Source organism: Dermacentor variabilis, chromosome 10 (genome assembly GCF_050947875.1).
Source record: "Dermacentor variabilis isolate Ectoservices chromosome 10, ASM5094787v1, whole genome shotgun sequence".
NCBI lineage: Eukaryota > Metazoa > Arthropoda > Arachnida > Ixodida > Ixodidae > Dermacentor > Dermacentor variabilis.
In genome coordinates this window covers 85,531,159-85,675,337 of record NC_134577.1, presented here as the reverse complement: position 1 = coordinate 85,675,337, position 144,179 = coordinate 85,531,159, and the positions used below count along the sequence as shown (strand labels likewise).

Genomic DNA, 144,179 nt, shown 5'->3' with positions numbered 1-144,179 from the left:
GCTAACACTGGAATAGCTGATGCAAAGAGTCCACGACGAAAATAAAATAAGTTATCAGGATACTAAAGGTAATATGTGCTATAAATACCATTACCACTCGATACTGAACTTTACTTATTACTCGTGGCTTAACCGTTTACCATTAAACGTCTTGTCAGGAGAGTTCACGAGTTCAATTGATTTCAGTGAAATATCGCTCCAGACGTTCCTCTGCAGATGCAAGTCGGAGATAACTTAAATGCAGCTGGGTTGAGAGTGTCGCAGCTTATTCACAACTTTTTTCATCAATTGTCTGGATCTTTATACGGGGGCGAATCCGGAAGTCTGTGTCCCTATTATTTATGAGCCAGAATAGAGCACATACAGTAATTGCAACCACATGTGTCATTCTACGTACTTTACATTGTTTTTCTACATACTCCCAACATCGGTTCAGGCATATACTTGAGAAACATCGTCAGTCAGCGACGCAAGCGGGCTCCCCGAACGCTACTTGTCACGCAAACCTTCAAGAAGTTTAGAGAACTCACTACACCACTATTTCTCACAACGCATCTCAAAGCGAGACACATTTCCCCAAGCGTGGACTGCATTTCGCTGGGGATGTCGATGGGCGTTCATCCTTTGCTGAATAGAAAACTAATCGTCAGTACTCGTGCGCCGTGGCAAAAATGTGAAGCACAACCGCCAACTTCAACAACTGACAGCAGCGCCATGCTGCGGAGCTACCGGCAGATAAGTTCGGCCTGGTCCACAAAAGGTCCACCATTTTTAATGGATATGTTGACTTTGCATTTACAACCCTAATTTGGCTTAAAAGATACTTTAAAGACTTTCTGTTTCGTCCTCGTATCTTGTCTTGCCCTCAGTTATTGGCCACATTTTCTAGTGTTGTAAATACCGGTGTACGCAGAGCATGCTGGGAATTATTGGAAGACGACAGAGCCGAGAAGCCGATAATCATCAGGGAGAGTTTCGCATACGATGTTGCTGCCGCGAGAAGCTACGTCCCTTCTGAACGGGCTATGGGATTGTGTAAAAGTTGTAATGTATTGTTAAGTGCACAAGCTTCGATCTTCAACATCATTCGATCCACTGTCACCCATATTGATCCGATGCGGTTCGACCTAGCACAGGCCCCGAATTTCTGCGCCTGCTACTGGCTGATCAGGCCTGGAGCATCGTCCATTATGATGAAAAACGATTGCTTTTATAGAGTTGAGCTTCGACCTAATGAATTTCGAACCAAGAACTCTTTATTTCGTAGAGCGCACACCAAAAAATGAGAAGCGGCGTTACAGCAAACTATAAACATCGTTGCATTGCCGTTGTACAAGGCTGCCAGTTGGGCTCTTTAGTGCTTCCCTAATGATTGTGGTCATGTACATGCGTGTATTTGTACGCATTGCTAAGCTTATTCATTATTTAACTTCCGAGAGCCACTGTTCACCTCTAGTCACAAACTGGCAACAAGCAGGGGCCACTTTAATACAACAGCGTGCAACAACCCCCTCATTCAGCTACCAACGGCTTCAGTATTTGTATCGACGCGTGCTGCTTCGTGGGAGCTATACGTTTCCTAATTGAACTTTCATATGCTGAACGTTCGAATCTGTGTTTACTCTACAGAACAAGTGAACTGTGTGCAATAAAAGTGTGCGAAGAATGATAAATATTAAGCAGAATGTAAGGTATTTTGTTCGCTATTTTCGAAAGTGTCAGGTAGCCAGACCTGAACAAGCTACATATATAAAGTAAGCGACTACATTAACTTCCTAAAAAAATTGTTTCTGGTTACTGGTACCAAAATTTGCCCTCCAAAAATAAATGAGGAATTGCTAGAAAGTAATCTATAATTTTAAGGTTACTCTCTACTCTCTTTTCACCTCCTTCATTGCCAAAATACGGTTACACAAGTGGATCTATGGTCCTCATCACCACTCCTTTTTGGACTTTATGCAAGAGTCGGAGCTTCACAACTATGTGTAACACTTAATTTTGATGCCGTAAGGCAAACTAAACCAATCAGAAACAAAAAAGAACAATCGAGCTGGCTTGGCGTTCTTATGCGGCGTCTGCAACCATGGACAGTTTGTTTGTCCTTTTAAAAATTCTTTTCTAATTTTTGTACATAATTTTCTGTGGTATTTCTTCTTTTGTGTGTGAGCACATTTGCAGCGACACTGAAAACTAACTCAGGGGCGCGATGGAGCAAGGGGCTGAGTTGTAAAGCACTAACACCTTGCTTACAAAACTGTGGTTACTCAATACCTCGATGCTCAGCAAGAGCTGTCCCTTCGGTGACGTCATATGTCTGCGAAATAAATGCTTTAAAGGTCATTTTAACACTCCTAATTGTTATAGTAGTGTAATAGTAGATTATTAGTAGCGTTAAAAGAAACAAATTGGTTACACCGCCATATTCCCGTCAAGGGCCTAACAGAAATAAAAATAAAGAAAATTAAGAAGGTGGGGTGTTGCAAAAAAAGAAGGACCATTGTTATGAGGTTTCGTCTAACTTTATGCTATTTATCTTGAAAATAAATATAGAATTGGTCAATTTACCAGATGTGATTGTTATAGTAGTGCAATAGTATATGATTGGTAGCGATGGCTGGAAACGCATAAGCTAGCGCAATAAGTAAGCTAAAGAGAAGTAGCAGCCGAGCTTAAATATGCTTATGCATTTGTAAACAATTGTCAAAGTTTCTGTAGGATTTGTTAACAATTCATGTGAGCTCCTTTTCGAGCGTGGTATTACAATTATAGCCCGATGCATCGCACAAAAATATTGATCAAAACGGAACTGATATGGGCGTGCCAGATTTTAGAGAAAGCCGACATCCATTTGTTGAACGAGTGGTGCCAGGTTTCAAAACGTCCCCAAGCGCCTGAAAAGCATAGAAAAATTGTGCGTTCTGCGACAGAAATGCCAATATTCCTCGTGCCTGTTGCGCCCATAAATACATGTTACCACAAGTTTGACATTCTGCACTCACGAATTTGACAAACGCTTTGCTCCTCCATGTCGACTGTAGTCTTCTTTCTCCTCGTTGCAGAGAAATATGCGGCGCTTCTCTTAGTAGTTACGAAAAAGTTGCTTAATTAAGAGGAAGTGGACTAACGTGGCAGTACGTATTGCGTGGCTGCATCACTCTCGAAAGAGATTCGCTGGTACTCAGGAATAGCTCAAGAAACGAGAACAATTTTGGTATACTGTCAGTGTTATTGACTACCCACTATAATATTGTTATGGTGGATTTGGAGTGGACCAAATTGTCGCTCTTGCGCGCATGAACTTGTCCAAATGCACCGTAACAATATTTCACAATTTTAGCACGAAATTCTCTTGGTATTCCAACAGGGCAGTGCGTACACATAGCACCTAGGCAGTAAGGCAACAGTCATGACAGCAGCTGAAATTAGGGCGCTGCCCTTGGTTACCCCCCCCCCCCCTCCCCAAGGCGTGAGCGCAGTGTTGGTAAGTCCACTTCACATCGTGGTGTTAACAGCCACCTGCCGTGGTGGCGTAGTGGCTATCGTTTTGCGCTGTTAGGGCCGAGGGCGCAGGACCAAATCCAGCCATACCGACAGCGCTTCGATGTGGACGAAATTCAGAAACGGCCATGTACCGTACATTAGGTGCGGGGTACAAAACGCGAGGCGCCAAAGTTAACTCCCGAGCCCTCCGCTATGGCGTGCCTCATAATGATATCGTGGTTTTGGCAGGCAAAAGGAAAGAGAAAAATCCAATACAACGCGTTACGAAGTGTATCGTAAGAATTGGGATGAAATAGTTGCATCATCGGCCAAATCGAATGTTGCAATATGCATATATCGGCGGGGCAAAGCATGTTCACGCGAATGTCAACCCGCCGCTAGCGATTCTCGAAGTTTTCGGAAAAATCCATGCTGGACGAGGCTGCTATGTGAATCAAGGGGACCCCGCCTAGTGTTTGGCAAATATAAAGATAACGGAATTGGCACCACCACGTTTGCAACAAATGAACACCCGCATGTCGAAGACATTTTTCTTTCATGAGCCTCTAGAAAAACTAAATTTTAGGTTGCCTCATTCAATGATGGGTAGGTATAAAAGTAAACGAAAACCCCTACACACTTTGTAAGGTAATATACCGGTTATTACTCACCCGCCCATAGCCTACAAAAAAACAAATCGCTTATGTAGGTGACTTGCACCACATTGGCTTATGTCATAGCGTTCCCAAACGCGCGTAAAGCAGTTAAATTTCATTCGACAGTGTTAATGATATCATAAATAGAAATTCGAGAACTGTTTAGTCTCAATTTAGTGAAACCTTGTGACATGAAATACAGTGACATCGTGTGACCCGGTATTCTGATAAAACCGCACCTAATGTTAAGCGTACGCAATATGGTCTGCTTATACGCTTGCCATATCCATCGTGCTTATAGCAATGCATATTTCCCGAAAAATTGACGACACATATTTTGCTGAAACGTCTGAGACGTAGATAAAAGAAAAAAAAAGGCTGCTTAACACTAGTTGTGTCTTTTTTAGCGTATGCGTCTCGGAGTGCTTGGCTGCAGAGGGAGATAGAGAGAAATAAATAAATATCAGGGCAGTAAATATAATAAATTTCTAAATTGGCTGTTTATTTAAATGCTGTGTACAGTACATCAATTTTGTCCCCTTTATGCTTGTTATCATTTCCAGTTTACGGAAATATACTATCGTTTTGTTGTTGCCTTACAGAGATGTAAATTTTAGCCTTTGAGTTTTGTGACCTTTAGCGGTTTTCAATAATATTTGCAAAAAAAATTCACAACCTAACTATAACGTCTGCTTCTACAGTAACTACATTTCAACATTTCCTAAAGCAACAAACCTCATCAAACGCGGTGCATAGACAAGTGTTTAGCTATCGGGGATCCGGAGCTATTGCTTCCTTCAATAAATGTATTTCCTGTCGTACATATTTCTGCACGCAACTATATTTTTCCATGGAGAGTATGACTTTGCATGAGCTGATTTTGGATTTCAACACAGGTTGTAAACGATATCGTTCATAAGCACAACCAATGTATAACAACAAAGTTGTGACCTTTGCGCTGCGTAGAAATAAAAATCCCATGAAATAACACGATCGATAGGATGAAAATAAATTATTTTGATGCATACGCTTTATTTTTTATAACGTTATTTAACCGTGCAACCTAAAACTCACGTTGATCCCACATGTCCATGGTGTACAATTTTAATTTGTAAACAGACACGGGCTTACGTAGCATAAAACGCCTGACATAGAGCCAAGAATACTTTGCACTAATACGCAAGGAGCTTTATAAAGCATGGCACCGTTCTACTTTTACATTTATAATGGTACACGTTCCCTTAGAGAATGCACGAGTGAACACGTTGTTTGCAACCTCGGCAGCGCCTGTTATGGGTGGCTTTCAAGTGGCTTTCATTTTCGCAGTATCGGATTCACAGCGATTAGCCAGTATAACGATAGTGCAAATTTATGCGAGAAATAGACTTTTTGTCACATCACTATGCGGAACTTCCTGATTTCGCTCGGCAGATCACATCTCCTAAATGTTCTGTATTCTGTGTTAATAATCCCCAACCGTGAACTTCAACTAACCATAAATGCAAGAAGTCTTTAATACAACTTTGGTCAGGCGCTTGTATGAAAGACTTCTTGCTGTGGCTTAAACATTGGTTTGAATGAGTTTCTTAAATTGTGTAACAATAGTTCAAGCTCGAAGGTAGTGAGCAATGCCTCCCTGCCGGCACGTTGGCGAGGCAGTTACTTAGGCGTTGTCCTACAAATATATAGAGAGCAACGGGAAATAACGCCATTTTACAGAAGTTCTCCATTTTTTAACACCTACTGTACCGCAGCTTCACCATGTGAATACAATAAGGAAGAAAAGAAGACATGGTACAACAAAATTGTCTGAAATGAGCATATTCATATTCTAAACTTCAGCGCACTTGAACAAAAAGAAAATGATAGCTTAATCTTTGGGCCACACAACTGCTAAGAAAGTGTTCCAAAATTATTTAAATTCCAAGAAAATAAAGGTGGCCTAAATTGGACATGGGGAGTCTGAGATTCCCAGTCTCTTCATGTATGTATTCCGTACTTTACATGACCTAATATGTCCTATAGAGAATGTTGGCTTTGCCATAAACGACAGTCACATCTTTTTTATTCATTGCACACTTTGATTCATAGTTGGCGTTTAAATACTAAGCATCATTGAATACCTTTTACATTTATTAATTGCTTTATATTGTCGCACTCTTCAGCGACCTCACGCCTCCAGACAATCAACTACTCTATAACCGCTTGCTTCTTGTTCAATTCCTCGAAGTGGCGGAGGTTACTATTTGGAGCAATAGCAGGCGAACAAAAATGAAATGGTGTTGGGGGGATGGTGCAGCCGGAAAAATGATTTGAGAGTCGAAGGATTCATGAAATCCTTTTCTTTTTTTTTTTCGTCATGTCGAAACGTGCGCCAACTTGCCGAAGTTTCCCTGCTTGCGCCCCACTTTGAACTTAGTCTGCACATCACGCACACTCTTACCCTCCCCTATGTCCCCAAAATATAAACAGGGTGACTCACTCACGTAGGACATCACGTTGTGGCCTCGTATAACCGACAAATGTGCAGAAGATTCGAGGGTTCTGTAATTATTTGCAGCCATAATATTAACCCACAAAGAATATTCTATCCCAACACATAATTCATAACAATGCTTGATTTCTATATAATGTGAACTTTGTGTCAAACATAGTTCTTTTAGTGACGCTGGGAAAGATTGATGGTTAATGCAGTAAATGGTTTTAAAGCACTTGCTAATCACCTTGAAGGCTGTAGTATCTACAAACTCAGTAAACTACTGTTGCAAAATAGGGACTGTAATGCACTTATATTCTCTATAGTTGATCTCATTGACTCTCGTAGTTTTCTCAGGACAGAGGGTCGTAATTCTGCATTGTTCTTAGAAGGAACCTCCAATAATTCAGAATGCTTGTAGACGTAATAGATTGCAAATGCTATATTTACCTTAAACACTTCGAAATTTGCCGCGCACATTCTCAATCAGATACCTTCTAATTCCACGATATATAGTCAACCTGACTTCATGTAGTAAAGCCAGGGACCTCGTTTAACGCATAAAAATATGGAGAAAGCAAAGGCTCCGTAAACATTCGTAAAGTTCAGAATTATTTCAGAAGATTTAAAATTAATTCTCCTGCACGGTACACAAACGCTATCCTCAATTTTCACCAAATATCGTAGAATCTCAGCAAACGGTACCAGCTCAAACGGAACAACAGCCTTATAGTTGGTTGACTTTTTTTAATTTAAATTACGGGACGGATAAGAAAAGTTCGTTGCACGAAGCTATATTTTGATACAACTCCAGGTAAACGAAACTACATATTCTAACCTAAGCGATGCTGAGCCGCCGATCTAAGCAGCTTAACAATGCGCATCACTGTTTGTGGTTCACCTGCCATTCTTGTTCGGGTTTTTCTGATTGTTTTTCACATTCTTGCCCAAACTGTCACAGGTGCGTTTGGTAGCCCTTTCCTTTTTCTTTTGTGTGTGTGTGGGGGGGGGAGGAGTGTTGTGTTTATTTTGGCTTTGCCACGGTCAAAGCTGGCGCTGTGGTTTCTTTCTGTTGACAATGCCGATGAACTACGAGTTTGCTTAACAACTCCGGTAGCGGCGCCGAAATGCCTGCAGAATGTAATCAAACCACGGCTAAAGTTGAGGACGATTTCCAAAGTGGTTGCTTTGAAACACGGCTGATTTTTGTCGGAAAATATTTCACTTCATTATAAGATTCTGCGCTAATTGTTCTACTCACGGCTTCGTGCACTGAGAAGCTTTCTAAGAAGCTACACATTTGTGCCTGTTGGCACTAAGTCATCCAGCAGAATCTTGTGCATTTTTGAGCTCAATATCTCGCCAACTCGAACTCTTGATAAACGCGACTGATGACTGTGGTTCCTTTAGTTTCCGTTTGACGTGAGCAACGCGACGTCAATCGCTCTCGAGAAAAAAAGGAAACACAGCGAATATAGTCGGTGTAATATATTCGTAAACTTGCTGGAATGATGAATACAGTGACACCATTTGCTTGGACACTCTAAGTGAATTTTCGCCGTTGGCGACGAAGGGAGGTTCCACATAAAGACCAAGTGCGATAAGGTCATGGCTCGCGTTTCATACACAGTGCATGCGAAGAAAGGCTTGCGAGTGTTAGTGGATGAAAAGAGGGGCTTAATGCGCGCCGTCCTCCTGCGTCCTCAACGTTTCAGGATTCATTGCCCAAGGCCCCCTAAAGCGGGGGCCATGGGGGTGATGTGTGGACTAGGGCGCCTCGTAGTTAGTTCTCCATGTGGTTGAGGGCATACGATGGCCGCGCTGTTTCTTGGAGGTAATCTGCGACGGGGGCATTGTACAAACACGAGCCGTGAAGGCGGTTCCTTCACGTGCACTGTCTTCTGGCGTGCGTATTGATGGAGATCGCATAATCTCATGTGTGTCGAAGGTGTTGAAGCGAGAGTGAGCCAGAGGAGCTTGCCTCTTGACAGCGACGTCCTTCATCATGCCAGCGTTCTTCGCATTTGCGTTTGTGGGTGCGACATTGTGCTTGCTCATTTAGTTGGTAAGCAACTATTTACTTCGACTGATGCGGCGAATAAAACTGCGAACTATACTTTGTGTAATTGTTTAATACTTTGCTATGACGATGCGATGCTTTCTTTGCCTTCTGTACGAAATTGCGACTTTTTCTCAAGAAAGTTGGCATTTAAGCACGCACACCTAAATGCACATGCACAAACGCTATAGTATTCCATCACTCTTCAGCAAATTTTATTTCGGCCGCAGTAATCGTGCCGTGAGACGGTATCAAATTCCGCAGCCCACCGTTCGTGAAACCGGCTTAAAACGCTCCTGTGCCACTCATTTACATAATTTACTATAAAGGCTGTAGTTACCTAAGACGCTTTGACTTCCTTTGAGCGTTACCCACAATATATAAACCTTTTGCATCCGCGATGTGGCAGCAGTGCGTTCATGACCCCAGGGAACTTCCGGTGAGCCATTTTCGACAGTCCAGTTATATCTGCCCCCCAAACGCGGCGCCTGAGTTCATCAATCAAATTCATTATTATCGCATGAAACAATAATTCTAGATCAAAATTTACTACAGCCGAGGATTTCAACCTTCCCCGAATATACTAGATCTACCGCTCCCATAACTGTCGGGACATCTCCAGTTCAGAAATAATGCTTACCTGGTGTTCACGTTTCCACTGAATCAACTGGTGACTGATAACACCCGCATCGCTTGAACGTCATCGCCTTTACTCGGCCTAATTTTTATAAGTAGTACATTAGAAGAATTTTCCGTGACCATCGAGAATGGCGTTGCAGATTACAAAGCGCATATCTTAACCTAACGCATTTCAACCATGCGAAAATACAAAAAACCACTACCTACTTATTTAAGGGTTACATACTCGCAAATGATCGTGCAGTGTTAGGCTTCCTTGGATCCCAGTTTCATACATTCAACAAACTTCACAACAAAATTCAGTGGGTCCGGTGGCGGCATGGCGAACGCCCGTTTCAAGCACGTCTGTTTCATCTTGCAGATTGCCGCTATCACCAGTAGCCCCGATGTCCTGCTACCAGATCCTGCAAGCGACACGCCACACAGGCTCCTACCGCGATTGAGCAGATCCCAAACCGACAGTGGTGTTCGATCTGCGCCTGCGCAGTGACGCGCTGTGGTACGGGAGATGGATTTTCCGTTCATAAGCGTGCCTTTGAACGACCATCTGTACCGCACACGTCATGGTACAACGGTGGCTCTGGCAGCATGGATGGCCAACGCTATAAGAGCAGCACCTTGGGATCACTACTTCAGTGGGTCCAGTGGCGGCGTGGTGATAGCCCGTTTCAAGCACGCCCGTTTCATCTTGCAGGTAACATACAATTATAAATATTACACAAGTGATAACTGTTGTTTGATGCTGCTACCGGACCCTGTGAATTGCACTGCCGTATTGATACAATTGGTGCATTGCCTAAGAATGTCATTGTTGTTGCTTTGCAGTGACATTGAGACCAATCCTGGTCCAAACATGAACGAAATGCTGTCGCAATTGCTGGCTGGGCAGACCCGCATCAGTGAAGATATAGCTAGCCTATCTGAAGCAGCTGCATTCTTTGATAGTCGTCTAAAGAATGTTGAGAAAATGGCGGCGTCTATGTCAAACAGTGCACCACGATTAAGCGAACTGGAGCCTACCGTCCGTGCGCTTCAAAAACTAGTAGGCAAGCTAGATCGTCAGAATGATGAGTTCGAAAACAGACTCCGTAAAACAATTTGGTTATTCATGGCTTGCGTGAAAAGCCTCCCGGGTCGGCTGATGATCTGCTTAAATCAGTATTGGAACTCGTATCAGTTTAACTCAGTGTAAAATGCGACGACATAGAGCGTTGCCACAGGCTTGGGGCTGAAAGAAAGGATAAACCTCGGTGAGTAATCATTAAATTACTGGATTTCAGAAGAAAGATTGCTGTCTTGAACAACACCCGGAAAATTAAAGGACGTAAGATATCTATAAACGAGTATTACCCTGCACGGGCACAGGTAGCACGTAGACCGCTCTGGCAGAATTCGAAATATATGCACAAGAATGTTGGTAAATTTACACTTAAACACGACACACTCACGATTGACGGTGTTCGTTACATGTGGGACACTGATAAGAATGTCATTGTTATGGCTTCAGTGCGTACGGCTTCAGCGGTATCAGCCACTGTGCCCACTGCTCCCATGAAATCGGCTTCTGCACAAGCGTCTGGCAAGAATCCAGCCTCGGCTAATACTGCTTCGGCTTGTGTTGACTGACGCTGCGATCAGAATATAATTGTCCTCAATGTAAATGCGAGGAGTATACTAAACAAAGGTGAAGCTCTCAATTGTTTAGTGGAAGGCCACAACCTATCAATTGTCTGTCTTAGTGAGACTTGGTTAAATGAATCTGTTATTAATAGCGAAATTTTACCTCCTGGTTATGAACATCTTCGGAAAGACAGGCATGTTGGTCGTGGTGGTGGTGTGGCAGTTCTCATAAAACAAGTCCTGAATGTTCTTTATTACCTGAACTTCCTGGCACTGAGGCTATTTGGTGCAAAATATACAGCAGAGGTATTGCAATAGTTGTTGGTGTTCTTTATCGCCCTCCAAACTCCGACGATATTTTTCCTGCAATCAATGAGTACCTTATCAGTAACAAGTCGTGTGGTTGTAAGTTATTGTTAGCTGGCGATTTCAATCTCATGTGCGTTAACTGGACTACACTTACCCCAACTGGCCGTGATAGGACGCTTTGCGCTTCCCTGATCGCCCTGGTTATTTCATTTGGGCTAACTCAACTTCTAGATTCTGTAACGCGTGAAGACCCAATATTATACCTTATATTTGTAAACCAACAACTCTTATCGCACGGAGTTAAATGAGAGGTAACCGAAGGCTTATCTGACCCCGAAGCTGTTTGAATTGCCTTGAACTTAGTGGGCCCTTTACTAACACCTGAGTTCACAACCGTTTTGAACTTTTTTGAAGCTGACGATACTTCCGTACTAGACACTTTAGCCTCAACTTTTGATTACTTCCAATCCTGTAGTGAACTTTGCAATGTAGACACGCGGCTCCTTAAATTTTGTGATGATATCCGTGAATACCTGTCAGAGCACGGGCCCCAAAAATGTATTAAATGAAAAGAAAGGCACCCTTGGTATAATAGAGAAATAATTCAGCTCACTCGTCGCATTAGGCGGTTACGTAAGCATATTCATTCCGATTGTAATGAAAATGTTTCTTTATTTAACACGTTGAAGTGTACATTAAAAGCTAAAATGCAAGGGGCTAAGAACTCTTAATTTAATAATACCATGGCTACACTTATGGAAAAAAATCCATCTAGGTTCTGGAGATCGATTAGTCCTGTATCATCTGTACCTTCTTCGTTTATTCTTAGCGATCAATCCTGCGCCCAATCTGAAACGATAGACAATGCCTTCAACTTCTTCAAATCTGTTTTTTCTACCCATAATGGCACCAAGTTACCATTTCCCGCGTGTCGCAATCTGCCCTCTCTTCCTACTCTTGATACATACGTACATAACGTCATATTAAAACTTGATGTAACGAAAAGCCCAGGCCGAGACGGCATTCGAAATATGTTCCTAAAGAGGTACTCGGAATGGTGCGCAAATTATCTGACTATAATATTTTAAAAATCAATAATCTCTGCAACCGTTCCCTGGCTGTGAAAATTGACTAACATTGTGCCCGTATTCAAGTCTGGAAACAAGCAAATAATACCAAATATAGGCCCATATGTTTCATTTCCACCCACTCTAAACTCTTGGAGCACATTATTCCCAAGCACCTTGTGGATTACCTACACGCAAACTATATGCTTTTCCTATCGCAGCACGGTTTTCGTGCTGGTTATTCCACTGTTACACAATCGCTTTAATTTAGGCACGCCGTTGCTTCTTCCCTTAACAGCCGTGGACACCTTGATGCCATATTTATTGACTATTGTAAGGCCTTCGATTTGGTTTGCCGTGCTGAAATTTTAGTTAAACTTCGAACATATTTTGGTGACAGCAAGTAAGGTGACAATTGATTGGATAGCTGAATACTTATGGTGGCACTCTCAATTTGTTAGGTTTCAATTTGTTAAGTCATCAGGGGTGCACATTTCCTCTGGAGTTCCTCAAGGGTCGTTGCTGGGGTCACTTTTGATGATTATTTTCATAAATGACGTAGCAGAAATTATCGGCGATACTCATGTTAAACAGTGCCTCCATGACAGCTGAGGATTCTACTGAATCAAACGCTTTCTCGTAATCAATGAAAGCCATATATAAAGGTTGGTTATATTCCGCACATTTTTCTATCACCTGATTGATAGTGTGAATATGGTCTATTGTTGAGTAACCTTTACGGAATCCTGCCTGGTCCTTTGGTTGACGGAAGTCTAAGGTGTTCCTGATTCTATTTGCAATTACCTTAGTAAATCGTTTGTAGGCAACGGACAGTAAGCTGATCGGTCTATAATTTTTCAAGTCTTTGGCGTCCCCTTTCTTATGGATTAGGATTATGTTAGCGTTCTTCCAAGATTCCGGTACGCTCGAGGTCATGAGGCATTGCGTATACAGGGTGGCCAGTTTCTCTAGAACAATCGGTCCACCATCCTTCAACAAATCTGTTGTTACCTGATCCTCCCCAGCTGCCTTCCCCCTTTGCATATCTCCCAAGGCTTTCTTTACTTCTTCCGGCGTTACCTTTGGGATTTCGAATTCCTCTGGACTAATTTATCTTCTATTATCGTCGAGGGTGCCACTGGTACTGTATAAATCTCTATAGAAATCCTCAGCCACTTGAACTATCTCATCCATATTAGTAATGATATTGCCGGCTTTGTCTCTTAACGCATACATCTGATTCTTGCCAATTCCTAGTTTCTTCTTCACTGTTTTTAGGCTTCCTCCGTTCCTGAGAGCATGTTCAATTCTATCCATATTATACTTCCTTTTGTCAGCTGTCTTACGCTTGTTGATTCACTTCGAAAGTTCTGCCGATTCTATTTTAGCTGTAGGGTTAGATGCTTTCATACATTGGCGTTTCTTGATAAGATCTTTCGTCTCCTGCGATAGTTTGCTGGTATCCTGCCTAAAGGAGTTACCACCGCCTTCCATTGCACACTCCTTAATGATGCCCACAAGATTGTCGTTCATTGCTTCAACACTAAGGTCCTCTTCCGGAGTTAAAGCCGAATACCGATCTCGTTCATCCACTGCGATTTGCCAGAAACCAGAATGCAAATCAATTGAAGAAAATTAACTCGCACCGTGTAAGCACTCCAGCACGTAATGATTACGGGGAAGCGGAAACACATCCTGCTTGGTAATCTCATTGAGGTAGCGGTCATTGAAGCGAAATCTCCAGGTATTGTCCTTCGTTTTAACGTATACATATATATATATATATATATATATATATATATATATATATATATATATATATATATATATATGCGTGTGTGTGTGTGTGTGTCTAAAGTATGTCTGGGTAGCATGGCATTGTCGATAACTTCACATTGTTCTGATCAGCCCTCACAATTAGCCGAATAACCTACCACTTCCCCTATCATAATCTGACTCAGACTGAGATGCACCAGATGGACACCCTCCTCCGTACGGCACTAAAGGCCGCGCTGGGACAACCCCAACATGCGTCTCTGCAGCTCCTACTATGACTGGGGGTGCACAACACCATCGGCGAACTAGCTGAAGGTCATCTTAACAGCCAATTACAACGTCTGCAACGAACAATGCAAGTGTGCCACATTCTATCCCGGCTTGGATACCAAACACCAAGAAAACCACAACAGGAAAACCGCACACTTCTTCCGCTTAGCATTCTCAACAAAATTCACGTGGCCTCGATTCCCCGGAATATGCACCCTGACCGTCGTAAAGGTCGAAGAAAGGCAAGAGCACAAGCCCTGGCTCGACTCTTTGGCGATGACACATCAAACACACCAACCCTATACACCGACGTGGCCCGCTACCCACTGAAACTTGCCCTATGTCTAGTCGCACTATCGAGGCTGCTATCGCCCTAGCCATCGTACAGGCTTCAATCATGCCGGTGCCAGATGGACCTATCACAGTGGTCACTGATTCTCAGACCGCCTGCAGGACTTTGGCACAAGGGAGGGTGACACCCTACACACTGCATCCTTCCATCATTAAACCCCACAGCGTTACACAGGGTGCGTATCGTCTGTTCACCTGCACGCGCCTCTCTTCATGGTAATGAACGCGCTAATACGGTAGCCCGAGAGCTCACTAACCGAGCGCCAGTGGAAGAGCTGTCCAACCCAGACGACGCACCGACAGAACCTCTGAACTACACTTAAACTCTAGAATATTACAGAGATACCAGGAGACACTTCCCTCCAACACATGATTCCCCTGAATCGAGAAGATGCCGTCGCGTGGCGACAGCTTCAAATTAATTCATTTCCCCGCCTTTTATATCTTCCCCTCTTCCACCCCACGCAATATCCCTCATACTGTCCCTATTGTGGAGAAAATCCCACAGCATATCATTGCACCTGGGAGTGCTCAAACCTTCCGGTCTACTCCGCTATTCCTTCACCTTCACCTTCCTCCTGGGAGACTGCACTGACCAGCTCAGACCCGCAAGAGCAGCGACGGCTGATCCGGCGGGCACGCGGGGTGGCGCGAGCCAACGGGGCCCCGAACTAAGGGCTCCACCTTGCGAGGAAGTCGCCCAATCTCAGGACAAATAAATGTTTTTTTCTCTCTCTCTCTTCCTCCTGCTGCGATCTCAACAAGGAAGGAAGGAAATCAACTTTATTCAGGTCCTGCCGGCCACGAGAGCTGCGGGCTCTCATGGAGTGGGCGTCTCCCACGACGGAACCGGGAGGTTGAGTTTCCTGGCGGCGTCGTGGACCTGCTGGACGGCCCAGAGTTGGGGAGCGAGTTCTTCGCTCCGGATTGCCTCTTCAAACTTGCGCTTGTCCTGTTCGTAGTTTACGTGAGCTTGCGAGCACGGCCAGAGTAAATGATAAACGTTAAGGGATGTATTGCAATTGGTGCAATAAGACTTGTCGTAGAGCTCAGGCATGTAATGGTGTAATCTGTTTTGAGTGGGGTATGTGTCTGTTTGTAGCATTCTGAGTGTAACTGCTTGAGCTCGAGTGAGCGTGCGGTGTGGCGTGCTATATTGTCTGCGTTGTAGGTAGTAGTGTTTAGTGACTTCGTTGTATGTAGTGGGCGCGTCCTTATTCTCCGAGTGGTCGGGTGAAGCCGCGCGGTCTGTAAGCGCGCGCGCAGCCTCGTGTGCCGCCTCGTTAAGGTTGGGGACGTCGCCGAGCTTTGGTCCTAAGTGTGCCGGGAACCAGTATATGGAGTGTTTCTTAATCTCTTTCTTTGAAACAATTTTGAGAGCCTGTGCGCAGACCGTGCCCTTCTGGAAAGCTCTGATAGCGGCTATGGAGTCGCTGTAGATATGGGAAAGATTCGGACTCGAATCGATCTCAACAAACGAGTATGCGACCGACGTCATCGCCCTCGCCGACCATGCGCGTCAACTTGCCAGTGCTCGACTGACGGCCTCGCAAACCACCCAGCAGCGTCAGTACAACGCCCGCCACCGTGACGTGCAGTTTTTGCCTGATGCGCTCGTGCTCCTGTGGTCGGCCACTCGTCACGTCGGACTTTCAGAAAAGCTCCTTTCGCGATATACAGGGCCCTACCGTGTGTTGCGCCAGGTGTCACCTGTGTCGTATAAGATTGCTCCTGTGCGTTCAACCTCGTCCTCTACTCTGGCATCTAGTGATGTTGTGCACGTCATTAGGCTCAAGGCCTACTACACTGCTTCCTAGTCCGGCCTTTAGTCGCTCCAGGACGGCGGTTTTGCCACCGGGGGTTGTGCTATGGAACAGTATTGGCGATGACGAAGAGGCGAGTAGTGTGAAGACGACGACGACGATTGGAGGCTAGCACGGGCTCTTGCCTCTTAACGAAGTGCGGCGTACTCTCTTGTAAATATACTTGTATATAGCTTTTCGTCTGCGCCTTCCTATGTAACAATATGAATACTACTGATATTGGAGCCGAATAATACGCACAATCCTACGTGTTATCGCTCATACACATGCATCCACTCTGGCAACCCTTGTAGTTTTATGACAAATACCTCGTTATAGTGCGATTATCGAGAAAATCGGAACAGTCTTTTTGAACAGCCTCGGTAGCAGCGAAAGGTTCTTTATATCTCCTACGCAAAGCCTGTAAAGATCACAAATGCGATGTTGAAAGTCATCTTTAGCAAAAACGCACTTTTTCAGAGCAGAACAAAAATCACCGTAGACGCCGACATTCACATTCAAGAAAAATCGCTTTACGCGAGTGTCACCGGGTAGGTGTGACGTGATACTTGCAGTGACACCAGTTGACGCCAAATAAGGTTCCCTGAAGACCGGCACATTCCCTGTTTGTCCCTGGGACGCACAATCACTAGCCTCATGGCTGCATAACCAGTGAAATAAAATTATACATTTTTGATACATCGTGGGCGAATTCTTTTGTGCCCTTTTCCTGTTTACGTGATCAGGTACGTGACAATATTATTGTGCACAACAAAATAACACGTGGAATATAAATTTTGGTGATCCATGCCTGAGATTGCGGCGTTGAGCTCTGTCGACGGGGTGCATTTGCATCGCTAATTGCATTAATCTGATATATATTACGTGATACCTGGAATCTATCCTGCCTCGTACAAGTGGGGACCTTTCTCAGAAGCGGACACACGAAAGTGTGTTTTCTGTAACGTCAGGCCTTAAAACCCGCAGTGCGAAATCACTGAAAGCACCGTGACTGCAAGAGACAGCTGGCGACAAGTCCTTCACAGCGGATTTCTTCGAAATCAAGTACAGGCCATCCAGAAGGCCCACGATATTGCAATAACGTTAAACCTTACGCTCCCGACATGGCAGCCGCCTGCGTCAACCTTAGGCTTGATCTTCAGGATGTGAATAAATTTCATCATATCATACTATACTGTGAGCGCTGTCGTCCCGTCGTCTGCTTCACATACCGGTGCTGTGACTTCTGCCTTTCGCGGTGCTGTTCACCAGTGCGTCGCTGGTGCGTTTCAACGGCTGCCCGGTGCCTATAAGCTCCCGATGAAAGTCATACGGCTGAAAGCAATCATCCGAGAATACATTTCCTATTCGGTTAGCTTTAATACATGCTGTCACATAAGAAAAACCTTGTTTTACAACCAAGTGCCCTACAGAGACCCTGTGGCAATGCCAATGGCCAAAAACAAGAGAAAAGATTGATAAACTGTCGATGGAGCCAGCCCTTCCCCTTTCCTTAAGGAAGGAGTCGTCGCCGACGCTGCTAGGCCGAAACTGCATTCATGCACTGGGCGTTCGTCTGTCAGAGTATCAGGAAGCCAGCGTGCATGTGATGAAAGACGTCCCCCGCCGTATGACCGACTTCAAGTCCCTCTTCCAGCCAGGGGTGGGCAAATTTGCCGGTACGACGGCTGGCATCTATGTACCTGAGGGAGCCCGGCCACGTTTGCTGAAGCCTCGCCCACTGCCGTTCGGCCTGAAAGACGGGGTCACCCAGGAGCTGCAACGGTTACAATGAGAGGGCATCCTGGCACCTGTCAAGACATCTGAATGGGGCGCTCCAATCGCACCAGTCCTCAAGCGAGACGGTAGTGTCAGGATCTGCGGGGATTTCAAGGTTACCATCAACCCCGTTGCTACCGTCGAGAAGTACCCGCTGCCTCGGATTGAAGATCTCTGGTCAGCATTGTCCGGTGGACAGAAGTTTATCAAGCTCGACCTCAGAGATGCTTACCAGCAGCTGGTGCTCCAGGATGCCTCCCGGAAGTATGTCAAAATATCGACAACATTGGGGCCCTTTCAGTACACGAACTTACTGTTTGGCGTGGCCTCGGCCTCAGCCATATTCCAGAGGGAGATGGACAACCTCTTCAGGGGCATGAAGCACGCGGCGGTGTACTTCGACGACATCTTGGTTACTGGCAGCGACGACGGGGACTACCTGCAGAACTTGCACAACGTCCTGGCACGACTGTAGGACGCCGGCCTCAAGCTCAAGCTGGAAAAGCACATTTTCCTAGCCCCCAGCATCGAGTTCTTAGGACATGTCATTTCCAAGGCAGGCCTAGCCCCGGCTCCCCGCCAAGTTGATGCTGTGCTAAAAGGCACATAAGCCCCAGCACAAGAAGAAGCTGCCGAGCTACGTGGGCCTCATCAACGTCTACAGGAGTTTTCTCCCGAACCTGTTGGAGCATCTGCAGCCGCTCAATCTTCTGCTCCGAGATGGTCAACAATGGGTCTGGAAGAAGGAGCAGGACCGGGCCTTCCAGCGAAGCAACGAGCTAATCACCAAGGCTCCAGTGCTGGTGCACTTCGATCCTGCCCAGCCTGACGTCGTTACTGTAGATGCGTCGCCGTATGGAGTGGGAGCCGGCCTGGCACACAGGGACAAAGATCGCCAAGAACGCCCTGTGTCATTTGCTTCTCGATGGCTTGATGCTGCAGAGCAACGTTACAGCCAGCTGGACAAGGAAGGTGTGGCCCCATGTCCGGTGTCGAACGCTTCCACCAGTATCAGTGGGGCCGGAAGTTCGAGGCAGTCACATACCACAAGCCACTGTTGGGGCTGCTGGGGCCCGACAAGGCAGTTCCTGTGCAGGCATCACCTCGAGTGGTACGCTGGACATTGAGGCTGGCAGCTTACAGTTACCAGCTGGTTTACCATCCGGGAAAAGACCTGGGACCTGCTGATGCCCTGAGCAGCCTGCCCCTGCCAGATGTGCCTGATGCTCTTCCCGAACCTGCTAAGTGTTCCTGCAGGAGCACGCGTACCTGGAGGTGCTCTCCAGATCTGCGGTATCTCAAGCGACCAGCCTCGACCCAGTCCTATCTCAGGTGGTCGAGGTGGTGTCTCGTGTAGAGGAATTGGATCCCCACCCAAGAACCCGACAGTAGGCAGCCCTGCTGTCTACTGTGGTGTTCTAGGGTGGGGATCCCACAATGTCTCCGGTCCAGGGTCCTGCAGTTGCTGTATGCGGGTCATCCTGGCGTAGAAAAGATCAAGATGGTGGCCGGGCCCCACATATGGTGGCCCGGCCTGGACCAGGACATTGCTCTTATGGTGCAGAGCTGCCAAATCTGCGAGGAGCATCAGCGGGCCTCACGTCATGTGGAAATCACCCTCTGGCCGTTCCCACCGACACCCTGGTCCCGCCTCCATGTGGATTTCGGGCGATTCTTCAAGGGCCATTACTTCCTGGTAATTGTGGACGAAAACAGGACTATGGTCCTGCTTTCGCAAGCACAGAGTACCTGGCCTGGCTGACGAAGAACAGAATCCGCCGGATGATGGTTCCACCGTACCACCCTGCTTCAAATGGTGCAGCTCAGGCGGGTGGTGCAAACCATCAAATACAAGCTCAAGAAGAGCCAGACTGGAGATTTCAGGACGCAGAATGCCCGCCTACTGTTTCAGTACCAGACCACGCCCCACGATGTCACTGACACTGCCCCTTGTGAGCTGCTGCTGGGTCGGATGGTCAAAACACCCTTGGACGTCTTGCATCCGGATCTCCGATCTACACTGCTCTTGAAGTAGCTGAAGCATAACCTGGCTGCTGACCAAGGGTGCCGTCCCAGGCCTTTGCCAGAGTCGGCAGCTCCAGTTTTCGCCAGGAACTTCCGTCCAGGTCCACCCTGGTCTGCCGGACAGGTCGTGTCTCCTGCCAGCGTTTAATCGCTGCCCGTCCGCATGCCAGAAGGGTCCATGTGGCACAGACACGCCGACCATGTCAGGCGTCGCCTCGGGACCTGGCCAGCACCCTCGACTGCCACTTCTCAGTTCCAGCCCAGAGGAGGACTAGCGGCAGCACGAGTCGCTTCCTGCGGAGCGCCACACACCTCGGAGGCGGCAACCGTTGCCAGTGGTGCGGCACCCGTTGGACCGGTGTCGAGCCCGGCACCACTCACAAGGCCGACCACTATGGACCTTCTGGATGGAGCGAGGCTGGCTCAGGCAGCACCCGGCGTTGCCACACCCAACCCATCAACACCGGTACCGAGGCGGAGTACTCAACGGCGGAGGCCACCGGACCGTTACTCGCCTGGGTATCAGGCACCGTCGACTTTTCTAGGACGGTGGCAGAGCCTTCTGCTCTGAACACGGACGTTTGTTTCTTTTAATTAACAAACTGGGGTTAAGGGGGCGTAGCAAGCATACGGCACCCCCTCAGGCATAATGTTCGTTCGCCGCCAGGCTCGGTCGACTGCCAAGCTTGGCAGGCAATATTGGTCACCACACAGCAATAAAGTCCAACGACCACGGCTGCTCGGCGGTCAGTCATCGTTCAGCACTACTACTCTGCGGAGCGTCCCTCTAACGGAAGGTGCCTCGAGCCCTCTCTTGTTCATGAACCCCGTGGATCGTGACACATCCGAGAGTACATTTACCATTCGGTTAGCTTTGATACATGCTGTCACATGAGGCAGACCTTGCTTTACAACGAAGTGCACTACAGAGAACTTGTGGCAATGCCGGAGATGAAAGAGAACCTAAGGCCTCCGCACTGTCGATGGAGCCAGATTTTATTATATTCGCACTCGTTCTAGGTTACACAAACTCATGTCGTGGCCTGGAATCTTTTCTTAAGTTTATCTTTATTTTTCAGAAAATGTTGGTAGATGTGCAAACTTTCACCAAATAATACGTACGCAAAATATCCGCAGCGTACATCTTTATATGCGCAGTTTCTTTTCGCGATCGAAAAATGCTAGTGCCCTTTTTTATTTGGAAAGTATTCTTCGCTATCCACTACGTAGCTTGATCGCGCAACAAGGTGCGAAATCGTCATGATCTTATCGCTAAACTATTATAATAAACTTGGGCGTATAAAAACAGTCAACTGCTAAGGGGCCGCAGAGTTGCTACCTCCAATATTTGTGATGCTCAAATTTTGCGAAAAATCCTATGCGAGAGCTAGCATTTACGCGAGCAGGTACGACTGGACAAGGTGCCTATACTCATACAAAGGGGAGGGTTCCGCGACACTTTGAGAAGGTAGGTAGCGTTTCTAAATACCACAAAGCTTGCGTGCCGTCATCTATAGCATTACAATACGCTTAAAGCAATTATGTTTATTATAATCAGACAGGGGGGATTTTCCTACTAGGCGACAGCAACTGCGCCGTAATTCCGTGTCTAACAATAGTTGCTTTTCATTATTGACACTTCATTTAAACATACTTCCCCGATTTCCACAACGCTACACATCACACCACAGCGCACCTATCAGCAGAGCGAGACAAGCATTCGAAATTTCAAATATGTTTAATAAGTTCGCTTGCTGTGGTAACTAGCAAAGAAGAAATCATGGTACTCTTGAGGGCTGTATATATAGGTGCCCGTAAAAACGATTAAGCCTTGCTTAGGCTGGCAAGACTTACAGAATAACTGAACCAGCTGTCGGCATTGCTGAAAAGAAACACGGCAGGGATGACATAGGCTGTGCTGAACATCTTAGCCGGATTTAGTACCCGTGCGTGACGCGTGGGGGTCCCTAACGGAGCTTAAAGTCACCCTTTTTTCGAAGAAGCGTGTGACCTGTCGGGCAGGGAACCGTCAGATTCGGAGTCAGTGGTGGAAACCTTTGCAGCCTGTTCTACCGGAAAAATTGTGAATAGCGAATTAACATCAAATCAGACCATGACGTCATCATGAATAGGAACAACTCATCGTACATTTTCAATTATTCGCCAGAGTTGCTCACGTGGGCGCCGCTTTTTCTGACCGCTGAAATAATCTGGTGTACGAAACCGGAAATATCTTACAGAAGTGAGCGAGCGGAGTCGACAATTTGTCGCACAGTAACACCTGGCTTGTGTATCTTTGGTAGGCCATAAAGTGCTGCAGATGATTCGTTGTAGCAAAGCCGTCAGTAATAAAGTGTTTAGGCTGAGGTGGGACCTAACAGAAAGCGTCAGCTGAAAGTTGCAGTTTTCCTGTGGTATCAAGCGTCAGGCCAGTATAGGTTGTGGCGTCACTAACCAATTTCAGCGTCGTCTTGGTGCAGTTGCCGTAATCAAGCAAAATAGTTGCGCTTCCTTTATCAGCCGGAAGAATGATGATGTCTGGATTGCTTTGAAGCTGGTCGCTATCCTCAGGTTCCTTTAGCGACTGCGTGGACTTTGAAGAAGCGTTTGGAAGCCTAGACAGTACATTAGTAACACGCGTTCCAGTTGAAAAAAACGTTCTAGAAAATCATCGGGCTCCGGTTGTAGTTAGCTGGTTTGAATTTTTGGTTGTTTGCACCAGAAAAACCCAAGTTCAATATACGGTAAGCATGGCGGTGATGCGTCGAGATCGCGGGGAGTCCCTCAAGGTGGACGAAGGGAACGATGAGATTGGCGAGCTAATTGAGTCAATAGACAGACACTGTGGTTTCCATGATAGGCTGAAAAAACGGAGGATGTCCAGCATGAACTTGTGAAACGGATCGAAGAGCGGAAAAATGAGCTCAATATGTAGTGTGGTATACGGAAGACTGTAGAAGAAAGACTCCAAGCAGCTGACGAAAAAGTGAACAGGGCCGTCATCACGAACGAGAATGGAAGTGATTGTGGTACACCGGATGTTCCGACAACGTGCGTGGAATGCGAGGAACATATGCCGTGGGCAACTGGAAGGAGGGTTACCTATTTTGAAGGTACCAGAAAAGGAAAGCGGGAACGCAAGGGCCAATGCCCGATATGAAATCCAAATCACGCGGGAACGGTTCGCAGAGGGAAACAAGAAGAGGCCTCGTCAATAGGAAAGATTGAAATGGTAATTATCACCGGTGGCTCAATTCTGTCTACGTGAGAAGAGGTAGTTGTGGAGTATGTAAAAGGCGAGAAAGGACAGACAGTAGGGGACTTTCTAGGGCGTACAATATGTTATGTGAGAGAGCAAGCTAGAGAAAATGTTACGGGAATGCACAGCGACAAAACCTTGTAGTAGTAGCGCATGGTCTCAATGACGAGCGAAACAGGAAACCTGCGGGGCTAGAACTGCGTTTGGCGAAAGGTGTAGACGACCTGAGCGCGATGTACCCTGTGTTGCCGATTTTAGTGTGCAAAGTGTCGGAATTCCGAGTAGATGACACTGACGTACAAAGAGCAGTTGGGCCACTAATCAGGAGATTTGGAAAGTGAGGTAAGTGAAAGGTTTCTAGGTTGTAGTAGTCAACAGAAAAGTGAAAACGAATGCCGGCTTTAGAAGAGACGGAATGCACTTCGCTCACTGGCTCTGATGAGAAGTGTGCAGGCGACATGTTGGTCGTGCATATGCTTTCTTCTTTTTTTGTGGGGGAAGGGAGGGCACACGGACGCCCAAGACGCCAGAGTAAGTAGTAATAAAGATGTGCCCTAAGGGCCCTTCAGGCTAGCATCAGCTGCAACAACAGAAAAGAGAGAAAAAAAGATGAAAGAAAGGAGCTCCTCTTTCAACAGATCATCATCATCATCATCATCATCATCATCATCAGCCTAGTTACGCCCAGTGCAGGGCAAAGGCCTCTCCCATGCTTCTCCAACTACCCCGGTCATGTACTAATTGTGGCCATGTTGTCCCTGTAAACGTCTTAATGTCATCCGCCCACCTAACTTTCTGCCGCCCCCTGCTACGCATCCCTTCCCTTGGAATCCAGTCCGTAACCCTTAGTGACCATCGGTTATCTTCCCTCCTCATTACATGTCCGGCCCATGCCCATTTCTTTTTCTTGATTTCAACTAAGATGTCGTTTACCCGCGTTTGTTGCCTCACCCAATCTGCTCTTTTCTTATCCCTTAATGTCACAGCCATCATTCTTCTTTCCATAGCTCGTTGCGTCGTCCTCAATTTCAGCAGAACCCTTTTCGTAAGTCTCCAGGTTTCTGCCCCATATGTGAGTACTGGTAACACACAGCTGTTATACACTTTCCTTTTGAGGGATAGTGGCATCCTGCTGTTCATGATTTGAGAATGCCTGCCAAACGCACCCCAGCCCATTCTTATTCTTCTGGTTATTTCAGCCTCATGATCCGGATCCGTGGTCACTACCTGCCCTAAGTAGATGTAGTCCCTTACCCCTTCCAGTGCTTCGCTACCTATCGTAAACTGCTGTTCTCTTCCGAGCCTGTTAAACATTACTTTAGTTTTCTGCAGATTAATTTTCAGACCCACCCTTCTGCTTTGCCTCTCCAGGTCAGTGAGCATGCATTGCAATTGGTCTCCTGAGTTACTAAGCAAGGCAATATCATCAGCGAATCGCAAGTTGCTAAGGTATTCTCCATCAACTTTTATCCCCAATTCTTCCCACTCCAGGCCTCTGAATACCTCCTGTAAACATGCTGTGAATAGCATTGGAGATATCGTATCTCCCTGTCTGACGCCTTTCTTTATAGGGATATTGTTGCTTTCTTTGTGGAGGACTACGGTGGCTGTGGAGCCGCTATAGATATCTTCCAGTATCTTTACATATGGCTCATCTACACCCTGATTCCGTAATGCCTCCATGACTGCTGAGGTTTCGACTGAATCAAACGCTTTCTCGTAATCAATGAAAGCTATATATAACGGTTGGTTATATTCTGCACATTTCTCTATCACTTGATTGATAGTGTGAATATGGTCTATTGTTGAGTAGCCTTTACGGAATCCTGCCTGGTCCTTTGGTTGACAGAAGTCTAAGGTGTTCCTGATTCTATTTGCGATTACGTTAGTAAATACTTTGTAGGCAACGGACAGTAAGCTGATCGGTATATAATTTTTCAAGTCTTTGGCGTCCCCTTTCTTATGGATTAGGATTATGTTAGCGTTCTTCCAAGATTCCGGTACGCTCGAGGTTATGAGGCATTGCGTATACAGGGTGGCCAGTTTCTCTAGAACAATCTGACCACCATCCTTCAACAAATCTGCTGTTACCTGATCCTCCCCAGCTGCCTTCCCCCTTTGCATAGCTCCTAAGGCTTTCTTTACTTCTTCTGGCGTTACCTGTGGGATTTCGAATTCCTCTAGGCTATTCTCTCTTCCACTATCGTCGTGGGTGCCACTGGTACTGTATAAATCTCTATAGAACTCCTCAGCCACTTGAACTATCTCATCCATATTAGTAACGATATTGCCGGCTTTGTCTCTTAACGCACACATCTGATTCTTGCCTATTCCTAGTTTATTCTTCACTGTTTTTAGGCTTCCTCCGTTCCTGAGAGCCTGTTCAATTCTATCCATATTATAGTTCCTGATGTCCGCTGTCTTACGCTTGTTGATTAACTTAGAAAGTTCTGCCAGTTCTATTCTAGCTGTAGGGTTAGAGGCTTTCATACATTGGCGTTTCTTGATCAGATCTTTCGTCTCCTGCGATAGCTTACTGGTTTCCTGTCTAACGGAGTTACCACCGACTTCTATTGCGCACTCCTTAATGGTTCCCATGAGATAGTCGTTCATTGCTTCAACACTAAGGTCCTCTTCCTGAGTTAAAGCCGAATACCTGTTCTGTAGCTTGATCCGGAATTCCTCTAGTTTCCCTCTTACCGCTAACACTTTGATTGGCTTCTTGTGTACATGTTTCTTCCGTTCCCTCCTCAAGTCTAGGCTAATTCGAGTTCTTACCATCCTATGGTCACTGCAGCGTACCTTGCCGAGTACGTCTACATCTTGTATGATGCCAGGGTTCGCGCAGAGTATGAAGTCGATTTCATTTCTAGTCTCACCATTCGGGCTCCTCCACATCCACTTTCAACTAACCCGCTTGCGGAAAAAGGTGTTCATTATCCGCATATTATTCTGTTCTGCAAACTCTACTAATAATTCTCCTCTGCTATTCCTAGAGCCTATGCCATATTCCCCCACTGACTTGTCTCCAGCCTGCTTCTTGCCTACCCTGGCATTGAAGTCGCCCATCAGTATAGTGTATTTTGTTTTGACTTTACCCATCGCCGATTCCACGTCTTCATAAAAGCTTTCGACTTCCTGGTCATCATGACTGCATGTAGGGGCATAGACTTGTACCACCTTCAATTTGTACCTCTTATTAAGTTTCACAACAAGACCTGCCACCCTCTCGTTAATGCTATAGAATTCCTGTATGTTACCAGCTATTTCCTTATTAATCAGGAATCCGACTCCTAGTTCTCGTCTCTCCGCTAAGCCCCGGTAACACAGTACATGCCCGCTTTTTAGCACTGTATATGCTTCTTTTGTCCTCCTAACCTCACTGAGCCCTATTATATCCCATTTACTACCCTCTAATTCCTCCAATAACACTGCTAGACTCGCCTCACTAGATAGCGTTCTAACGTTAAACGTTGCCAGGTTCAGATTCCAATGGCGGCCTGTCCGGCCTGTCCGTTCAACAGATCACTAAGCCATAAAGGCGGCAAAATAAAAGTGGTTAGGAATTGAGGAGCAATTAGAGTCAAAATAGGTGTGTATGTGATTGCGGAAGCGCACGTTAGAGACAGGCAAGAGTAAGCAATGATTGATAATCGTGTTTGGGCACGCTGTAAAAGAACTATGTTTATCAGGCGCAGTCAGCCGAAAGGACTTCTCTAGCCGTGACATGATTATGAACGCGTAAACATTGCCAGGAATTGAATCAGCAGTTAGTGCAATGCCTTAGCGGCAATATTAAGTGTTTCGGGAAGGATAGAGGAGTTATCTTGTTGGTTGACATTAATGCTATCTATACGGCAGTACCGGCAACAACGTGAATTTTATGCTAGGTTTATGTGAATAACGTAACCTCGTTATCATGAATACGTGGCCGAAATGTGATGGCCAGATCACGCGAGTTGGCAGATTTAGACAATTCGCCATTGAAAACTCTCTAATGATGGAGTTTGTGATCCTTAGGGAGAACTGAACATTGATGAGGAAAACTGTAACAGTATAGGGAGTAGACAAAACGCATAATTTTGAAAATGGTATATGTTGTTGGGAAAGAGTGCAAAGAACGAAAAATTTCCAGTGCAAGTGTGGACGCTGACCTAATAAATGTGTTTGCAATAGTCGAAGGAAACTTGCCATATGGCCAAGCAATGGGTAGGAATATATTTAGCTTTGAAGTCTAATAACGAGAGAAATGAGGACAGTGACGCAGCATGCTTGCTGGAAAGGAAAAAGTAAACCGAAAAGTTAGTGGAGCAGGGAGGTAGGGGAAGCGATTGACCAACGACAGAAAGGATTACGAGATGATAGGGAGGCAAGAAACGCACAGTTGCCGCAGGATGAAACAGACAGTAAATGAGAAATATACTGGAAGAAAATAAACTGTGATTTGAACACTATTTCCAGCAATAATAAGGGTGAAAGTGGAAGTTCGTTGTGAAAAATGCGCTAGAAATAGAATGCTGCATCTTGGATATTTTGGAATCACATTAAGATACTAGTGAGAAAGTCGGGTGCAGTAGATTATCTAGACGAGCACGGCAACAAACTGGAAGGGGATGCCGAGGTAATGTAATTTGAAAAAGAACAGCCGAATCATTTCAAGGCCATGGCGAGGTTGTTTGTAAGGAAAGTAAGAGAACGAGCAAGAACTACACGGTAAAGCAGCCGCTGCTGAGAACTTTAAACTGAAGCAAGCTGAAAGAAAATTCTTAAACGCACAGCCACAGGTTTAGACGAGCTTCCCCTTTAGGCTAATTAATAGGCTGGTACCAAAAAATAAGGAAGCTCTGTTGAAAGCGATAGAAAATCAAGCTTATGTTGTAGGCGAATGCCTGACTGTTTGCGACCAAGGAGAATGAAGTTAATCTATGAAGGTAAGGTCGAAACCAAAATAACTCATGTCAGGAAATGTTCCCTCATTTGTTGTTCATGACTGCTATAGATCATTACCTCCGATTTCTTATACTGGAGTTCAAGAAATTTTGCTAAGATCGTGTTCACTTGCCAAGTCCCCAAACTCTACGATTCTGTGCTTCAGTGTGCGGTGATCACTGATTTCTGAATAATTTTATTTATTGCCAGGCCCTTCAGTAACTCAACTTTTTGGCTAAACTTATGTTCTGATAAGATCACTATAACAAAACGCATATATTTTAACACAGTGTCTTCTATATTTTTCTGCCTCATTTATCTTTAATTTTCTCCCGTGCCCTCTCAGCAGGTGAGCTAGAAGCGCTGCGCAATAAACAAGAGGGTCAATCGATGTTTGTGCCACTAAAATATTCTTTTCACATAGTTCAGCTTCCGCCGTAGGCATTTGAAATCAACCGCTCTTTATTTTGTAACGCTCATAGCGAAAAAGGGTAGGGGTGGCGGTACGGCAGAGAATAAACATCCGTACATTGCTGTTCTCAAAGGCTGCAACACGTGTTCCCTCCCAGTGCTTGCTTCAATAAGTATGGCTGCGCAAATAAGTGGAAGTGAACGTATCTTTAAGGTGACTCTTTACTTCACTTCCTAGATGCATTGTTTCCCTCCAATACCAAATGAGCACCAAGTGGGGGCCCTTCTATAACAGCAGCGTTCAACAACCGTGTCGTTCAGCTATGAATGGCTTCAATATTGACACCGACGCGTGTTCATTCGTGGTAGCTATGTGTTCCCGAAATGAATGGTCATACGCTAAGAGTCCTTATCTATGTGTACTCTATACAAGTGGTGAACTTTGCGCATTAAAAGTGCACGAAGAATGATACATATGCATTAGTGTGCATGATGTTCTGCTCACTGTTTTCGAAGGTCTCCGGTAGCCAGACTTCAACGCGTGACCGAAATAATGTAACCGATCACGTTGACTTATTTAACAATCCGTTATTGATTACGATCACCAAAAATTGCTCAAACAGTACTTGAGCAACAGCTATAAAGTACTGGATTACTTTAAGGCTACATTCAACCATTTTTCTCCCCCCTCATTCCACAAATACAGTAAATAAGATTTCGCCAGGTGTTTTTATTGCGGCCTCTGCAACCACTGACATGTTGTTTGCCTTGACTAAGAATCGGTTGGTATTATTCGTACATTACTTTCCTCGCTTTTGTTTTCCAGGAGAACGCCTGCAGCGACACTTCGTCATTTGCCATTAACGAGGCGTAGTTAGAACGTAGGCTAGAGCTTGCTCCGACCAGGAACGCGCGAAAAAAGAAAGCATTTCACCAAACCGACTCATGTGCTTCTGCGTGCGCACCCGTAAAGATTCTTAAGTGTCTCCGCCGTATTCTACGAAAAAGCGCAGCTGCCCCGTCTATCAAAATGACACAATTACATTTGCACCGCGAGGGGGTGCTTGTGGAAAAACTTTATTAATTATTGAGAGGGAAGAGGGGAGTAAGAAAAAGGGTAGGGTGGGAGGGAAGCGGTTGGGTGGGTCCCTATTCCAGGACACCAGTGATCCTGGCTACTCTCTCCGCCTTGCCCAAGAGGCCCCTTTGGGCCCCCAGCCCCGGCCCGGCGAGGAGGATCTCCCACGGCTCCCTATTGCAGGCAAGCATCTCAGGCGAGTTCGCTTCTCGTGGTCTTTTTGTACATTCCCACGTCACATGTGGCAGCGACGGCCACGCACCGCACCATGGACAAACGCTGGCATGTAGTGTGGGATTCATGTGATGTGCTCTTCCCAAGTGGGGATAGGTGTGTGTCTGTATTCTTCTGTATGCGCGGGCTTCTTGTACCCCCAGTTGCCGATGCGGGGGGGCAAGGCTCTCTCTCGTGCGACGTTGGTGTTCGAGGATGTCTCGGGCTGTAAGTGGACTATCTTGCAAAGGGCTGTGGTTCCCCGCTCGGTTTGCGAGTTCTGGAGCTAGGGAGTGTGCCCTCTCATTGCCTGGGATGCCCTCGTGTCCTGGGCACCATATGATTGCATGTTCTTCTTGGAGCGCGTCGCCCAAGATTCTCAGCGCGATTCGTGGCAATCTGCCTTGCACGTACATTCTGCATGCTGCTTGAGAGTCGGAGATAACCAGTGCCGAGTGCCCGGCGCTGGCGTTGTGTTTGATTGCCATCGCGATTGCTGAAGCTTCAGCAGTGGCTGTGCATGTTGTGTTTATTGAGGCCGTTATTTCGGCTCTTTTCCGTTGCGTGTTGCGAACTGCTACAATGACGTGTCTTCTAGCAGTCCGAGCGGCGTCCTTGTATTGCACTTCTTGATTATTCCCAATGCTTTTGATAAGTTGTTTGGCTCGGGGCTGTCTTCGGCCTTTGTGGTATTCGGGATTCATGTTCTTTGGTATCGGTGTGGCTTGTATTTGCTTCCTGATGTGGCATGGTATCTGGTGGATTTGGTCACTGCAATATTGCGGTTTCACCGAATATCTTAGTTCAGAGAGTAGTTGTTGTCCGGCTTGTGTGAGACACAGGCGCTCTGTCTGATTTATCATAACCGCTGCCTTGAGCTCTTCAAAGGTGTTGTAATCTCCTGTGTCGTGTAGTCTTTCATTTCCAGTGTTCACCGGTAATCCTAGCGCCACCTTGTACGCGCACCGTACGATCTGGTCCACCATCTTGATTTCTGTGCGATTTATGTTTTGATAGGGAAGAGCATATGTTATCCGGCTTATGACAAAAGCTTGAACGAGTCGTATCGTTTCGTTTTTGTATAGGCCTCTTCCTTTCTTTGTGATTCTTCCTATTAGTCTTGCTATTTGTTTCGTTGTCGCTTTCAGGGTCGCGATAGTGTCATCCGCTCGCCGGTTGCTTTGATCCAGAGGCCCAAGACACGAACCTTGGTCTTTTCTGGAAGCATTCGGTTCCCTAGTTGGAGGTGTAGGTTTGGCCTGTTACGGTAGTTTCGTCCATGGACTCTGACCCATTCCGACTTTTCTGGTGCACAGGCCATGCCATGTTCTGCCACGAAGTGTTCAACGGTGTTGATAGCTTCTTGTAGGGTGCTTTCTTTGTGGCCTAACGATCCTTTGTGCATCCATAAGGTGATATCATCCGCATAGAGTGCGAATTCGAGATCTTGGATTTGATGCAACCTTCTTGCCAAATTGTTCATGCCAATGTTAAATAATAATGGTGAGAGTATAGCTCCCTGTGGAGTTCCATTGTTGGGGAGATTGAGCTTGGGTGATCGCATATCTTCTAAACCTATCGTGGCAGTCCTACCAGTTAAGAAGGATCTGACGTAGTCAAAAATTCTCTTTCTGCATCCCATTTCTTCTAGTTCCTCCATGATGAGCTTATGGAACATAGTGTCGAATGCGCTCTTTAGATCCAACACCACCACTATGTTTTCTTCACCAGTCGCCACGTTGTTTATTACTTCGTCTCTTAGCCTAAGGAAAACATCCTGTGTTGAAAGATGTTTGCGGAAACCATACACGAACACCAATAGGAGGTTATGACTTTAGATATAATCGGTTAACCTGGCGAGTATCACTTTTCTCAAACAGCTTCCCGAGACATGACGTAAGTGAGATTGGTCTCAAGTTCTGAATAGTTTTCTGTTTTCCCGGTTTAGGGATTAGGACTATGGTGGCTTCCTTCCACTGCTGTGGAATGGTACCAGTTTCCCATATGCCCTTGTTGAAGTAGTCGACTACTCTCCGAGTTGCTCATTGCTGAGGTTGCGCAGCATTGCACTGGTGATGCCGTCCGCTCCGGGTGCTGTGTTTCGTCTGATGTCCTGCGCCGCTGCATACAATTCGGCAACCGTAACGGGCTCATCTAGAGGTTTGTTTGTCAGCGCTTTGTAGCTGAGAGATTCGACACTATCGCCTCCTGTTTTAATGTATTTGTCCCTGAGCGCTTGGATCAGTTTATCGGTGTCACCTTTGTATTCACCTACTAGGGTGCGTATCGTTCTCGCTGTTGCCGTCTTTGTAGAGTCCGGGTCTATCATGCTACGTAAGATAGCCCACGTCTTAGCGGTGGATAGCGTGCCTCTCAGTGAATCGCAAAATCGTAGCCAATTTTCCGCTTGCAGCTCTCTGGCATACTCATTTGCTTGTTCTGTCAGCGTTGCTATTCTTGCCCTAAGTTTTCTGTTCAGTCTTTGAGTTTTCCAGCGCTTGGTTAAGCTGCGCCGGCCCTCCCACAGGTGCAGCAGATGTGGGTCGACTGCAGGTGTTTTCGCGTTAATGTATATGTTTCGTGTTGTGGCTTCGTGCGCGACTTTGAGTTCCTTTGTTTAGTCCTCAGCTGTGTTGGGGGGTGCTGTGGACATTGGATATTTCCTGTACGCCGTCCAGTTTGTGATTCTGGCCTGCTTTGTTGGAATTTTGAGGAAGCGAGCGCCGGAGCAGGAAAGCGCTTGAAAGTGGAGAAGGGATTCGCCGCGTTCGCGGACTTCCCGTTTGTGCACCGACGCCGTGTAGTTCGCGGTGCGTGTTCGCTGCGTCCATTCGCTTGCGCGTAACCCGCGTTCAGGCAGTGAAAAGCCACTAAGTCTATTGCTTCATTGGCCTTTCACCTCATACAGTTCAGTCTAGTGTTCTAATAAATGCACTATCGGCCCTGAAACAATGATCTGTATTTCGGCATTATTTAGTGGCGCGACTTGCAGTGGGGGGGGGGGGGGGGGGGACTGGCGCTACTGTGCTTGACCTGTACTGTGTGCGTTCTGCGTAAGTTTGAATTTTGACATATTCTACTTTATTTACTCTTCCTTCCTTTCCTTCTTCTCTGCCATTTCCACGTTTATGTCCCTTCTTTCTAAGAGTAGACAGCTAGTGTGCCCCTTTCGGTGGCAGTCTCTCTAGCGCTGGCAGTGTAGTCTCTAGCGCGCCATTCGCTCTCCCTTTTTTTCTAGTGTCTGTATATTTTCACAACAACAACAACAACAATATAGAGTGCTAAAGAAATATTCCCACATTCTTCCTTCTTGACAGCTAGAGGTATGAGATGCTGTGCATGAGACGCGGACGCTGTCGTTTAGGATGATTGTGTCTACAGAGATCTATCACCTTCGTTTATCGATGCACCAACGTACTTGTATTCCCTTGCCCGACGCATTTCCCGGCACTGTATTAACATTGTCCGTTGACATTTTTCATTTATTACCATAGAACCTGATTTTCGGACGCAAAATTTTAATCCTAAATTCTCACGTTCTCGCCGACAGATATCAGCCCGACGTTGCATATCATATTGCATGTTAGCAAGCAACACAATGTCGTCCGCATAGAATAAATCTGAAACCTGCTTCTTCACTATTGTTCCTACTTGATTGCATCAGTGGCTAATACCAATAGTCATTCCTTCTAGCGTCCTTTGCATCCTTACCATATACACCATGAACAGCAGCGCTGATGCAGGGCGGGCCTGTCTATATCCCTCGGTGATATCAACCTCCTGTTTGCTCCTCATTTCTTATAATTCAGAGCAAACGACATTTTCTCGCTAAATCTCCCTCAAGATCTCTATACAGTCGTGGTCTACACCTTCTCCTTCCAGAATATAACACTGAATGTGCCAGTCTACATGGTGATAGCCTCCGGTAATGTAGAAAAAAAAGCCACATATAATATTCTTCTTTGTACTCTCGATATTCCAACACACCGATGGAGAACAAATACGTTATCATGCCGACGCCAACCGAGTTTCAATCCATCCTGTAGTTCTCGCAATACAACATTTTGTTTTGCCCATGCTTGCAGTTTTTATTTACTCGCCTGCCTTGCCAACCTGTACACTACCAATGTAGTCGTCGACAGTATACATGAGTGATTATTGTTTCGACCTTAGCTCTATAGATTAACTTCATTCTCCTTTGTTGCAAACAGTCATGTATTCGCCTATAATATAAGCTTGATTTTCTATCGCATTCAACAGGGCTTCTTTTCTTTTTGGTACCAGCCTATTAATTAGCCTGGAGGGGAAGCTTGTCTAAAGCTGTGGCTGTGCGTTTAGGAAATTTCTTTCAGCTTTCTTCCAGTGTAAATTTCTCAGCACCGGCTTCTTTCCCGTCTGGTTCTCGCTCGTTCTCTCACTTTCCTTACAAACAACCTCGCCATGGCCTTGAAACAATTCGGCTGTTATTTTTCAAATTAAATTAACTCGGCCTTCCCCCTTCCATGTTGTTGCCCTGCTCGTCTAGATAATGTACTGATCCCGACTTTCTCACTAGTAATTTAATGTGATTCCAAAATATCCAAGGTGCAGCATTCTATTTCTAGCGCATTTTTTCCACAACGAACTTCCACTTTCACCCTAATTTTTTCTGGAAACAGTGTTCAACTCGCAGTTTTTTTTTCTCCCAGTATATTTCTGATTTACTGTCTGTTTCATCCTGCGGCAACTGTGCGTTTTTTTCCTCCCTATGCTCTCGTGATCCTTTCTGTCGTTGGTTGATCGCTTCCCGTACCTCCCTGTTCCGCTAACTTTTCGTTTTCCTTTTTACTTATCAGCAAGGATGTTGCGTCACTGTCCTCATTTTTCTCGTCGTTAGACTTCAAAGCTAACTCTATTCCTACCCATTGCTTGGCCATATGGCAAGTTTTCCTCGATCATTGCAACCACATTTATCAGTCCAGCGTTCACACTTGCACTGGAAATTCTTTGTTTTTTGCTCTCTTTCCCAACAACATATATCATTCTCAAAATTATGCGTTTTTGTCTACTCCCTACACTGCTACAACCTTCCTCATCAATGATCAGTTCTGCCAACGGATCACAAACTCCGTCATCAGAGAGGAATCGATGGCGAATTGTCTAAATCTGCCTACTCGCGTGATCTGGCCATCACATTGCGGCCACGTATTCATGATAACGAGGTTACGTTATTCACATACACCTAGCACAATATTCACGTTGTTGTGGGCACTGTCGTCTAGATCTATGTGAGCATTAATGTCAACCAACGAGATAACTCCTCTATCCTTCCCGAAACACTTATTACCGCTAAGGCATGGGACTAACTGCTGATTAAATTATTGGCAATGTTTCCGCGTTCATAACCATGTCACGGCTAGGCAAGTCCTTTCGGCTGACTGCGCCTGATAACCAAAGATGATCTTTAAACTTTGAGTTCAGCTTTTACCCATTTGGCTGTAGCATGTATGAACATTTGGACTCCCCTCCTTTTCTTTCCCAATTAGTTCTCTTACAACGTGCCCAAACACGATTATCAATCATTGGTTATTCTTGCATGTCTCTAAGGTGCGCTTGCGCAATCACATACACACCTATTTTGTCTCTAACTCAAACGTCCATGTTCAGAGCAGAAGGCTCTGCCACCGTGCCAGCCAAGTAGACGGTGCCTGCTACCCACGCGAGTAATGGTATGGTGGCCTCCGCCGTGCAGTACTCCGCCTGGGAACCAGTGTTCATGGGTTTGGTGTGGCAACACCGGGTGCTGCCTGAGCCAGCCTCGCTCCATCCAGAGGGTCCGTAGTGGTCGGCCTTGTGAGTGGTGCCGGGCTCGACACCGTTCCAGTGAGTGCCGCACCACTGGCAACGGTTGCCGCCTCCGAGGTGTGTGGCGCTCCGCAGGAAGCAACTCGTGCTGCCGCTAGTCCTCCTGCGGGCTGGAACTCAGAAGTGTCAGTCCAGGGTGCTGGCCAGGTCCCGAGGCGAGGCCTGACATGGTCGGTGTGTCTGTGCCACATGGACCCTTCTGGCATGCGGACGGGCAGCGATGAAACGCTGGCAGGAGACACGACCTGCCCGGCAGACCAGGGTGGACCTGGACGGAAGTTCCTGGCGAAAACTGGAGCTCCCGACTCTGGCAAAGACCCGGGACGGCACCCTTGGTCGGCAGCCAGCTTCTGCTTCAGCTGCTTCAAGAGCACTGCAGATCGGAGGTCCGGATGCAAGACGTCCAAGGGTGTTTTGACCATCCGACCCAGCAGGAGCTCACAAGGGGCAGTGTCAGTGACTTCGTGGGGCGTGGTCTGGTACTGAAACAGTATGCGGGCAACCAAGCTTTCTTTTCACTCAGTCTGCCTGATAACCAAAAATTATTTTGGCTCATGGAATATACTCTTTCACATTTGACTGCCTGATGGTTCCAGCAATCCGGCTCCTCTCCCAGTGTTTCCCATTATGTTTTCTTGCACCTTTCCCAAATATATTTCTCAATCATTGCTGGCTCTTCTAATTCTCTATGTGTCTTTTTGTAATCGTACACACACGTATTTGTTTTATTACGCTAGAAATTGCATGGATACTGCAGGCGTATTTCGCCACTCTCCTAGAAAGACTAGAAATAAAACAGACCTCATACTCTGCGCTAACCCTGGCATGATGTGTACGTGCTCGACAACGTGCGCTGCAGTGACCATAGAATGATAGGAACTCGAATTAGTCTAGACTTGAGGAGGGAACAGAAGAAACTGGTACATAAGAAGCTGATAAATGTATTAGCCTTAAGAGGGAAAATAGAGGAATTCCGGATCAAACTACAGGACAGGTATCCGGCTTTAACTCAGGAAGTGTACCTTAGTGCTGAAGCAATGAAAGACAATCCTATGGGCATCATTAGGGATGGTGCAATAGAAGTCGGTGGTAACTTCTTTAGGCAGGATAACGGTAAGCTATCGTAGGCGACGAAAGATCTGATTAAGAAACGCCAATGTATGAAAGCCTCTAACCCTACAGCTAGAATAGAACGGGCAAAACTTCTAAAGTTAATTACAAGCGTCAGACAGCTGACGTAAGGAAGTAAAATATGGATAGAATTGAACATGCTCTTAGGAACGGAGGAAGCCTAAAAGCAGTGAAGAATACACTAGGAATAGGCAAGAACCAGATGTATGCGTTAAGAGACAAAGCTGGCATTATTATTATTGATATGAATGAGATAGTTCAAGTGGCTGAGGAGTTCTATAGAGATTTATACAGTACCAAGGGCCCCCACGACAATAATGGAAGAGAGAATAGTCTAGAAGAATTTGACATCCCACAAGTAATGCCGGAAGAGGTAAAAAAGTCTTGGGAGCTATGCAAAGAGGGAAGGACGCTGGGGAGGATCAGGTAACAGCTGATTTGTTGAAGGATGGTGGGCAGATTGTTCTAGAAAAACTGGCCACCCTGTATGTGCAATGCCTCATTACCTCGAGCGTACCCGAATGTTGGGAGAACGCCAACATAATCCTAATGCATAACAAAAGGGACACTAAAGACTTGAAAAAATATAGACCGATCAGCTTACCGTCCGTTACCTACTAAGTATTTACTAAGGTAATCGCAAGTAGAATCGGGAACACCTTAGAATTCCGTCAACCACAGGTCCAGGCAGGATTTTGGAAACGTTACTGAACAATAGACCATATTCACAGTATCAGTCAGGTGATAGAGAAATGCGCGGAATATAACCAGCCCGTATATATAGGTTTCATTAATTACGAGAAAGTGTTTCATTCAGTCGGAACATCAGCAGTCTTGGGGGCATTACGGAATGAGAGTGCAGAGGAGTCATATGTAAAAATACGGAAAGATATCTATAACGGCTCCACAGCCACCGTAGTCCTCCATAAAGAAAGCAACAAAATTGCAATAAATCAGGCAGGGAGATACGATCTTTCCAAAGGCGCGTGAGGTTTCACCTGATGGTTCCCGAGTGGGCCTAGCCAGGTGACGGTGAGTTTCCATGCGTCAAATTGTGGGCCAAATAATGTTGTTTAACTCAGTCACAGCGTGTTTACAGCAGGTATTCAGAGACCTGGATTGGGAAGAATTGGGGATGAGAGTTCATGGATAATACCTTAGTAAATTGCGATTCGCTGATTAAATTGCCTTGCTTAGTAACTCAGGGAACCAACTGCAATGCATGCTCACTGACCTGGAGAGGCAAAGTAGAAGGGTGAGTCTAAAATTAATCTGCAGAAACCCAAAGTAATGTCTAGCAGTCTCGGAAGAGAACAGCAGTTTATGATAGGTAGCGAGGCATTGGAGGTGGTAAGGGAATACGTCTACTTAGGGCAGGTAGTGAACGCGGATCCGGATTATGAGGCTGAAATAATCAGAAGAATAAGAATGGGCTCGGGTGCGTTTGGCAGGCATTCTGAGGTCATGAACTGCATGTTGCCATTATCGCTCAAGAGAAAAGTGTATAACAGCTGTGTCTTACCAGTACTCACCTACGGGCAGAAACCTGGAGGCTTACGAAAAGGATTCTACCTAAATCGAGGACGACGCAACGAGCTATGCAAAGAACAATAATGGGTGTAACGTAAAGGGATAAGAAAAGAGCAGATTGGGTCAGGGAACAAACGGAAGGTAATGATATCTTAGTTAAAATCAAGAAAAAGAAATGGACATGGGCAGGACCTAAAATGAGGAAGGAACATAACCGATGGTCATTAAGGGTTACGGATTGGATTCCAAGAGAAGGGAAGCGAAGGAGGGGGCGGTAGAAAATTAGGTGGGTGGATGAGATTAAGAAGTTTGCAGGGACAATATGGTCACAATTAGCACAAGACATGGGTTGTTGGAGAAGTATGGGAGAGGTCTTTGCCCTGCAATGGGCGTAACCAGGCTTATGATGATGATGATGATAATGGTCATCATCAACATCATCATCATGATCAGTCCCTGGCAGCGACCTGGACATCACCTTCGATGGTCCTTCACGGTCCCGATTGACCCAAGTGGGGCGGCCCTCCTTAAGGACGACGTGCTGCTGATGATGATGTCGCCTGGCTCTGGATCTGGACCTGGATTTGCTTCTGGGCTCGAAGCGAACCATGGATGCAGATCGTCACCTTGGGCGACCACGGGAACGGCTCCGGGATAAACTCTTGGGACGGCGGCGACCGTTAGACCTCGATCTGGAGCGACGGTGACCTCCCTCGGGGGCCGGTTGCTAGGGGCCATGCTGGTGGAGCTCGGTGAACTGGCGCTCGGCACCAAGGTAATTCGTGGTAGGGCTTCTCATCCAACCCCTTCCGGCTCTGGCTCGTTCTCTTCGACGACGTCGAACGATGTATGGGATTTTAATGCGTTGTCTGCATTCTTTCTTTGCCGTGAGTCACCTCACAACTTGCATTTAGGCATTCACTGATGTTGGTCGTATGGCTCCACACCCTCTGCATACGGCTTCGCTGGGCGTCGGACATACGTCGGCACGATGGCGAGGCCTTTCGCAAACGTAGCAGATGACGATCTGCTTACGACATAAAGTACATCTCACCAGTGCATTGTCATACCTTACGTAGTTGGGTACACGGTATCCGTCAAAAGCAATTAAGATGGTGCCGGTGTTCTTGATCCTTTTGGCTGCCAGCCCTAGGGGGTTTCTTGCATTAACAATCTTGCGTTACAACACCTCTGATCCGTCACAACGGGAAACGTCTCGTATTACACCCTTGCACGTAGCATGTGGTGCCGTGCAGTATGCCGCTAGCTCATGCAGACGACCCGCCATACAAATATTCTTGTTCCTGGCATATTCGGCTGCATTCTCCTCCTCGCGGGTGCTGACCACGATAATATTCTGTTGATAGTCAGGACATATCGTGTCCGCTTCACGCTTGGAATCCTCCTTGCAAGCAGCGGTGTTGATCGCAACAGCCACCACAGTCTCTTCTTGCGTCCGGCACATGATTCTTTCTGTGCATCGATGGTGAATGCGAACGCAGCGGCCTCACTCTGATCATAATTTTCCTGTTCACCCTGGGAAGCATCGGCATTCTTCCACGACGAATAATGCGGCTCTTGACACCAGCTCCGGTCCTGCCACGATCGTTCTGCCCGGGCACCGTGCAAGGCCTAGCTCCATTGCTGGGCCTGTCTTTCGACGATTTCGTGAAATGGTGTCTTCGGCCGGCTAATTGCCTGCCGGAATCCTCTAGAAAAACGTCAGGGGGAAGTTCCTCCCCTTGCACAGTGTATTCCATAGGAAGAGATCTCACCGTGTGGCCAATAGGCCGGCGGCGCGGTCGAAGTGGAAAATAGCCGTAAAATTTGTAGGTTCCACTCACTGCCAAAGTCAGGTATCCAGGTGTAGCTCAAAACTTCACGTATCCGTCGGCGATGAAATTAGGGACCGACAGGCAAAAAATTCGATCAGTAACTTCCCAAAAAACGGGAGCCGATGCGGACAAAGCTTTGCGTGTTTTCTTCTTCTTCGTCCTTCTCCGAAAAGTTTCGTGTCCTGTGAGAATTAGCCTCTTCGCCTACTCATCTGTATAGGCCCCGTGGCTTGGGCTACGAAGCCGTACACTAAGATTAGTGCTCGCCTTTTTGCCATCTTATCAGAGCATCAGTCTTCCTTTTGAGGTAAATTATCTTTCGCCGTGCTTCCGAACTCTAGTTGCGTCCGGCACAGGATTCTTTGCTGTGCATCGAGGGTGAATGCAAACGCAGCGGCTTGTTCCCTCTTGGCGCCACCGACGGCTGTCGTCTTGCTAAGCTGTGTGAAATGGCCCATGACTGAAGATTGGGCTAGATTGCAAGACGTAATGAATTACAAAGCATAAAGATTTAAATAATTAAAGCCATCAGAAAACGGGAACTTACCAACACATGTGCAATCGGCGAAGCAGCTCAAGAAACAAAAGGGGACTTACGTCTTGCTTCTTTGTCCATAACTTTAGTGCAGAGCTATTCCGCGCCCGTTCCTGGGTTGAGCGTCGGCGTTACCGAGCAAACGAGCACAGGGAAGGATACCAGAGCGAACGGGGAGCACATCAGGGTATGAAAGACGGCGATAGCGGAGAGTGCGCGAGGAGGATAGTGGAACGGATCCATGAGGCGGAAAGCGGTGGAGGACGGTATGGCGAAAGCGTGAGAAGAAAAGCATAGTGACGCGCAAGACGGGCTCGACAGTGACGACCGCCATGTTATCGCTCTAAAATACCGCGCTATCATCTGTTTACCGATGGCATGTGGAGAGCGCGTCCACCGATACCACATATGGAAACAAAGCTCTGCATGAGCAGCGGTCAGTATGCCGTGGCAGCGGTGAATCGCGCCTAAGCGTCACTCACGTGCTACCTCTCTCAATCTCCCGATTAGCGAGGTAGGCCCGCTACATTTCGCTCCATTTGTGATTTCCCGCACGCGACAGATTGTTCCCGCCAGCGAATATACTGTGAAATGAAAACACGCATATATTTCGCATTAGGAAGTACCGTAATCGTCGATGAATTTCTTTTGCCCCATAGAAACGGTACTACTTGGACCGAACCAGTAGGCTGTTCAATCTCTCGCAGGGAAGTTCGTAGCATTCTGCTACGAGAAAATGACTGGGCAATGAGCGCTTACTGCAACTGCAACCCCAAAGGCGGTGTTGCGGCCTGAAACAGCGCTCCAAAGCGTTAGCTGCCACGAGGTGAGAATGGGACAAACTTATAGCTCCCGCTTGTCACGCAAGGAAGAAAATAATTCATTCTACTGGCCGAACGGAAGCTACAGCGCACACAACTGCACCAGCTTCTGCTATGTCGCAGATCAGTGATACGTGCCAGTCGTGTGAAAGAAACGTAATGCAGCTAAACACCATTAAAACTTAGTGTTTCGGACCTCCAGAAACCTCCGTTATACCGGTCACTTCATTGTAAAAGTTCTGCAGTGCACAACTCAAACAAGAACAGGGACAGGGTTATTCCTTTGTTATACAAGTCATGCTGTCCTAGAGACGTTCGTTATAGAGGTGCTAGACTGTAGTTGGCGTAGGCATGAGAGGTACATGCGGACGCTTTGGACATCGCGTTGCTATGCTTGCGGCATCATCCATTCGATCCAACCATCTATGCGAAGGTACGGGACACAAATTCTAGTGTTATCGTAGCCGAATAACAGACGCACAATCCTACGTGTTATCGCTGATGCCAATGGGTCCACTCTGGTAACCTTTGTAGTCTTCTGACAAATACTTCGTTATGATGCGACATTCGAGAAAATCGGAACATTCTTTTTGAAGAGCCTCGGTAGCAGGGAAAGGTTCTTTATATCTCTTACGCAAAGCCAGTAAAGATCACAAATGCGATGTTGAAAGTCATATTTATCAAAAACGCGCTTTTTCAGAGCTGAAAAAAAAATCACCATAGACGCCGACATTCATTTGCTAGAAAAATCGCTTTACGTGAACGTCAGCGTGTAGGTGTCATATGATACTTGCAGTGAGCCAAGTTGTCATCAAAAAAGGTTTACTGAAAAGCGGTAGATTCCAGTTTGTCCCTGGGGCACATGCCCATTGGCTTCATGGCTACATAACCAGTGATATGTATGTTATACCTTTTTGATACGTCGTGGGCGAATTCTTTTGTACCCTTTTCCTGTTTACGTGATTAGGTACGTGACAATGTTATTGTGCACAGCAAAATCACACGTGGAATATAAACACTGGTGCTCCATGTCTTAGCTTACCGCGTTGAGCTCTGTTGGCGGGGTGCATTTGCATGGCAATTTCAATTAATCGGTTATATATTACGTGATACCAGATATCTGGCCCGCCTCGTACTAGTGGGGACCTTTCTCAGAAGAGGACACACGAAAGGGCTTTTCTGGTGCGTCAGGCCTTAAAACCCGCTGTGCGAAATCACTGAAAGCACCGTGAGCGCAAGAGACTGCTGGGCGCGAGTCTTTCACAACGCAGTTCTTTTAGATCAAGTACGGGCCGTCCAGAAGGCCCACGATACGGCGGTAAGGTTATACCTTGCTGTCCCGACGTGAGAGCCGCCTGCGTCAACCCAAGGGTTGATCTTCGGGACGTGAATAAAGTTCACCATACCATAACATACCGTGACCGTAGTCGTCCCTTCATTTCCTTCATATTGTTACGCATGAAGAAAACGAAGACCGGTGAACGTGCTTGCGGTACCGAGTGGGGGAAGGAAGAAGAGAACGACGCCGAGTTGATCCGCAAGACTTCTTGAACCCAGCTGTAGCAAATTTTTCAGAATATCGACACCTCCTATTCCCTTGGCCTAAAAATTCCTTTCACACCAGAAAAACTGAAGTCATCTTTACCCAATTACGTTGTCGAATACCAAAATTAAACTTCTATCGTCACAGGGCAGGTCTGGTGCCCTCCCCTCTGTGCCCAGTCTGTGGAGAAGATGAAACAATAGATCATTTTTTTCATATTCTGCCGCCGTTTCACTTCTTTAAGAAAAAATCTACAATCAAGATTTACACAGCTTGGTTTGAGCTTTTCAATTATAAATATCCTTTCTCTAGGAGCCTCCTCTCTTGGACAGTGCCACAGGGATATTTGCTCAACCGTGGAGGATTTTATAATTGCTACAAAGAGATTGTCTTGAATTCTTAAACATTTTATTTTTGTTCATTTCCTCCAGTTAGCTTTACCATTTTCAGTTTTTTAATAAAGATAGCCTAATTTCATCCAAATCTTGGCCAATCCCCCACAGTGGGTGTGCGCCATCGCATAAGGAATACCATACCATACCATACCATACCAACCAGCTGGCCGCTCTTGTGCATACCTCGGCGAATTAAGGTAAACGGTCCCCTTCATCCATAAGGGTTATAAACGGTCTCCTTCGCGCGTAACAAAATGGTGGAGGTGCGGGGTACCGCTCACAAGAACGAAACCGTCTCTGCCGCAGCTTTGTCGAAACCGCCGACTTGCCGGCCTCCCGCCATCAGCCGTGACCGTCTTCGACATGCCCGAAGAAGGAGCCACTCCGAGGGCAGCGCCTAGCAGTCCACTGCCATACAACCGAGTTCCACCCACCTTCGGAGGCAAAGCGGTGGAAGGTGCCGACGAATGGCACGTAGACTACAAACGAATGAGCAAATCCAACGGGTGGGATGCAACCGCTCAGCTCACCAATGTGGTGTTCTCCCTGACCGATACCGCCCTCGTGTGGTATGGGAACCACAAGGACGCGCTTACGACGTGGGATCATTTTGTTGACGAGTTAAAGGCGTGTTTTCGGGACTCAGTCACCCAAAAGAAGCGTGCGGAGCAGACACTGTCACAACGGGCGCAGCTACCAGGTGAGACATGCACAACATATATCGAAGAAGTGTTAAAGCTGTGCAAGGTGGTCAGTGCTCGCATGTCGGAAGAAGACAAAGTTGGACATTTGCTGAATGGAGTGGCTGAGGATGTGTACAATTTTCTAATTGGAAAATAGAGCCTCAGTTCTGTGTTCGACGTTATTCGGCACTGCAGAACTTTTGAAACGCTAAAGATGCGTCGGATTGCGCCAAAGTTTGTTCGGTTGTCAAACGTTACGCTGGTTGCCAGTGTGGACACGAGTCCTTGCCTCTAGCTTCCTTCGACCATCCGACAGATTGTCCGCGAGGAACTTTCCCGCCGCGAAAAGTTGTTGCATTCAACTGTTGACCACCATGGCATGTACACGTCACGTGAGGCTATGACGGCGCCACATTCGGCCCCTTGGCAACCTATGGTTACCGCAGCGGCCGTAGAGTACAGCGCAGCCAAAGCCGAGGATGACAACACGCCCGCCGACTACGCGCTATGACCAACGCGCTCAGAGCACGCCTTCTCGACGCCCGATGTATCGTCGTGACACACGCCTCGAACCGACCCACTACATGCGGGTAAATGAGAATATCCGCTTCATCGACGAACGACCAAGGTTTCGATTTCTCCCGGTGTGTTATTCCTGCGGTGTCCCTGATCATATATCGCGGTTTCGCAACCAGCGTATGACCACGTGGTATGGCCAGCCGTCAGAGTTTTCTCGGCCCTCCGAACGCCACACGGTGCCCCGTGGCCAGCAAACGTATCATCTGGCGACGAGTATTGGCCGAGCAGCTCCCGGAATCGCTCCCCGGCATCTGACAGAAGTTTGACACCCCCACCGCAACGTCGTGCTCCCCGTTGTCCCTCACCGCTGCGTCGCACCGCGTCCCCTTTGTCACCGGGAAACTAGCTAGCGCGGCCGTTGGAGGTGAGGTCGCTGGAGACGTGCTACTGACAGAAATACCTCCTGTGTTGATGCTGAAAAACAAAATGCGCGTGCTTGTAGATAATGTCCCTGTGATGGCTCTGGTGGACACAGGCGCAACAATTTCGGTCAGGAGTGTCTCTTTTAACCACGTGTTAGGGCGAAAAGTGTTGTTGAAATGGGACGAAGATTCAAAGTTGTGTGGAGTGAGTGGCGAGCCGTTGCGACCTATTGGGGTGTGTAGTGCTGACGTGTTTTTGGGAGGCCATGTTATTACGACAGAGTTTGTAATTATTCCTTGGTCGACCCAGGATGTTATTCTCAGCATGGACTTCTTGCGGGAGGGTGGTGCTACTGTCGACTGCCGCACAGGAAAAGTATTCTTAAGTGGTAGAATTCCATCAGGACTCCTGGAGAACCTTGTAGATCGCGAAACTACACTGGGTGTTTGTGGTGATGCGGTCATATCTGCATCATCTACCGTTTGCGTTCCCGTTATCTGTTGTTGCGCCGATTCCGACAGCTTCGAAGCTGCCGTAGAACCGATGCACTTGAACTGTATGAACAAGAATGTGTTGGTGCCACATTGTGTGGTGTCGATCAAAGGCGGACGCACAGGCTTATGGACCGTAAACTGTTCTAAGGAGCCCGTTATACTATCAGACGGCATGAAATTAGCCTTCGCCAGGGAACACGCGTCCTTATCAGTGGCTGAACTTAGATGGGCCGGAAGAACCTGATGGCCACAGTTCGGAAACGGCCCCTTTGTCGATGGTAAACAAATCGCTCAGCACGAGTGAACGCCGAACGTTAGTGGGTGTGCTTTCGAAGCACGTTTCGGTATTCTACTTTTGGCAGAAGGACAAAATACATGCAATCCCTGCGTCTCGAACGCGCCATACCATCAACACGGGTTCGGCAAATCCGATTAGACAAAAGCCATATCGTGTTTCACCATCAGAGCGCCAGATTATCAACGAACAAGTGCACGAAATGATGAAAAAGGGAGTCGTACAAGAGTCAGCAAGTCCGTGGGCAGCACCAGTGATTCTTGTTAAAAAAAAAGATGGATCTTGGAGATTTTGCGTCGACTATCGCCGTTTGAATGCTGTAACAAAAAAGGACGTGTACCCAATCCCACGTATTGATGACGCAATAGACTGCCTTCATTCCGCCTCTTGCTTTTCCTCAGTAGATTTACGATCTGGCTATTGACAAATTCCGATGCATCCTGACGACAAGGAGAAGACTGCCTTTGTAACCCCTGACGGGCTCTTGGAATTTAATGTGATGCCATTTGGATTGTGCAACGCCCCGGCAACTTTCGAGAAATTTATGGACACTGTATTGCGCGGCTTGAAGTGGAACATCTGCATGTGCTACCTCGACGACGTCGTTATCTTTGGCCGTACCTTCAGTGAACCCAACTCGCGTCTGGATATTGTCCTCAACTGCATCAGAAACGCTGGTCTAGTTTTAAACGCTAAGAAATGCCACTTCGGAGACCGCCAAACCCTTGTGCTTGGGCACAACGTCGACAAGAATGGCATCCGCCCGGATTTTCAGAAAACAGCAGCCGTTGAAGCGTTCATTGCACCGCGCTCTGTCAAGGAGCTCCTTAGTTTTCTGGAGCTTCGTTCCTATTTTCGCCGATTTTTTCCTAAATTCGCCGACGTTGCGTATCCGCTGACATGCCTGCTACGAAAGGACACCCCCTTTGAGTGGACTCCGGAGTGGGACTCTTCTTTTCGTCAGTTGAAGTTTCTGCTGACGTCACGACCGGTTCTTCAGCACTTTAGTCCTTCAGCTCCGACAAAACTCCATACGTATGCCAGTGGTATAGGTATTGGTGCCGTCCTAGTTCAGCGCTACGGTGACCGCGAACACGTGATCGCATATGCAAGCCGCTCATTAAGTAGGCCCGTGCAGAATTACACTGTCACGGAACAAGAATACCTCGCCGTAATATTTGCGGTTCAGCGGTTTCGTTCTTACCTGTATGGACGCCCTTTACAGTGGTCACCGACCACCACTCATCGTGTTGGCTTGTCAATCTTCGTGACCCTTGTGGCCGCCTTGCGCGCTGGGCGCTCCGACTGCAAGAATACAGCTTCACCGTCTCTTATAAGAGCGGTCGACGACACGCTGACGCGGACTGCCTCTCGCGTATGCCACTTAGCATCACGCACTCTGACGCCGACGACTTTGATCACCTCGTGGCTTCTGTTTCCCCGCGTTTTCCAGACTTCGACTGCTTCAAAGCCGAACAGCGAAAAGACGATAAATTAACACTGCTCTTCACGGCTGCGAGCGCCTCGACGGCAGCAAACCACTTCTGTGTACGTGATGGACTCCTGTATAAGAAGAACTTTTCCAGCACTGGCGCACGTTTCCTCCTAGTGGTACCGGAGAGCCTTCGCACAGCGATTCTCAGTGCTATGCACGACGACCCTACGTCTGGCCATCTGGGTTCGGCGAGGACGCTTTACCGGATTCAGGAACGCTTTTATTGGCCTGCTATGCGACAATCTGTTGAGACGTATGTGGCCAGCTGCATACAGTGTCAGCGCCACAAACGGCCATCTACTGCTCCAGCAGGTCTCCTGCAGCCGATCCCGCCTCCAAGCACGCCTTTCCAGCAAGTGGGCATTGACTTTGTAGGCTCATTTCCAAAACCGTTGGATAGTTGTTTACGTCGACTACCTCAAACGCCACTGCGAGACGGCGGCCGTGCCCTCCGCAACTGCCACTGACGTTTCAACATTCCTGCTGCAATATGTGATCCCGCGACATGGTCCGCCTCGCGTGATCATCAGCAACCGTGGACGACAATTCACAGCGGACGTCGTAGAGGAGCTGCTTCGTTTGTGTGATTCCCACTTGCGTCACTCGACACCATACCATCCACAAAGGAATGGGCTTACGGAGCGTACCAACCGAACAATTGTAAACATGCTATCTATGTATGTTTCATCCGACCACAAGAACTGGGATGACGTATTGCCTTTTATCACGTACGCGTTCAACACCGCCAAGCACGAGACTACCGGCTAGAGCCCTTTCTTACTGCTGTACGCACGGCCACCCCGGTACACAATCGACACTGTTTTCCCTTTATGTTGTCATGAAAATCCCACTGTCGCCGAGACTCTCTGCCTTGCCGAAGAAGCTCGTCGTATTGCTCGTTTGCGCACTTTGGCATCGCAGGACCGATCAAGAGCACGCTACGACATTCGCCACCGTCCGGTAACCTATCGCCCTGGTGATTTAGTCTGGCTGTGGACTCCGGTACGGAAACGCGGGTTATGCCAAAAGCTTTTGGCCACCTACGATGGACCGTATGTTATTATTAACAGACTCACGGAAGTCACGTATAACATAGCTCGCCTCACGGCGAGTGGTAGAAGAGCTCCCAAGACACAAGTGGTCCATGTCGCCTGCTTGAAATTGTTCACGTCACGACAAATGGATTGACTCGCCCGGCGGGCTTCGTCTGCGACGAGAGGAATGTTACGCATGAAGAAAACGAAGACCGGTGAACGTGCTTGAGTTCCCGAGTGGGGAAAGAAAGAAAAGAAAGACGCTGAGTTGATCAACCAGCTGGCCGCTCTTGCGCTTACCTTCGCGACTTAAAGTAAACGGTCCCCTTCATCCGTAAGGGTTACAAACGGTCTCCTTCGCGCGTAACAATATATCTGTGCTCTGACTTCTGCCGTTTCCGGCGCTCTTCTCCAGCGCGTTACTGGCGCGTTTCGACCAAGACCTACTGCAACTCCAGACCTGAACAGATATCCCTCTTCTATGCGAGCCGCTTACACCCACTCTTGTTCAACCCTTGCCGTTGGTATCACTTTTCTAACCTGTGCGTCTGCTACTCTACAGTTGACCGGTGTGGCGTTGTAATTGCTACGGCAGCTGTTGTGTTATGAGGAACTGCTTGCCTAGTTTATGATTTTTGCGAACACAGCGACAGTGATGTCACAAGGCTTCGAGCGGTCACTTGGCTCCAAAAGTTGACTGCCAGAACCTGAAAAATAGCGGTGCGTGTAGTCCGCGCGTCTCTAAAATAGCGTTTAATAGCCGCTCCTATTGCCGTTTTCAGGCAGTAGCAATCCGCACAGATCTTGTACACTAAGTCACATTGTTTATAGATTCCGTAAGTTAGTTTCAGTGTACACGTTGTAAAGTTCGCTTCTGCGCTCTTTAGAAACTGGAAACCACCCTAACGTTCGACGAAAGAATTACCACTCATCTTAACTCTTAAATGTTCTCCGCGAATGCATCATGAGTTCAAAAAGAGAATTACGCGTACAGCTTCACTGCGTAGGCATCTTTCGCACCACCGTTATGCAGCCGCCGTACTATGCAGGAAAGCTAACTTTGCAGTTTGAAAAGAGTTCCGTGACACAAGGCCTGCAGTGCAGCACGCTTTGAAGCTCTGAGATCGCTTTTGTAAGCATTCTACTGATCTAGATATCAAACAATATTAATAAAAGCTATGCTCACTTTTACTTGTAACAGACTCCACCAATTTATTGCACATGCAGAGCACAGGACCTACTTCTGAATACTTTTACCTGATCGTGTGCAATTCACTACGGCACACAGCAGTTAGAATATCAGAACAATGCATGCAGTAATTCCTAATGTCATCTACGACATTAGGCTATCAGTGATCAATTCAAAAAAGCTAGATTATCCTACGCATCTTTTCAAACCATTTTTCCAGTCTCATTATAGAAAAGGGAAATTTATGCCGTGTAGCATTGCCGGTGCCACCTATAATCATTCCTTGCAACGCTCCTTCCTGCTCATGTAATTTCCCTGTTCAAACACAAATCATTCGCACATTTTTGTTTTCTTTCTATATTTGTGAATTTATTCATTTACCATCGATACAGGCGCTTTGTGCGTGCCGAAATTGCCTCACCAGCGCTGAACAGATCCAGAAGCAGATGACAGTGAACACGCCATAACTAGCGCCACTCGGCTCGTACGTTCTGCTCATAGCGGCAAAAGGGGTGAACTAGACCAGGCATGCTGAAGCAGGGAGATCTGTGGGGGTCTGGAGTTCAGTAGTTCGTGGTTTCGACGGCCACTCGGTATACCTATAAGCTCCCGCTGAAAGTCATACGGCCGAAAGCGATCGTCTGAGAGTACATTTCCTATTCGCTACGCTTTAATACATGCTGTGACATGAGAGAAACCTTGTTTTTAACCAAGTGCACGACAGAGACACCGTGGCAATGATGATGGAGCCAGCTCCTTCTGATATGCGCACTCATGCTACCTAGCTTACACAAACTCCTTTCACATTTTCCTTTTCGCTAATCTTTAATACATGCTGTCTCATGAGAGAAACGTTGTTTTTAACCAAGTGAACTACAGATACAATGTGGCAAGGACGATGGAGAAACATGCAGCGGGAGAAAGCGAAGTGTAGAAACCTCGTTTTCAGCCAAGTGCACTACAGATACAGCGACAGGGTCTAGGAGAATGGTGATGGCGCAAGCCCTTTGTGATAAGCGCACTCATGCTACCTTACACAAACACCTTTCGTGCCCTGGAATCTTTACATCACTTTCTTTTTATTTCTCAGAAAGGGCTCTACAAGTGCAAACATTCGTCAAGTAGTATTTACGTGAAATATCCGCAGCGTATATATTTATATGGAAATATTGACTTTTCTGCCAGCGAACAATGCTAGTGCTTTTTTCTCATTTGGAAAGTAAGCTTCGCTATCCACTACGTAGCTTGATCGCACAACAAGGTGCGACATCTTCATAATCGCATCGCTAAATTTACTATAGTAAACGTGGCCAAATAAAGAAGTGTCAACCACAAAGGGGCCGCCAAGTTGCTAGCTCCAATTTTCGTCATGCTAAAGTTTGGCGAAAATATTATGCGAGAGCTAGCATTTACATAAGCGCGTACGATTGGACAAGGTGCCTATGCTCAAGCCTAGGGGAGGGTTCCGCGACACTTTGAGAAAGCAGGTGGAGTTTCTAAATACTGCAAAGCTTGCATGCCCTGATCTATAGCATTACAATACGCCTGAAGCAATTATGTTTATTATAATCAGATAGGGGGGATTTTCCTACTAGGCGGCAGCCACTGCGCCTTAATTCCGAGCGTGACAGTAACAACTTTTCATTTGTGATACTTTATTGAAACATACATCCCCGATTTCCACACCGCAGCGTATATAGCAGCTGGGCGAGACAGCCCTTCGAACATTCATATATGGCTAATAAGTTCGCTTATAGTCAAGGGTAAAACGGACGCGGGCCAAATACATTAAAAGAAAAGAAACCAAGACGTTTCGGCTCTCATACGCGGACCTTTTTCACAATGAAAGTAAACGAAAGGAGGGAGATGATTATAAACGTGTGAATAGATGGCGCAAGCAGCGTGCATAAATGGAAGCAAGGCTGCCGGCATTGCGGTTCAGCCAAGTATCCGTAGTATGGATAAGTAATGACTCGAGACGCAAACGCGAGGTTAGAATAATTTCTGCCCCGGTGAATATCATGTCCTTCTGTTAGAGAGTGCTCGGCAAGAGCGTTAGAAGAAACTATTGTTTTTTCACATCATGACAGTGTTCCTTTATGCGCCTTTCAAAATTGCCCATCTCGCCCATATAGATGTAACTACAGTCTGCGCAAGGGATGTAATCGCAATACCTGGGTACCTTTCATTCGGAAGCTTGTCTTTCACATTTACAAGCACGATTTTAGCGTTTCTTTTTCCCCTAAGGACCTAGAAAGAAATTTGGAAATTCATCTTGAACCTTCACGGAACCACTGCCCTACAATTGTGTCTTTAGTACAGCGCCACCTATCCCGCCCGCCTAGCGTTTCCTACGCCACATTTGCTCCTCGCAAACATGCTGCGATACGTTATGGTCCCGATACTAGGGAGGCCTTGGCTCGTATACTTCGTTCTTTTGATGTGCACGTTGCAGATGTTCCTGCGAAAAAACTTAAAAACGTGCTTGTAAAGGTGAAAGACAAGCTTCCGAAAGAAAGGTACCCAGGTGCTGTGTATAACGATGCAGACAGTAGTTACGTTTACATCGGCGAGTTGGGCAATTTTCAAAGGCACAGCAAGGCACACTGTCATGATATGAAAATACAGTTTCTTCTAACGCTCATACCGAGCATTCTGTAACAGAAGGACATAATTATGACTTGAGCAGGGCGCATGTCCTAGACACTGAAAGATCTCTAACCTCACATTTGAATCTCCAGTCATTACTAATCCAAACTACTGATACTTCGCTGAACCGCAATGACGGCAGCCTTTCTTCTGCTTATGCCTACTGCTTGCGCCATCTATTCACATGTACATAATCTTCTCCCTCCTTTCGTTTACTTTCATTGAGAAAAAGGTCCGTGTATTGGAACCGAAACGTCTTGGCTTCTTTTCTTTTAATGTATTTGGTTGGCGTCCCCTTTACCCTTCTCTATGAGGAATCACGAACAGATGAATTTTCGTCGACCCCATGATTTCAATAAGTTCGCTTGCTGTGGTAACTAGCAAAGAAGAAAGCATTCTACTCTAGAGGGCTGTATATATAAGAGCCCCTAAAAACGACTGATCCTTGCTCACGCTCGCGAGACTTAGGGGATGCCTGAACCAGCCGCCGGCATTCGTAAAAAGAAACACGCCAGGGATAGCATAGGTTGTGGTGAACATCGCGGCCGGATTTTGTACCCGTGTGCGACGCGTGGGGATCACTAACAGAGCGTGAAGTCACCCTTTTCTCGAATAAGCGTGAGACCTGTCGGGCAGGGAACCGTCAGATTCGGGGTCAGTGGTAGAAACCTTTACATCCGGTTCTACCGGAAAAAATGTTAATAGCGAATTAACATCAAATCATACCATGACGTCATCATGAATAGGAACAACGCGTCGTACATTTTCAATAATGTCACCAGGGTTGCGCACGTGGACGCCACTTTTTCTAACGACTGCCGAAATAATCTGGTGCACGAAAGCGGACATCTTTCACAGAAGTGAGCGAGCGGAGTCGGCAATGGGTCGCATAGGCATACGTGGCTTGTGTATCTTTGATGGGCCATAAAGTGCAGGAGCTTATTCGTTGTGGCAAAGCCGTCAGTAATAAAGTGTTTGGGCTGAGGCGGGACCTAGCGGAAGGCGTCAGCTCAAAGTTGCAGTTTTCCTGTGGTATCAAGCGTCAGGCCAGCCAGTATAGGCGGTGGCGTCACTAACCAGTTTCAGCGTCGTCTTGGTGCCATTGCCGTAATCGAGCAAAACAGTTGCGTTTCCTTTGTTAGCCGGAATAATGACGATGTCTGGATTGCTTCGAAGCTGGTCGATAGCGTCAGATTTCCCTAGCGACTGCGCTGAGTTTGAAGAACCGTTTCGAAGCCTAGAAAGTACATTAATAACACGCGTGCCAGCTGAAAAAAACGTTCTAGAATAGTAATCGGCTTTCGCTTGTAGGTAGGTGGTTTGAAAGTTTTGCTGTTTGCACCAGAAAAAGCTAAGTTCAATATATGGTAAGCACGGCGTTCATTCGTGAAGATTGCGGGAAGTTCCTCAATAGGCAGACACTGGGATCTCCATGCTAGGCTAAAGAAAAGGGAGCACGTCCAGGATGAGCTTGAGAAGCGGATCGGAGAGCTGAATAGTGAGCTCACTATGTGGTGTGATGCACGGAAGACGGCAGAAGAAAGACTCCATGCAGCCGACGAAAAAGGGAACAGGGCGTTCATCACGAACGAAAATGGAAGTGATGGTGGTACACTGGATGTGCCGACAAAGTGCGTGGAAAGCGAGCATCATGCGCCGTGGGCAGCTGGAAGGAGGGTTACCTATTTTGTAGGTACCACAAAAGGAAAGCGGGAACGCAAGGGTAAATGCCCGATGTCAAATCCGAATCATGCGGAAACGGTCGACAAAGGGAAACAAGAAAAAGCCTCGTCAATAGGAAAGATTGAAACAGTAATTATCACCGGTGGCTCAGTTCTGTCTACATGATAAGAGGTAGTTGTGGAGTGTGTAAAAGGCGAGAAAGAACAGACAGTAGGGCCTTTCTGGGGCGTACAATGGGTTATGTGAGAGAGCAAGCTAGAGAAAATGTTGCGGGAATGCACAGGGACAAAACCTTGTAGTAGTAGCGGACCGCCTGAATGACGTGCGAAGCAGGAAAGCTGCGGGGCTAGAACAGCGTTTGGCGAAAGGTGTAGACAACCTGAGCGCGATGTACCCTCTGTCGCAGATTGTCGTGTGCAAAGTGCCGGAGTTCCGTGTACTTGACACTAACGTACAAAGAGAAGTTGGGGCACCAATCAGGAGATTTGGAAAGTTAGGTAAGTGAAAGGTTTCTAGGTTGTAGAAGTCAACAGGGAAGTGGAAAGGTATGACGGCTTTCGAATAGAAGGAGTGCAATTCACTCACCGTCTTTGCCGAGAAATTGGCAGGCGACTTGCAACAGGTTACTGAGCCATGTACGGCGGCTGAAGAAAAGTGGTTAGGGATTGAGAAGAAGTTAAATAGAGAATAAATAGGTGTGTATGTGATTACAGTAGCGCGCGTTAGAGACCAGCAAGAGCAACCAGTGATTGACAATCGCGTTTGGGCACGTTGTAAAAGAAGAAATTGAGAAAGAAAGGGAGGGGGAGTCCGAAGGTTCATGCATCATGGTGCCAAATGAGAAAGGCTAAGCTCAAAGTGTCAAGATCATCTTTGGTTATCAGGCGCAGTCAGCCGAAAAGACTTGTCTAGCCGTGACGTATTTATAGACGCGTGAAAATTGCCAAGAATAGAATCAGCAGTTAGTGCAATGCCTAAGCGCTGATGTTAAGTGTTTAGGGAATGATAGCGGAGTTATCCTGTTGGTTGACATTGATGCTCACATAGAAAATCTAGACGGCAGTACCCACAACAACGTGAATTTTACGCTAGGTTTATGTGAATAACATAACATCGTTGTCATGAATACGTGGCCGAAATGTGATGGCAAGATCACGCTTGTAGGCAGATTTAGACAATTCGCCATCGATTACTCTCTAATGATGGAGTTTGTGATTCGTTGGGAGAACTGATCATTGATGGGGAAGGTTGTAGCAGTTTAGGGAGTAGACGAAAACGCTTAATCTTGAAAATGGTATATGTTGTTGGGAAAGAGAGCAAAGAACGAAGAATTTCCAGTGCAAGTGTGAACGCTGAACTAACAAATATAATTGCAATAGTCGAGGAAAACTTGCCATATGACCAAGTAATGAGTAGGAATACAGTTAGCTTTGAAGTCTAATGACGACAGAAATGATGACGGAGACGCAACATGCTTGCTGGAAAGGAAAAACGAGACCGAAAAGTTAGCGGAACAGGGAGGTACGGGAAGCGATCGACCAACGACAGAAAGGATCACGAGAGCATAGGGAGGGAAAGGACGCACAGTTGCAGCAGGATGAAACAGATAGTAAATGAGAAATATACTGGGAAACAAAAAAGAAAAGCTATGATTTGAACGCTGCTTCCATCAAAAATACGGGTGAAAGTGGAAGTTCGTTGTGAGAAATGCCCTAGAAATAGAATGCCGCACCTTGCATATTTCGAATCGCATTAACTTACTTGTGAGAGAGTTGGGTGCAGTACATTATCTAGACGAGCACGGCAACAAACTGGAAGGGGATGCCGAGCTAATTTAATTGGAAAAAGAACAGCCGAATTATTTGAAGGCCATTGCGAGGTGGCTTGTGGGGGAAGTAAGAGAACGAGCGAGAACCAGACCGGAAAGCAGCCGGTGCTGAGAAAATTAAACTAGGAGAAAGCTGAAGAGAAAATTCCTGAACGCACAGCTACAGGTTTATAAAAGCTTCCCCTTTAGGCTAATTAATAAGCTGGTACCAAAAAGTAAGGAAGCTCTGTTCAAAGCCACGGAAAATCAAGCTTAATTGTAGGCGAATGGCTGACTGTGTGCGACAAAGGAGAATGAACTGAATCTATAGAGTTAAGGTCTAAAAAAAAATCACTCGTAAATATACCGTTGACCACTACATCGGTAGGGTACAGGTTTGCAACACAGGCGAGTAAATAAAGTCTGCAAGCATCGGCAAAACAAAATGGCGTATTGGGAGAACTAAACGATGGCTTGAAGATCGGTTAGCGTTGGCATGATAACTTATTTGTTCTCCATCGGTATATTGAAGTATCGAGATTATAAAAAATATCGTTACATGTGTCTTTTTTTCTGCATTACCGGAGCGTATCACAATGTAGACCGCCATATTCTGTGTTATAATCTGGAAGGAGAAGGTGTAGGCCACGACTGTATAGAGCTTTTGAGGGAGATTTAGCGAGAAAATGCCGTTTTCTCCTAATTATAAGAGATGGGGTGAGGATCAAACAGGAAGCTGATGTCACCAAGGGACATAGACAGGGGCGCCCTCCATCAGCGCTGCTGTTCATGGTCGCTAGAAGTACGCTAGAAGGAATTTCTTTTGGTATTAGCCACTGATGTAATCAAGAATGAACAATAGTGGAGAAGCAGGTTCCAGATTCATTCTATCCGGACGACATTGTGTTGCTTGCTAACATGCAATATGATATGCAACATCGGGCTGATATCTGTCGGCGAGAAGGTGAGAATTTAGGATTAAAATTTAGCGTCCAAAAATCAGGTTCTATAATCTTAAATGAAAACTATCAACCAACAGTGTTAATACAGCGCCGGGAAATACGTCAGGCAAGGGAATACAAGTACGTTAGTGCATCGATAAAAGAAGGTGATAGATCTCTGGAGACACAATCATCCCAAACGACAGCGTCCGCGTCTTCGACCTGAGGCACAGCGTCTCATCGACAGCAACTCATACCTTTAGCTGTCAAGAATTAAGAATGTGGCAATATTTGCTTAACACTCTATATTACCATTATTATTGTTGTTGTTTTTCTTGTTGTTGTTGTTTTGAAAATATACAGACACTAGAAGAAAGGGGAGAGCGAGGGGCTGGCTAGGGACTGCCCCCGTAAGGGGCACACCAGCTGCCTACTCTGAGAAAAAAGGGACAGAAACGTGGAAATGGCAGAGAAGCAGGAAAGACGAAATAAAGAGGAATATGACAAATTTCAGAGTTACGCCGAAAGCACAGAGCACAGGTCAAGCGCAGTAGCGCCAGTCAGTGCAATTTGCACCAGTAACTTATGCCCAAATAGAGGGAATTGTGTTTCATGGCCGACTGTGAGTCTATAAGGACACTAGAGCGAAATGTGTGAGGTGAAAGGCCAATGAAAGAATAAACTTAGTGATTTTTCACTGCCTGAACGCAGATTACGCGCAAGCGAATGGACGCAGCGAACACGCGCAGCGAACATCACAGCGTCGGTGCAGAAACGGGAAGTCCGCCAACGCGGCGAATTCCTTCACCAGTTTCAAGCGCTTTCCTTCTACGGTGCTCGGTTCCCTCGTAGTGGCAAACGTAATTTTGTTGTTTTGACAGACGGGGCATCTGCGCTTTCTCGTAGAAAAATACGGCGGAGACACTTAAAAATTTTACGGGTGCGAACGCAGAACAACATGAGTCCCTTTGGTGAAATGCTTTTTTTTTCGCGCATTCCTGGTCGCAGAAAGCTCTAGCCTACGTTCCAACTGCGCCTCAGTAATGGCAAACGACAAAGTGTCGCTTCATACATTCTGCTGAAAAACAAAAGCGAGGGAAGACTATGTACGAATAATAGAAACCGATTGTTATTTAGGGCAAACAACATGTCAATGGTTGCAGAGGCCGCAATAAAAACGCCAGGCGAACTCTTATTTATTGTATTTGTGCAATAAGGGGGGAGAAGAAATCGTAGAATGTAGCCTTAAAGTAATCCAGTACCTTTCAGCTTATTACTCAAGTATTCTTCGAGTAGTTTTTGCTAAACGTAATCAATAACGGATCGTTAAACAAGTCAGCGTGATCGGTTACATTATTTAAGTCACGTGTACAAATCTGGCTACCGAACACCTTCGAAAACAGTGAGCAGAAGATCATACATTCTAATGCATATGTACCATTCCTCGTGCACTTTTAATGCGCAAAGATCACTGCTTCTATAGAGTACACATGATAAGGTCTCTTGGCGCATGACCATTCTTTTGGGAATACATAGCTTCCATGCATGAACACGCGTCGGTGTCAATACTGAAGCCGTTCGTAGCTGAACGACGCAGTTGTTGAACGCTGCTGTTATAGAAGGGCCCCCGCTTCTTGCTCATTTGGAATTATAATAATATAATAATATTTGGGGTTTTACGTGCCAAAACCACTTTCTGATTATGAGGCACGCCGTAGTGGAGGACTCAGGAAATTTTGACCACCTGGGGTTCTTTAACGTGCACCTAAATCTAAGCACACGGGTGTTTTCGCATTTCGCCCCCATCGAAATGCGGCCGCCGTGGCCGGGATTCGATCCCGCGACCTCGTGCTCAGCAGCCCAACACCATAGCCACTGAGCAACCACGGCGGGTCATTTGGAATTAGAGGCAAACAATGTATCAAGGAAGTCAAGTAATGAGTCACCTCAACAATACGTTCACTTGCACTCATTTGCGCAGCCGCATTTATTAAAGGAAGCACTGGGAAGGAACACGTGTTGCAGCCTTCGAATGCAGAATGTACGTATGTTTATTGTCTGCAATACGGCCACTTCTAGCTTTTTGGCTATGAGCGTTACAAAATAAAGAGTGGTTGAATTCAAATACCGGCGGCGAAAGCTGAACTATATGAAAAGAATCCTTTAGTGGCACAAGCATCGATTGACCCTCTTGTTTCTTGCGCAGCGCGTCTAGCTCACCTGCCGAGAGGGCACGGGAGAAAATTAAAAATAAATGAAACAAACAAATACAGAAGACACTGCGGTAAAATATACGATTTTGTTACAGTGATCATATCAGAGCATAAGTTTAGCGAGATGTTGAGTTACTGAAGGGCCTGGCAATAAATAAATTAATCAGAAATCAGTGATCACCGCACACTCAAGCACAGAATCGTAGAGTTTTGGGACTCGGCAAGTGAACACGATTTGAGCGACATTTTTGGAATCCCGGTATAAAAAAGCGGAGGTAAGCACGTCACTAATCACGTCACACACAAAAGGGTGCCATGGTGTTTAGCCGGCTAGTACATGGAAAACAGTTGCCTGGCATACACTGAACATCTGAATAGCAGAGCGGATGTGACGTCACTCCCTAATGTCGCTTTTCTTCTCTCGGCGCGCACCTGCTAACTCGCTCGCTCGCTTGCTCGCAACAGGTTTGCGCGTGGTGCTCGTTGTATCTTCTGACGTCAGCAGCGGAGAGGGCGCGAAAAGTGTGCCATGTTGGCCGCCTGCTTGGGGCTACGCCCCTCCAGCTGCCGCGCGTTTCGCTTCCTGCTCGGCGTCCCTTATTTCTCGCCCGTATATAGTGCCATGGTGAGGACGTTCCCTCGGTTAACCTAAAGAGCACCAACATCGAGGTGCGAGTGCCACTAAGAGACATGCAAGTCGAAGGTTAAAGTCACCTACAATATTTTGTTCATTGTAATGGCTGATGCTTCGCTTCATGTCTTCCAGTAGCAGACGCACCATATCAGAGATAGTGCTAAGCCTAACCTTGTCGGATTAGTGCGAGAGACATTTGGCCAAGCTGGGTTCCCGGTGCGTGAAGACTGAAGCTTGTGCATCGAACAATATATGACGACTTATCTATTCGTTTATTTACTTAGCGTATCTCATGGCCATTACGGCATTATAGAGGGGAGTGGTTACAAGCAAAACGGGTAAATTCAGCACAGAGGAGTTACTAATGCAGAAAATAATATGTATGTACATACAAAAACATTTAACAAATGGCACCTAGATCTACAGTGTTAGCTATGGCGTTTCTGAGTACAGGTTGAACAATGTGATGAACAAGGTTGCTAGTTATACAGTGCCAGCTATGATATTCTTGAATAATTGGTGATCTGCGACGGTGGCCATTGAAGCGGGAAGGGGATTCCACTCATTGGAAGTGCATGGTACAAATGAGTGCAAAAATGGGTTGGATCGCCAAATTGGAATGCCGACCTTATGAATGTCATCTAGTCTGGGCGATACATACGGAGGCGGAGAAATAAGTTTATTGCGTGGCCGTGGGTGATGAAATAATTTATGAAAAAGGCAAAAACGGAACATTTTGCGAAGTGATGTCAAGGACGGTAAGTTAAGGCTAGATTTCATGGCACTGATACTCGCGGTTCTATTGTAGTTCGAAATAATGAAACCAGTAGAGTTATTCTGAACCATTTATAGTGAGTGCGTTAGATTTATTTGACGTGAATTCCAGTTTTAAGCAGCATACTCAAGTTTAGGTCGTATTACAGTTTTATAGAGGATTAATTTTAAGGAAGAAGGTGGAAAAGTTGCGCCGTAAGTAACCTAGCATTAGATTAGCGTTACTTATTGAATGGGTGATGTGGGTATTCCAAGTGAGTTCAGAGGTGATGTGAAGGCCACGATACTTGTAAACTGTTACCAAATCTAATGGATCGTTATTAAGGAAGTACACGGGAGGTTCACTGGTAGTTCTAGATACACGCATGAATTTACACTTGTTAATATTTAGATCAATTGGTCATAAATTGCATCATGCAGAAACGGCGTTAAGGTCAGGTTGAAGCCTGGTTATATCCTTATCGCATGTTATTTCGGTGTAAATTGCAGAGTCGTCAAAAAATAGCTGAATTTTAGATGATACACAGGAAGGTAAGTCGTTGATATATATGAGAAATAGGAGGGCTCCAAGCACGGATCCTTGTGGTACACCTGAATAAACAGGACTCAGATTAGAGGTTACTTCGTTAGCTGAAACAAACTGTGAACGGTTAGTGAGGAAAAGCTCCAGCCAGTACAAAATTTTAGGATCAAGGCTTAGCTGTTGCAGTGTGTAGATTAATAAGCTATGGCACATTTTATAGAACGCTTTTGCGAAGTCTAAAGAAATTACGTCTGCAATGATCACATAGCCAGTTCACAGGGAGCGTAACTTCTCGCGACAGCAACATTTCACGGCGAAACCTGCCTCACGATTGTCGAATTCTGGGTGCTGTCGCCTGCCATTAATTCCCAGCATGCTCGGCGTACACCGCATTTACATCATAAGAAAATTTGGCCAGTAATTGAGGAGACGACAAGGTGCCAGGGCGAATCAGATAGTATTTGCCCTTATTTTTTAGCTAAATTATGGATCTAAATGCGATGTCACGATATCAATTCCCAGCGGTGGACGTTTCTTGGAACAGCCAGGCGTTATACGGCGGTGGCACCGCGACATGGCGCTGCAGTCAGTTGTTGAAGATGGCGGTTGTACTTCACATGTCCATGGCGTATTTAAGTTTGATAGCAATGAAGTGTGATTTGTTTTCTGTGGCGAAAGGGACAAACGCCCACCAAAATCCACAAGAAAATGGCGCTCACATATGAGTATAGGCGAAACACTTTAAAACGTGTGAGGCGGTGATGTTGTGATTTCGCAAAGGCTACGAGACTTGCATTACGATGAACGCTCGGGGAGGCTGAGTGCGTCGATGACGTACAACATTTTTCAAAATTTTACTCTACGATGGCACAAATGTCTTAACTGTGACACGGCTGGTGTCAACTATTCTGCTGATGTGGTTGTAGCCTGGGCAAATGGCGACAATATAAATAAACTGAAAACAACGGCCGGTATAACGCAAAACTATTCCAATTTGTTTTTATTCCAAATCGGCCATCTGCCTACCGCGATAGGTAAAAATGAATCGGACTCTGCCCATATGTGTGTGGCGTCCGCCCATGTGGGCTGGACCCGGACCATTCTTACCTATCAGGGATGGCTAATGGGCGAATTGAAATAAAGATATATTTGAATAGTTTTAGCTTACAGGAACCAAAGTCCTGTGATTGCCTACAATAGGAGAATATGCAGCTATTATTAAATGCTTTCATAATGGCATGCATTAAGCACGTCTCATAATACCCGTGTTGTGATGTGAGAGTGCATCATTACTGCAATGGAACAGTAAATCTGGCGAGCTGTATATCTTTGCAAAATAATCTCTACGAACAATTGCGCCCCTTCTGCCGCATTATTTTTTGTGTACCGTTTCAGTTTTGGTTTTGCGGGCATAGTAGTCCGTAGCCGCGAAGATCCACTCATTCACAGCCGTGAATGTTCTCGCCAACATACGACAGCGCTTACATTTAGGTTCGAGGGTGCGAGGGACACCCTTCAGACTGACCTTGCTTAACCGACCTTTGCCAGACACCCACGAATGCTTCTTTGCGCGCTAAAAATAAGTGAATGTGTTCAAAGCGTCTTTTCAGTCGTTCAGTACACGAGCGGAAGTTCTCGAGGCGCATGTTTGTTGTTTTTGCCTTTTTACACGTTATCTTTTGCCGGCTGCCGGGCTCTTCGCAAGCGCAAGTAGTGCGCCGCCATGTAATCGCTGCTGGCGACATCTCGTCCCGCTTTCGACAGGTTTATTGACACGTTGACCATATTTTGCCCACTGCTAAGAATTCCATGCACGCGCACAACTTTTTCCGTCTGTGAAGGAAAAGCTACGGGAGCGACTCTGCTGCACATGTGTTCCCGTGCCAAGTAGTCCGGCAGTGTTCGACAATGCTTTTGGTTGCTGTGAATAGACGCTGAATCGACGCAGCTTCCACGTGCGACGGCTTCGAGTTTACGCAGACGCGGTAAGGAAAAGCCGCCAAATAATTAAACCTTTACACTCATTGTTGTGTTCTGTCTTATTTCACTGCTGTGAATAAGGTGATTATGTTCAGGTCAGCTTACTTTATTACCTTCAAGGTGCCCCGTAGGGGATTACATAATCGGTAGTTTTTTTATCAAACAGCAACAACATAATGAGAAATAATCATTTAAGAAGATGGTCTGTTACAACTTGTATAAACCAAGGTGGATGTCTTCTCCAGCCTAAACTAACGTGGATTCTTATCAGAAGGGCTCTGACTTCGCCGTACTTTGCCTCTGTAGCTTTCCCTTGATGGCCACAGAACGTTTTGCACAAGTATAGTTCCGAAAGAATTTATATGCTGCGGGCCACAAAACAGTCAGAAAGATTACGTCAATGCGGCTTAGCATCTATGTGCAGCCACCGAGCCAGAATGCAGTCACCTTAAATTGCAACCCAACATGCTGAGGCGAAAAATCGCTCCTTGAAATTGTCAAATGGAGTAGAGATTAGCGCATAAGTGACGCGTTTATGATCACCTGGAACGCAAAATCTTGTCGATAAACCGAAGTTTTCACGAGCCCCACAGGAAAATTTTAGCAGAAACACCGCGCTGGACAAATACCATATACTGCGTTTCTTTCTTTGGAACCATTACTTATGGAGCTTATACAAGGGCGAAAAGTATGGAACGACCCTACTTATACGGTACTCTTGAAATCAAGACTACCGTATTTTAAGAGATGAGCAAATAAAAAAAAAGCACGCACACCGGGATGATCTCCCCCGTGGACTTGTTATTACCTCCAATCTTGCGTTTCTTATATGAAAAAGATTTAGAGCTCTCTTGTATTGCGAAAAAAGAAAACCCCATAATTTAATTTTTTTTATCTTTCTAAGTATTGCTGACGGACTAGGGCGTCCTCCACAATGCCACATCGGGAAGAGCTTGGCTGCCTTCCTCTTTTAGACGTGCTCCGCCCCCAAAACCAGGATCATCTTGGATGCCTGGATGCCTACAGGCTCTAAAGCAGCGTAGCACACCTCAAAACAAATGTAAGTTTTATGCGGGCGCGATATTTCCGGGTGTTTTCAAAGTCGTGCTAGCCAGGCTTAATTATAGGACCGAGGGAATCAATACCGTTTTTGCTAGGCGAGATGCATTCACTGTGTTGATGTACGATGAAATTCCACTAATCATGCTGATCCAAAGCTAACATGAGGTTACCGAAATAATAATGCGGGCCGTCACTTCAGCATTTAGGCCTTTCAATATCTTAGCGCGAAAGTTCCCGAGATTTGAATAAGCTCTTTATTTCCCTGAACAAGGCCTAAAATCGCTAGATATAGAGAAATTTGCCTAGTGTTGGCAGCGGTGAGTATCCGACTTCTCCGACCGCTGCCTGCCACGCAGGAAACGTCAGACTTCTCGACGAATCAGATAACTACCACCATCTATTGTAAATAATGATAAGTAGCTAAAGCTCGGTACTGCCGGGCTACAGGTAATGGCACTTTACTAGAATACTTTCCATAGAATTTTAGTGCACTGTACAGGTGTCTACCTTCTATCAATCCAGCAATGACTTGATTTGATGCAATGAACAAACTATCCCAAAAATCTGCATTCCTGTCTACCTTTTAGCCCAGCCCAGGGCGCTTGTGGGCTTCGCGCATAGTGCAAATAAACTCACGGCCAGAAAGGCTTTACTCGGACTGTGGGTAAGTTATGCCCATTCTACTCTGGTGGCATCGCATTTCTGCATAGCTTGCACCTCGTCGACCCCCACGCTCTCAAAGTTGCGTTGCCGTTTCTGACAAATGCAGCATGTGGTTCCTGCTGAAAGCCTTTCAGGCCCTGTGTCTAGACGTCTTTCGTTCGTCTACTTTGATGCGACCGATATAGAGACGCATGAAATGCCTCGAACATGGTGCACCATGTTCGAGGCATATGATCGCTCGAGAATGTCACGCCTGAATAAGATCTACTTTTGCATTTAGTACGCCATTGCAGCTTGAGTAAGTATAGGCATACCGAGAAAGCGTTTAACAAGCAGCTCATGCATCGGTACGTGAATGTGCACGTGAAATGTAGCTTCCGAAGCCTCGTCAAGTCCAGTTTACACGCTTCGTGCACGTGGGCTGGTCCACGTCACACTTGCCTGCTTCAACGCGGTGCGCCCTTGCGCGCTGAGAGATAGTACAGGAAGGATGTGTTCGTGTTTCCTCGACGCAGCGTTGTGAACTGCACAGTCCTCCCATACAAAAATGACTTTAGACTGTCTATAGAAAGTCTATGGACTTTTTATAGATGACTTTTCCTTTCTTGGACTTTTGTTGATACAAAGTCTATAGACTGTCTATAGACGAAAGTCGATAAAGTTTCTATTTCGTTTTGTCTATTCGCAGTGTATAGACGGTCTATAGAAAAAAGTCGGTAAGGTGTTTGTTTCTTTTTTGTCTGCTTCCCCTCTATAGAATACCTACAGACCAAAGTCGACACAGTCTCTATCTATTTTTGTCCATATTTTGACTATAGACTTTCTATAGACGAAAGTCGATAGGGTTTCTAATTCTTTTTGTCTACTCGCAGTCTATAGACGGTCTATAGAAAAAAAGGCGATAAGCTGTTTGTTTCGTTTTTGTCTACTTCACCTTTATGGACTACCTATAGACGAAAGTCGATACAGTTTCTATCCATTTTTGTCCATACTTTGTCTATAGGCTTTCTATAGACGAAAGTCGATAAAGTTTCAGTTTCTTTTTGTCTACTCGCAGTCTATAGACGGTCTATAGAAAGAATGCGATAAAGTGTTTGTTTCTTCTTTGTCCACTTCCCCTCTATATGGACTACCTGTAGACAAAAGCCGATAGAGTTTCTATTTATTCTTGTCCACACTTTGTCTATAGACTCTCTATATTATGGACAATAGTCCCGACAAGGTTTCTATTTCTTTTTCTCTACTCCCGGTGTATTGAATGTCTATAGAAGAAAGTCGATAATATGTAATTCCGAGTTCCCATACCCCCCGCCCTCTGCGAACGCGATGATATGGCACTGGTTCATGCACGACGGCACCGCAATCGCGGCGCGGCGGGCAAACTGTGCAGACTGCTAGTCTGCGTTCGGTGCAGCTGCACCGAACGAGGATCGCGGCGGAGCCGGCAACGTCCGAGTCACCAAGGTCTCCCAGGCACCCGAAGGCCCTAAACCTGGCGGCTTCCCGAACGTGCACTTTGCGAATACCAGGTGGTGAAGATCAGATGGTGAGTATGTGGTAAAGGTGGTGAATAAGTGGCGAAAGCCGGCAGACCAGGTGGTGAATTCACCACCTGGTCTGCCTCTGAGTTGTCATGGTCTTACATGTCTATAGATTAACAATAGACAAACATCGTTAATCTGGGCCCAACCCGTGTACGCTGTAACCAAGCGCAGGTACCGGTGGATGACACGTAGCTGCGTTTGATATAAGCCACTGAAGTTGTGTACTCCTGAGATTGCTGTAGAGCCCATTTGTAGACTTTAGTATGCACAGAGTGTATACCTCCGCATTTGTTGACCACATGATATGATCTACGTAATCGTTCTCCACAATCCGAAGACAGCCTTCACAGTTGTCGCATCACTTTTGCGGCAATAGAATAAAGAAAGCAAAACGCCGATCCAATTGTTATAATAGATGTTATGAACGCCAGCTTCAGCTACAAGTAGATTCCAAACAGGCATCAAGCTAACAGCATAGACACTCGTAATGTTTGTCGCTGACAACGCGGACTTTGTGAATACGCGATGAACCGATGTCGTGCATGTGGTGTACGCGTTGTGTGTCGTCCGATTCTCAGGTTCTTTTCACATTGTCTTCATATCTCAGCTGCGCCATTAACATCAGGCGGTTTTTTGTTGACTGATATCCTGCACTATAAACTCATCAAAGATTCTCATTCACTTAAAGTATGTGCCAAATTCTCTGAGCCCACCCAGTATTTCGCCGGTGGTATGCCTGCGCAGCCACGCATATGAGTACCTCAATGCTGTACTGATTGATTTGACCTATCATCAGAACAGAAAATTAGCACTAACATACGCGCGGGCATCACATTTGGCGGTATGCTGGAAGATATGCTACAAATACGCTGTATTACTCATCGACGCTGGCAATAATGTGTCTGAAGCGTCTGAAGGGCCCTGTGACGGCTTTTACAAACCGCGCATTCATGTTAGCGTTCCAGTATCATACGATTAGCCAACAGCGTTTGTCATACAACCTGCCAGCGCATTTCCTTCGTCCATGAAAAAAGATGAGGAATGGAAAAGAAAAGCCACCCGTTCCCGCGCGCATGGCGCGTAGAGAGGGCGAGAGAGAGAAAGCGAAAAAAAACAAGAAAGAGGAAAAGGCGCTCACACTCCTCCGAGCGCGCACGCCCAACACCTCCTAGACAAGAAGGCCTGAGTGCTCGGCGAGTGACGTCACGGAGAAGAGGCCAGCGGCAGGCTTGGGGATACGGGTTGAATGAAGGGATCGCGGCTTGGTTCACCTAGCAGCCGTATGCTTTTATTGACCACTCCACACTTTTTCTTCAGTCGAAACTGCAGAATGAGCAGCAGGCACCTTACAAAGCATTTATTTAGAGGCACAGATACAAAACAGCTTTGTAAAGCTTGTGCAGATATTGATGCCAGCAGCTTCTTATAGCGTCGCGCTTTATCGTCTTTGTAATGTACGTCTTCTGTGCATTATAATAGTAATTATTTATTATACCGCACACTTCGTACCTATTATTTCAAATAAATTGAATCCATAAAAACTTTTCCTTCCATAGTTTTGTACTTATGGTTTTTATGGCGCGGCAATGATGAATGTAACGCACTCCATTAGATTCACAATTGCGTATGAACAATTTTATTGGGGACACGTGTACTTATTCTAATATAGAATATGCTGAAACGAATAATTTCGCTGTCGACGCACTAATTACCGCAGCGCACTAATTTACAACTCAAATAAGTATAGAAACGGAATATAAAACATTCGTGCAGCTATTTACAAGGAAACAGCTGCCTTATTGCGCGAAGTTTCAGCTTTTCTCTTCCTTGCCTTAGCATTGCTATCCAATATTTTGTCGTTCATCTTGCAGCCGCAGTTCTTCAATAAAATATCCGTGCTACCCCACAAAAGGTGCCTTAACACAAATTCACATTTGTGTCCATCCTCGCAAGCGTCGAACTCTGAGGAATCATCACTGACGGGCAGTTCAAGCGTGAGGTTAGCAACTAAACGACGTTGGTTTGGCACATTAATAATTTCCTCGTTCGCTGATAGTTGCTTAACAACCACGTAGTGAAGTCGTCGAGGTGAGAGACCTCCCGCACGATGTCGGCCTCAATGAAGCGAAGTTCACAAACCTAGAAGGAAATTAAAAGTTGTTCTTAATTGTCTTCTAACATCCCTGATTTAAAGGCACTTTCTGTAATTGAGTAATTAACCTTCCCGTATTTTTCAAAGGTAACTATTTAAAGAATTTCTTGCGGAAACTTGACGATGTGATCTTTCTGCCCCGATTTGTAATTGCTCCGACAATTGGCACGCAGCACTTATTAGGCATATCTTGGCACGGCACTCCACATTCCCGGGCAATGAAGACTCGCGGTACACACAAGCGCAAGCACAGCACAAGTGTTGAAACTGCATGCACTGGTCACATCTAGAAAAAAAAAATTTGCGTTCGGAAGCATGCGGCAGCATGGCCGAGTAAGCCGGGACTTGTTTAACCTTGAAGCTATTCAAGGAGCGGCAGGGCTCCGGGAACTAATCGAATTGTCGCCGCCGTCGTCGCCTCGGTCTTCTCTGGATAGCCGGGGTTAACTATTGTATATCTTCCGCGCTTCGTTTTCAACACGTCTGCGCCGCTAGTAGCTTCGCAGCGCGCGGCACGGAACTTCTATATTGGCCTCTTCTGCGTGACGTTGCTCAAGGGGAGAGGGTCAGCCAGAAGGCCTTAAGTTCTCTAGAGGGTGCTGGCACGCCCTCGCGCGCGGAGCTCCTGCGCATGCTCGGAGCTCTTGCGCATGCGCGGCGGTGCGCCGTCTGTCCGCGTCAATTTGAATTCTCAACGTGTGCGCCAGGCACGTAAACGGTTGTACCGGTGTGCGGTGTCTGCCTGAAGGTTGGTGTCAGTGTATGCGTGTCTTCCTTGTGGCATCACACGTCAACTACACCGAACGGTAAGCTTTAGCAAAGATGTTTTGCGTCAATAGCTCATGATTATGTGAGCGCATTTCGTAGCGCGAACCGACTGCATGTAGCGCAGGCGACTCGGGTATAGTGTCGGTTTGTCGTTGTCATAGGTTGATAACGCGCTCTTTTTCTCGCGTCTACTATTGGCCTCGAGCTCCACCACTGGAAAAGCTGGCGCCACCGTCTGCGTGACGTGCTATTAGCTAGCACGAGGACATAGCGGCCGCGTCGGCTGCTTCGAAGCGCCAAAGCGAGCTGAAAACGAGAGTTTAAATTCCCTTGTACGCTGCGGTCCTCATTTAGTGGCGAGATTTTCCCGCTTCGAGTGTCTCCTTTACAACGCTGGAAAGCACTACAATCGGTAGTGGCTACCTTTGAAGGCGCGCAACATGGTAGGCTACTGCGCGGTGCCGCAGTGCCGGATGTACGCAACGGAGCCCGATGTCAGCCTTATTCACACGTAGCCGCAGGACAAGAAGCTGTGTGAAGCTTGGCTCGCGAAATATAAAGCCGGCTAACAGTAATCGGCTACAATTCGGGTATGCAGCAAGCACATACGCACGGAAGATATCTGCTACGGCGCCAGGTCTGCGATCTTCGGAAAACGCGCACTGAGGCGCTCGCCCGAGTCTGCTGCCCGACTAATGTCATGACGTTTCGGTCTATGAACTTGTCGATGCTATAGATACTGGCAAGTTCACTGGAGTGAAAAAGGAGCGGTAAGAAGCACATTAGAAAAAGCATGGCATATGGTCATGTTTGTGTTACGAATTCTGTGCACTGGATTACAAAAAAGAAGCAGCGGGAAAATGCACGCTGAAAACACCAATAAACATACAGTGCGACGCGATTCGAGAAATAATATTGAAACGTCCAAGAATTTAATATTTGGGGTTTTACGTGCCAAAACCACTTTCTGATTATGAGGCACGCCGTAGTGGAGGACTCCGGAAATTTTGACCACCTGGGGTTCTTTAACGTGCACCTAAATCTAAGCACACGGGTGTTTTCGCATTTCGCCCCCATCGAAATGCGGCCGCCGTGGCCGGGATTCGATCCCGCGACCTCGTGCTCAGCAGCCCAACACCATAGCCACTGAGCAACCACGGCGGGTCTCCAAGAATTTAGAAGAAAAAGAATGATTGAATCGTCGCGACCGCACGTCATAGTCTCCGTAGGCGTCGAAGTCTCTACAGTATGAAATTATTTTTGAACAGCTCTGATAGCACCCACGCAACAATGGTTGCTTGTATACTGTCAAATGCTCATATTCTGCGGCCTAAAGCTCATGGCACGGTGCGAAAGCCCGCTCGCGGCGAAAGCGAAACAGTGCGCGGACAAGCATGCAGACGAGCAGTCGGTCGCTGCGAATCTGTGCGACTGCTGCATTGAGGCTTCATTCTATTACGCTCCATTTAGTTATACAAACACTATAAAACATATTTCACATAGTTTGCTCTCAGCGTTTACCCACCTTTCACACAAGAAAGCCGGTTCGGAAGCCTCCATCGCGGCGACCGCGCGCAGTGGCGTTCACTGTAAATATTCGGTAAAGAGATAGCATCTGTAAACGAGTCTGTGATTTCAGTTTGCCCAAGATTATTATTTAGACAGTAAAAAACTTTTCTCGTTTCGAAAGTACTTACAGAAATGTCCGGGAGAACTCGCGCGTGGTTTTTTCAGTGAGCGCTGACAGCAAAACCTATGAGGAGCGCGCCGCGTGATTCCTCATACTACGCCAGCGAGGCGCTTCCAATAGATGGCGACTCCGTAACTCCTCACCGCCAGTACGGAATGTTTTACGGCGAGTGATCGCTCGGGCTTGTTGATTTTAGCGTTATAGTTTAGGTGCGTAAAAAAGGAAGTACACCATGTTTTAACGTGATACTGAGCTACCACTAAGCGGATTGTGTGTGTTGGGTAGCCAGTGTGGTACATCTCATTTCGTGGCGCTTGATCCGGCCGCGATGAATGCTGCGCCGTATGCGTAGTGAAATTCTCGTGACACGCTTTACGTATATATCTCGAAATTGTGTTAGCATCTAGAATTTTCAAACAGACACGTATAGTTGAATAACTGCTAGCATACTCGGATGAAAGGCCGTGTTTGCGGGGCATGCATTAGCAGTGTGTGCGCTGCCGTTTTCGTATAGTTTAAAAGTAGCAGTATTTTTAGGGAGCCTGGCAAGCAATCTAATAATGTAGGGATGTTAGCGCAAGCAAAATACAAGACTTCAAGAAATATCTAGCAGAAATCTCTAGATTCACCCAATCTATGTGTATGCAACCACAAACGGTTTTGGAGCATGAAACCTGTGATAAGCTCAGTCACTCGCAGCTTCGCAACTTAGCCGAAAAAATTAGAGAACAATAGATTAGTTGCTCCGGGAAGCACCTTTGCACGTTTCAAACTAAAGGCGTTGCGTTTGACGGTAGTTGGAAGATTTGTTTAGCAGCAGAAGTTATCTTTCGAGCTATATGAAAAGCGTTAAGCGCCTTTCGATGCTTCGACGTTATGCAGCTTACGTGCTGTTAATCACTAGGCAGCTGCTGGCCCAGATTCGCATTGTGCCAGTCGTGCATGGTATGAAGCCCTTGTCGTGCGTAATAAGTGTTCCGGTTTTCATTACTGTTGCATGTAGTGCCGTCGTCTTGAACAGACTATATACTATATGCGCTGTACAAAAAAAAGAGCCAGAGTATCAGTTTGGTGGTCTTTTATTAGTAGATAACGCACAGGTTATTCAAATAATTTGGTGGACATTGCATTTGTTCTACTCTTATCAACACACCTAAGAGATCGTAACATGTTTTAGTTTATAAGCAATCTTGTCAGTACGCCCCCATTCATGTGCATTCTACTTAAAGTGTGGCAAATGTATTCATCTCAAAGTATGAAAAAAGAGACATTGCAGACTGTTCTAAGCGGAAATAAATTGCAATTCTTAACCTAATTGTTCAAAACTGCAGTCAGTGTGCTGAGCATGTTCGTTCGGCACGGGCATATTGCATTAACACCTGAAAAATGTGCATAGTCTAGCCGGGTATCTTTGTTTCAACAATTATTATCACAGGAATCGTTTGGGATTCTCGTATTTCTTTTATTTTTATAAGTACACTGTGTGTCACATGAACCTGTCTTGACACAAAACGTAGCGTTGCTGGCTCTGGCGACAATTACGGTTGTCTAACTGCTTATCATACTGTAATATAGCGAAACATCACAATGGTACTGATTCATATTGCCATGTAGTCTTTAAGTCAGAGGTAAAGAAAAGTTAACAAGAGGGATAGGCGATAAGAGCAAATTATATAGAAAACTACTATTGAACCGTAAAAATAACTCATTGAATAGTTTTCCCTCACACTGTTGCATTTGCTTTAGGTGTGTCTCTGTGTCTTCCGTGCTGTACTCGTGTGGCCATCAATTACGAACTTGCCGAAGCCCTTGTCAGCTTTATTAAACAAGGGATTCAAGTCAGTTGAATCTAACGCTGCATGTCAAGTGACTGACGTGTTATTGGTTTTATCTAAATATTATGGACTGGCAGTACTTGGCAAGCATTCAACCACAATATTTTTTTATTGCACCTAAGCTGCGGTCGTCATATATTGCCAGAAAATTTTCATGAAAACAGCCAGGGAAGGCTTGGAAAAAGATCGGGAAATTTTGAAATGGCCTCATAGGTATGCTGTCTTGTTATATGTCAAACAAAGTTTCCAGAGAATCTCTGCGTTAAATATATTTTTAAAACGTTTGACCTCATAAAAATTTAGGGAAATTGGTTCCATATATTTAAAAAAAAGAAAGTCAAGCATACCGACAAGGCATTTCCTACTCAATATGTTTTTTTTTGTGTTAACTAAACGTCCTGAACCTCGATACCCTAGCAAAAATTTTCATCTTTCAAAGCACCTGAAATAATTTCCTGTGACAGAATTCATTCGAACTATACTATCAGTTCTGTTTTCTAGGAGGTGCATATCTGTCGTGCCATGACACAAAGTGCTCGTGTGGTATTTCGGGTGCTCATGTTGTATACCTAAATTGAAAACCTGTTAGCACGCCCAAGAGGCCTCATTACCTGTCAGAAATTTAGTGATCATATCAATAAAATCAATCCATCTGCCTTCTGTTGAAGTTATGGCCAATGACCCATTCATCTAAAAGTATGAGAAAGACATTTAAATGTGTATTAAGCAAAATAAATTACTATCTTAGGCATGATACTGTGAATATTCCAGTCGCGTCTTCTGAGCATATATCTCTGCACGGGCATACTTAACTAGCACCCAAAAAATGTACAGACAGTCCAACTGGGTAACGTTTCAGCAATAAATATAGAGACCATTTGGGGTAAGTACATTAATGCATCATAAATGAAGTTTTCATAAAAAGGAACACACTGTTGCTGGCACGAGCAGCAGTTGTGACTGTTTAATTGTTCACCATACCATAAAATGAAACATTGTGTAAAGGTACTGATTTGTATTAACAAGCAGCCATTAGTCATAGTTAAACCGCATTAAGTATTGACTTAGATGGTCTGAGCAAATATATTAAGCTGCTTAATGAACATACAAAGAATACACACTTGGTATTTTTGCCCCATATTGCTGCATCCACTTATTTGCAGCATACACCTGCAGCACCTTTGGCACTAATGACACAAAGGTGAAGGCGAGCCTGCGACCATGCTTGCCAAGGAGTAGTGTAAATATTTAGTCGGTTTCCATAATAGGATAAGACATGAATTTAAGGAATTCATCTATTATATCGAGGAATAAGAACGGTTAATGCATTGCCGGTGCATTAACGAAGTCGTCAACCACGTGGCTCGAGATCTGACCCACCGAGCCGACGCCAAGAAATCTGAACCCGAGCGCATACACCCTTTAATCTCGTACCAAGACATCACACAATACTACAAGCTAACCCGCAGAACATATGCACCCTCACACAAGTCCCTACCTAGAGAGCAAGAGTGATTCCTCCGAGCTCTACAGGTTAATACATTCCCCCACCCAACCACAAATCACCTCATAGACCCTACACAATTCTCTCCGCAATGCCGCTTCTGCGCAGAGCCCGGGTCCCTCAGGCACATAGTAGGGGGTTGCAGAGCGGCACCATTAAATCCTCCGAGCCCTTACCCCACTAACGAGCTTTGGGAGAGAGCCTTGGCCAGCTCCGACTTCGAGGATCAGCAACGGCTGATTGCGAGGGCACAGGACGCGGCCCGAGCTCAAGGCATTCTGGAATGAGGACGCCTCTCCAAAGCTGCATTTACCTAATAAATATGATTAATCTCTCTTATTCTCTTATTTTTTGCACCGCGTGATTCAGCACTATATAAACTCTTTATGTTTATGCAACATATATGTAAGTACAGCTGGTTCAGGAGCATTATTAATCTACTAACGGTAATGCCTAAGTGCAGATGAACAGAAACAGGTGTGCATGCATAAATACATTCAAAACTTTTTGTTCCCACATCTAAACAAAAATGTAAACTAACTTGTAAATAGCCGCTATGGAGTTATGGCCTTATACACTCTTTGTAGACTTGTCTATAAAATGTCTGTGTCTACAGAGTGTCTATTGATTAATGGAAATTCATGTTTGTTGACAAATGTCTGCAGAATGTCATAGAACAAAGTGTATCGGATTTTAAAGTTCTGTTTTTGTAGATTGAAGTCTATAGAATGTCTATAGACTATCACTATACATTTTTCTGTAGACATTCCGTAGACTTCAGTCTACAAAAGTAGAGCTGTGTATATAGTTCTTTTGTAAACTGAAGTGTATAAAATGTCTATAGACAAATGTAATCTATAGACATTCTATAGACTTCAGTCTACAAAAGTAGAACTGTAAGCCTATTATACACTTGTCCATAGACACTCTGCTGACAACTGTCTACAAACATGAATTTTAGTCCATCCGTAGACACTCTATAGACAGTCTATAGACTCAGAGTTTTTATAGACTAGTCTATAAAAAGTGTATTGCCATAAATCTATAGACAGTCTATAGACTCAAACTTCTTATAGACAAGTCTATAAAAAGTGTATGACCATAAGTCTATAGACAGTCTATAGACTCAGACTTCTTATAGACTAGTCTATAAAAAGTGTATGACCATAAGTCTATAGACAGTCTATAGACAGTGTCTAGACAGTTTATAGGCTCAGACTTTTTATAGACCAGTCTATAAAAAGTGTATGGCCATAAGTCTATAGACTGCCTATAGACAAGTCTGAAGAAATGTCTATAGACAGTCTATAGACTTCATACACAAATGTCTATAGACTGTCTATGGACTTTCTATAAAAAAATTTTGTGAGGGATCACACGAGTTCAAATTAGCGTTCGAGCACACGAAGGCTACGTGACGCGTCGGAATTCTCACAACAGCTCAAATCACATGCCTGATGTGGTCCTACGCAAAACCAATGCTCGAGTCACACAGTTCCAAGTTTTTCATGTTACACACCGTTTCTTTTCCTATGGTGTGGGTGTCCTAGTTAGCAACGAGAGAGAGTGCCGAGAGAGACACCCGTAAACTTTAATATGTTGAGCAATCAACGCTCCTGGGCACCTAGGTGTAATTGGTAGACCAGCAGTCGTGTACTGGGCTGAAACTTTCGCCATACCCGCCGCCTGCCTAGTGCCTATGGTGTTGCGCTGAGGGAGGGAGGGCGATATTTTCTAAGAGTCCGCCTAGTGGACTGTCCTTTTCAACCGCAGCTGATTGTCTGGGGCGGAAGTCTCCTTTTCGCTCGCACGACTCCATCCAAACAGCACATTCATTAGCAGTGGCCGAAATGGACCGTCCACTAGGTGGGTTTTTACAGAATAACCCTCCTCATAAGCAGGACGTCGGTGGATCAAATCCCTGCCCAAGCGGCCGCATCTCCATTCGCCCGAAATGAAAAAAAAAAGGCCCATGATCCATGCATTGCGGCCACGGTAATAGACGGTCACCATTGTTCCGTAGTCTCCCACTACCGCGTTCCCCAAAATCAGGTAGTTGTTTTAGAACGTGAAACGCACGAAGTTTACATTTTGCCATATCCGCATCACTACCGCTCCCCGCCAGGTACACACTTCGTCTGCTTAGGCGTTATTTGGTGGCTGCTAAAAATAAAACTAGACAATTAACCCCCCTGTGGCTTTTCAAAGATTACATTATTAGCATCTGTTACGCATTCACTGGCAATTTACCGCACCTCTCGTCAACGCCACGAGATGGCGCCCTTAGAACATGGGCTGCACGGAACGCGAAACCCGGAGCACTTGTAACGCCGAGAAAGCCGTTTGCGTTTGGTGTTGCGCCGAGAGAAGGAAAGCACGCAGCTCCGTAGCATGTTTTCTGAATATTTACTCTGAAATTAACCTAAAGGCGCTGAGAAAGGTGGATATTCTTTAAGACTGCGTGAAAATAAAGCCGACCCACCGTGCTTTAGTGGCTATGATGTTGGGCTGCTAAGCACATGGTCGCTGGCTTGATTGAATCCTGGCCCCGGCTGCTGCATTTCGATGGGGACAAAATGCGAAAACACCCGTGTACTCAGACTTAGGTGCACGCTAAAGAACCCCAGTTGGTCGAAACTTCCGGAGTCCCCCCTACGGCGGGCCTCATAATCAGAAAGTGGTTTTGGCACGTAAAACCCTACAACTTCATTTTCAAAATAAAGCCGACCCAGATAGTGCAGACAAACAGCTGCACAACGCTGCGGCTGATTTTAAAACTAAAAGCTCACGAACACCATAGAAGAGGTAAACACGAGAATCGGTAATCTGCATAATTCATTTGCCATTAAGAATTTTCATGCTGATCAGAAAGCAATCGCATTCACAAGTTCAAGTCAGCCGAACAATTGCGGCGCATGTACTAACACATTAGAAACAGAGGCCCGATATGATGTTTTATTTCATTAAGTGCGGTTTTGGGGGTTTACGAATGTGTATATAATCTCAAAGCTAGGGAGTTAATTATTCTTATGGCGATGCCACTATTACGCGGTCGTAGTCGTTACCAGAGATAGCTAAATTTCGTAACGCAGCTTAACAAACGAGAACTCGTGGTGGCCACAAACAACTCTTTATTGGCACAAAATACGGGTAGCCTCTTCATTCTCAAAGTTCATGGCTGCTACGAGAGAGGCACTACGAGCAACGGCTTCCCGTTTAATTTTACGCCGTTTTCGTCGCGATTGATTGAGCGCTTTTACACAGCAGTGGAGCCTAGTCAGCAAATAGAACTTGAACTCAGTTCCGAGCGGCATAAGGAAAGTTCTTCACCAGTAACATTACATCCAGTGTACTGTCAGTGCAGGGTTTCTCTCGGCAGAAGAACACAGTGAAGATTTCCTTAAACTTCTTCACTGCCCTCAGAAGCTCCGGCAAAGGACGTAGCAACCCTCGCATGTCACAGTGTCCTAAGAGTTCCTGCTTTCCGTATTGGGGGTTTCCAAAAGAAAGGCCTTGCATTGCATGCAGTCATAACGCTTCGGAGACATTCCATCAACATACCCTGCCATGTAATGTTTTACATGGTCGTCGCTCTTCTGCTCCACCAACTGTCCGTGCTCAGCAGGCATACTACGCAGCTTGCGCTCGATTGAAACCATGTTCCCTTCCTCAATGAGATGGTCGATTGCAGCAACCATGGCCTTTTGAGCGGAAGCGTCTTGCGCACTCAGGAGAGAACTCATTTTTACATTAGTTTCATCAAGGGCAGCATTGGCTGCAGGTACTGTCTTAGCAAGGTTATAAAAGTACCGGCAATTAACGACAACTCGAAACTGCGTTGGTGTTGGGTGGTCATTAGACCCACACGATTAGCCGAATATACGAAAAATGTTTTCCAGCGGATCCTGGCTTAACATGAACGTCATAACGTACTTAAATCCCTGGCTGACAGGATAATTCAGCAGTGATAATGTGCTGGATATCGTCACTCTTAGGCCATCTTCAGTTGGATCGCTTAAATATCCCCCAAATCCTGCAGCATGGCGCTACCAAGAAGAGAGAGAGAGAGAAACAAATTTATTTAGTCGCCTGGAGAACGACACCATGACTAAATGGCACCGCGACGCGCGCCCTGACGTCTTCTCAGTGGGTGGTCTCTATTCAACTCCAGCGCGTGCTACTCCCGCGGTCGGTCGCCCTGAGGGGCAACGTTCCGTCGGTTTCGCTCGGCCTTTGTTTTTCAAGAGTCGCCGAGACCTGCTGGACGGCCCATGTTTGGGTTTCGTGGTCGTAGCAATCCGCCGCAGCCTTGTACGTACATGCACATTCCTACTACCAAGAATAAAGAAATTCAAGGAAGTCTTACAGCGTCTGTAGCATCTAGGAGCAGGGGCTCAAAGCTTCTGCTGCAAAGCGGGATGTCATCGTCTTGATGAGGCAGTTGATGGGGGTCTTGGCTGCGCCGGCTTTTTGGACATGTAACTAGGTGAATTTGGCAGCAGCGATGGCACGGCATCGGGCAGGAGCTCCGGTTTTCCTCTTTGAATACGCACCTCTTCACCATTTAAAATGTGCACATAGTCTCGCACAAGACACGATGATTCGAAATGAGAGTACCAAGTCAACCATGTTTTATAGAGTTCCTTGTCTTGGCGGTACAAGTTGCGGTACCAAACTCGCCGTTTTTCATCTTTGGGCGCGGTGAACAACGACGGCTGCTTTCCGTCTGTCCACTGATAACCTGTTTTAATGCCGGGAGCGAAGCAGCGTCGTTGCCCTTGACGTTTCCACATTCTTAATTCTCATGACTTCAGCTGACTGCGCGCGAAACAGACTCGAACGGGAGATTTAAACACCAAAAAAGAATCAACGTCGCGAATCAAGCCCGCACGAACATGTACGCGAAGCAGCGGAGGCAGCCAGCTCGCGCGACTACAGCGCCGCTGCCAGCAACGGGGTCCCATCCGGATTCGCCGCCTCAGTGTAATGCATAAGGCATTTCTAGAACCCCCTTCTGAAACGCTATATTAAAGACGACGATTCCTGAACGCCTTTCCAACATCGACGTTCAGCTACCGTAGGGACCATGAAGCGATGATCACTATGGAAACAAAGTTAATTCAGTAGAATCACGAAGTAAATGCATATGACTTTATTCGATAATATTGTACTCACCATGCATTTAATTAATATAGTCATCAATACGGACAGCTATGCTGGGGATCCACTTTCACAGAGTGGAATGGCATGGATAATTTTTTTACAGAAACTGCCATATAAGCACGCCCACTTAGAACTTGTCGGTGCCGCTTGAATACATAATTCACTACAATGGATGTGATTAAGTCATAGTCTTTTTACCCTTTTCTACTCCCCCTTTAAAGACAACAAGCCCCTCCTTTTCAAGCAATACTATTAGGCCCTTTCCTTAGTTCCACAAATAATATGGGTGATGATACATACAGTGCCTAAAAAATAAAAATAGGGCGAGTGCGCGGGCGCCATTTTACTTGCAATTATAATCATGGCTACAAAAGATACAATTTTTGCGATGCGTTAAAAATAAGATAAGCCCCATTTCTGTTGCGTACAAACTCGGAGTGCACTAGAACTTTCCCAAGACCTTGGGTAACGGGGCTGAGAAATGCCGTATAAAAAGTTCGAGCACTTGCTCAAGCAATTTTTGAGTGGATGAAACTGACGCCTCTGAAGATTCACGCGGCCATCACGCTAGAAGGTTAACTGTGTGGTTTTATACGGTGAAAGACCGCTGTTATTATTAGGTAGGATACAAAGGGGGATCATCGAGTAAATTTATCAATTCGGTGTTCCCTAACGTGGACCTAAATTCAAGAACACGAGTGATTTTTTTCTGTCATTTTGCTCGCATCGAAATTAGGCCACCGTGGCCGCAATTGAATGGAAGACCTGGAGCTCAGCAATGGCACGCCTTAGGCACTAAGCTACCGCGGCCGGTATCACACGAGAAAGTCTGCGAGGTTTAGCCATTCAGTTAATGTAACCAACTCTATGGGAAAAGCTCCCCATCGGTGACTGCAAGGACGGCGCCATGTTACTACGTTGGGCTGGCGAGCACGCGTAGAAGACGAGATTGGATTCAGACGAGACGCGCGCTCAACGTTATACGACGTTTCCGCAGTATCGCGGTGTGACATAGCTCAGGCGCCTGCAAACGCATGTTTTAACGCGCCTTAAAGAATAGGAGGGGCAATAAGAAGACGACGAGTGATAGGCTTGCTTCCGAACGCCCGTCTGTAATTTTAAGTCTTTTTAACAAGTGAAGAGTTCATTTTTGCTTTTTCTGTCTCTCTCTCACCGAACACCGGTCTGGGGGTTACCGCCCTGCGAGAGAAGCACAGCAAGCGGCTCCCGAAGCGCACCCGACCAAAGCAGCGCGGCGAGACTTTCCCGCCCTTCGTGATGCTTTGATAGCATCCATCGCAAGCAATGAGCAATCATGTCACCATGTTCCATCTGTAGACCACAGAGAAGATGAGCATGCGAGGAAAAGGCTACGTGAAGATGAGATCGAGACAATGAAACCAACAGGAGACAAGGAAGAGATGGACCAGACAGCGTTCGCTGCTGTCTCTTACAAAAAGAAAAGAGCCGCAGGTGTTACTGTTATATTCAAGCCAACTCAGCCTGACAGCAGCTTATGTAAAGTGAACCTCAATCTTCTGGCTTCTGCGGTCATGACGAAAGCCTAAGAAAAGATACTCAGCCATCGTCTCGACAAGGATGGCAGTCTCATGGTGACAATGTCTACGCTTCCTGCAACTAATCGCCTCCTGACAGTGACACATCTATCGGGTATTCCTGTAGAAGCTCGAGTCCCATTCTCCTACTCTGCCACGTACGGGAGGATACAGGACGTTCCTGTTGAGTACTCGGATGATATCCTCAAGGAGTATTTGAGCGAACAAGGAGTCATATCTGCTAAAAGGCAACTTTTCTACGTCCTTAACGAAGATGGCGTGGTAATGGCAACCCGAAGACGCTCGGTCATCCTTAAATTCCCAATGGACGCCGCTTTACCAAACCGAGTGTCGCTTGGATTCTGCAGTTATCCCGTGACGAAATACATAGGGTCCACTACTCAATGTTTCAGATGTGAAAGACAGCGGCATATAGCGAAATACTGTAAACGCCCCTCCGCTGCAAGATATAGGCTGGCGCACATACGCATAGGGAGAGTACGTCACGGTCCCAGCCTCGATGTGCAAACTGTCAAGCTGAGCATGCTGCATCATACGGAGGGTGTCCCAAAAAGAAATCAGCCACTTTTGCACGGTCAAGGGAGCAAATCAAGCGAAAAGTGCGGAAACGACGAGAACCACCAAGTCCGGATGTGATACATACATCTACAAACCAAAAGCAACACGAGATGGTGCAGCGTAGCGACAGCGCTTCGAAGTCCTTCGCCTCAGTCGTGAGAGAAAACCAGCAAATTACTTCATCTGCAAAGAGTCAATCAAAGCCCTCAAGTGATATAGCCGGAAGCCCACAACAACAACAAGTATCCCCAAGGTCGGAGCAGAAGGACATGAAGAACCGAGAAAAGCTGTCAGATGGTGGCGCTGTAAATGAGATATCAAGTATGCTGATTCCCATGATGTTCGCAGCAATCAAGGCTATTCTCCGCACCAGTCCATTGTTTAAAAGCGGCCCTGAGGTAGAGGCCATCCTGGCTTTGGAACCGCTGGTGCCGTCTTCTTTCACGGCGCAACACCGTGATTCTTCGCCGTAATAACGATGCCTTCGCCAACAATCACCTCCCAAGTGGTGTACACCAACAAACACTTCCGCACAAGTACCATATTCCAGTGGAATGCTCGCGGCTAACGCTCGAAGTTAGCAGACTTCAAGTATCTTGCGCGAGTGTACCGATTATCTTTTATGGTCATTTCCGAGTCTCGCGTCGACGAGCAGTTTAGGATAAAGGGTTAGTATTTTCACCACTCCAGACGACAAAACGGAATTAGACGACTGCTCGTTGGATTTCGAAACGACGTGCCTGCCTTTGTGATTGACGTAGCACCGCATGACGAGAATGAATATACAGCGCAACCTCAATGATTGCAGCTGAAGTGTTTACCCTTCTCGGCGTCCACTTGGAACCAGGATCACTTTTCGGCATGTCAAGATTGGAAAACTTGTTGACAAGCACTCAGTCTCCACATATCATTTGTGGCGATTTTAACGCACATAAGGAAATCTGGGGCAGTTACCATAAATGTGCTCGGGGTGCTAAGCTGGCGAAGCTTCTTGCAAGATGCAATATAGAGCCCCTGAACGATGGGAGCATAACATACTTGAAAAATCCGAAGACTGTTAGCTGCATTGACGTCACATTCACATCAATTCCAGTTGCCCCTATGTTCGGAGATTTCAAGACTAGAGGTAATGATCACTACCCGATCCTAATCGCTGCCCTTGATTTTCGGATGTCGCCCAGAAAAGTCAAACTGAAGTCGGTAGAATGGGAAGCTAACACAGCAGCCGTAGATAAAGGGACCAGAGCCTCAACTACGAATGCAGAATTAATACCGATGATAGCTCATTGCCTCAAACAATGTACCTGCTCTGCTACTAAGCATTGTAATGTGCCTACTAAAAACGAGGAATTCGAAAGGTTATGTGCATCAGTCGACACTCCGTCTTCGGAGGAAGCAGAAGAAGCAGCGATAGCTCTCACACTCCTGCAACCAAACGTCACCAAGATCGTCACGGACTCACAAGCTGCATACAAGAACTACAGATCTGGCTCGGTGTCCCTTGTGGCACAAAAAATTCTTGGTAAAGCTACGCCTCCTAAAAAAGCAATCGAATTAGTTTGGGTCCCGGCTCACTCCTCAGTTGAGGGCAATGAATATGCTCATCAACAGGCCCGAGCGCTAAACTCCCGGGCCAACGAGGAGGAGGCAAGGGGATGGCAACCCATCACAAATTACAGATATAGTCAAATATTACAGGGACGGCAGGAAGACATTCCCGCACCCCCACCACTCCTTGACCAGAGCCGAACAAACAATATACAGGCAAATCCAGGCAGGATCCTTTCCCCACCCCTGCCTCCAGAACAAAATATACCCAGAGAGATATAAGAACACATGTCCTCACTGCAATGCATTAGGCACCCTTCCGCACGTCATAGGAGAGTGCAATTTTTCCATAGACCACCCCCCACCTATACCCATAACTAACCCCCTGCTATCCCCACCCTTTACGAGCGTTGGGTGATCATGCTGTCCAGCCCCGCCCGGGAAGACCAGCTCCGACTGATCCACAGGGGCCAGGCGGCCCTGGAAGCATATGGAGCCCGCGAAGAGGGAGCCACCTGATCAGACGCTTAACGCGTTTCATTTCGTAATGGACCAGTAAAGTTGTTTCTCTCTTTCTCTCTCTCTATCTGCCATTCAAAGGCTTGCCGAAAGGAAGACCCTACGCACTAAGAATAACAAAGACCTCAGAGCTCGTCGACGGGCACAAAGACAAATACGGCGTTACCTCACCAAACTGAACCGAAAAAGGTGGAGGGACTTTTGTAGGACACTGGACAAACGACCACCGCTGAGCAAAATCTGGCGAGTCGCCAGAGGCATTCGCAAGGAACTTTATCCTTTTATCGTCCTCTCATTACATGAGCGCGCATCCCTGTAAATACTGTAGGCTCCTTTGCAGCGGAGCACAACCTTCTCGGCAAATTGCAAGTCACCAGCCTAGTCCACCTTCATCGACCCTTCCTGACTTAGTTGCAACTGAAGAACTCACTGCAGCAATCGGCGATGCAAAAAAGCGATCATCACCTAGCCATGACGGTGTGAGTTATGAAGAGCTCGCAAATCTGTGCAACTCATCTCGCCTACGCCTTCTGGAGTACTAAAACGCCTCATGCATAACTAGGGAGGTTCCCACGGAATGGAAGCTTGTCAAAGTTATTCCTATACTGAAGCCAGGGTAGCAGACGGCAAGTTACGCCTCCTTCAGTCCCATATCTATGCTTAGTTGCGCAGGGAAGCTACTCGAGAAAATGATTCACAAGCGACTAAACTGGCTCCTAGAAACTACAAAAGTTTACCCGGAGGAAATGAATGGCTTCCGGCAAAATAGGTACGCAATTGATAATGTCATTGCTTTGGAATGCCATTATTTGAAGAGGAATTGGTATGTGGAAACACACCTACTGCATTATTTTAGGACATCAAGGCAGCATATGATTCGGTCTATGATAAAGCAATACTTGACGCTCTCGAAACCCTTGGTCTTGGAGGACGGCTTTATGCATGGATTCAAGACTGCCTTCAAGGACGCCAACTTTTCATGTGTATCCCGGATGGCCCCACGGCGCTTTATGCCGTCGAGAAGGGAGTGCCACAAGGAGCTGTGTTAAGCCCGGTATTATTTAATTTAGTCCTCATTCATCTGAGAAGAAACCTCCCCCGTGGCGTCAAAATCACACTGTATCACACTGTATGCAGACTACATCTGCATTTGGAGCGCGGCGCGTTCCCGCAATACCACCCAACAACGTCTCCAGAGAGCGCTGGCAAATATATCGGCCTACCTAAATCAAAGGGGTCTGAAATTGTCCCCCGACAAAAGCGTTGCTATGGCTTTCACGCGGAGGTGTATAGAAAAATACCCACTAGTGTAGGGAGGTCATACCCTTCCAGCGTCAAGACGCAATAGTTTCTTGGAGTGACGATCGATAGGAACCTCACGTGGTCGCCTCAAATGAAAAAACTGAGTGACAAGATTTGCTCGGCATCGCACGTATTCCATTTTTTAGCCGAATCACAGCGGGGCAGCAAATGTTGATCAATGGTGCTCCTCCATAGGGCCTACGTCGATAGAACACTACGGTATTACCTCCCGATCCTGCACAAATTGTCTCCCACAAGCAAGTGAAAACCTGAGGAAACCCGGAACAACTACCTTCGCGTATGTGTAGGCTTTTCCAAGGGGTCGTCCAGCTCAGGAACTGTAGCAGAAGCTGGATGCCTGGCTCTTGAAGTGCTATGTTCACAAGAGACACTTCGAATTGACCTCCGACGCGTGATTCATACGAAGACCCACTTTTTAAAGGATATTTAAAGAACCCGTGCTACATCTCGCTTGGGACAGGGTACCGAAAGCATGTCTATTTCGATTCCTGCTCAGGCATCGCAAATTATGCCGCGAAACATAATACCTTGCAGACTGTCCCCACTGGAAATCGTGCCATATATCTCTGGCATCAGGGCAAAAAAGAAAATGCCCTATGCAGCGACTTATCAGATAGCATTCGAATCAACCTGCAGCATTTGATATTGCTTATATTCACCACAAGGCTAAGATTGCTGGGCATTGCATCAAGTTCCACTGCTGATGCCATTCAGATACCTAGCCATGCCGGTATTTCGGGAAATGAAAAAGCGGATAAAGCAGCCCTAAATGGACTCCAATACCACAATTTCAAAAGAACATCTTTTACAAAATCCGATGCTTCAAACCCATAAGAAAGGGGACGCCAAATACTTGAAAAATTATAGACCGATCAGCTTACTGTCCGCTGCCTACAAAATAATTATTCAGGTAATTGCAAATAGAATCAGGAACATCTTAGACTTCTGTCAGCCAAAATACCAGGCAGGATTCCGTAAAGGCTACTCTACAATTTACCATATTCGCACTATCAATCAGGTGATAGAAAAATGTGCGGAATATAACCAACCCTCATATGTAACTTTCATTGATTACGAGAAAGCGTTTGATGCAGTCGAAACCTCAGCAGTCATGGAGGCATTACGCAATCAGGGTGTAGACGAGCCGTATGTAAAAATACTGAAAGATATCTATAGCGGCTCCACAACCACCGTAGTCCTCCATAAAGAAAACAACAAAATCCCAACAAAGAAAGGCGTCACGCAGGGAGACACGACCTCTCCATTGCTATTCCCAGCGTGTTTACAGGAGGTATTCAGAGACCTAGATTGGGAAGAATTGGGTATAAGAGTTAATGGAGAATATCTTAGTAACTTGCGATTCGCTGATGATATTGCCTTGCTTAGTAACTCAGGGGACCAAGTGCAATGCATGCTCGCTAACTAGGAGAGGCAAAGCAGAAGGTTAGGTCTAAAAATTAATCTGCAGAAAACTAATGTAATGTTTAACAGTCTCGGAAAAGAACAGCAGTTTACGATAGGAAGCGAGGCACTGGAAGTGGTAAGGGAGTAAGTGTACTTAGGACAGGTAGTGACCGCAGATCCGGATCATGAGACTGAAATAATCGGAAGAATAAGAATGGGCTGGGGTGCGTTTGGCACGCATTCTTCGATCATGAACAGCAGGTTGCCATTATCTCTCAGGAGAAAAGTGTATAACAGCTGTGTCTTACCAGTACTCGCGTAAGGGGCAGAAACTTGGAGGCTTACGAAAACGGTTCCACTTAAATTGAGGATGACGTAACGAGCTATAGAAAGAAGAGTGTTAGGTGTAACGTTAAGGGATAAGAAAAGAGCAGATTGGGTGGGGCAACAAACGCGAGTTAATGACATCTTAGTTGAAATCAAAAAAAAAAAAGAACTGGGCATGGGCAGGGCATGTAATGAGGAGGGAAGATAACCGATGATCATTAATGGTTATGGACTGGATTCCAAGGGAAGGGAAGCGTAGCAGGGCACAGCAAAATTTAGGTGGGCGGATGAGATCAAGAAGTTTGCAGGGAGAACATGGCCACAATGAGTACATGACCGGGGTAGTTGAAGTATGGGAGAGGTCTTTGCCCTGCATTGGGCGTAACCAGGCTGATGATGATGATGATGATGCTTCAAACATGACGAAAAAATATGCCTATCAAGAAAAAGACTACATCTGGAATCTGCCGCTTCACCAAGATACGTTCCTACGGTACATTGACCCAGAAATAAGATCGAAAATTCCAGGACCACTTCCTCGACACTTAGAAACATTGTACCATCGTCTTCGACTGAACGTGGCAAACACGAACAATTATCTGTACCACATAGGGCTTACCACTAATCCCTAGCGTGATAACTGTGGCAACTTAGAGACAACTGAACACATATTACGAGAATGGACCGCGTATCGCGTGGAGGGACAATTCTTTGAGCAACAAATCGGCATGATTTGACACGATCCTTTAACATTACCCAGCGTCCTAGGTCCAAAGCTCGGCCCTTCATAACAACGGAGGGTTTTGGATTTATTGTTCAAATACCTTTCAGAAATCGGTCTAATAGGAAAGCTTTAAATATTCTACATTTCACATACAAAAGCTTAAGTTTACCCGCCATCACCTGTAACTATCAGTATCACGTCTACTTGCACATTTCATATTTATTTTTATTCTCTTCTTTTCCACTTTCTTCTGAAATCCTTTAATCCCATTCCCCATCCCTATACACAGTAGCATGCCTGCGGTTGTATACGCGCCGCCAAAATTCTCTGTTTTTCTAATAAAGAGTCTCTACAAAAAACGTTAGCTAAAATTTTATAATTTGGTCATTTAAAAATAAATATACGCAATGAGCCTTACACAGTTTACACAATTCAAGTTCTCATCATATTATGAATATTTTTCGCCTCACACGAATGAGAGGTAAGCAACCATTCTTTCGCCATAGTGTGTGCATTTTTTTAACGCAGAGTTGATGTAATGGGTGTAGCGGTAAAATCTTTGCGCTCTCCAACATTGGGCTCCATCAAGCTACGTAGCAGCTTCGCAGATATATGTTCCAAAAAGAAAAAGAGGACTAGCATTTTTAATAGTAGGAAAGAAAATTTGTTTATAAAGACGAAAGTTACGCATACTTTGTCTAAATTTTTCTTGACTATGGCTTCCATATGCTCAGCGTGCTACGAGAATTTAAGGCATTTATGTAAAAAAATCATCGGCACACAATGGAGATTCTGTTACGTAGCATGAGTGCGCTTTTCACAATACTTCTGGCTCCATGTGCATTTGCTGCCCAGCTGACAAATCCTTTGTGAAGTGCAATAGCGGCGCTGGTATTCAAGGACCTAACCACGCAGTCTGAATATCGCTTCATGATGCCCAAGAACAATGAAGCAGATCGCCTTAGCTTCTTCCTAAAATATTTAAGTTTACCCTAGCAGAAATATTTACCGCAATATCCCAGGTCAGCATAATGGTCTAAAAACAACACACCTACCATTTCAGTGTTTAAATATTTAAATCACCACTTGCAAAAAATACCCACCACACTTCTATCTTTTGTTCAAGACACCCCCCAATTCCTTGATGTTGTGACGGCACTAACGCCAACGAAATCCTGTACGACTGCGCTGTTATAGTCACTTTAGATGTTTCTGCCCTTCACACTAAAATAACCGTGAGTGCTGGAATTGAAGTCGAATCAATATCCCTCAGTGTCCCCAACCAGACGCTCCTGAAATTTACCTGTGACGCCTTAGGTTAGTTCTCTCGCTAAACTATTTCGATTTTGGTTCTATTCACTTGCTGCAAACTTCGAGCACCAGCATGGGAACACCATTCGCTACCGCTTATGCCAACATTTTCATAGGACAGCTTTATTCAAACCTGACAAAATAATAGCCTGTGATATTGCACACGCATCTGCGTTACATTGACGATGAATTTATAACATGAGAACACGTCACAAGCATGTTAACCACCCTAATAAGCCATTTCAACCGCTTGCACGCAAGTAATAAATTCTCTTCTCACCAGTCTCGAAGTGAAAACAATTTCATCGGAACAACGGCCTACATATGAAATGAGAAACCCAGAACGACATTTTGCCGGAAACGTATGATAGCCAGCAACATTTAGGCTACAACAGTCATCTCCAGCGACACTGCAAGCAAAAAAATTTTCTCGTACGAGCGAAAGGACTAAGAGGAATTTGCAGCGAAGACAAAGATTACATCCACCTCCTAAATGACCATGATGTAGCACCAGCAGAAAGAAACTATCCGAAAGTTCCTCTCGATAGAACTCATGACGTCTTGTCAAAATTGGAGAGGCAGTCGAAATTTGAAACAAACAGCCTACACTATAATCTTAGACCACCATGCTTTAGAACAAAATATTCTGATGCCCACCCCAGCATAAACAACATCCTATGAAAACACTACCCAATATTGTGAAGTAACTAGCATCTCAGAAAAGCGTTCCCACTAGTAACAAGGATTAGCTATCCCCGCAGCAGACACCTTAAAGACAAGTTAATGCATGCAAAAGTCAGCCAACGTCATTACCCATAATAAAAGAATGTTGTCGCCCCCGATGCAAAACCTGCAGGCACCTTCAAAGTTACATTAAAAGTAAGAGCACCGCAAGCAGTTTTACACATGAAGTGAAAACTAGCTTCACTTGCACTAGTTCTGGTGTGCTTTATATGTTTGTCTGTTTCATTTGTAAGAAACAATATATTGATGAAGCGCGGCAGTCAATGAATGTCCGACTGAACGGACATCTCGCGGATACAGATAAAAAGCTTCCCAAAGCCGTCGCCGAGCGTTTCTAACAACCAGGTCATAACTTTGATAAACTGAAACTCTACATCCTACAGTAAAATTTCCGTTCTGCTCGACATAGAAAATACTTAAAATCATACCTCATCCATAAGCTCAAGATATTTATCAATTTTTAAATTTATTTCAATACCCCAAATGCCTAGAGGGCATTACATAGGGCGGGATTATTAAACAATCATAGGGTAGAGCAAGGTTACAGACACCAAGTAAAATAAAATATAATCGGTAGAATAGATATCCAGATCCAGATACCAGAATCAAAACATCCAGATATGGAGCATTCACAAATCAAAGCAGAAGAGCCCTTCAGATGTCATCTCACGACCAGGAAGTATACCATAGAAAATAATAATTTCATGCATATTGACGGGATTAGGGTTACTGAATGTTGACTCGATCCAGATGCATCAGCAATTCTTTCTTAATGAATGACACGTTAGTAATGTTGCCCGTTTGTTGCAGCAGATCATTTCACTCTTTTACAAGAAAAATGGCAAGTTATGATATTTCAATATTCTTGCGAGAATTGGCTGTACTTTCAGGTGATGATCTCTGGGTGAAGAGATATGATGCGCCGGCAGGATATTGCTTGTTGCAAAATCAATATTGCTGTAGCACACCGAGCGAGACAATGACAAACCAGATGTCGTGCGTCGTGTGTCAATATTATAGATGTAAGGCTTCCCTTTGAGCCCGTTACACTTCGATAAGATGAATATATTCATAGAATAAACCTGGCTATGCTGTTCTGCACAGAATCAAGCTTGCTTGAATGATCACCGGTGTTTGGAGTCCATACCTACGGAACCGTATTCTAAAGCTAACATAATTAGAGTTGACTAGGCATGTAGCTTCGTTTCAGCATTGGCCCCCGAGAAACGACGCTTTAAATACCTAATTTCTTAAAATCATTATTTCTTATATGCTATACGTGAACGTTACACGTTAGATTAGACTAGAAGTGCGCACGCATATACTTAAATGACTGAGTTTTTGCAAATATGCCGGCATTTGCAGGAGTATTAGTGAGCATGGAAAGCGTTATCTGCTTGGTCTTGTCGATGTTTATCTCCATTTCCCACAATTTGCACACCCTCATTTAAGCAGGTTATAGCACCTTGCAGGGGCATCACTTCAAGCACGTTAGTTATTTCTCTTTGTATCACACAACTGTTATGACTATCGTAACCGATATGGATACACGTTTCAAAGGAAGCTTTAGGATCTATTTGCTATGCTAAATTTCAAGCTTTAGGCAGCAACACTTAGTTTTGTGTTTTGTGTTTGTCTTTGCTTTCCTTCCTTTTTTTGTTTTATTGATATAATTATTTCATTTTAGTATTTTTTTCACGATCACCATTGTTTGCCACTTCTGTTATTCTCTGTTCCAAAAAGAAGATAGCCCACTGGCCTCCCACGGAGCGAAGGCCAGCTAACTGGCCTCTGCTCCTCACCCCCCCCCCCCCTTTCTCCTCATCCAGGCCCCTTCGACGAAAGAACACCGGCGGCGGCCACCTGCGCCGACTCCGAACACGCTTGCGGAGCCAATTCCGACATACGCCGGCTCGCGCGAAGCGCGGTGTTGACTAGCGTAGTGAAGCTTTTCGCTTGAGAAATCTGTGCTACAAAACGGCAACTCTTAAGGTACCGCCATATGTCACTCAATTTTGCGACACTAAACCCCGCATTCAGAAATGTAAGTTAAGTTGAAGCCCACGCTTGATTTGATCTAAGTGGCACCTATCGCGAATGCGCCGAAGGAAACGCACGAAGCACCTTTGGGCACGTTAACGCCAGGCGTCATGTAAATAAAGTCAAGCATGGGCTTCGACTTAAGTTGCATTTCTGAATACGGGGGTAAATATTCCCAATTGTCCTTTGCTATTCTATAAGATAGATGAAGACAAAAGCCTTGTAAAGCCTACTGTCATAAGCCTTAATCCACGTTGGTCCTCTTTCTTCCACCGTAATAGACCTGAATCCACATTATTTCATAATAATACACCCTAATTCATCTTCATATCATCCTCATCCACCCAAATCCACGTTAATCCTCCTTTATCCACCTTAATCCCCAGTGTTTGACCTTAATCCACCCTAATTCACCTTTAGCCCCGTTAATACACCTTAATCTACTTCAATCCATCCTAATCCACCTCAATACATTCACTAATCAATCCTTAATTAATTCTAATAATCGTTAATTTGTACATGGCTGGACATTGGTTCACATCTGGCCTTCCTTGGTCACGTGATACTTTCTGTACTTCATCACGCGGCCTTCAAACAGATTTGGTGCCTTCGCCTTAATATATTATTCAAAAACAATCATTTACGAGTTGCACTTGCGTACGGGCAATGCCAAAGCTAGGTAGGGCTATTGACGAGATATCGGTAGAGTCCCACTTCGTAGAAAATCTAGCGTCGCCGTTATGGCGGCTAGAGGGGGAGGTGTCAGCATCGGCTGGGCTGCGCCGCGTATGGCGGTGCGGCATTTTTTCATGACAGCGACCAGGTGGCGCGCTCGTCTTCTCCGAGATGCCTAGCGTGATGTGTTTGAGCAATCTCTCCGGCTCCAAGCGCGCGTCGTGAAGTCTGTGGTGAGGTTAGCTTCGCCTTCCCCGTTTTCTTTGCTTGTCATAAGGAGTTCTGAGTAGCTTTCTTGACCCACGCCTCTGGAAAAATTTGGTCGGTATGCAGAGTAAGCTGGATGATCTCCTGGATGTGGGCCCCCTGAATGAGGTTCACGAGATGGTAAAGCATTGTGATGCGATGCCAGATCATCGTGAAATGGTGGGATCAAATAGCGACTCTCGCATACCCTACAACGTTAGCGGGTATGTTACCAGGAAAATGCTAATGAGAACAAAGTGCGAATAGTGTTCTCTAGCTGTTGCTTCAAGCAAAAGACTCGCGCTTGCTTCCGAAAGAGTCGTGCCTTACCAACCACATGGATAGAGGTGGCCTACTTTACCCATCTCAGGCAGTAACAGACTTGGTTGCTGCGATGGAAGATGCCTTCACGCATTGTTTCAGCTTTAACAAGTTGAATGCTGACAGCATCATGAGCCTTATTTCCTGTCAATAAATAAGCTGGATATGGTTGGCTGTGCGCATCATAGCGTAGAAATCACCAGCCAAGTGATACGGTTTTTTCTCATCATGAGGTTGCACGTCCTTGTCGCAGGAGAGAACGCATCGAAGCAAGGGAAGCGAGAAAAAATTAAGTACCTCAAGTTGAGGCGCACAACAAGACTGCATAACTGCAAAGTTTATATCAGCAAGACCATCATAAAGCGTTTGTATATGTAAAACAGGAATTGTTCACATCACATTGTATGCCCAGAAATATCTGAACCGAATTTCCCACCCGCCAAATTATTGTTTGCACTGCACCTTGTTCACCGTTTCTGGGTATATACCTCCATTATATATTGGATTTGCGCTCCATTTCATGTCATATTGTTTGTTTGAGAGCTAACAACCATGTATATAGAGTCGTGTGTATTATTTTATTACCAATAAATATTCTTTTTAAGGCACTTTTTGGCATTATTTGAGCGGTACTAAATACGGGAACTTAGTTCTTTGCAGGTTTCTAATATTGGAAACCAAATTTCCCTTAACGCCCTCATTATGCTTAGTTTTGACCATTGGTGCCTACAGGTCTACCTTTCATTGCAAAACTAAATAAACTTGAAATAATCATGGTTCACTCGAGCATCCCGTTTCAACTGAGGCGCGCACCAACCAGTAGACGATTAGGACGTAAGCGACTGTAGCGCAAGACACTAATAAAGTCACGCCAGACAGAACTGCATACGGCACCCCATAATAGTCCCTTAAAATGTTAAAGCGGCACTGGCAAACTACAAACAACCACCTACTGCGGAAGTTTCGGTTTGGTGCAATTATGAGTTTCACAAGTGTTGCGCTGAGCGCGAAGCTAAAGCGCGGCGATAAAATGACCAAATTTAGTACATAGTACATTAGGCCAGCTGCAGTGATAAAGTCGCCTAGACTTTAAAATGATTTTCCGATGCGCGTATTGCGCCCCAAGAAGCCACGGAGAGGGAAAGCACTTCACAGCGGAACCAAATAACCGCAGCGGACCTGTAGCCAGCGTACGGGAGGCATCTCGGAGCCGACATCAGCGCCGCCGCATCGTTCTGAAAAAATGCTGCCTCTGCGGCGCTCCGATGCCGACACCTCCCCCTCTAGCCACCATATCGCCGTCACGCGTTCCTCGTCCGCCATCTTTTCGGCAAAAATCACTCCGAACCATGCAAACCCAATCACGCATACCCAACTATGCACACCTTCCGTCTAGCGCTAACAAAGTACTAAAGTAATTGAATTTCTCAATGTAAAATAAGGTAGAAAAATTGTAAAGTACAACTTACACAAAAGCTACAGACATGACAGCGTCGAATTGTAAATCGAATATATGAGAAAACACAATTTTCCTACGCAAGCAATGAAACACAATCCCATCTTCCAGCATTTCTACCATAGATAGACCGGCAACCGCGTCCAGAATTACCGCGTGCCGCGCGCGCAAATCTGCGAGGCCACGGAGTGGCGCACCTGTTTCCTTGCAACACCTCCAGATGGCGCTACACTCAACCGCATCGTACCGCATCGCCGCCTACGCAAGAGGATGCGTTTCTACAGAAATCTCGCCTTCGCGCATAGCCTTCGGCGTCAGCGTTTGCCGGTAAACATTAGGGTTACATATGCTGCAGCTGACGGCAAGCGTGAGAAGCAGTCGTATATTTTTGAATGCTACCGCATTCCACACTTAAAGCCAAAGTTTAAGCGACTTAAAATTTCTTTCTTTTTTTTCAGGAACGTCACAAGGCCTTTAAAATACAATTTTTAGCTAATTTTTATAGTGCGTTAAATGATGCGATTGCAAGCGCCTTAACTGGATCACGCCACCGTACTGAAGGAGGCTCCGTATCACGCTGATTGCGCGTCTCGTCTGAATTGTATCTCGTCGTCGGCGCCTGCGCACCGGTGCTGCGTAGCAATATGGCGGCGGCCTTGCATCTGCTGATTTCAATGCATTCGCGCTATGAGAAGCTTTTTTCCTGTAGAGTTGGCCATAGTAAATCTATGACTAATTGTTGCAAAGTTTCTAGCGTGATACCCGCCGCGGTAGCTTTGTGCCTAAGGCGTTCCTTTCGGCGCTAAAACCGAACAGAAGCCATTGGTGTCGCAGGCTGCATCCGTTCGTGGTTTCAGAAAAGCTGTTCAAGTCGTGACAGAACGAGTAAGTTAAAGAAATTACTTGAAAGAATTATATAAGCGCAGCAGCAGTGCGTTGGGTAGTATTGAAGGTATTGAGAAGGTGTTGGAGGCAATAAATGGGGTAGCTGGTCTTTCATGGGACGTTAGCCTTAGTATATTAGTTCAGCGTAGGCATCGTCACGCCGGTATACAGAAATGGCGACAGCTTGTGTGGTCGAGGCGCCGGAAAAGGTATTGTGGCAGGTTGGGCTTTGCAATGTGTCGGTGAGTATTTAATTTAAAAAAAGGAAACAATAAAAGAGTGAAAATGAGAAAAGGAAAACAACGGAGGAATAAAATAAAAGGGTGACGGCAGAAATATCTGGCAGGGGGCAGGTGTACATGGGAAAGGAGCTCGTATGGTTGATATCCGAGCAATAGCTTGGAAGAGAACATGAAATCGAGTGGTGCGGGAGAAGCAAAGAAGAACTGGAAACGGATGAATAGCTGACATTACGAATCGAGGTTAGCTGGTGGAAAAATTTGTTTTATGCATTGAGTGATTTGAGGCTTGCAGGTTTTCGTTAGAGCTTCTAGCGATTCTAAGTTGCCACGTTCAAGATTGTTTCCTATCGAGTGTAGACATTTAAACTTGTGTGTGATGTGTAATTCCATTTATTTACTCTCACGAGGGGAACAGAAATTAGTGTACGATTCATATAGCCTTGCTATGTAATGTATGGACATGTTTACTTAAGTCGTTGGCTACTGCTTTATGTAAATTGTGATTTGTACGTGCGCGATGGCCGTGGAGACTGGTATAAGTGTGTTGTCCTGAGTCACATATTTATTTCATAATTTATTTCACAACAACCCTAAGGGCCCTCTAGGCAATGTATTACAAAGCGTAAGGGTTACATCGGTGAGGCAAACAGTGCGTAAATATAAATACAACACGAAAACAAAACTTCGACAAATATAATTACAGTCCATCAACGTGAAAACACAGAAAAAAATAGTTATCAGTACAGCAACTTTAAATGATTTGCGCAAAATATGACAACGGTGCGGAGACTTTGTTTGTCCGCGCATGAAAAAAAAATTCAGTTTACACATCAAAGAGTGAAACGTTATATATTAGGTATGCAATGGTAGTGCGTAGAGCGCCTGCAAATTTCGAGGCGTTTGTTTCCGTGACAATGTGCGATGGCAGAATATTCCATTCTATCGCGATGCGAGGTATAGGTGACTGACTAAATGCCAGGGAACGACACATGATGCATTTGGGTTTGCAAGAATGACTGAGGGTTCAAACATTATTCGATATGAAGAGATACGTGATAGTAAAGCTTAAGGAATAGTATTAAACGGGATATATTACGATGAACGGACAAGGCTTCAAGCTCGGCACGAATTTTTAATGCTGATAGCCTGGTTCGCGGTGAATAATCTGTAAAGATGACGCATACAGCACCGTTTTACCTGGATTCTAAGTCAGTTATCAGGTATGCCTGATAAGTGACCCATATGGCTAACGGTTACTCTACTTTAGGGCGTATTAGTGTTGTGTATATCAATTTGCTTAAGTGTATGGGAGCGTGTTTGAGGTTACGTTTAAAAACAAAGCGAACGGTTTACAGATGTCAGGCTGTGGTCAACGTGATTATTTCACGTAAAGTTAGGGTTTAGTTGTACGCCAAGCTATTTGTATATGCATTGTGTGTAAGAATTGTTACATTCAAGACAGTAGTCTACGTTGCTTGATCCGGAGGTTGAACTCAAAGCTAGCTTGTTAAGGTAATCCAACGCTGTATTTTTTACTATAGTATTAGATTGAATATGTTTGCTTATTGAGCACCTGATGTGGCCACAGGCACCGGATGTTGGCTTCGTCGTTGTCCTTAATTTGGTACGTACAAGGATGTCATTGAAGTAAGTGTTGCGTCCTTAGGATACATTGTGCGGTTCGGGAAAGATCTTAACTTTCTTGTTGCTAGTTAGAAGCGGGCTTGCAAGGTGTATTCACGGCTCTTGCAGGGTGTATCCGGACACAACGAAGCAACTTTAAAAGATATGTTGTAATGGTGATCAGTACAGCAGCAAGAACATTGAGTAACGAAATAATCTTTATTGGGCGTAACTGACCTCGCAAAACAAGTTATGCTCGCGCAGAAAGATAATGTCGGGCACATGAGTCCGTCACCCAGAAAGTTGTTTATTTAAAACTACATCACCGGCTCTGGTCGGAGCATTGAGTGATGGGGGATTAGAGAATAAAATACGTGATGAGCATGAACAAGAACAAAGAAAACAGTAAGCAGAACAAAAGAATGCATCATTATACAGTCTCAGTTTGCAAAATGAGTGTATAAGTGCTCATAGAAATGTTCGCGGTTAGTGATTGAAACAATGGCATCTTGAAGATCGTTCCAAAGTGCGATGGCTTGTGGGAAAGAGGAGGAATCGAAAGCTTTAGTTTAACCAAATATGCGTTTGATGCTGAGGTGATTAGGAAGGCGCCTGGATGTACGTAATGGTTTTTCAAGTGGCAGTGGGGATGGCGTTACGCTGTGAACATGTTTGAGTATTAAGCATAAAAGAGCAACAGAACGACGAATACTTAATGTCTGGAGTGGAATGCCTAGCATAATTTTTGTTATACTGGAATGACGGTTATCGTTACATGAAATGAATCGAGCGGCTATATTTTGTACCGCTCCTAGCATTGAGATTAGATGCTCTTGATGAGGTGACCAGATGGATGAAGCAAATTCAAGCTGTGGGCGGACGAAAGTTAAATACGCGAATTAGCGTGCATGAGCTGAGCAATGAGGCAAATTTCGACGTAAGTAACCGCGCGTTTGTAACGCTTTAGCACATATGTTGGTGACATGAAATTTGCATTGTGCCTAATGGGCGTCGGGTATTCCCGCGTGATTCGTTGAAGATTCCGTCGTCATCGCTGCGTCTCGCTGGCGTTTAAGAATGCACATATCTGTTCGCGTCGTCCGTACACGTTGATCACAAAAGGTTTAAATACAACGTAGACGAGATATATAACGGGCGAGAAAGTTCTAGGATGTTCTGATAAATGCATGCGCCTCATGCGCTGAGCAGTAACTTCGCATTTGCTAACGGTTGAAAGACGTTCAAAGAGATGTAGAAGTACCCACCTCAATACGCATAAAACGTGTATCTTACTTGTCATGTCATTGCTCGCACGGATGCGTTTGTCACATCACACTAAGATTTTACAGCTATGACTAGATAGCAAGCTGAGTCCAAACATGCGACTTCGTAGGGTGTGAAAACGACTTTTTAAAACAAACAGGTTCTTCCATATTAAACAAGAAAAACTAAAATTTTATAGAGGGAGAACATATCATATAGTGAAGCACCAGATCATTTGAACTTCAACTTAACAGTCTTATTACTCTCATCACTTAGTTTATGGTGTCGAAGAAAGGTATTCCGTGAGAATACAAGAGCCAACGAGACAACCAGAATATTCAATTCTTTGAACAAAATTTAAATGGAATAAACTTTTCTATATACCTAAGATGTGCCTATTTTTTGTAGAATACCTACAATCATTGTCTGCCAAAAACAACAGGGCTGAAGAACCTCAAATAATGGCACAGATTACTTTTCAGTTCACAAAGAAACAGTCCTTGGTTATTAAGCAGATGCCAATTATAAGGGTTTTGTTCTACTGACACAGCAGAAACATTAAAAGTATGGGCAAATAAAGCTTGTCTTCTAGTGCACCGTCAAAACGCTTGCACAAAATACATCTCTAACCAAACGAGGTGTCAAGGAACTTCTGCGGACATTTAAACATTCTAGTTGCACAAAACACATACTTATCAGCTCATTGGGGATTGCCTTGAAATGAGTTTGTTAAAGCTTCGTTCGCGAACAATGTAGTCCTACATACAGTGAGCGCTGGCGAGGGCCTGCAGTGTACTTTGGCATTCAAGCTCGACAGGTACTTCTGGCGAGGACGTCTTGTTTCGTAATTTCTTAAACCAACATTTTACTCAGCAGTCTAAATGTCAAAAAGAGTCGGTCTCTGCACACGATGCATTTAGTTGCTCACTCCTGTGAAAAATGTCAGTGCTGTTTCCCTGGACGGCTTCACTCACTTTAAAACGGGTACCAGCGAAACACAAAGGACGCGCACACAAGGAAAAGGCGTTAGACACGGACGGACGCTGGACTTCCAACTGTACTTTATTATTGGAATCTACATCGCCGCACATAACCTCCGACGCATGCGCATCTTCAACTGCTTCCAAGACATGTGCAAAGATAACATATCGAAGATACATTACTGTGTGAAAACAGCCGACGCATGCGCAACTTCTAGTCCTCCCAAGATGTACGCATGAATGTCAGTTTTTGATTAATCATATTTTACCTACTCGATATGTAAGCGCCTATCGAGGCTTATATAGGCTTACCTATTGAGTAGGTAAAACATGATTAATCAAAAACTGACATTGATGCACAGGTCTTGGGAGGAGTAGAAGTTCGCATGCGTCGGCTGTTTTCACACGGTAACCTATCTCTGAAATGTGATCTTTGCACGTGTCTTGGGAGGAGCTGAAGATGCGCATGCGTCGGAGGTTATGTGCGGCGATGTAGATTTCAATAATAAAGTACAGTTGAAAGTCCAGCGTCCGTCCGCGTCTAACGCCTTTTCCTTATGCGCGTCCTTTGTGTTTCGCTGGTACCCTTTTTCAAGTTCATCATGCACCAACTGGCCCAAGAGGTTGCGCTAATTCACTCTCACGCTGTTATGCAAATGCCGCGGGCGATTTATCTAACTCGCGCATTAGACAGAATATCGCGGCTGCACATCCCTATGCGTCACCAGGTGCGCAAGCAGTTGAACTTCGTCACCAAATGAATCTCCACATAAGTAGCACGTATTACTCTGCCACAGATGCTCATCGAGCGTTTCTTTCTGTGCGAAAAGAAATCCAGCCTGCGTACACTCATACGGCGTTTTATCTGCGTGCTTCCTTTGTCGGTGACATATTTCACTAACGCAAGCTTTATCGCTACTGTGCCAATAGAGTTTGAATGGTTTCCAGCATGTTTGACAGACATGGGGTTTTCCCTCTGTGTGAGTCTGCTGGTGTCTACGGAGACTCGCCAACCGCGTGAATGATTTACGACATGTTTTGCAGATGTAGGGTTTCTCACCTGTATGCGTGCGCATATGGTTACCTAGGTGGGCAGACTGCCGGAACGATTGATCACATATTTTGCAAATGTAGGGTTTCTCGCCTGCATGCATGCGCATGTGGTTATCTAGATGACTAGACTGCCGGAATGAATGATCGCATACTTTGCAAATGTAGGGCTTCTCACCTGCATGCGTGCGCATATGGGTACCTAGGTGGACAGACTGCCGGAACGATTTATCACACATATTGCAAACGTAGGGTTTCTCGCCTGTATGTGTGCGCATATGGTTATCTAGGTGGACAGACTGCCGGAAGGATTTATCACAAATTTTGCAAATGTAGGGTTTCTCGCCTGTAAGCGTACACATATGGTTTTGTAGGCCGAGAGACTGCCGGAACGATTGGTCACATATAATGAAAATGTAGGGTTTCTTGCATGTATGTGTGCGGCAATGTGCAGCGAGATTAGCAGCCTGGCCGGACGATTTGCCACAGGATTTGCATTTGTGTGGTTTGCCTGTTGTATTCCGGCAGTGTTGTACGAACTTCGAATCCTTGATAAACGTTACATCGGATGTTTTGCAAGTGTGGGCTGTATCGCCCGTGTGTTCGTTGGCGTGCCCATGTAAGGCGTCCTGTCCGCTCGAAACATTGCCACAGACACCGGACAACTCTTGTTCTTCCCTTCCTCCGCTTCCTGTGGAATTCCTGCAAGCAGACGGTCAATGGGGTTCAATATGGGCGACTCTCGTTACGGGACGACAAAAACACATTTTTGCCAATCGAGAGTTCGAGAAACTAAATCGCGCCTTTATACCAAGGCTATTTGCACAATCTGAGCGCTAACTTGCAGGCAAAGGTCCAGAAACGTGCCCTCGGTGAGACGTTTGGCACTGAAACAAGTCGCATTGCCTGAGATAAAACACATTGGCTATTTTGTAGAACCCTTTGTACGTGAGGAGTAACATAATTGGAAATGCTGCAAAGGTGTGCTATACTACTCACGTTATCTCTGTGAAATACAGGCGGGGGGGGGGGGTGACTTCTCGCCGGACATATCTCAGTACACAAATATCAAATAGATATCGAAAAATATGAAATATTTCAGAGTTTTCAAGCACAATGGCTAAAATCTGCTGCCGGTGAGTTTCTTCAAAGATCCTTTTGCAGAAATATAAACCAATGCTTATGACAATGTTCGTCAATGCAACATAAAACACCTGTTTTTTTTCTCTTGATTTCTTGGCCACAGTATCTTTTGTGCGTTAATTTCATGTAGTTGAGTTCGTATGCGAGGGGTTTCGGCATTGTTGGCGTGCCATCGTTCCTACCGTTTAGGGCCAGAAATGCAAAAACAAACAAGTATAGTCAGAATAGGACACATGCACAAGTGCCTCGTGTATGCGTTCTTTCCTGCCTGTTGTTTTTTTTTTCAAATTACTGCCCTGTATGCACTGGATGAACAACGTTTGGTAGATTGCTGTTGATATGCTATTTGTTTGCTTTTGTATATGCTAGTGATATCGGCCTACCTAAATCAAAGGGGTCTGAAATTGTCCCCCGACAAAAGCGTTGCTATGGCTTTCACGCGGAGGTGTATAGAAAAATACCCACTAGTGTAGGGAGGTCATACCCTTCCAGCGTCAAGACGCAATAGTTTCTTGGAGTGACCATCGATAGGAACCTCACGTGGTCGCCTCAAATGAAAAAACTGAGTGACAAGATTTGCTCGGCATCGCACGTATTCCATTTTTTAGCCGAATCACAGCGGGGCAGCAAATGTTGATCAATGGTGCTCCTCCATAGGGCCTACGTCGATAGAACACTACGGTATTACCTCCCGATCCTGCACAAATTGTCTCCCACAAGCAAGTGAAAACCTGAGGAAACCCGGAACAACTACCTTCGCGTATGTGCAGGCTTTTCCAAGGGGTCGTCCCGCTCAGGAACTGTAACAGAAGCTGGATGCCTGGCTCTTGAAGTGCTATGTTCACAAGAGACACTTCGAATTGACCTCCGACGCGTGATTCATACGAAGACCCACTTTTTAAAGGATATTTAAAGAACCCGTGCTACATCTCGCTTGGGACAGGGTACCGAAAGCATGTCTATTTCGATTCCTGCTCAGGCATCGCAAATTATGCCGCGAAACATAATACCTTGCAGACTGTCCCCACTGGAAATCGTGCCATATATCTCTGGCATCAGGGCAAAAAAGAAAATGCCCTATGCAGCGACTTATCAGATAGCATTCGAATCAACCTGCAGCATTTGATATTGCTTATATTCACCACAAGGCTAAGATTGCTGGGCATTGCATCAAGTTCCACTGGTGATGCCATTCAGATACCTAGCCATGCCGGTATATCGGGAAATGAAAAAGCGGATAAAGCAGCCCTAAATGGACTCCAATACCACAATTTCAAAAGAACATCTTTTACAAAATCCGATGCTTCAAACCCATAAGAAAGGGGACGCCAAATACTTGAAAAATTATAGACCGATCAGCTTACTGTCCGCTGCCTACAAAGTAATTATTCAGGTAATTGCAAATAGAATCAGGAACACCTTAGACTTCTGTCAGCCAAAATACCAGGCAGGATTCCGTAAAGGCTACTCAACAATTGACCATATTCACACTATCAATCAGGTGATAGAAAAATGTGCGGAATATAACCAACCCTCATATGTAACATTCATTGATTACGAGAAAGCGTTTGATGCAGTCGAAACCTCAGCAGTCATGGAGGCATTACGCAATCAGGGTGTAGACGAGCCGTATGTAAAAATACTGAAAGATATCTATAGCGGCTCCACAACCACCGTAGTCCTCCATAAAGAAAGCAACAAAATCCCAACAAAGAAAGGCGTCAGGCAGGGAGATACGACCTCTCCATTGCTATTCCCAGCGTGTTTACAGGAGGTATTCAGAGACCTAGATTGGGAAGAATTGGGTATAAGAGTTAATGGAGAATACCTTAGTAAATTGCGATTCGCTGATGATATTGCCTTGCTTAGTAACTCAGGGGACCAAGTGCAATGCATGCTCGCTAACTAGGAGAGGCAAAGCAGAAGGTTAGGTCTAAAAATTAATCTGCAGAAAACTAATGTAATGTTTAACAGTCTCGGAAAAGAACAGCAGTTTACGCTAGGTAGCGAGGCACTGGAGGTGGTAAGGGAATACATCTACTTAGGGCAGGTAGTGACCGCGGATCCGGATCATGAGACGGAAATAATCAGAAGAATAAGAATGGGCTGGGGTGCGTTTGGCAGGCATTCTCAGATCATGAACAGCAGGTTGCCATTATCTCTCAAGAGAAAAGTGTATAACAGCTGTGTCTTACCAGTACTCGCGTAAGGGGCAGAAACTTGGAGGCTTACGAAAACGGTTCTACTTAAATTGAGGATGACGTAACGAGCTATAGAAAGAAGAATGTTAGGTGTAACGTTAAGGGATAAGAAAAGAGCAGATTGGGTGGGGCAACAAACGCGAGTTAATGACATCTTAGTTGAAATCAAAAAAAAAAAGAACTGGGCATGGGCAGGGCATGTAATGAGGAGGGAAGATAACCGATGATCATTAATGGTTACGGACTGGATTCCAAGGGAAGGGAAGCGTAGCAGGGCACAGCAAAATTTAGGTGGGCGGATGAGATTAAGAAGTTTGCAGGGAGAACATGGCCACAATGAGTACATGACCGGGGTAGTTGAAGTATGGGAGAGGTCTTTGCCCTGCATTGGGCGTAACCAGGCTGATGATGATGATGATGATGCTTCAAACATGACGAAAAAATATGCCTATCAAGAAAAAGACTACATCTGGAATCTGCCGTTTCACCAACATACCTTCCTGCGGTACATTGACCCAGAAATAAGATCGAAAATTCCAGGACCACTTCCTCGACACTTAGAGACATTGTACCATCGTCTTCGACTGAACGTGGCAAACACGAACAATTATCTGTACCACATAGGGCTTACCACTAATCCCTAGCGTGATAACTGTGGCAACTTAGAGACAACTGAGCACATATTACGAGAATGGACCGCATACCGCGAGGAGAGACAATTCTTTGAGCAACAAATCGGCATGATTTGACACGATCCTTTAACATTACCCAGTGTCCTAGGTCCAAAGCTTGACCCTTCATAACAATGGAGGGTTTTGGATTTATTGTTCAAATACCTTTCAGAAATCGGTCTAATAGGAAAGCTTTAAATATTCTACATTTCACATACAAAAGCTTAAATTTACCCACCATCACCTGTAACTATCAGTATCACGTCTACTTGCACATTTCATATTTATTTTTATTCTCTTCTTTTCCACTTTCTTCTGAAATTCTTTAATCCCATTCCCCATCCCTATACACAGTAGCATGCCTGCGGTTGTATACGCGCCGCCAAAATTCTCTGTTTTTCTAATAAAGAGTCTCTACAAAAAACGTTAGCTAAAATTTTATAATTTGGTCATTTAAAAATAAATATACGCAATGAGCCTTACACATTTTACACAATTCAAGTTCTCATCATATTATGAATATTTTTCGCCTCACACGAATGAGAGGTAAGCAACCATTCTTTCGCCATAGCGTGTGCATTTTTTTTAACGCAGAGTTGATGTAATGGGTGTAGCGGTAAAATCTTTGCGCTCTCCAACATTGGGCTCCATCAAGCTACGTAGCAGCTTCGCAGATATATGTTCCAAAAAGAAAAAGAGGACTATCATTTTAATAGTAGTAAACAAAATTTCTTTATAAAGACGAACGTTACGCATATTTTGCCTAAATGTTTCTTGACTATGGCTTCCATATGCTCAGCGTTCTACGAGAATTTAAGGCATTCATGTAAAAAAATCATCGGGACACAATGGAGATTCTGTTACGTAGCATGAGTGCGCTTTTCACAATACTTCTGGCTCTATGTGCAATTGCTGCCCAGCTGACAAATCGATACATTATCGTAGTAACAAACTGAAGGAAAAGGGGCATCATCGCTTTACGCAAAAAAAAATTTGATTGCGTGCTTGTTCACTTAACAAAGCCGAACTCATTGGTAGCTCGTTGTCGGGACTAAGCTCAAATACCACATTGCAATAGAGCATCTACAAAGGCGGCAGTATCGCAATCTTACCTATTGAGAAGTACAAAAATGAGGCCTCCAAACAAGTGAGCAACCACACCGAGACCAGAAAACTTGACTCTAACCCAACTTCGGACTACAGTGATCCTTTGTGAAGTGCAATAGCGGCGCTGGTATTCAAGGACCTAACCACGCAGTCTGAATATCGCTTCATGATGCCCAAGAACAATGAAGCAGATCGCCTTAGCTTCTTCCTAAAATATTTAAGTTTACCCTAGCAGAAATATTTACCGCAATATCCCAGGTCAGCATAATGGCCTAAAAACAACACACCTACCATTTCAGTGTTTAAATATTTAAATCACCACTTGCAAAAAATACCCACCACACTTCTATCTTTTGTTCAAGACACCCCCCAATTCCTTGATGTTGTGACGGCACTAATGCCAACCAAATCCTATGCGACTGCGCTGTTATAGTCACTTTAGATGTTTCTGCCCTTCACACTAAAATAACCGTGAGTGCTGGAATTGAAGTCGAATCAATATCCCTCAGTGTCCCCAACCACACGCTCCTGAAATTTACCTGTGACGCCTTAGGTTAGTTCTCTCGCTAAACTATTTCGATTTTGGTTCTATTCACTTGCTGCAAACTTCGAGCACCAGCATGGGAACACCATTCGCTACCACTTATGCCAACCTTTTCATAGGACAGCTTTATTCAAACCTGACAAAATAATAGCCCTTGATATTGCACACGCATCTGCGTTACATTGACGACGAATTTATAACATGAGAACACGTCACAAGCATGTTAACCACCCTAATAAGCCATTTCAACCGCTTGCACGCAAGTAATAAATTCTCTTCTCACCAGTCTCAAAGTGAAAACAATTTCATCGGAACAAAGGCCTACATATGAAATGAGAAACCCAGAACGACATTTTGCCGGAAACGTATGGATAGCCAGCAACATTTAGGCTACAACAGTCATCTCCAGCGACACTGCAAGCAAAGAATTTTTCTCGTACGAGCGAAAGGACTAAGAGGAATTTGCAGCGAAGACAAAGATTACATCCACCTCCTAAATGACCATGATGTAGCACCAGCAGAAAGAAACTATCCGAAAGTTCCTCTCGATAGAACTCATGACGTCTTGTCAAAATTGGAGAGGCAGTCGAAAGTTGAAACAGCCTGCACCATAATCTTAGACCACCATGCTTTAGAACAAAATATTCTGATGCCCACCCCAGCATAAACAACATCCTACGAAAACACTACCCAATATTGTAAATTAACTAGCATCTCAGAAAGCGTTCCCACTAGTAACAAGGATTAGCTATCCGCGCAGCAGACACCTTAAAGACAAGTTAATGCATGCAAAAGTCAGCCAACGTCATTACCCATAATAAAAGAATGTTGTCGCCCCAGATGCAAAACCTGCAGGCACCTTCAAAGTTACATTAAAAGTAAGAGCACCGCAAGCAGTTTTACACATGAAGTGAAAACTAGCTTCACTTGCACTAGTTCCGGTGTGCTTTATATGTTTGTCTGTTTCATTTGTAAGAAACAATATATTGATGAAGCGCGGCAGTCAATGAATGTCCGACTGAACGGACATCTCGCAGATACAGATAAAAAGCTTCCCAAAGCCGTCGCCGAGCGTTTCTAACAACCAGGTCATAACTTTGATAAACTGAAACTCTACATCCTATAGGATGTAGAGTTACTGTATACAGTAAAATTTCCGTTCTGCTCGACATAGAAAATACTTAAAATCATACCTCATCCATAAGTTCAAGATATTTATCAATTTTTAAATTTATTTCAATACCCTAAATGCCTAGAGGGCATTACATAGGGCGGGATTATTAAACAATCATAGGGTAGAGCAAGGTTACAGACACCAAGGAAAATAAAATATAATCGGTACAATAGATATCCAGATCCAGATACCAGAATCAAAACATCCAGATATGGAGCATTCACAAATCAAAGCAGAAGAGCCCTTCAGATGTCATCTCACGACCAGGAAGTATACCATAGAAAATAATAATTTCATGCATATTGACGGGATTAGGGTTACTGAATGTTGACTCGATCCAGAGGCATCAGCAATTCTTTCTTAATGGATGACACGTTAGTAATGTTACCCGTTTGTTGCAGCAGATCATTTCACTCTTTTACAAGAAAAATGGCAAGTTATGATATTTCAATATTCTTGCGAGAATTGGCTGTACTTTCAGGTGATGATCTCTGGGTGAAGAGATATGATGCGCCGGCAGGATATTGCTTGTTGCAAAATCAATATTGCTGTAGCACACCGAGCGAGACAATGACAAACCAGATGTCGTGCGTCGTGTGTCAATATTACAGATGTGAGGCTTCCCTTTGAGCCCGTTACACTTCGATAAGATGAATATATTCATAGAATAAACCTGGCTATCCTGTTCTGCACAGAATCAAGCTTGCTTGAATGATCACCGCTGTTTGGAGTCCATACCTATGGAACCGTATTCTAAAGCTAACATAATTAGAGTTGACTAAGCATTAGCTTCGTTTCAGCATTGGCCCCCGAGAAACGACGCTTTAAATACCTAATTTCTTAAAATCATTATTTCTTATATGCTATACGTGAACGTTACACGTTAGATTAGACTAGAAGTGCGCACGCATATACTTAAATGACTGAGTTTTTGCAAATATGCCGGCATTCGCAGGAGTATTAGTGAGCATGGAAAGCGTCATCTGCTTGGTCTTGTCGATGTTTATCTCCACTTCCCACAATTTGCACACCCTCATTTATGCAGGTTATAGCACCTTGCAGGAGCATCACTTCAAGCACGTTAGTTATTTCTCTTTGTATCACACAACTGTTATGACTATCGTAACCGATATGGATACACGTTTCAAAGGAAGCTTTAGGATCTATTTGCTATGCTAAATTTCAAGCTTTAGGCAGCAGCACTCAGTTTTGTTTTCATGAGGTTGCTTAGTGTTTTGTGTTTGTCTTTGCTTTCCTTCCTTTTTTTGTTTTATTGATATAATTATTTCATTTTAGTATTTTTTTCACGATCACCACTGTTTGCCACTTCTTTTATTCTATGTTCCAAAAATAAGATAGCCCACTGGCCTCCCACGGAGCGAAGGCCAGCTAACTGGCCTCTGCTCCTCACCCCCCCCCCTTTCTCCTCATCCAGGCCCCTTCGACGAAAGAACACAAGGCTGGCAGACGCACAGCCGTGTCACACACACACTCGACTGTTCTCTCGCCCACCCGCCTTGCCCTCTCTCCACTTTAGGAGAACCCTGCCTATAGACCGTTTTTTCATGGGCGCCACCATACTGTGTACGCAATGCCGCCTTCTATAGGCATTCGACATGCTAGATTTGGCGAGCGCTTCGTCGCGTCCTTCTGGTGCTTGTTTTCACGCTCGCGTGGTCTGTTTAGTGCGACGTGGCATCTTCTTCGTGGAATACGGTTCTGCGAGGAGTCCTCAAGGGAATTTAAGTAGGCATGACCGTACTTTCTGCTGGCGTTGAGGTGGACGGAGGACGCATCGCGATGTGCGTGCGCGTGTTTTACCATACAGTCAGCGTCAGCGATCAATTGTGTATTTCCGAAAATACCAATCACTAATGGGAACTTATGGCAGTATTCTTTAGTTCAAAGCTGCGGTTTAGGAGATATGAAACATGCGCTGCGATCGTAACAGCGTGGGTACCGTTCTGCTACGGTAGAAGTTGTGCTGTTCTGTTTGAGAAGTGTTCAAACGGTTAGCTGTAGATTGCATTGCGTGGCTACTTCGTTCCCACCCATGAATAAAATAGTTTTCGTTAGTAATGACGGCGTACCATACAGTATGAATTACCCTTGTTCAAGAAAGCCGCCGTTTACGAACTGCGCGAGCGTCCAAGCAGTGGTAGATGCAATATAGATAACTTTGCTCGATGTCCAAGCATGCGACATCAACATTTATAGATCTATAAACGCTGTGCGGCATGACCATGCGAGGTCTCATTTCGGCGTTAGCACGTTTTCTCTCTCTCTCTCTCTCTTGAGAAAGGGGATGACAACCGAATTTTCTTCTCCGTTTTGTTTCTCAGCATCCTGCAGCCTTCCTATTGTTTTATTTTATCTCTCCCTCCCTGCAGGTGCTCCTCGATCACCGGAGCCTAGAAAGGTTGCAGGTTTGCTTACCTCTCTTGTAAGTCCGACCTCAGCTTTTCTCATACAATAAATTTCACATTCTCTCTCCTGGATGCGCTTTCAAGCGGCCTTCATTTAAGCTAAAAGCTGCTACTCAGCCGCTCTATTTGGGCAGTCTGACGACTATGGCATAGAGAGATACTCCTAGCCTTTGCATGCATTTTTTATCTGTTTACATATACGGGTAACATAAACGCCTATTTTGGCGATTGTAACATACAAGCAGTATTTTAGGGCTCAATATAAAGCAGTTTTATAATAAATTACATTGAAGGTTCGCCCACATTTTCTCGGAACGCGAACGTCTCGTGGCGTTTGTTACAACTAGTCGTTTAAGTCTGAATTGTTAAATGGTTAAAGGGAAGCAGCAGGACATGCATCCGATGTAACCCGCTAAATTAAAACTTCGCTTCTACATAGCAATGACCACCTCTGACGTTTATGCCAGGGAATCACACATGGACAAATTTTCAGTTTCTGTCTGAAATCACCATTCACAATTAAATACTTCGTTTTACAGAAGACCGATATCTAGTCATGGCAGGATTGAGTAACCACTATCTTGTAAGCAAGGTGCTCGTGTTTTGAAACACAGCCCTTCGCTCCAGCGCGCAACTTGAGGGAGTTTTAAGTGTTGCTGCAGATGCCTTTACAAAAAAAAAAGCGCTCAAAGTTCTCGTAGAAAGCTCCCCAGAAATTTAACATAAAGGTAAACAACGTGGCAATGGCGGCAGAGGCCGCATTGAAAAAGTGAGGCGAGCTGGATCAGTATACTGTATTTGTGCCATGATGGAGAAGAAAACAGGTTAGGAACTAACGTTAAATTAATTTATTAATCTATAGTAGTTGCTTAATTATTTTCTTGCAGCTACGATTCAGTGATTGGTAGCTGTAATCAAAATCGTTTCTTTTTAAGAGGAGTCGTTCTGATGGGCCGCATTATTTTTGTAACGTGTACGACTGTGGAGACCGGACACCTTCATAAACAGGAAGCAGGAAACCATTCATACTGCAGCATGTATTTCCTTCGTCGTGTAATTTCAATGCACACAGCTCTCTTATACCACGGAAGATTTTTATTCGGATAAGACTTTTGGAATATGCTGTCTCATTTATTGAACGCGTGGTTTCCCCGCAGGAAGGCGCGCCGGTACCAAAACTGAAACAGTTGACAGCTGAACGAGGCGGTTGTTGCATGCTTATGTATAGGGGGGGGGGGGGGGTCACTGCCTGTTGTTTACAGTGTTGTTAAAGTTACACCTATGTTTACAGCACGCCGTGTCGCCACTTGTCACTATTTCATTGTGTTCTCTACGCAATGAGGACTGGTAGATTTCGTATCCATATTATCAAAGCAACTATATGAAAGCAACATTTTTTCAACCGCATGGCTTATGGTTCAGGTCAGGTCTGCCAATAGTAGGTACACAATGTCGGGCACTGTGCGAGGCCTAACCAATTAGTATCAATGCGATCAACGTTGACTCAACCTGTGCTTGCGACTCGCGAAGACTGAATCTTGTGTATCCAACAATGAATCACCATTTTTCAACCATCACTCGCCGTTCACATGGAATGTAACTTATCGCCACAGCAGTGTCTCACTTGAAACTCTACCTCACGATTATCGACTTCTAGTCGTTGTCGTCTGCCATTATTTGCCACCATGATCTGCGTTTACAACTTATCTATCTTAAACCAGAATGTTCCTTACAACTGAAGAGAAGGCAAGTTACGTGGTTTTGATGAAATTAATTTGTAAAAAATCTGCACAACTCTCAACGCAGCTGTTTTACAGACATGGTCGACGTGCATGTGAAGAGGAACATCGGCACTTTTATTCAAACATCCGTGGAACTCGAAAAATTTGCGGAGTTTGCATTTCAAGGTATGTGGTTCAGTCAAGACGAATCAGTGAAGTTCAATATTGAGCAGTGGGGATTTCCTTAGCATAGGATTTCCTTAACTGTAGCACAATGATGTTTTTCTTTTTCTTCGTTAAAGCCTAGCATCAGCTATCACAAAATGCACTGCAGATCCAGAATGGACAAAGTTCGATTTGAGAGAGGTAAGCAGCCTGAAGCATTGCATGTCATTTCTTCTATGACATATACACGCTAAAAACGTTTACAACCTTAAGGGTGTCTTCTTGTAGAGTGGGGAACACACCTACCATCAGTGTATAACAAAAATTTATAGAGAACGACAACAGATATTTAACTATGCGTGCGATAACAAAAGCCATACTTGGAAACAATGTAATCGTTCTGACAGCCTTCGGCACACAGAAATATCAGAAAGGAGACTTTCACACGGATGGATATGAAACTCTTCTTTAGAATGTTTCTGAGCGCCCAAGGCTATCAGAAAGATTACAGAATTTTCAACTATGCTTTTGTCATCACACGTCTATTTAGAGCTCCGTTGTTGTCCTCTGAATTTTGTTAAGGTGCTAAAGTACTGGCGTTACACGTGCGACAATAAAACACCCTTAAGGGTGTAAACGTTTTTGCAGTGTACGTAAAGACATGCAGGTGCCTTGTATAGCAAATATGAATGAATGTGTGGTAAACATTGAATAATTTATTAGGCATCTTTGTCAAATAGCTTCTTCATCAAACAATTACGGCACTTGTCCCGACCTAAAGTTCAACCAGTGACTAGCCGCATTTACGCGGTATTCTACACCAAACCTTGCTGGGAAATAACTGCACTTAACAATGCTCGAAGAAACCTGCGTCGAGCAATGCAGAGAAAAGTTGCGCACCTGTGTAGTTTTTGATAGATTTTGAGGACGAATACACCATAACTATCGCTAGTCTCACAATTCCTGCTAAGGGGACCTGCATTGGCGATGACCGTATTATCTTCTGCAATTCAGACACGAGCAAAAAGCGAATAAGCGAAAACCAATTACTTGGTATTCGTTTTTTCTCTAGCAAACAGGAAATTGCTAATAGTACACTTGTGCGAGAAAAGCTATTATTCACTTATGACAGGAACAATGCATTGATAAATTTGCAAACTTTCTGAGAGTGAAAGAAAAGACATCATTACATTCGTGTTGTTACGGTATGCTTTGCGAAAAATGATTACTAGAAAACTCAAGCATGTATTCGCGTAGGTCGATTTTAATGGGTGTACACACACGCATATCTTTGAAGAAGGTTTCCTTTTTGTCTACTAAGTATGGGAGAAAATGATGCGCTGTGAGACCTAAAGCTTTTTCCTTATAAAAGAAACTACAGATCAGGGCGGATTAGGTGCTAGGGGACAGCCTGAGCACACATAGTTCACGTACGTTTAGTTTACGAATAGTTTTGCGGCACCCAATCTGTAATTGAATGATTTTCATTTGTAAGCAGTGCAAGTAGAAGCATCTAGCCTCTCTTCCTGCAAGCGTAATCTCGGACAATCACTTTCGCCGATACTATTGGCTTTGCGTGAAGGAGCGCTCAACGAGCCAATAAGATCATCCGGTTTTGCTCATGCGGTCAAATTTGCGCGCACTGAATGTCATAAGACGAAAGCGAATACGTCCCCTGTGTGGAGTTTTTTGTTTTATTTCCACGCTAGATGGACACGGAACGGTGCAGTGTGCCTGCGAATGGAGTCGACAGCCTAATGAAAAGAGCACTCTTGCTACGTTACACAGACTCTATGAGTGCCCTTGGAACCTTAGGTAAGTTTCTCTTCATACCCCGAATGGTACTAGGCAAATGCAAAGGATGATCAGATAATACTTACTGGAAATAGCTGCAACCTGTATCTTTATACTGAAGATTTTCTTTACTGCTATTCAAAGAATCCTGGTCGTCTCTTTTTTTCGTTGCAAAGTGTATTTCCTTCCTACTAGTTCTAGCTTTATACCAAACTAAGTTATGACATCATAAAAATTTTAAATCTAAAGGCACAAGAGAAAAGATTGGCTGGGGCTTAGCTAAGGTTAAGCCTGGATATTTCGAAGCGAAAAGGTTCGGTGATGCTTATGGTTTGGCTTATGGTTATGCTTTATTATTTAGCCTATGGATATGCTTACGGTTTAACTTATGGATATACTTATGGTTTAAGTTATAGATATGCGTACGGTTTATCTTATGGTTAAGCTTTATGATTTATCCTATGGTTATGCTTACAGTTTAACTTATAGATATGCTTTGGTTAGCTTATGGTTAGGCTTTACGTGTGCCTTGTGTAGTTGTGCAAATTGCTTATCACTGATATATGCTATGAGTTATGCAGGTTTATTAAACGTCTTTATTCATCTTTGTTGGGCACATTTGCGATTTCTGTACAGCCATAAACACAGCTCTCTGTATCGGTAGTATCACTCTCTTGTCCTTCCATGTTGAATGCGCACGCCTACTCTATGGCAAGCCGTTATATAGTCGGCCTCGGCGATAAACACGCGCTTGCGGCGAACGTCAAACGATGACGCATAGCGTGCGACAATGGCCGCCTGCTCCGCGCGTGACGTCACGCGCGGCAGCGGCGAAATGTCAGGTGACGGAGCCGGTGGCGCCCAGCTGCGCCGACTCCGAACACGCTTGCGGAGCCAATTCCGACATACGCCGGCTCGCGCGAAGCGCGGTGTTGACTAGCGTAGTGAAGCTTTTCGCTTGAGAAATCTGTGCTACAAAACGGCAGCTCTTAAGGCACCGCCATATGTCACTCAATTTTGCGACACTAAACACCGTATCCAGAAATGTAAATTAAGTTGAAGCCCACGCTTGATTTGATCTAAGTGGCACCTATCGCGAACGCGCGGAAGGAAACGCACGAAGCACCTTTGGGCACGTTAACGCCAGGCGTCATGTAAATAAAGTCAAGCCTGGGCTTCGACTTAAGTTGCATTTCTGAATACGGGGGTAAATATTCCCAGGTGTCCTTTGCTGTTCTATAAGATAGGTGAAGACAAAAGCCTTGTAAAGCCTACTGTCACAAGCCTTAATCCACTATGGTCCTCTTTCTTCCACCGTAATAGACCTGAATCCACATTATTTCAGAATAATACACCCTAATTCATCTTCATATCATCCTCATCCACCCAAATCCACGTTAATCCTCCTTCATCCACCTTAATCCCCAGTGTTTGACTTTAATCCACCCTAATTAACCTTTAGCCCCGTTAATACACCTTAATCTCCTTCAATCCATCATAATCCACCTCAATACATTCGCTAATCAATCCTTAATTAATTCTAATAATCGTTAATTTGTACATGGCTGGACATTGGTTCACATCTGGCCTTCCTTGGTCACGTGATACTCTCCGTACTTCATCACGCGGCCTTCAAACAGATTTGGTGCCTTCGCCTTAATATATTATTCAAAAACAATCATTTACGAGTTGCACTTGCGTACGGACAATGTCAAAGCTAGGTAGGGCTATTGACGAGATATCGGTAGAGTCCCACGTCGTAGAAAATCTAGCGTCGCCGTTATGGCGGCTAGAGGGGGAGGTGTCAGCATCGGCTGGGCTGCGCCGCGTATGGCGGTGCGGCATTTTTTCATGACAGCGACCAGGTGGCGCGCTCGTCTTCTCCGAGATGCCTAGCGTGATGTGTGTGAGCAATCTCTCCGGCTGCAAGCGTGCGTCGAGAAGTCTGTGGTGAGGTTAGCTTCGCCTTCCCCCTTTTCTTTGCTTGTCATAAGGAGTTCTGAGTAGCTTTCTTGACCCACGCCTCTGGAAAAATTTGGTCGGTATGCAGAGTAAGCTGGATGATCTCCTGGATGTGGGCCACCTAAATGAGGTTCACGAGATGGTAAAGCATTGTGATGCGATGCCAGATCATCGTGAAATGGTGGGATCAAATAGCGACTCTCGCATACCCTACAACGTTAGCGGGTATGTTACCAGGAAAATGCTAACGAGAACAAAGTGCGAATAGTGTTCTCTAGCTGTTGCTTCAAGCAAAAGACTCGCGCTTGCTTCCGAAAGGGTCGTGCCTTACCAACCACATGGATAGAGGTGGCCTACTTTACCCATCTCAGGCACTAACAGACTTGGTTGCTGCGATGGAAGATGCCTTCACGCATTGTTTCAGCTTTAACAAGTTGAAGGCTGACAGCATCATGAGCCTTATTTCCTGTCAATAAATAAGCTGGATATGGTTGGCTGTGCGCATCATAGCGTAGAAATCACCAGCCAAGTGATACGCTTTTTTCTCATCATGAGGTTGCACGTCCTTGTCGCAGGAGAGAACGCATCGAAGCAAGGGAAGCGAGAAAAAAATTAGGTACCTCAAGTTGAGGCGCACAACATAACTGCATAACTGCAAAGTTTATATCAGCAAGACCATCATAAAGCGCTTGTATATGTAAAACAGGAATTGTTCACATCACATTCTATGCCCAGAAATATCTGAACCGAATTTCCCACCCGCCAAATTATTGTTTGCACTGCACCTTGTTCACCGTTTCTGGGTATATACCTCCATTATATATTGGATTTGCGCTCCATTTCATGTCATATTGTTTGTTTGAGAGCTAACAACCATGTATATAGAGTCGTGTGTATTATTTTATTACCAATAAATATTCTTTTTAAGGCACTTTTTGGCGTTATTTGAGCGGTACTAAATACGCGAACTTAGTTCTTTGCAGGTTTCTAATATTGGAAACCAAACTTCCCTTAACGCTCTCATTATGCTTAGTTTTGACCATTGGTGCCTACAGTTCTACCTTTCATTGCAAAATTAAATAAACTTGAAATAATCATGGTTCACTCGAGCGTCTCGTTTCAACTGAGGCGCGCACCAACCAGTAGACGATTAGGACGTAAGCGACTGTAGCTCAAGGCACTAATAAAGTCACGCCAGACAGAACTGCATACGGCACCCCATAATAGTCCCTTAAAATGTTAAAGCGGCACTGGCAAACTGCAAACAACCGCCTACTGCGGAAGTTTCTGTTTGGTGCAATTATGAGTTTCACAAGTGTTGCGCTGAGCGCGAAGCTAAAGCGCGGCGATAAAATGACCAAATTTAGTACATAGTACATTAGGCCAGCTGCAGTGATGAAGTCGCCTAGCCTTTAAAATGATTTTCCGATGCGCGTATTGCGCCCCAAGCAGCCGCGGAGCGAGAAAGCACTTCACAGCGGAACCAAATAACCGCAGCGGACCTTAGCCAGCGTACGGGAGGCATCTCGGAGCCGACATCAGCGCCTCCGCATCGTTCTGAAAAAATGCTGCCTCTGCGGCGCTCCGATGCCGACAGCTCCCCCTCTAGCCACCATATCGCCGTCACGCGTTCCTCGTCCGCCATCTTCTCGGCAAAAATCACTCCGAACCATGCAAACCGAATCACGCATACCCAACTATGCACACCTTCCGTCTAGCGCTAACAAAGTACTAAAGTAATTGAATTTCTCAATGTAAAATAAGGTAGAAAAATTGTAAAGTACAACTTACACAAAAGCTACGGACATGATAGCGTCGAATTGTAAATCGAATGTATGAGAAAACACAATTTTCCTACGCAAGCAATGAAACACAATCCCCTCTTCCAGCATTTCTACCATAGATAGACCGGCAACGGCTTCCACAATTTCCGCGTGCCGCGCGCGCAAATCTGTGAGGCCCCGGAGTGGCGCACCTGTTTTCTTGCAACACCTCCAGATGGCGCTCCACTCAACCGCATCCGCCAAAGTTTAAGCGACTTAAAATTTCTTTCTTTTTTTTTCAGGAACGTCACAAGGCCTTTAAAATACAATTTTAGCTAATTTTTATAGTGCGTTAAATGATGCGATTGCAAGCGCCTTAACTGGATCACGCCACCGTACTGAAGGAGGCTCCGTATCACGCTGATTGAGCCTCTCGTCTGAGTTGTATCTCGTCTTCGGCGCCTGCGCACCGGTGCTACGTAGCAATATGGCGGCGGCCTTGCAGCTGCTGATTTCAATGTATTCGCGCTATGAGAAGCTTTTTTTCCTGTAGAGTTGGTCGTAGTAAATCTATGTCTAATTGTTGCAAAGTTTCTAGCGTGATACCCGCCGCGGTAGCTTAGTGCCTAAGGCGTTCCTTTCCGGCGCTAAAACCGAACAGAAGCCATTGGTGTCGCAGGCTGCATCCGTTCGTGGTTTCAGAAAAGCTGTTCAAGTCGTCACAGAACGAGTAACTTAAAGAAGTTACTTGAAAGAATTGTTTAAGCGCAGCAGCAGTGCGTTGGGTAGTATTGAAGGTATTGAGAAGGTGTTGGAGGCAATAAATGGGGTAGCTGGTCTTTCATGGGACGTTAGCCTTAGTATATTAGTTCAGCGTAGGCATCGTCACGCTGGTATACAGAAATGGCGACAGCCTGTGTGGTCGAGGCGCCGAAAAAGGTATTGTGGCAGGTTGGGCTTTGCAATGTGTCGGTGAGTATTTAATTAAAAAAAGGAAACAATAAAAGAGTGAAAATGAGAAAACAAAAACAACGGTGGAATAAAATAAAAGGGTGACGGCAGAAATATCTGGCAGGGGGCAGGTGTACATGGGAAAGGAGCTCGTATGGTTGATATCCGAGCAATAGCTTGGATGAGAACATGAAATCGAGTGGTGCGGGAGAAGCAAAGAAGAACTGGAAACGGGTGTGTATCTGACATTACGAATCGAGGTTAGCTGGTGGAAAAAATTTGTTTTATCCTTTAAGTGATTTGAGGCTTGCAGGTTTTCGTTAGAGCTTCTAGCGATTCTAAGTTGCCGCGCACAAAATTGATTCCTATCGAGTGTAGACATTTAAACTTGTGTGTGATGTGTAATTCCATTTATTTACTCTCACGAGGGGAACAGAAATTAGTGTACGATTCATATAGCCTTGCTATGTAATGTATGGACATGTTTACTTAAGTCGTTGGCTACCGCTTTATGTAAATTGTGATTTGTAGGTGCGCGATGGCCGTGGAGACTGGTATAAGTGTGTTGTCCTGAGTCACATATTTATTTCATAATTTATTTCACAACAACCCTAAGGGCCCTCTAGGAAATGTATTACAAAGCGTAAGGGTTACATCGGTGAGGCAAACAGTGCGTAAATATAAATACAACACCAAAACAAAACTTCGACAAATATAGTTACGGTCCATCAACGTGAAAACAGAAAAAAAATAGTTATCAGTACAGCAACTTTAAATGATTTGCGCAAAATATGACAACGGTGCGGAGACTGTTTGTCCGCGCATGAAAAAAAAATTAAGTTTACACATCAGAGAGTGAAACGTTATATATTAGGTATGCAATGGTAGTGCGTAGAGCGCCTGGAAATTTCGAGGAGTTTGTTTCCGTGACAATGTGCTATGGCAGAATATTCCATTCTATCGCGATGCGAGGTATAGGTGACTGACTAAATGCCAGGGAACGACACATGATGCATTTGGGTTTGCAGGAATAGCTGAGGGTTCAAACATTATTCGTTATGAAGAGATATGTGATAGTAAAGCTTAAGGAATAGTATTAAACGGGATATATTACGATGAACGGACTAGGCTTCAAGCTGATTTTTAATGCTGATAGCCTGGTTCGCGGGGAATAATCTGTAAAGATGACACATACAGCGCCGTTTTACCGGGATTCTAAGTCAGTTATCAGGTATGCCTGATAAGTGACCCATATGGCTAACGGTTACTCTACTTTAGGGCGTATTAGTGTTGTGTATATCAACTTGCTTAAGTGTATGGGAGCATGTTTGAGGTTACGTTTAAAAACAAAGCGAACGGTTTACAGATGTCAGGCTGTGGTCAACGTGATTATTTCACGTAAAGTTAGGGTTTAGGTGTACGCCAAGCTATTTGTATATGCATTGTGTGTAAGAATTGGTACATTCAAGACAGTAGTCTACGTTGCTTGATCCGGAGGTTGAACTCAAAGCTAGCTTGTTAAGGTAATCCAACGCTGTATTTTTTACTATAGTGTTAGATTGAATATGTTTGCTTATTGAGCACCTGATGTGGCCACAGGCACCGGATGTTGGCTTCGTCGTTGTCCTAAATTTGGCACGTACGAGGATGTCCTTGAAGTTAGTGTTGCGTCCTTAGGATACATTGTGCGGTTCGGGAAAGATCTTAACTTTCTTGTTGCTAGTTAGAAGCGGGCTTGCAAGGTGTATTCACGGCTCTTGCAGGGTGTATCCGGACACAACGAAGCAACTCTAAAAGATATGTTGTAATGGTGATCAGTACAGCAGCAAGAACATTGAGTAACGAAATAATCTTTATTGGGCGTAACTGAACTCGCAAAAGAAGTTATGCTCGCGCAGAAAGATAATGTCGGGCACATGAGTCCGTCACCCAGAAAGTTGTTTATATAAAGGTACATCACCGGCTCTGGTCGGAGCATTGAGTGATGGGGGATTAGAGAATAAAATACGTGATGAGCATGAACAAGAATAAAGAAAACAGTAAGCAGAACAAAAGTATGCATCATTATACAGTCTCAGTTTGCAAAATGAGTGTATAAGTGCTCATAGAAATGTTCGCGGTTAGTGATTGAAACAATGGCATCTTGAAGATCGTTCCAAAGTGCGATGGCTTGTGGGAAAGAGGAGGAATCGAAAGCTTTAGTTTAACCAAATATGCGTTTGATGCTGAGGTGATTAGGAAGCCGCCTGGATGTACGTAATGGTTTTTCAAGTGGCAGTGGGGATGGCGTTACGCTGTGAACATGTTTGAGTATTAAGCATAAAAGAGCAACAGAACGACGAATACCTAATGTCTGGAGTGGAATGCCTAGCTTAATTTTTGTTATACTGGAATGACGGTTATAGTTACATGAAATGAATCGAGCGGTTATATTTTGTACCGCTCCTAGCATTGAGATTAGATGCTCTTGATGAGGTGACCAGATGGATGAAGCAAATTCAGGCTGTGGGCGGACGAAGGTTAAATATGCCAATTAGCGTGCATGAGCTGAGCAATGAGGCAAATTTCGACGTAAGTAACCGCGCGTTTGTAACGCTTTAGCACATATGTTGGTGACATGAAATTTGCATTGTGCCTAATGGGCGTCGGGTATTCCCGCGTGATTCGTTGAAGATTCCGTCGTCATCGCTGCGTCTCGCTGGCGTTTAAGAATGCACATATCTGTTCGCGTCGTCCGTACACGTTGATTACAAAAGGTTTAAATACAACGTAGACGAGATATATAACGGGCGAGAAAGTTCTAGGATGTTCTGATAAATGCATGCGCGTCATGCGCTGAGCAGTAACTTCGCATTTGCTAACGGTTGAAAGACGTTCAAAGAGATGTAGAAGTACCCACCTCAATACGCATAAAACGTGTATCTTACTTGTCATGTCATTGCTCGCACGGATGCGTTTGTCACATCACACTAAGATTTTACAGCTATGACTAGATAGCAAGCTGAGTCCAAACATGCGACTTCGTAGGGTGTGAAAACGACTTTTTAAAACAAACAGGTTCTTCCATATTAAACAAGAAAAACTATAATTTTATAGAGGGAGAACATATCATATAGTGAAGCACCAAATCATTTGAACTTCAACTTAACAGTCTTATTACTCTCATCACTTAGTTTATGGTGTCGAAGAAAGGTATTCCGTGAGAATACAAGAGCCAACGAGACAACCAGAATATTCAATTCTTTGAACAAAATTTAAATGGAATAAACTTTTCTATACCTAAGATGTGCCTATTTTTTGTAGAATACCTACAATCATTGTCTGCCAAAAACAACAGGGCTGAAGAACCTCAAATAATGGCACAGATTACTTTTCAGTTCCCAAAGAAACAGTCCTTGGTTATTAAGCAGATGCCAATTATAAGGGTTTTGTTCTACTGACACAGCAGAAACATTAAAAGTATGGGCAAATAAAGCTTGTCTTCTAGTGCACCGTCAAAACGCTTGCACAAAATACATCTCTAACCAAACGAGGTGTCAAGGAACTTCTGCGGACATTTAAACATTCTAGTTGCACAAAACACATACTTATCAGCTCATTGGGGATTGCCTTGAAATGAGTTTGTTAAAGCTTCGTTCGCGAACAATGTAGTCCTACATACAGTGAGCGCTGGCGAGGGCCTGCAGTGTACTTTGGCATTCAAGCTCGACAGGTACTTCTGGCGAGGACGTCTTGTTTCGTAATTTCTTAAACCAACATTTTACTCAGCAGTCTAAATGTCAAAAAGAGTCGGTCTCTGCACACGATGCATTTAGTTGCTCACTCCTGTGAAAAATGTCAGTGCTGTTTCCCTGGACGGCTTCACTCACTTTAAAACGGGTACCAGCGAAACACAAAGGACGCGCACACAAGGAAAAGGCGTTAGACACGGACGGACGCTGGACTTCCAACTGTACTTTATTATTGGAATCTACATCGCCGCACATAACCTCCGACGCATGCGCATCTTCAACTGCTTCCAAGACATGTGCAAAGATAACATATCGAAGATACATTACTGTGTGAAAACAGCCGACGCATGCGCAACTTCTAGTCCTCCCAAGATGTACGCATGAATGTCAGTTTTTGATTAATCATATTTTACCTACTCGATATGTAAGCGCCTATCGAGGCTTATATAGGCTTACCTATTGAGTAGGTAAAACATGATTAATCAAAAACTGACATTGATGCACAGGTCTTGGGAGGAGTAGAAGTTCGCATGCGTCGGCTGTTTTCACACGGTAACCTATCTCTGAAATGTGATCTTTGCACGTGTCTTGGGAGGAGCTGAAGATGCGCATGCGTCGGAGGTTATGTGCGGCGATGTAGATTTCAATAATAAAGTACAGTTGAAAGTCCAGCGTCCGTCCGCGTCTAACGCCTTTTCCTTATGCGCGTCCTTTGTGTTTCGCTGGTACCCTTTTTCAAGTTCATCATGCACCAACTGGCCCAAGAGGTTGCGCTAATTCACTCTCACGCTGTTATGCAAATGCCGCGGGCGATTTATCTAACTCGCGCATTAGACAGAATATCGCGGCTGCACATCCCTATGCGTCACCAGGTGCGCAAGCAGTTGAACTTCGTCACCAAATGAATCTCCACATAAGTAGCACGTATTACTCTGCCACAGATGCTCATCGAGCGTTTCTTTCTGTGCGAAAAGAAATCCAGCCTGCGTACACTCATACGGCGTTTTATCTGCGTGCTTCCTTTGTCGGTGACATATTTCACTAACGCAAGCTTTATCGCTACTGTGCCAATAGAGTTTGAATGGTTTCCAGCATGTTTGACAGACATGGGGTTTTCCCTCTGTGTGAGTCTGCTGGTGTCTACGGAGACTCGCCAACCGCGTGAATGATTTACGACATGTTTTGCAGATGTAGGGTTTCTCACCTGTATGCGTGCGCATATGGTTACCTAGGTGGGCAGACTGCCGGAACGATTGATCACATATTTTGCAAATGTAGGGTTTCTCGCCTGCATGCATGCGCATGTGGTTATCTAGATGACTAGACTGCCGGAATGAATGATCGCATACTTTGCAAATGTAGGGCTTCTCACCTGTATGCGTGCGCATATGGGTACCTAGGTGGACAGACTGCCGGAACGATTTATCACACATATTGCAAACGTAGGGTTTCTCGCCTGTATGTGTGCGCATATGGTTATCTAGGTGGACAGACTGCCGGAAGGATTTATCACAAATTTTGCAAATGTAGGGTTTCTCGCCTGTAAGCGTACACATATGGTTTTGTAGGCCGAGAGACTGCCGGAACGATTGGTCACATATAATGAAAATGTAGGGTTTCTTGCATGTATGTGTGCGGCAATGTGCAGCGAGATTAGCAGCCTGGCCGGACGATTTGCCACAGGATTTGCATTTGTGTGGTTTGCCTGTTGTATTCCGGCAGTGTTGTACGAACTTCGAATCCTTGATAAACGTTACATCGGATGTTTTGCAAGTGTGGGCTGTATCGCCCGTGTGTTCGTTGGCGTGCCCATGTAAGGCGTCCTGTCCGCTCGAAACATTGCCACAGACACCGGACAACTCTTGTTCTTCCCTTCCTCCGCTTCCTGTGGAATTCCTGCAAGCAGACGGTCAATGGGGTTCAATATGGGCGACTCTCGTTACGGGACGACAAAAACACATTTTTGCCAATCGAGAGTTCGAGAAACTAAATCCCGCCTTTATACCAAGGCTATTTGCACAATCTGAGCGCTAACTTGCAGGCAAAGGTCCAGAAACGTGCCCTCGGTGAGACGTTTGGCACTGAAACAAGTCGCATTGCCTGAGATAAAACACATTGGCTATTTTGTAGAACCCTTTGTACGTGAGGAGTAACATAATTGGAAATGCTGCAAAGGTGTGCTATACTACTCACGTTATCTCTGTGAAATACAGGCGGGGGGGGGGGTGACTTCTCGCCGGACATATCTCAGTACACAAATATCAAATAGATATCGAAAAATATGAAATATTTCAGAGTTTTCAAGCACAATGGCTAAAATCTGCTGCCGGTGAGTTTCTTCAAAGATCCTTTTGCAGAAATATAAACCAATGCTTATGACAATGTTCGTCAATGCAACATAAAACACCTGTTTTTTTTCTCTTGATTTCTTGGCCACAGTATCTTTTGTGCGTTAATTTCATGTAGTTGAGTTCGTATGCGAGGGGTTCCGGCATTGTTGGCGTGCCATCGTTCCTACCGTTTAGGGCCAGAAATGCAAAAACAAACAAGTATAGTCAGAATAGGACACATGCACAAGTGCCTCGTGTATGCGTTCTTTCCTGCCTGTTGTTTTTTTTTTCAAATTACTGCCCTGTATGCACTGGATGAACAACGTTTGGTAGATTGCTGTTGATATGCTATTTGTTTGCTTTTGTATATGCTAGTGATATCGGCCTACCTAAATCAAAGGGGTCTGAAATTGTCCCCCGACAAAAGCGTTGCTATGGCTTTCACGCGGAGGTGTATAGAAAAATACCCACTAGTGTAGGGAGGTCATACCCTTCCAGCGTCAAGACGCAATAGTTTCTTGGAGTGACGATCGATAGGAACCTCACGTGGTCGCCTCAAATGAAAAAACTGAGTGACAAGATTTGCTCGGCATCGCACGTATTCCATTTTTTAGCCGAATCACAGCGGGGCAGCAAATGTTGATCAATGGTGCTCCTCCATAGGGCCTACGTCGATAGAACACTACGGTATTACCTCCCGATCCTGCACAAATTGTCTCCCACAAGCAAGTGAAAACCTGAGGAAACCCGGAACAACTACCTTCGCGTATGTGCAGGCTTTTCCAAGGGGTCGTCCCGCTCAGGAACTGTAACAGAAGCTGGATGCCTGGCTCTTGAAGTGCTATGTTCACAAGAGACACTTCGAATTGACCTCCGACGCGTGATTCATACGAAGACCCACTTTTCAAAGGATATTTAAAGAACCCGTGCTACATCTCGCTTGGGACAGGGTACCGAAAGCATGTCTATTTCGATTCCTGCTCAGGCATCGCAAATTATGCCGCGAAACATAATACCTTGCAGACTGTCCCCACTGGAAATCGTGCCATATATCTCTGGCATCAGGGCAAAAAAGAAAATGCCCTATGCAGCGACTTATCAGATAGCATTCGAATCAACCTGCAGCATTTGATATTGCTTATATTCACCACAAGGCTAAGATTGCTGGGCATTGCATCAAGTTCCACTGGTGATGCCATTCAGATACCTAGCCATGCCGGTATATCGGGAAATGAAAAAGCGGATAAAGCAGCCCTAAATGGACTCCAATACCACAATTTCAAAAGAACATCTTTTACAAAATCCGATGCTTCAAACCCATAAGAAAGGGGACGCCAAATACTTGAAAAATTATAGACCGATCAGCTTACTGTCCGCTGCCTACAAAGTAATTATTCAGGTAATTGCAAATAGAATCAGGAACACCTTAGACTTCTGTCAGCCAAAATACCAGGCAGGATTCCGTAAAGGCTACTCAACAATTGACCATATTCACACTATCAATCAGGTGATAGAAAAATGTGCGGAATATAACCAACCCTCATATGTAACTTTCATTGATTACGAGAAAGCGTTTGATGCAGTCGAAACCTCAGCAGTCATGGAGGCATTACGCAATCAGGGTGTAGACGAGCTGTATGTTAAAATACTGAAAGATATCTATAGCGGCTTCACAACCACCGTAGTCCTCCATAAAGAAAGCAACAAAATCCCAACAAAGAAAGGCGTCAGGCAGGGAGATACGACCTCTCCATTGCTGTTGTGTATACAGGAGGTATTCAGAGACCTAGATTGGGAAGAATTGGGTATAAGAGTTAATGCAGAATATCTTAGTAACTTGCGATTCGCTGATGATATTGCCTTGCTTAGTAACTCAGGGGACCAAGTGCAATGCATGCACGCTAACTAGGAGAGGCAAAGCAGAAGGGTGGGTCTAAAAATTAATCTGCAGAAAACTAATGTAATGTTTAACAGTCTCGGAAAAGAACAGCAGTTTACGATAGGAAGCGAGGCACTGGAAGTAGTAAGGGAATACATCTACTTAAGGCAGGTAGTGACCGCGGATCCGGATCATGAGACTGAAATAATCGGAAGAATAAGAATGGGCTGGGGTGCGTTTGGCACGCATTCTTCGATCATGAACAGCAGGTTGCCATTATCTCTCAAGAGAAAAGTGTATAACAGCTGTGTCTTACCAGTACTCGCGTAAGGGGCAGAAACTTGGAGGCTTACGAAAACGGTTCTACTTAAATTGAGGATGACGTAACGAGCTATAGAAAGAAGAATGTTAGGTGTAACGTTAAGGGATAAGAAAAGAGCAGATTGGGTTAGGCAACAAATGCGAGTTAATGACATCTTAGTTGAAATAAAAAAAAAAGAACTGGGCATGGGCAAGGCATGTAATGAGGAGGGAAGATAACCGATGATCATTAATGGTTACGGACTGGATTCCAAGGGAAGGGAAGCGTAGCAGGGCACAGCAAAATTTAGGTGGGCGGATGAGATTAAGAAGTTTGCAGGGAGAACATGGCCACAATGAGTACATGACCGGGGTAGTTGAAGTATGGGAGAGGTCTTTGCCCTGCATTGGGCGTAACCAGGCTGATGATGATGATGATGATGCTTCAAACATGACGAAAAAATATGCCTATCAAGAAAAAGACTACATCTGGAATCTGCCGTTTCACCAAGATACCTTCCTGCGGTACATTGACCCAGATATAAGATCGAAAATTCCAGGACCACTTCCTCGACACTTAGAGACATTGTACCATCGTCTTCGACTGAACGTGGCAAACACGAACAATTATCTGTACCACATAGGGCTTACCACTAATCCCTAGCGTGATAACTGTGGCAACTTAGAGACAAGTGAGCACATATTAAGAGAATGGACCGCGTACCGCGAGGAGAGACAATTCTTTGAGCAACAAATCGGCATGATTTGACACGATCCTTTAACATTACCCAGTGTCCTAGGTCCAAAGCTCGGCCCTTCATAACAACGGAGGGTTTTGGATTTATTGTTCAAATACCTTTCAGAAATCGGTCTAATAGGAAAGCTTTAAATATTCTACATTTCACATACAAAAGCTTAAATTTACCCGCCATCACCTGTAACTATCAGTATCACGTCTACTTGCACATTTCATATTTATTTTTATTCTCTTCTTTTCCACTTTCTTCTGAAATCCTTTAATCCCATTCCCCATCCCTATACACAGTAGCATGCCTGCGGTTGTATACGCGCCGCCAAAATTCTCTGTTTTTCTAATAAAAAGTCTCTACAAAAAACGTTAGCTAAAATTTTATAATTTGGTCATTTAAAAATAAATATACGCAATGAGCCTTACACATTTTACACAATTCAAGTTCTCATCATATTATGAATATTTTTCGCCTCACACGAATGAGAGGTAAGCAACCATTCTTTCGCCATAGCGTGTGCATTTTTTTTAACGCAGAGTTGATGTAATGGGTGTAGCGGTAAAATCTTTGCGCTCTCCAACATTGGGCTCCATCAAGCTACGTAGCAGCGTCGCAGATATATGTTCCAAAAAGAAAAAGAGGACTATCATTTTAATAGTAGTAAAGAAAATTTCTTTATAAAGACGAACGTTACGCATATTTTGCCTAAATGTTTCTTGACTATGGCTTCCATATGCTCAGCGTTCTACGAGAATTTAAGGCATTCATGTAAAAAAATCATCGGGACACAATGGAGATTCTGTTACGTAGCATGAGTGCGCTTTTCACAATACTTCTGGCTCTATGTGCAATTGCTGCCCAGGTGACAAATCGATACATTATCGTAGTAAAAAACTGAAGGAAAAGGGGCATCATCGCATTACGCAAAAAAAAAAATTTGATTGCGTGCTTGTTCACTTAACAAAGCCGAACTCATTGGTAGCTCGTTGTCGGGACTAAGCTCCAATACCACATTGCAATAGAGCATCTACAAAGGCGGCAGTATCGCAATCTTACCTATTGAGAAGTACAAAAATGAGGCCTCCAAACAAGTGAGCAACCACACCGAGACCAGAAAACTTGACTCTAACCCAACTTCGGACTACAGTGATCCTTTGTGAAGTGCAATAGCGGCGCTGGTATTCAAGGACCTAACCACGCAGTCTGAATATCGCTTCATGATGCCCAAGAACAATGAAGCAGATCGCCTTAGCTTCTTCCTAAAATATTTAAGTTTACCCAAGCAGAAATATTTACCGCAATATCCCAGGTCAGCATAATGGTCTAAAAACAACACACCTACCATTTCAGTGTTTAAGTATTTAAATCACCACTTGCAAAAAATACCCACCACACTTCTATCTTTTGTTCAAGACACCCCCCAATTCCTTGATGTTGTGACGGCACTAACGCCAACCAAATCCTATGCGACTGCGCTGTTATAGTCACTTTAGATGTTTCTGCCCTTCACACTAAAATAACCGTGAGTGCTGGAATTGAAGTCGAATCAATATCCCTCAGTGTCCCCAACCACACGCTCCTGAAATTTACCTGTGACGCCTTAGGTTAGTTCTCTCGCTAAACTATTTCGATTTTGGTTCTATTCACTTGCTGCAAACTTCGAGCACCAGCATGGGAACACCATTCGCTACCACTTATGCCAACATTTTCATAGGACAGCTTTATTCAAACCTGACAAAATAATAGCCTGTGATATTGCACACGCATCTGCGTTACATTGACGACGAATTTATAACATGAGAACACGTCACAAGCATGTTAACCACCCTAATAACCCATTTCAACCGCTTGCACGCAAGTAATAAATTCTCTTCTCACCAGTCTCAAAGTGAAAACAATTTCATCGGAACAACGGCCTACATATGAAATGAGAAACCCAGAACGACATTTTGCCGGAAACGTATGGATAGCCAGCAACATTTAGGCTACAACAGTCATCTCCAGCGACACTGCAAGCAAAGAATTTTTCTCGTACGAGCGAAAGGACTAAGAGGAATTTGCAGCGAAGACAAAGATTACATCCACCTCCTAAATGACCATGATGTAGCACCAGCAGAAAGAAACTATCCGAAAGATCCTCTCGATAGAACTCATGACGTCTTGTCAAAGTTGGAGAGGCAGTCGAAATTTGAAAGAAACAGCCTACACCATAATCTTAGACCACCATGCTTTAGAACAAAATATTCTTATGCCCACCCCAGCATAAACAACATCCTACGAAAATACTACCCAATATTGTAAAGTAACTAGCATCTCAGAAAAGCGTTCCCACTAGTAACAAGGATTAGCTATCCCCGCAGCAGACACCTTAAAGACAATTAATGCATGCAAAAGTCAGCCAACGTCATTACCCATAATAAAAGAATGTTGTCGCCCCAGATGCAAAACCTGCAGGCACCTTCAAAGTTACATTAAAAGTGAGAGCACCGCAAGCAGTTTTACACATGAAGTGAAAACTAGCTTCACTTGCACTAGTTCCGGTGTGCTTTATATGTTTGTCTGTTTCATTTGTAAGAAACAATATATTGATGAAGCGCGGCAGTCAATGAATGTCCGACTGAACGGACATCTCGCGGATACAGATAAAAAGCTTCCCAAAGCCGTCGCCAAGCGTTTCTAACAACCAGGTCATAACTTTGATAAACTGAAACTCTACATCCTACAGTAAAATTTCCGTTCTGCTCGACATAGGAAATACTTAAAATCATACCTCATCCATAAGTTCAAGATATTTATCAATTTTTAAATTTATTTCAATAGCCTAAATGCCTAGAGGGCATTACATAGGGCGGGATTATTAAACAATCATAGGGTAGAGCAAGGTTACAGACACCAAGGAAAATAAAATATAATCGGCACAATAGATATCCAGATCCAGATACCAGAATCAAAACATCCAGATATGGAGCATTCACAAATCAAAGCAGAAGAGCCCTTCAGATGTCATCTCACGACCAGGAAGTATACCATAGAAAATAATAATTTCATGCATATTGACGGGATTAGGGTTACTGAATGTTGACTCGATCCAGATGCATCAGCAATTCTTTCTTAATGGATGACACGTTAGTAATGTTACTCGTTTGTTGCAGCATATCATTTCACTCTTTTACAAGAAAAATGGCAAGTTATGATATTTCAATATTGTTGCGAGAATTGGCTGTACTTTCAGGTGATGATCTCTGGGTGAAGAGATATGTTGCGCCGGCAGGATATTGCTTGTTGCAAAATCAGTATTGCTGTAGCACACCGAGCGAGACAATGACAAACCAGATGTCGTGCGTCGTGTGTCAATATTAGAGATGTAAGGCTTGCCTTTGAGCACGTTACACTTCGATAAGATGAATATATTCATAGAATAAACCTGGCTATCCTGTCCTGCACAGAATCAAGCTTGCTTGAAAGATCACCGCTGTTTGGAGTCCATACCTATGGAACCGTATTCTAAAGCTAACATAATTAGAGTTGACTAGGCATGTAGCTTCGTTTCAGCATTGGCCCCCGAGAAAGGACGCTTTAAAATACCTAATTTCTTAAAATCATTATTTCTTATATGCTATATGTGAACGTTACACGTTAGATTAGACTAGAAGTGCGCACGCATATACTTAAATGACTGAGTTTTTGCAAATATGCCGGCATTCGCAGGAGTATTAGTGAGCATGGAAAGCGTTATCTGCTTGGTCTTGTCGATGTTTATCTCCACTTCCCACAATTTGCACACCCTCATTTAGGCAGGTTATAGCACCTTGCAGGAGCATCACTTCAAGCACGTTAGTTATTTCTCTTTGTATCACACAACTGTTATGACTATCGTAACGGATATGGATACACGTTTCAAAGGAAGCTTTAGGATCTATTTGCTATGCTAAATTTCAAGCTTTAGGCAGCAGCACTCAGTTTTGTTTTCATGAGGTTGCTTAGTGTTTTGTGTTTGTCTTTGCTTTCCTTCCTTTTTTTGTTTTATTGATATAATTATTTAATTTTAGTATTTTTTCACGATCACCATTGTTTGCCACTTCTTTTATTCTCTGTTCCAAAAATAAGATAGCCCACTGGCCTCCCACGGAGCGAAGGCCAGCTAACTGGCCTCTGCTCCTCACCCCCCCCCCCCCTTTCTCCTCATCCAGGCCCCTAAGACGAAAGAACACAAGGCTGGCAGACGCACAGCCGGGTCACACACACACTCGACTGTTCTCTCGCCCACCCGCCTTGCCCTCTCTCCACTTTAGACGAACCCTGCCTATAGACCGTTTTTTCATGGGCGCCACCATACTGTGTACGCAATGCCGCCTTCTATAGGCATTCGACATGCTAGATTTGGCGAGCGCTTCGTCGCGTCCTTCTGGTGCTTGTTTTCACGCTCGCGTGGTCTGTTTAGTGTGACGTGGCATCTTCTTCGTGGAATACGGTTCTGCGAGGAGTCCTCAAGGGAATTTAAGTAGGCATGACCGTACTTTCTGCTGGCGTTGAGGTGGACGGAGGACGCATCGCGATGTGCGTGCGCGTGTTTTACCATACAGTCAGCGTCAGCGATCAATTGTGTATTTCCGAAAATACCAATCACTAATGGGAACTTATGGCAGTATTCTTTAGTTCAAAGCTGCGGTTTAGGAGATATGAAACATGCGCTGCGATCGTAACAGCGTGGGTACCGTTCTGCTACGGTAGAAGTTGTGCTGTTCTGTTTGAGAAGTGTTCAAACGGTTAGCTGTAAATTGCATTGCGTGGCTACTTCGTTCCCACCCATGAATAAAATAGTTTTCGTTAGTAATGACGGCGTACCATACAGTATGAAATACCCTTGTCCAACAAAGCGGCCGTTTACGAACTGCGCGAGCGTCCAAGCAGTGGTAGATGCAATATAGATAACTTTGCTCGATGTCCAAGCATGCGACATCAACATTTATAGATCTATAAACGCTGTGCGGCATGACCATGCGAGGTCTCATTTCGGCGTTAGCACGTTTTCTCTCTCTCTCTCTCTTGAGAAAGGGGATGACAACCGAATTTTCTTCTCCGTTTTGTTCCTCAGCATCCTGCAGCCTTCCTATTGTTTTATTTTATCTCTCCCTCCCTGCAGGTGCTCCTCGATCACCGGATCCTAGAAAGGTTGCAGATTTTCTTACCTCTCTTGTAAGTCCGACCTCAGCTTTTCTCACACAATAAATTTCACATTCTCTCTCCTGGATGCGCTTTCAAGCGGCCTTCATTTAAGCTAAAAGCTGCTACTCAGCCGCTCTATTTGGGCAGTCTGACGACTCTGGCATAGAGAGATACTCTTAGCCTTTGCATGCATTTTTTATCAGTTTACATATACGGGTAACATAAACGCCTATTTTGGCGATTGTAACATACAAGCAGTATTTTAGGGCTCAATATAAAGCAGTTTTATAATAAATTACATTGAAGGTTCGCCCACATTTTCTCGGAACGCGAACGTCTCGTGGCGCCTGTTACAAGTAGTCGTTTAAGTCTGAATTGTTAAATGGTTAAAGGGAACCAGTAGGACATGCATCGGATGTAACCCGCTAAATTAAAGCTTCGCTTCTACATAGCGATGACCACCTCTGACGTTTATGCCAGGGAATCACACATGGACAAATTTTCAGTTTCTATCTGAAATCACCATTCACAATTAAATACTTCGTTTTACAGAAGACCGATATCTAGTCATGGCAGGATTGAGTAACCACTATCTTGTAAGCAAGGTGCTTGTGTTTTGAAACAAAGCCCTTCGCTCCAGCGCGCAACTTGAGGGAGTTTTAAGTGTTGGTGCAGATGCGTTTACAAAAAAAAAGCGCTCAAGGTTCTCGTAGAAAGCTCCCCAGAAATTTAAGATAAAGGTAAACAACGTGGCAATGGCGGCAGAGGCCGCATTGAAAAAGTGAGGCGAGCTGGTTCAGTATACTGTATTTGTGCCATGATGGAGAAGAAAGCAGGTTAGGAACTAACGTTAAATTAATTCATTAATCTATAGTAGTTGCTTAATTATTTTCTTGCAGCAACGATTCAGTGATTGGTAGCCGTAATCAAAATCGTTTCTTTTTAAGAGGAGTCGTTCTGATGGGCCGCATTATTTTTGTAACGTGTACGACTCTGGAGACCGGACGCCTTCATAAACAGGAAGCAGGAAACCATTCATACTGCAGCATGTATTTCCTTCGTCGTGTAATTTCAATGCACACAGCTCTCTTATACCACGGAAGATTTTTATTCGGTTAAGACTTTTGGAATATGCTGTCTCATTTATTGAACGCGTGGTTTCCCCGCAGGAAGGCGCGCCGGTACCAAAACTGAAGCAGTTGACAGTTGAACGAGGCGGTTGTTGCATGCTTCTGTATGGGGGGGGGGGGGGGGGGGGGCTCACTGCTTGTTGTTTACAGTGTTATTAAAGTTACACCTATGTTTACAGCGTGCCATGTCGCCACTTGTGTCGCCATTGTGTTCTCTACGCAATGAAGACTGGTAGATTTCGTATCCATATTATCAAAGCAACTATATGAAAGCAACATTTTTTCAACCGCATGGCTTATGGTTCAGGTCAGGTCTGCCAATAGCAGGTACACAATGTCGGGCACTGTGCAAGGCCTAACCAATTAGTATCAATGCGATCAACGTTGACTCAAACTGTGCTTGCGACTCGCGAAGACTGAGTCTTGTGTATCCAACAATGAATCACCATTTTTCAACCATCACTCGCCGTTCACAGGGAACGTAACTTATCGCCACAGCAGTGTCTCGCTTGAAACTCTACCTCACGATTATTGACTTCTAGTCGTTCTCGTCTGCCATTATTTGCCACCATGATCTGCGTTTACAACTTATTTATCTTAAACCAGAATTGTCCCTAAAACTGAAGAGAAGGCAAGTTATGTGGTTTTGATGAAATTAATTTGTAAAAAATCTGCACAACTCTCAACGCAGCTGTTTTACAGACGTGGTCGACGTGCATGTGAAGAGGAACATCGGCAGTTTTATTCAAAAATCCGTGGAACTCGAAAAATTTACGGAGTTTGCACTTCAAGGTATGTGGTTCAGTCAAGACGAATCAGTGAAGTTCAATATTGAGCAGTGGGGATTTCCTTAGCATAGGATTTCCTTAACTGTAGCACAATGATGTTTTTCTTTTTCTTCGTTAAAGCCTAGCATCAGCTATCACAAAATGCACTGCAGATCCAGAATGGACAAAGTTCGATTTGAGAGAGGTAAGCAGCCTGAAGCATTGCATGTCATTTCTTCTATGACATATACACGCTAAAAACGTTTACAACCTTAAGGGTGTCTTCTTGTAGAGTGGGGCACACACCTACCATTAGTGTATAACAAAAATTTATAGAGAACGACTACAGATATTTAACTATGCGTGCGATAACAAAAGCCATACTTGGAAACAATGTAATCGTTCTGACAGCCTTCGGCACACAGAAATATCCGACAGGAGACTTTCACACGGATGGATATGAAACTCTTCTTTAGAATGTTTCTGAGCGCCCAAGGCTATCAGAAAGATTACAGAATTTTCAACTATGCTTTTGTCATCACACGTCTATTTAGAGCTCCGTTGTTGTCCTCTGAATTTTGTTAAGGTCCTAAAGTACTGGCGTTACACGTGCGACAAGAAAACACCCTTAAGGGTGTAAACGTTTTTGCAGTGTACGTAAAGACATGCAGGTGCCTTGTATAGCAAATATGAATGAATGTGTGGTAAACATTGAATAATTTATTAGGCATCTCTGTCAAATAGCTTCTTCATCAAACAATTACGGCACTTGTCCCGACCTAAAGTTCAACCAGTGACTAGCCGCATTTACGCGGTATTCTACACCAAACCTTGCTGGGAAATAACTGCACTTAACAATGCTCGAAGAAGCCTGCGTCGAGCAATGCAGAGAAAAGTTGCGCACCTGTGTAGTTTTTGATAGATTTTGAGGACGAATACACCATAACTATCGCTAGTCTCACAATTCCTGCTAAGGGGACCTGCATTGGCGATGACCGTATTATCTTCTGCAATTCAGGCACGAGCAAAAAGCGAATAAGCGAAAACCAATTACTTGGTATTCGTTTTTTCTCTAGCAAATAGGAAATTGCTAATAGTACACTTGTGCGAGAAAAGCTATTATTCACTTATGACAGGAACAATGCATTGATAAATTTGCAAACTTTCTGAGAGTGAAAGAAAAGACACCATTACATTCGTGTTGTTACGATAGGCTTTGCGAAAAATGATTACTAGAAAACTCAAGCATGTATTCGCATAGGTCGATTTTAATGGGTGTACACACACGCATATCTTTGAAGGTTTCCTTTTTGTCTACTAAGTGTGGGAGAAAATGATGCGCTGTGAGACCTAACGCTTTTTCCTCATAAAAGAAACTACAGATCAGGGCGGATTAGGTGCTAGGGGACAGTCTGAGCACCCATAGTTCACGTACTTTTAGTTTATGAATAGTTTTGTGGCACCGAATCTGTAATTGAATGATTTTCGTTTGTAAGCAGTGCAAGTAGAAGCATCTAGCCTCTCTTTCTGCAAGCGTAATCTCGGAAAATCACTTTCGCCGATACTATTGGCTTTGCGTGAAGGAGCGCTCAACGAGCCAATAAGATCATCCGGTTTTGCTCATGCGGTCAAATTTGCGCGCACAGAATGTCATAAGACGAAAGCGAATACGTCCCCTGTGTGGAGTTTTTTGTTTTATTTCCACGCTAGATGGACACGGAACGGTGCAGTGTGCCTGCGAATGGAGTCGACAGCCTAATGAAAAGAGCACTCTTGCTACGTTACACAGACTCTATGAGTGCCCTTGGAACCTTAGGTAAGTTTCTCTTCATACCCCGAATGGTACTAGGCAAATGCAAAGGATGATCAGAAAATACTTACTTGAAATAGCTGCAACCTGTATCTTTATACTGAAGATTTTCTTTACTGCTATTCAAAGAATCCTGGTCGTCTCTTTTTTCTTTGCAAAGTGTATTTCCTTCCTACTAGTTCTAGCTTTATACCAAACTAAGTTATGACATCATAAATATATTAAATCTAAAGGCACAAGAGAAAAAATTGGCTGGGGCTTAGCTAAGGTTAAGCCTGGATATTTCGAAGCGAAAAGGTTCGGTGACGCTTATGGTTTGGCTTATGGGTATGCTTTATTATTTAACCTATGGATATGCTTACGGTTTAACTTATGGATATGCTTATGGTTTAAGTTATGGATATGCGTACGGTTTATCTTATGGTTAAGCTTTATGATTTATCCTAAGGTTATGCTTACAGTTTAACTTATGGATATGCTTTGGTTAGCTTATGGTTAGGCTACACGTGTGCCTTGTGTAGTTATGCAAATTGCTTATCACTGATATATGCTACGAGTTATGCAGGATTATTAAACTTCTTTATTCATCTTTGTTGGGCGCATTTGCGATTTCTGTACAGCCATAAACACAGCTCTCTGTATCGGTAGTATCACTCTCTTGTCCTTCCGTGTTGAATGCGCACGCCTACTCTATGGCAAGCCGTTATATAGTCGGCCTCGGCGATAAACACGCGCTTGCGGCGAACGTCAAACGATGACGCATAGCGCGCGACAGTGGCCACCTGCTCCGCGCGTGACGTCACGCGCGGCAGCGGCGAAAGGTCAGGTGACGGAGCCGGCTGCGGCCACCTGCGCCGACTCCGAACACGCTTGCGGAGCCAATTCCGACATACGCCGGCTCGTGCGAAGCGCGGTGTTGACTAGCGTAGTGAAGCTTTTCGCTTGAGAAATCTGTGCTACAAAACGGCAACTCTTAAGGCACCGCCATATGTCACTCAGTTTTGCGACACTAACCCCCGTATTCAGAAATGTAAGTTAAGTTGAAGCCCACGCTTGATTTGATCTAAGTGGCACCTATCGCGAACGCGCCGAAGGAAACGCACGAAGCACCTTTGGGCACGCTAACGCCAGGCGTCATGTAAATAAAGTCAAGCATGGGCTTCGACTTAAGTTGCATTTCTGAATACGGGGGTAAATATTCCCAGGTGTCCTTTGCTATTCTCTAAGATAGGTGAAGACAAAAGCCTTGTAAAGCCTACTGTCACAAGCCTTAATCCACTATGGTCCTCTTTCTTCCACCGTAATAGACCTGAATCCACATTATTTCAGAATAATACACCCTAATTCATCTTCATATCATCCTCATCCACCCAAATCCACGTTAATCCTCCTTCATCCACCTTAATCCCCAGTGTTTGACTTTAATCCACCCTAATTAACCTTTAGCCCCGTTAATACACCTTAATCTCCTTCAATCCATCATAATCCATCTCAATACATTCACTAATCCATCCTTAATTAATTCTAATAATCGTTAATTTGTACATGGCTGGACATTGGTTCACATCTGGCCTTCCTTGGTCACGTGATACTTTCTGTACTTCATCACGCGGCCTTCAAACAGATTTGGTGCCTTCCCCTTAATATATTATTCAAAAACAATCATTTACGAGTTGCACTTGCGTACGGACAATGTCAAAGCTAGGTAGGGCTATTGACGAGATATCGGTAGAGTCCCACGTCGTAGAAAATCTAGCGTCGCCGTTATGGCGGCTAGAGGGGGAGGTGTCAGCATCGGCTGGGCTGCGCCGCGTATGGCGGTGCGGCATTTTTTCATTGCAGCGACCAGGTGGCGCGCTCGTCTTCTCGAGATTTACTCCGAGATGCCTAGCGTGATGTGTTTGAGCAATCTCCCCGGCTCCAAGCGCGCGTCGTGAAGTCTGTGGTGAAGTTAGCTTCGGCTTCCCCGCTTTTCTTTGCTTGTCATAAGGAGTTCTGAGTGGCTTTCTTGACGCACGCCTCTGGAAAAATTTGGTCGGTATGCAGAGTAAGCTGGATGATCTCCTGGATGTGGGCCACCTAAATGAGGTTCACGATATGGTAAAGCATTGTGATGCGACGCCAGATCATCGTGAAATGGTGGGATTAAATAGCGACTCTCGCATACCCTACTACGTTAGCGGGTATGTTACCAGGAAAATGCTAATGAGAACAAAGTGCGAATAGTGTTCTCTAGCTGTTGCTTCAAGCAAAAGACTCGCGCTTGCTTCCGAAAGAGTCGTGCCTTACCAACAACATGGATAGAGGTGGCCTACTTTACCCATCTCAGGCACTAACAGACTTGGTTGCTGCGATGGAAGATGCCTTCACGCATTGTTTCAGCTTTAACAAGTTGAAGGCTGACAGCATCATGAGCCTTATTTCCTGTCAATAAATAAGCTAGATATGGTTGGCTGTGCGCATCATAGCGTAGAAATCACCAACCAAGTGATACGGTTTTTTGTCATCACGAAGTTGCACGTCCTTGTCGCAGGAGAGAACGCATTGAAGCAAGGGAAGCGAGAAAAAATTAAGTACCTCAAGTTGAGGCGCACAACATAACTGCATAACTGCAAAGTTTATATCAGCAAGACCAACATAAAGCGTTTGCATATGTAAAACAGGAATTGTTCACGTCACATTGTATGCCCAGAAATATCTGAACCGAATTTCCCACCCGCCAAATTATTGTTTGCACTGCACCTTGTTCACCGTTTCTGGGTATATACCTCCATTATATATTGGATTTGCGCTCCATTTCATGTCATATTGTTTGTTTGAGAGCTAACAACCATGTATATAGAGTCGTGTGTATTATTTTATTACCAATAAATATTCTTTTTAAGGCACTTTTTGGCATTATTTGAGCGGTACTAAATACGCGAACTTAGTTCTTTGCAGGTTTCTAATATTGGAAACCAAATTTCCCTTAACGCCCTCATTATGCTTAGTTTTGACCATTGGTGCCTACAGTTCTACCTTTCATTGCAAAACTAAATAAACTTGAAATAATCATGGTTCACTCGAGCGTCCCGTTTCAACTGAGGCGCGCACCAACCAGTAGACGATTAGGACGTAAGCGACTGTAGCTCAAGACACTAATAAAGTCACGCCAGACAGAACTGCATACGGCACCCCATAATAGTCCCTTAAAATGTTAAAGCGGCACTGGCAAACTACAAACAACCACCTACTGCGGAAGTTTCTGTTTGGTGCAATTATGAGTTTCACAAGTGTTGCGCTGAGCGCGAAGCTAAAGCGCGGCGATAAAATGACCAAATTTAGTACATAGTACATTAGGCCAGCTGCAGTGATAAAGTCGCCTAGCCTTTAAAATGATTTTCCGATGCGCGTATTGCGCCCCAAGAAGCCGCGGAGCGAGGAAGCACTTCACAGCGGAACCAAATAACCGCAGCGGACCTTAGCCAGCGTACGGGAGGCATCTCGGAGCCGACATCAGCGCCGCCGCATCGTTCTGAAGAAATGCTGCCTCTGCGGCGCTCCGATGCCGACACCTCCCCCTCTAGCCACCATATCGCCGTCACGCGTTCCTCGTCCGCCATCGTTTCGGCAAAAATCACTCCGAACCATGCGAACCCAATCACGCATAGCCAACTATGCACACCTTCCGTCTAGCGCTAACAAAGTACTAAAGTAATTGAATTTCTCAATGTAAAATAAGGTAGAAAAATTGTAAAGTACAACTTACACGAAAGCTACGGACATGATAGCGTCGAATTGTAAATCGAATGTATGGGAAAGCACAATTCTCCTACGCAAGCAATGAAACACAATCCCCTCTTCCAGCATTTCTACCATAGATAGACCGGCAACGGCGTCCAAAATTTCCGCGTGCCGCGCGCGAAAATCTGTGAGGCCACGGAGTGGCGCACCTGTTTCCTTGCAACACCTCCAGATGGCGCTCCACTCAACCGTATCCTAAAGTCCCTTGATAATTTGAAAGTAACGACACTCTTTGAACTATGCCGCCGCCGCGCGACCTCCTCGCCTCCTCCTCGCCTCCTCCTCGCCTTTTGTGTGTTCCCCCCGCGGTAACCAGTTTTGCCCCCGTTTTTTCTGCACGCCGATTGGTCTCCCTGCCGTTGCCCTTGGAAACGCGCGTATCTTGGGTTTTGCTTGTGGTTTTCTTTTTCGTTCGCGCTATTTTCCTCCTGAGCACGGCTGGCTCGGCGCTTTAGCTCGGCGTAGCGAACGTTGTACGCCGTGTTTCCTGCTCTCTGTGCTAGCGCTATGCCGGGCTGTTGCGCATATAACTGCAGCAAGAAGCTGCAGTTATATGCGATTTGCCATTATATGCGATTTGCAGTTATATGCGATTTGCTGCAGACTATGCCATTTTTATGATACCACAAGGAAAGCGTGACCGCTTGCGCAGGAAGCATTGGCTGCGTGACATTGGCCGAAAGAACTTTATTCCGACAAAGAACAGTGTTGTTTGCGAGCTGAGGCGTCTTTCTTAGAGCTCGTAGCACAGCATCCCGTAATGCTGCATTGTTTTTTTCGTTCTTCCAGCCTGCTCACCAGCGCTTTTGTTGCGGTTGTCCTCAGTATGCTTAACATTCCCCTCGCACGTCGCTAACTGTTGTTATTCAGTCGGAAGTCGAGCATTATAGATTCTGCTTTGCGCCCTGAAAACATTAGTGGCAAATATACCCGTATATTGCAGGTAATAATAATATTTGGGGTTTTACGTGCCAAAACCACTTTCTGATTATGAGGCACGCCGTAGTGGAGGACTCCGGAAATTTTGACCACCTGGGGTTCTTTAACGTGCACCTAAATCTAAGCACATGGGTGTTTTCGCATTTCGCCCCCATCGAAATGCGGCCGCCGTGGCCGGGATTCGATCCCGCGACCTCGTGCTCAGCAGCCCAACACCATAGCCACTCAGCAACCACGGCAGGTTTATATTGCAGGTAATAAGCGTTAGCTAGTCAACATTGAGTTGTTTTTTTTAGTTGTAAGCCGAAAGCCTGTAGACCTCTATATTTCAAGGTCGCGTTGTAAACTGGAAGTATCACGTGGCCCAAGGAAGGCCAGAGGTGACCCAAATCATGTCCACCCCTGTATAAGAGAATGATTACCCAATTAATGAATCATTAGTGATTGACATAAGGTGGATTAGGCAGGATTAATGTGATTAGAATGTATTAAAGAAGATTAAGGTGGATTAGAGAGCGTTAAGAAGGATTAAGATGCATGAATAAAGATTAAGGTGGGTGGAGGAGGATTAAGGCGGATTATGGTGGATTACGGTGAAGGGTTGGTGAAAGGGTATTAGGACCGATTAGGGTGGAATAGGGTGCATGAACTAGGATTAGGGAGGATTAAGGTGGATAAAGTAAGATTAAGGTCCATTAATGTGGATTATGGTGAATTAAGGTTGATAAAGGGGGATTAACACCCATTAGGCTGAATTAGTGTAGATTAAGGTGGATTAGGGACCATGGAGCTGGATTAGGCTTGATAGAGGTGGATTAGGGTGTATTAAGGTAGATTGGGACTGTTAGGCAGGATAACGTTGGATTAAGGTGTATGAATAAGGATTAAGGTGGATGGAGGATTAAGGCGGATTATGATGGATGCGGATTGATAAAGAGAATTAAGACCGTATATGGTAGGATAAGGTGCATTAGGGGCGATGTACGTTGATTAGGTTGTATTAAGGTGGATTGGGAGTACTAAGCTGGATTATGGTGGATGAAGGAGCATTAAGGTGGATTAGGGTGGACCAAGGTGAATTAGGTTTCATTGAGTATTAAGACCGATTAGACTACCACAATCCTCCTAATGCACATTAATGCACTGAATCCGCATTCATCGACCTTAATCATCCTTCATTCACTTTAATCCACCTTAATCCACGACAGTCCTCCTTAATGCACCCTAATCCACCTTCATCGACATTAATCTACTCTAACCCTCTTTAATGCGCTTTAATCCTCCTTAATCAACCCTACTGCTTCCTCATTCACTTTAATCCACCCTAATACACTACAATCGTCCTTAATTCACCTTAATCCACATTCATTTACCTTAGTCCACCCTAATCCTCCTTAATCTACCCTTATCCTCCTTCATTCACTTTAATTCACTTTAGCCCACCATAATCCTTAATGCACCTTAATCCTTCTTAATCCACCCTCATCCTCCTTCATGCACTTTAATCCACCCTAATCCACTATAATCGTCCTTAATGCACCTCAACGCACCTTCATCCACCCTAATCAACATTCATCAACCTTAATCCAACCTTGTCCTCCTTTATGCACCTTAATCCACTTCCATCAACTTTAATCCACCTTAACGCTCCTTAATACACCCGAATTCATCTTAATCCAATCACTAATCATCATTACTTTGCTAATCATTAATCATCTCCTATGCGCGGCTGCACATGCATTGGTTCGCTTCCCGCCTTTGTTCGGTCATGTGATATTTTCTGTAGCTCACAACGGGACCTTGAAACACAGGTCTAAGGCTTTCGCTTAATAAACCACGCACAAAGGGACGTGTCACAAGCAATACTAGACCAGACGCACGAAGTAAAGCATCTGATCATGTGGCAGAAAAATTGTCTGGAGCATAGAACTCGCCCCAAAGCTCCCTTTACATCGGTATACCCCGTTCATACGGCTTTAAGAAAAAACCAACCTCCTCATAAACGTTGCCTTCAGCATTATCGATGCTGTTATTAGCATTTCTCAAAATTTTGAACCCCAGTGGGGCGCGCAACTTGCACAAAAGAACACGCCTTCATAGAATCCTGCGGCCCGTCCGCGGGAGCCCAGGAGGAATAGCGTGCCGTGCGCAGCCGGCGGGTGAGGAGAATCGAGGAGGAAAGCGCCGTGAGGAGGAGAGTGTCGCTACTTTCAAATTATCAAGGGGCTTTACCGTATCGTACCGCATCGACGCCTACGCAAGAGGATGCGTTTCTACAGAAATCTCGCCTTCGCGCATAGCCATCGGCATCAGCGTTTGCCGGTAAACATTAGGGTTACATATGCTGCAGCTGACGGCAAGCGTGAGAAGCAGTCGAATATTTTTCAATGCTGCCGCATTCCACACTTAAAGCCAAAGTTTAAGCTACTTGCAATTTTTTTTTTTCAGGAACGTCACGAGGCCTTTAAAATACATTTTTTAGCTTATTTTTATAGTGCGTTAAAGAATGCGATTGCAAGCTCCTGAACTGGATCGCGCCACCATACTGAAGGAGGCTCCGTATCACGCTCATTGCGCGTCTCGTCTGAATTGTATCTCGTCGTCGGCGCCTGCGCACCGGTGCAGCGTAGCAATATGGCGGCGGCCTTGCATCTGCTGATTTCAATGCATTCGCGCTATGAGAAGCTTTTTTCCTGTAGAGTTGGTCATAGTAAATCTATGACTAATTGTTGCAAAGTTTCTAGCGTGATACCCGCCGCAGTAGCTTAGTGCCGAAGGCGTTCCTTTCCGGCGCTAAAACCGAACAGAAGCCATTGGTGTCGCAGGCTGCATCCGTTCGTGGTTTCAGAAAAGCTGTTCAAGTCGTCACAGAACGAGTAACTTAAAGAAGTTACTTGAAAGACTTATTTAAGCGCAGCAGCAGTGCGTTGGGAAGTATTGAAGGTATTGAGAAGGTGTTGGGGGGCAATAAATGGGGTAACTGGTCTTTCATGGGACGTTAGCCGTAGTATATTAGTTCAGCGTAGGCATCGTCACGCCGGTATACAGAAATGGCGACAGCCTGTGTGGTCGAGGCGCCGAAAAAGGTGTTGTGGCAGGTTGGGCTTTGCAATGTGTCGGTGAGTATTTAATTAAAAAAAGGAAACAATAAAAGAGTGCAAATGAGAAAACAAAAACAACGGTGGAATAAAATAAAAGGGTGACGGCAGAAATATCTGGCAGGGGGCAGGTGTACATGGAAAAGGAGCTCGTATGGTTGATATCCGAGCAATAGTTTGGAAGAGAACATGAAATCGAGTGGTGCGGGAGAAGCAAAGAAGAACTGGAAACGGGCGAATAGCTGACATTACGAATCGAGGTTAGCTGGTGCAAAAAATTGTTTGATACATTAGGTGATTTGAGGCTTGCAGGTTTTCGTTAGAGCTTCTAGCGATTCTAAGTTGCCACGCACAAAATTGATTCCTATCGAGTGTAGACATTTAAACTTGTGTGTGATGTGTAATTCCATTTATTTACTCTCACGAGGGGAACAGAAATTAGTGTACGATTCATATAGCCTTGCTATGTAATGTATGGACATGTTTACTTAAGTCGTTGGCTACTGCTT

The 144,179-nt window shown here is 45.0% G+C and overlaps 1 protein-coding gene across 1 annotated transcript; it reads right to left on the bottom strand.

Moving 5' to 3' along the window:
• Nucleotides 1–24,122: 24,122 nt before the first annotated feature.
• Nucleotides 24,123–123,107, bottom strand: LOC142559317 (uncharacterized). The gene is made up of 3 exons (XM_075670931.1): nucleotides 122,894–123,107; nucleotides 100,401–100,544; nucleotides 24,123–24,148 (listed from the first exon to the last, which is right to left on the bottom strand). The coding sequence occupies exons 1-3, from the start codon at nucleotides 123,105–123,107 to the stop codon at nucleotides 24,123–24,125; spliced, it is 384 nt and encodes a 127-aa protein (XP_075527046.1).
• Nucleotides 123,108–144,179: the final 21,072 nt, after the last annotated feature.

Bases quoted from the DNA above. Each gene is read 5' to 3' on its own strand.
- LOC142559317 (XM_075670931.1), bottom strand. From the start codon at position 123,107: ATGCGCACGCATACAGGTGAGAAGCCCTACATTTGCAAAGTATGCGAT. The intron at 100,545-122,893 runs GTAAATCATTCA...GCACGCATGCAG, and splicing joins CTACATCTGCAAAACATGTC to GTGAGAAGCCCTACATTTGC. The intron at 24,149-100,400 runs GTAACCATATGC...CTGTTGTTGCAG, and splicing joins CCGGCAGTCTGCCCACCTAG to CTGATGCTAGCCTGAAGGGC.